General features: G+C 41.5%; 3 protein-coding genes across 4 annotated transcripts; all 3 read right to left on the bottom strand.

The window, feature by feature from the left end:
• Positions 1–3,443: 3,443 nt before the first annotated feature.
• LOC116373862 (zinc finger protein 418-like) lies at positions 3,444–11,962 on the bottom strand. The gene is made up of 3 exons (XM_031822156.1): positions 11,958–11,962; positions 11,212–11,255; positions 3,444–4,923 (listed from the first exon to the last, which is right to left on the bottom strand). The coding sequence occupies exons 1-3, from the start codon at positions 11,960–11,962 to the stop codon at positions 4,397–4,399; spliced, it is 576 nt and encodes a 191-aa protein (XP_031678016.1). The 3' UTR covers positions 3,444–4,396.
• Positions 11,963–15,665: 3,703 nt separating this feature from the next.
• On the bottom strand, positions 15,666–77,115 carry LOC116373865 (zinc finger protein 501-like). Of its 2 annotated transcripts, XM_031822160.1 has the most exons (4): positions 75,799–77,115; positions 60,747–61,699; positions 32,635–33,751; positions 15,666–17,527 (listed from the first exon to the last, which is right to left on the bottom strand). In XM_031822160.1, exons 1-4 carry the CDS (start codon positions 76,428–76,430, stop codon positions 16,477–16,479), a joined length of 3,753 nt encoding a protein of 1,250 aa, XP_031678020.1. In that variant the 5' UTR covers positions 76,431–77,115; the 3' UTR covers positions 15,666–16,476. The 2 variants fall into 2 exon arrangements, with proteins under 2 accessions (XP_031678020.1, XP_031678019.1); XM_031822159.1 differs by lacking the exons at positions 15,666–17,527; positions 32,635–33,751; positions 75,799–77,115 and adding exons at positions 66,604–66,781; positions 66,896–67,049 and having other exon boundaries at positions 59,861–61,781.
• An 18,699-nt stretch (positions 77,116–95,814) lies between these two features.
• Positions 95,815–103,594, bottom strand: LOC116373863 (zinc finger protein 501-like). Its single transcript, XM_031822157.1, has 2 exons — positions 103,408–103,594; positions 95,815–97,315 (listed from the first exon to the last, which is right to left on the bottom strand). The coding sequence occupies exons 1-2, from the start codon at positions 103,592–103,594 to the stop codon at positions 96,633–96,635; spliced, it is 870 nt and encodes a 289-aa protein (XP_031678017.1). The 3' UTR covers positions 95,815–96,632.
• Between the last annotated feature and the right edge of the window lie 29 nt (positions 103,595–103,623).

The raw sequence follows: 103,623 nt of genomic DNA on the forward strand, positions 1-103,623 counted from the left end.
AGCACTTGATTATCTGTAGTGCTATACAGTTTGTCAAAACGTTTGTCAACAGAATCGGCGGAATGAATACACCCCTGATCATGCATAAACACAGTTCACTTTCATTACAGACACGTTGTATTCCTTCTTGCATCTATGTGCTCTCCTCTTATCACCTTCTCCCTTTGTTTCTGTACTTCAATGCATAACACATCAGCTGTATGTCACCAGGAGAAAAAACCTTTCCAAGCCAAACCATTTCATAACTGCTACACACAGCTTACATTGTTGTCAACTGTGTAACTGTGTAAGTCTATGGAAGCCTTGAGAACCATAATCCTCCTAGGTTTTGTATTGAGGTCAATGTACCCAGAGGAGGATGCAAAATAGTATGTTTTAATAAATTATTTGGTTACGTGATTATATTTAGTATAGTTTTATCTAAAAAGGACAACTTTTAAATATTTTACCATTTTTATTTTTCTGAAAATAACTGAGGACGATGGTTCTCCCCTTCCTCCTCTGATGAGACCCCACTGCAACCAAAGGACACCCAGCCAATTTGACACATTTGTGGGAAGCATTGGAGTCAATATGGGCCAGCATCCCTGTGGAACGCTTTCGACACCTTGTAGAGTCCATGCCCCGACGAATTGAGGCTATTCTGAGGGAGAAAGGGGAGGGTCCAACTCCATATTAGGAAGGTGTTCCAAATGTTTGGTATAATCAGTGGATATATCTGCCATTTAGCAGACACTTTTATCCAAAGGGATTTGCAGTCATGTGTACAAACACTTTACATATGGGTGGTCCCAGGAATCAAACCCACTACCCTGGTTTAACAAGCACTATACTCCACCAACTGAGCTACAGGACCACAAGGAATGATCAAGGAATGACACAGATAAACACACACAGCCTGAGTTTCAGAAATATAATTGAATCAAAGACTGAAACATTGAAACTGACATCCTTCATATTTAGTTACAAATATTATTTGTCACATGCGCTGAATACAACAGGTGTAGATCTTAACGTGAAATGCTTACTGACAAGCCTATAACCAACAACGTAGATAAGAAAAATAAGGGTTAAGAAAATATTCCCAAAATAAAAAGTTTTTAAAAGTAGCTCAGTGCCGAGGGGTAGCTCAGGCCTGAGCTACCCCTCGGTCCTGAGCTTCCTCAGTAATGAGGCACCCCTCAGTCCAGGTGGGCCCTTTGTTAGGGTTACTAGGCCAAGGTCGGCGACGAGGGTCGCCACTCAAATGACGCTAAGAAAGCGGACTAAGACTATGGTAGAGTGGCGTCCACGTCCCGCCACAGTGGACAGACGCCCACCCAGACCCTCTCCTTAAGTCTATGGTTGCCTAGATTGGTTGCCTAGATTGGTTCTCAATCAGAGGATATATATCAGAGGAGGTACCAGTACAGTGTCAATGTGGAGGCTATATACAGGAGGTACTAGTACAGAGTCAATATACAGGAGGTACCAGTACCGAGTCAATGTGGAGACTATATACAGGGGGTACCAGTACAGAATCAATGTGGAGGCTATATACAGGAGGTACCAGTACCGAGTCAATGTGGAGGCTATATACAGGGGGTACCAGTACAGAGTGGAGGCTATACAAGGGATGTTTACATACACTTAGGTTGGAGTCATTAAAACTCGGTTTTCAACCACTCCACAAATGTCTTGTTGACAAACTATAGTATATGCAAGTCTAAACACCATGGGACCACACAGCCGTCATACCGCTCAGGAAGAAGACTTGTTCTGTCTCCTAGAGATCAACATACGTTGGTGCGAAAAGTGCAAACCAGTCCCAAACAACAGCAAAGGACCTTGTGAAGATGCTGGAGGAAACAGGTACAAAAATATCTATATCCATAGTAAAATGAGTCCTATATCAACATAACCTGAAAGGCCGCTCAGCAAGGAAGAAGCCACTGAAGAAGGGCCTTGGTTAGGGATGTATCCTTGTTTTGAATCCCAGCCACCGTAGGAGGCCTTTTGCCTTTTGGTTGGCCGCCGTTGTAAATAAGAATTTGTTCTTAACTGACTTGCCAAGTTAAATAAAGGTTCAATAATAAATAAATTAAATAAAGTACAGAGAGATAATTGATGAAAACCTGCTCCAGAGCACTCAGGACCTCAGACTGGGGCAAAGGTTCACCTTCCAACAGAACAACAACCCTAAGCACACAGACAAAGGACAACGCAGAAGTGGCTTCGGGACAAGTCTCTGAATGTCCTTGTGTGGCCCAGCCAGAGCCTGGACTTGAACCCGATCGAACATCTCTGGAGAGACCTGAAAATAGCTGTGCAGCGACGCTCCCCATCCAACCTGAGAGAGGTTGAGAGGATCTGCAGAGAAGAATGGGAAAAAATACAGGTGTGCCAAGCTTGTTCCTGTTAAGACACCTGACCAGCTGAGTGCAGGTGGGCTCTCCTGTCAACATGAGGCTCCTGTTGCAGCCCTCAAGGGCACATTGACAGATTTTCCACCTAGTCCTCTCTGGGATTCAAACAAGGGATCTTTCAGTTACTGGCCCAACACTGTTAACCGCTAGGCTACCTGCAGCAGGAGCCCCATGTTGACAGGAGAGCCCACCTGCATTCAGCTGGTCAGGGGCAGTGGTGCCCTGTAAGTAACAAATGTATCACTATCAGAGGGGTGTATTATGACATCAGATAGAACTACTCAGACATTCCAAATATCACTTGATTATCAGAGGGGTGTATTATGACATCAGATAGAACTACTCAGACATTCCAAATATCACTTGATTATCAGAGGGGTGTATTATGACATCATATAGAACTACTCAGACATTCCAAATCAGGCTTCATGCATATCATGAAGGTGGATATTGATCCAACCATTTCAAAAGTAATGACTGGGCTGACGGAAACAGGTAATGCCTGAACATTTTTGTAAATGGCGACAGACGATATGTTAGTTCGTTTGACATGGTGGGTTGTGTCAGTAAAAACGTTTTAGTGAGAAATGGCGATGGAAACTCCTTTATGTACAAATATTTATATAATAACCATCATGTCTTAGTTAACTTGGAGTCACGTGATGATATGTTGTGTGGTCCTCCCACTAAAACTTGGAATACCATGTAGTTTATTAGGCTACAGATGAAATAAGTTATGAACTTCACAGGGTAGTGAAACTACATGTGATGAGCTTGATGCTCCTTTCCAATACATTTTGAGGGTCTTAATCTGGTGACATGATGACCGATGCTTGGTTGCCATTTGACAAATAAAATAATTGCTCTCATCCATAATAATCTCATCAATCGGGTAACAATGTTTATTCAACCAGTGGGAGCGTTGTAAATGCCCCAAGGGAAGTCAAAAGAGGAACTCTTCATTGAGACAATGATGAAGAGCAATCCTTGGGAGAGTTGTGGTGGATATTATAAAATAAGGATCTGCTGGAGTCCAAGTCAAACCAAGATTCTTTAATTCTGAGCTCAGAGAGAATAACAAACAGAGTTACACAGCGCAGTGTAGACAGTCTGATTTCCTGAAGTATTGAGTGACTAGCACATATCTTTATAGTTTCCTGTTCCTGGGCGGGACTTTATTCATACAAGGACACAGGTGTAAATTGGTTTGCAACACAGGATGATACTCCCAAGAACAGGAGCTTATAATAGGACAGTTTCACAAGGTTAGTCACATACTCAGTTATGTGGACACACAAACAATTAACATTTTCCATTACAGAGTCTGAACATTTTCATTTCATTAAATCATCAGTGGGCCAACAATGTAAATGTCAACAATGGAACTAATGCATCACATCCAAATATCACTTGATTATCTGTAGTGCTGGAGGAATGACACACCCAGATAAACACACACAAAGAGTTTTAAAAAAGGACCGTTTAAAAGAAGGAACCTGATCTTCTTTATATTCAAACTGACAGACTCCATAGTCAATTCATGTTTTCTAATAAAAACAAACAAATATATGTTTGAGTATACCCTGTACCATTTCATTTCATCTGGTAAAGACAGGTAAACACATTGTCAGTCAACAATATAAGACAACGGGAGCACTGTGTATGTTCTCTGATGAATTTTAAGTCAATGTGATGTGAAATATCAACATACACGCTAAGAGAAGTAATTTCTCTCTCCTGTGTATTCTCTAATGACGTTTAAGTGACTTATGAGTAATATGTTTTCCCACAGTCTGAGCTTTTTTTTGTGTGTGTGTATTCTCTCATGTTGTTTCAGATTCCCCGACCGGTCGAAACACGTTCCACATTGCGAGCAGTGGTAAGGCTTCTATCCTGTGTGTATTCTCTCATGCCGTTTCAGCTCCCCCGAACGGACGAAACACTTTCCACATTGGGAGCAGTGGTAAGGCTTCTCTCCTGTGTGTATTCTTTCATGCTGTTTCAGCGTCCCTGAATGGTTGAAACACTTCCCACACTGGGAGCAGTGGTAAGGCTTCTCTCCTGTGTGTATTTTCTCGTGTTGTTTCAGCAACCCCGACCAGGAGAAACACTTTCCACATTGGGAGCAGTGGTAAGGCTTCTCTCCTGTGTGTATTCTCTCGTGTTGTTTCAGCACCGTCAAAACACTTTCCACATTGGGAGCAGTGGTAAGGCTTCTCTCTTGTGTGTATTCTCTCATGTCGTTTCAGCGTCCCCGAACGGACGAAACACATTCCACATTGGGAGCAGTGGTAAGGCTTCTCTCCTGTGTGTATTATCTCGTGTTGTTTCAGCACCCCTGGCTGGTTGAAACCCTTTCCACACTGGGAGCAGTGGTAAGGCCTCTCCCCTGTGTGTATGCTCTTATGTGTTTTCAGTTGTGCTTTCTGTTTAAAACTCTTTTCACACTGGGAGCACTGGAGTCGTCTTGCTGGTTTGGACGTCCCTGGCTCTGGTTCCTCTGAGTCTGGTCTTTCTCCTGCCAAAGACAGTGTTATTTTTAAATAGAGACCCAAATGAAACCACATGATAAAACAACCTTGCTACGAGGGTAAATCCTAAATCCGATCTCTCAATAACCTGAGGCCAGTTTTAACAATCTTAGTGTGATTTTAAAACAAATGTAGAGCTTCCTGGTAATTACTGCTATGTTTACATTACTTATTCATCCTGTTTTACAAGTCAGAACACAAAACCTAGACAGTTCTAGGACACTGAAGACACAGACGTCGCTGGATTCCAATTGAACAGGTGGTTCTAAATATATAACATTCATAGCTGTATGATACAGAATGTGACCTACACACTTCCTTAAACATAAAATAACTAAAGAAGTCATTTTGTGTGGAAGTCCAAAACTAGTTTTTACGTTGAAGATACAAAGCACATCAGTAACATCTCCCTGTTGTTGAAAGGGTTCGACACATTTCTGTTTAAATGGACCAATTTCTTATTTAGACATTCACAGATTTTCAACATTTTGATTATCGTTGATGTCATATTTTGGGTAAAGTCAAAAATAAGGTGAAATATTTTGGGTAAATGTTCCTAAAACTGATAGTAACTACAATAAACAAAAAATATAAACACAACATGTAAAGTGTTGGATGTTTCATGAGCTGAAAAAAAAAATGCAGAATTTTTTACATCCCTGTTAGTCAACATTTATTCTTTGCCAGATCATCCATCCACCTGACAGGTGTGGCATATCAAGAAGCTGATGGAACAGCTTGATTATTACACAGGTGCACCTTGTGCTGGGGATAATAAAAGGCTACTCAAAAATGTGCAGTTTGCTCACACAACAATGCCACAGATCTCTGAGGGAGCGGGCAATTGGCATGCTGACTGCAGGAATGTCCACTGGAGCTGTTGTCAGGGAATTTAATGTACAGTACCAGTCAAAAGTTTGGACTCACCTACTCATTCAAGGGTTTTTCTTTATTTTTACTATTTTCTACATAGTAGAATAATAGAGAAGACATCAAAATTATTAAAAACACTTGGAATCATGTAGTAACCACAAGTGTTGAATCAAAAATATATATTTTATTCTTCAAAAGTTGCCACCCTTGCTTTCTCTCAACCAGCTTCACCTGGAATCCTTTTCCAACAGTCTTGTAGGAGTTCCCACATATGCTGAGAACTTGTAGGCTGATTTTCCTTTACTCTGCGATCCAAATCAACCCAAACTATCTCGATTTGGTTGAGGTCGGGGGATTGTGTAGGCCAGGTCATCTGATGCAGCACTCCATCACTCTCCTTCTTGGTCAAATAGCTCTTTACACGGCCTGGAAGTATGTTGGGTCATTGTCCTGTTGAAAAACAAATGACAGTGGGACTAAGCCCAAACCAGATGGGATGGCATATCGCTGCAGAATACTGTGGTAGTCATGCTGGTTAAGTGTGACTTGAATAAATAAATCACTGACATTGTCAATAGCAAAGCACCCGCACACCATCACATGTCCTCCTCCATGCTTCACGGTGGGAACCACACATGCAGAGATAATCTGTTCATCTACTCCTCGTCTCACAAAGACATGAAGCTCGGAACCAAAAATCTCACATTTGGACTCATCAGACCCAAGGACAGATATCCACCAGTCTAATGTCCATTGCTCATGTTTCTTGGCCCAAGCAAGTCTCTTCTTATTATTGGTGTCCTTTAGTAGTGGTTTCCTTGCAGAAATTTGACCATGAAGGCCTGATTCACGCAGTCTCCTCTGAACCGATGATGTTGAGATGTGTCTCTTGCTTGAACTTTGTGAAGCATTTATTTGGGCTGCAATTTCTAAGTCTGGTAACTCTAATGAACTTATGCATCAGAAGTAACTCTGGGTCTTCCATTCTTGTGGTGGTCCTTAAAGTAATGATGGTCTGTTGCTTCTCTTTGCTTATTTGAGCTGTTCTTGACATAATATGGACTTCACCTTTTACCCAATAGGGCTATCTTCTGTATACCCCCATACCTTGTCACAACACAACTGATTGGCTCAAAACACATTAAAACCTGTTATGGCACATTAACTCTTGAAACTAGGGGGCACTATTTTAATTAGCTTAGGAACACTCAATATTGTCTGTGAATATAACAGAACTGATATTGCAGGTGAAAGCCTGAGAAAAATCCAATCAGGAAGTGACTCTTATTTTGAAACCTCTGCGTTCCTATGCATCCCTATTTACCATTGAGAGGGATATCAACCAGCTACCTTTTTCTATGGCTTCCCTAATGTGTCTACAATCACTAGACATAGTTTCATGCTTTTATTTAGAAAAATGAGCGTGAACGACAACATTGCGTCAGTGGTCAGGTGGTGGCTCTCAGAGTGATTTGTGCGTAATAGACAAAGGCGGCCATTGTGCCTCTCGCTCCTAGTGAAAAGCCAATTGTCCCGGTTGATATATTATCGAATAGATATTTGAAAAACACCTAGAGGATTGATTATAAAAAACGTTTGCCATGTGTCTGCCGATATTATGGATCTAATTTGGAGGGTTTTTTCGGCGTTGTCGTGACCGCAACTTCCGGTGGATTTCTCAACAAAACGTGAAGAATAAACGGAGGTATTTTGGCTATAAAAAATTATCTTTAGTTTATTATCTCAAAATTAACATTTGCTGTCTAACTGGGAGTCTAGTGGGTGAAAACATCCGAAGCTCATCAAAGGTAAACGATTTAATTTGATTGATTTTCTGATTTTCGTGACCAAGCTCCCTGCTGCTAGCTGGACATAATGCTATGCTATCGATAAACTTACACAAATGCTTGTCTTGTTTTGGCTGTAAAGCATCATTTTAAAATCTGAGATGACAGGGTGATTAACAAAAGGCTAAGCTGTGTTTCACTATATTTCACTTGTGATTTCATGAATATGAATATTTTCTATTAAGATTTTTTGTCCGTTGACACCTGTTATGGCTAGGGATTCCGCTAGCGGAACGTTGACAACATCCGGTGAAATTGCAGAGTGCAAAGTATTTTATTTATTTATTAGAAATATTTAACTTTCATGCATTCACAAGTGCTAAGGTTAACTTCTTGTTAATCTAGCCACCGTGTCAGATTCCAAAAAGGCTTTACGGCAAAAGCAAACCATGCGATTATCTGATGACAGCACCCCATCAAACAAACACACGACAATCATATTTCAACCCGCCAGGCGCGACACAAACCTCAGAAATAACGATATAATTCGTGCCTTACCTTTGAAGAGCTTCTTCTTTTGGCACACCAATATGTCCCATAAACATCACAAATGGTCCTTTTGTTCGATTAATTCCGTCGTTATATCTCCAAAATGTAAATTTATTTGGCGCATTTGATTTTTTTTAAACACTGGTTCCAACTCGCCCAACATGACTACAAAATATCTAATAAGTTACCTGTAAACGCTGTCCAAACATTTGAAACAACTTTCCGAATCCAACTTTAGGTATTTTAAAACATAAATAATCGAGAAAATTTAAGATGGGATAAACTGTGTTCAATACCGGATAAAAACAACGTGAAGCGTGTGACCTGGAGCGCGCATCAAAACATTAGAGAGCACTAGGCTGGACCCTCGTTCTGAATAGCCAAACTTCTTCATTTCTCTAAAGAAAAACATCAACCAATTTCTAAAGACTGTTGACATCTAGTGGAAGCAATAGGAACTGCAACCAAGTGCCACAGAAAAGTTCCACAAAAAAACATTTGAAAACAGTCACCTCAACAACAAAAAATTCCTCTTGGATGGTTTGTCCTTGGGGTTTAACCTGCCAAATAAGTTATGTTATACTCATATCCATTATTTTAACAGTTTTAGAAACTTTAGAGTGTTTTCTATCCAAACCTACCAATTTGATTCATATCCTAGCTTCTGGGCAGGTAGCAGGTAGTTTACTTTGGGAACGCTTTTCCTCCGGACGTGAAAATACTGCCCCCTATCCCCAAAAAAATTTATAAGGCAAGAAATTCCACAACTTAACTTCTAAAAAGGCACACATGTTAATTGAAATGACTTCCCGGTGACTACCTGGAAGCGCTACTCTATCTATTCCACTCTCATCCTTTCGGTTTTAATAATATTTAATAACAATAATAATAATGTTATAATAGGTAATAACTAACTTTAATAACTAGGGTTAATACCTGCCTGGCGCACCAACAAAATCTTCATATTTACCCCACTCTAACAATACCACTACAGAATTAGCATAAGAGGCCATGTAACTTAAGGTAATCAGAAATATTTAGGACTAACTTATTACTTGCCACCCATTCTGAAACTAACTGCAGCTCTATGTTAAGTGTTGCAGTCATTTCAGTCGCTGTAGTAGCTGACGTGTACAGTGTTGAGTCATCCGCATACATAGACTCACTGGCTTTACTCAAATGTCATTGGCATGTTGTTGGTAAAGATTGAAAAAAGTAGGTGCCAAACAGCTGCCCTGGGGAATTCCTGATTTAACCATGATTTTGTTGTACAGGCTTCCATTAAAGAACACTCTTTGTGTTCCGTTAGACAGGTAGCTCTGGGACGGCAGGTAGCCTAGTGGTTAGAGTGGTAGGCCAGTAACCGAAAGATTGCTGGATCGAATCCCTGAGTTGACATGGTAAAACTGTGTCGTTCTGCCCCTGAACAAGGCAGTCCTAGGCCGTCATTGAAAAAAAGAATTTGTTCTTAACTGACTTGCCTAGTTAAATAAAGGTTATACTTTATCCACAATATAGCAGGGGGTGTAAAGCCATACGTCTTTTTCAGCAGCAGACTATGATCGACAATGCCAAAAGATGCACTGAAGTCAAACAAAACAGCCCCAACAATATTTTTATCATCAATTTTTCTCAGCCAATCAGTCATTTGCAAGTGCTGTGCTTGTTGAATGAACTTCCCTATAAGCTAAAAGTCTATATTTGTTTACTGTAAAATAGCATTGTATCTGGTCAAAATTGTAAGGGTTGGTAACAGGCTGATTGGTCAGCTATTTAAGCCAGTAAAGGGAGCTTTACTATTCTTGGGTAGTGGAATGACTTTAGCTTCCCTCCAGGCCTGAGGGCACACACTTTCTAGAAGGCTTAAATTAAAGACAAGGCAAATAGGAATGGCAATATTGGCTGCTATTATCCTCAATTTTCCATCCACGTTGTCAGACACCAGTGACTTGTCATTGTAGATTTTATTTGCGCAAAATTTCATTGAAGATGCTCCAAAGATTTTTACTATCATTCTTCATGTCATTTATCTTTGTTTCATTGTGTACTTTATTCTTTTTATTCAGTTTAGTCACATGATTTCTCAATTTGCAATAGGTTTGCCAATCAGTTATACAGCCAGACCTATATGCCATCTCTTTTGCCTCCCTCTTCATCATACCATTTTTTAAATTCCTCATCAATTCACGTGGATTTAACAGTTTTTACAGTCATTTTCTTAATGGGTGCATGCTTATTAGTAGCTGGGATAAGCAGTTTCAAATGTGTCAAGGGCAGTGTCTGGTTGCTCCTCAATACACACCACAGACCAACAAATATTATTTACATCAATAACATATTAACACATAACTAATATTAACACATAATATTAGTCCCAGCCTTTGGAACGGTGGTTTTCCTAGACATGGCTCCTATATTGTGATCACTACATCTGATGGATCTGGATACTGCTTTAATGTCTGCAGCATTAGTAGAGATATGATCAAACCATGTTGATGATTTCATTCCTCTACTGTTTGTCACTACCCTGGTAGGTTGATTGATAACCTGAACAAGGTTGCCGGCACTGGTTACAGTTTGAAGCTTTTGCTTGAGTGGGCAGCCTGATCACAGCTTTTCTTCAGTACTAGTTAATTAATGACCAAAGACTTGAGTTTAGTTTGCCTGTTCTACAGTCTTGTAAAGATAGGGGGGTTGACTGTAACATCCATAATGTTTTAAGGAAAAGTTTTTGTAAAACAAGCACCTTACATTGGATCATCTTGAAACTTTCTCTCCAAAGCTAACTTTCATCAAGGTTTTATATGGTCAATTGGTTTCTCTCTTTTCATTGGCAGAATCCTTTTTCAGTGTTATGATATTCATAACATCCATATACACGAGTCTATCTTCCTGTCAACTAACAGAACTCTGCTGGTTGTCCTGATAACAGATACCAGTCTATCGTCCTGTCAACTAACAGAACTCTGCTGGTTATCTTGGTAACAGACACCAGTCTATCTTCCTGGTAACAGATACCAGTGGGCAGATCTATTGTATTTGTTCAAACTAAACTACAGCACTTACTTTGATGTGTCAAATCTGATCCTTTCTTCTCTTCTCCTCCTCTCACAGTTCCACTCAGCCCCGTTGTTTTCCTGCAGTCCACCAGCTGCACAGACAACCTCTTCATACCCAGCAGTAAGGTGCTACCAGGAGAGGCACGACACAGGGACTCCGGGAGGGAGGAAGGGCTAGCGTTGTCCTGGTAACCATAAAGAGGGGACACAGACGCACATCATTATGGATGCTGATGCCACTGTTGTCATGAAGTGCTTTACAGAAACCCAGCCCAGAGAGAGCAAGCTGTATGCTAGACCAGACCAAGCTGTATGCTAGACCAGAACAAGCTGTATGCTAGACCAGACCAAGCTGTATGCTAGACCAGACCAAGCTGTATGCTAGACCAGACCAAGCTGTATGCTAGACCAGACCAAGCTGTATGCTAGACCAAACCAAGCTGTATGCTAGACTCTTCTCTGCCTCGTCAGCATCAGGATGTTGTTGAGGCTCCCCAGAGGATCCACCATAGTCATGTCTCTCTCCTGTGTTAATGAGAACAGCAAACAGATGGTAAACTTATGATCTTCTATTACAATCAGAGTCTTACAAGAGGCATGACTATGTCTACAAAGGTCCTATAAAATATTGTTTGTGATGCAAATGTAAAAGGATGCGTTTTCCGTCCCTTTTGATATTTTAAGTAGAGATTTTGTTTCAATATTGAATTTTAAAAGCCTGTTATATTAAATGAGGGGAACTTTAATATAGACCACATGGAGAATTCAATACATTGAATTGAAAAGTCCCTAAAATATATGAGCCAATGGCAGATTGACCCTTTAACAATTCCTACAGTACTGAACAACATATTCAAGTGTAGAACTTCAGTAGAATGCCCCTTAAAAACTACACATTAGTTCAACAACGGCATAGTTTGTGCCCGTTTAAGACAGTACTCACTGGTGTTAATCTGATATTCTGTCTCTTCCTCTTTCACTCCCAAAACGTCTTCCTCCTTCACCTTTATTGAGATAGCATCCTCTTCCTCTCTAAAGGTTCATTATCTTCTTTCACTATAACAGCCTCCTCTTCCTCCTTTTTCATTCTAAAAAGTTCTTTCTCTTCTTTCACTATAACAGCCTCTTCTTCCTTCACTGTAACAGTCTCATCTTCCTCCTTTTTCATTCTAAAAGGTTCTTTCTCTTCTTTCACTGTAACATCCTCCTCTTCTTCAATGTTCAGTGCCAGAGCTTCTTTCTCCAAACAGCAGACCTCCTCTTCTTTAGCAGGGGATGAGTACTTTAATGAACTCATGGTCAGGGATGTTAGCTAGCTCGTTAGCATTAGCGAATAGCCTAGTGCTAGGCTCAGTATCAATATATAACAAGTTTGCAAATTAGGTTACAGTTAACCAGTTAATGCGTCAACAGATTTGTGTTTAAAACACTGAGATTAGATAATGTACATTAAGATAATCTAAAGCGTCAATCTTTCAGTTTTATGTTGGCTAGCAAGCTACCGACGTGGTTGAAAGAGTTGGCGCCTTGTTGTTCCTGAAGAAGCGTCCGTCCAGTCCATTATACGTCACGCAAGAAGAGTCACCTGAAAGACGCTCATCGCCATCTGCTGACTGGAGTGGGTAACGCAGTTTGGAAACAATAGTTACTCCACTTTTTGTATTGGAAAGAACGTCATAATTATTTAACAACAAGCTGATATATTTTCTCTTACGTCTTACAACTAATACGTTCCTGTACACAGACGTAGAAGCGTAATATGAATATGTAGATGATGAATAAATACTTCCATGAATAGGAAGTGTGTTTATACACATTTACTCTGTTAATTTTTTCTCTAGATGTGACCATACTATTCCCTTAAAGCTACGCTACAAAGCTACAACAGGTGTAGACATTACCGTGAAATTCTTATTGACAAGCCCTTAACCAACAATGTAGTTAAGAAAAATAAGAATAATAAAAAGTTACACAATAAAAAAACTATACCGTGTTTACAGAGTCAATGTGGAGGCTATATACAGGAGGTACCAGTACAGAGTCAATGTGGAGGTTATATACAGGAGGTACCAGTACAGAGTCAATGTGGAGGCTATATACAGGAGGTACCAGTACAGAGTCAATGTGGAGGCTATATACAGGAGGTACCAGTACAGAGTCAATGTGGAGGCTATATACAGGAGGTACCAGTACAGAGTCAATGTGGAGGCTATATTCAGGAGGTACCACTACAGAGTCAATGTGGAGGCTATATACAGGAGGTACCAGTACAGAGTCAATGTGGAGGCTATATACAGGGGGTACCAGTACAGTCAATGTGGAGGCTATATACTGGGGGTACCAGTACAGAGTCAATGTGGAGGCTATATAGAGTGGTACCAGTACAGAGTCAATGTGGAGGCTATATACAGGAGGTACCAGTACAGAGTCAATGTGGAGGCTATATAGAGTGGTACCAGTACAGAGTCAATGTGGTGTGGGGGCTGTGCTTTGGCAAAGTGGGTGGGGTTATATCCTTCCTGTTTGGCCCTGTCCGGGGGTGTCCTCGGATGGGGCCACAGTGTCTCCTGACCCCTCCTGTCTCAGCCTCCAGTATTTATGCTGCAGTAGTTTATGTGTCGGGGGGCTGGGGTCAGTTTGTTATATCTGGAGTACTTCTCTTGTCCTATTCGGTGTCCTGTGTGAATCTAAGTGTGCGTTCTCTAATTCTCTCCTTCTCTCTTTCTTTCTCTCTCTCGGAGGACCTGAGCCCTAGGACCATGCCCCAGGACTACCTGACATGACTCCTTGCTGTCCCCAGTCCACCTGGCCATGCTGCTGTTCCAGTTTCAACTGACCTGAGCCCTAGGACCATGCCCCAGGACTACCTGACATGATGACTCCTTGCTGTCCCCAGTCCACCTGGCCATGCTGCTGCTCCAGTTTCAACTTCCACCTGACTGTGCTGCTGCTCCAGTTTCAACTGTTCTGCCTTATTATTATTCGACCATGCTGGTCATTTATGAACATTTGAACATCTTGGCCATGTTCTGTTATAATCTCCACCCGGCACAGCCAGAAGAGGACTGGCCACCCCACATAGCCTGGTTCCTCTCTAGGTTTCTTCCTGGATATTGGCCTTTCTAGGGAGTTTTTCCTAGCCACCGTGCTTCTACACCTGCATTGCTTGCTGTTTGGGGTTTTAGGCTGGGTTTCTGTACAGCACTTTGAGATATCAGTTGATGTACGAAGGGCTATATAAATAAATTAGATTTGAGATTTGAATGTGGAGGCTATATACAGGAGGTACCAGTACAGAGTCAATGTGGAGGCTATAAACAGGAGGTACCAGTACAGAGTCAACGTGGAGGCTATATTCAGGAGGTATAAGTACAGAGTCAATGTGGAGGCTATATACAGGGGGTACCAGTACAGAGTCAATGTGGAGGCTGTATACAGGGGGTACCAGTACAGAGTCAATGTGGAGGCTATATACAGGAGGTACCAGTACAGTGTCAATGTGGAGGCTATATACAGGAGGTACCAGTACAGAGTCAATGTGGAGGCTGTATACAGGAGGTACCAGTACAGTGTCAATGTGGAGGCTATATACAGGAGGTACCAGTACAGAGTCAATGTGGAGGCTGTATACAGGAGGTACCAGTACAGAGTCAATGTGGAGGCTATATACAGGAGGTACCGATACAGAGTCAATGTGGAGGCTATATACAGGGGGTACCGGCAGAGAGTCATAGTGGAGGCTATATACAAGGGTTACCAGTACATAGTCAATGTGGAGTCTATATACAGGAGGTACCAGTACAGAGTCAATGTGGAGGCTATATAGAGTGGTACCAGTAGAGTCAATGTGGAGGCTATATACAGGAGGTACCAGTACAGAGTCAATGTGGAGGCTATATACAGGGGGTACCAGTACAGTCAATGTGTAGGCTATATACTGGGGGTACCAGTACAGAGTCAATGTGGAGGCTATATAGAGTGGTACCAGTACAGAGTCAATGTGGAGGCTATATACAGGAGGTACCAGTACAGAGTCAATGTGGAGGCTATATACAGGAGGTACCAGTACAGAGTCAATGTGGAGGCTATAAACAGGAGGTACCAGTACAGAGTCAACGTGGAGGCTATATTCAGGAGGTATAAGTACAGAGTCAATATGGAGGCTATATTCAGGGGGTACCAGTACAGAGTCAATGTGGAGGCTATATAGAGTGGTACCAGTACAGAGTCAATGTGGACGTAATAAAAGGGGCTACCAGTACAGAGTCAATGTGGAGGCTATAAACAGGAGTTACCAGCACAGAGTCAATGTGGAGGCTATATTCAGGAGGTATAAGTACAGAGTCAATGTGGAGGCTATGTACAGGGGGTACCAGTACAGAGTCAATGTGGAGGCTATATACAGGAGGTACCGGTACAGAGTCGATGTGGAGGCTATTATAAAATAAGGATCTGCTGGAGTCCAAGTCAAACCAAGATTCTTTATTTCTGAGCTCAGAGAGAATAACAGAGTTACACAGCGCAGTGTAGACAGTCTGAATTCCTGAAGCATTGGGTGATGAGCAAATATCTTTATAGTTTCCTGTTCCTGGGAGGGACTTTATTCATACAAGGACACAGGTGTAAATTGGTTTGCAACACAGGATGATACTCCCAAGAACAGAAGATTATAATAGGACAGTTTCACAAGGTTAGTCACATACTCAGTTGTGGACACACAAACAATTAACATTTTCCATTACAGAGTCTGAACATTTTCATTTCATTAAATCATCAGTGGGCCAACAATGTAGATGTCAACAATGGAACTAATGCATCACATCCAAATATCACTTGATTATCTGTAGTGCTGGAGGAATGACACACCCAGATAAACACACACAGAGTTTAAAAAAAGGACCGTTTAAAAGAAGGAACCTGATCTTCTTTATATTCAAACTGACAGACTCCATATTCAATTCATGTTTTCTAATAAAAACAAACAAATATATGTTTGAGTATACCCTGTACCATTTATTTTCATCTGGTAATGACAGGTAAACACATTGTCAGTCAACAATATAAGACAACGGGAGCACTGTGTATGTTCTCTGATGAATTTTAAGTCAATGTGATGTATATCAATATACACGCTAAGAGAAGTAATTTCTCTTTCCTGTGTGGATTCACTAATGACGTTTAAGTGACTGTTATGAGTAATATGTTTTCCCACAGTCTGAGCTTTTCTAAGCCTTTTCCTCTGTGTGCAGTCTAATGTGTTCTTTCAGGCTTCCTAAATGGGCAAAAGCTTTGCACCCTGGGAGGAGTGGTAAGGCTTCTGCACTGTGTGTATTCTCTCATGTCGTTTCAGCGTCCCTGATTGGCTGAAACACTTTCCACACTGGGAGCAGTGGTAAAGCTTCTCTCCTGTGTGTGTTCTCTCGTGTTGTTTCAGGTGCCATAACGCACTACAACCCTGTCCACATTGGGAGCAGTAATAAGGCTTCTCTCCTGTGTGTATTCTCTCATGTCGTGTCAGCGTCCCTGAAAGGCCGAAACACTTTCCACACTGGGAGCAGTGGTAAGGCTTTTCCCCTGTGTGTATTCGCTCATGCTGTTTCAGTTCCCCCAAATGGTTGAAGCGCTTTCCACATTGGGAGCAGTGGTAAGGCTTCTCTCCTGTGTGTATTCTCTCGTGGTGTCTCAGGATCCCTAAACCGGTAAAACTCCTTCCACACTGAGAGCAGTGGTAAGGCTTCTCCCCTGTGTGTATTCTCTCATGCTGTTTCAGTTCCCCCGACTGGTTGAAACGCTTTCCACATAGGGAGCAGTGGTAAGGCTTCTCTCCTGTGTGTACTCTCTCATGTCGTATCAGCTCCCCCGACTGGTTGAAACACTTTCCACACTGGGAGCAGTGGTAAGGCTTCTCCCCTGTGTGGATTATCTCATGTTGTTTCAGGTCCCTTAACCCGTCACAACCCTTTCCACATTGGGAGCAGTGGTAAGGCTTCTCCCCTGTGTGTATTCTCTCATGCTGTTTCAGTTCCCCCGACTGGTTGAAACGCTTTCCACATAGGGAGCAGTGGTAAGGCTTCTCTCCTGTGTGTACTCTCTCATGTCGTATCAGCTCCCCCGACTGGTTGAAACACTTTCCACACTGGGAGCAGTGGTAAGGCTTCTCCCCTGTGTGTATTCTCTCATGCTGTTTCAGATGAAAAGGCCGTTTGAAACACTTTCCACACTGGGAGCAGTGGTAAGGCTTCTCCCCTGTGTGTATTCTCTCGTGAGCTTTCAGGTGTGCTTTCTGGTTAAAACTCTTTCCACAGTGGGAGCACTGGTGTCGTCTTGCTGGTTTGGACGTCCCTGAGTCTGGTCTTTCTCCTGCCAAAGACAGTGTTATTTTTAAATAGAGACCCAGATGAAACCACATGATAAAACAACCTTGCTACGAGGGTAAATCCTAAATCAGATCTCTCAATAACCTGAGGTCAGTTTTAACAATCTTATTACAAACTTATTTCATTCATCCTGTTTTCCAAGTCAGAACACAAAAACCTAGACAGTTCTAGGACACTGAAGACACAGACGTCGCTGGATTCCAATTGAACAGGTGGTTCTAAATATATAACATTCATAGCTGTATGATACAGAATGTGACCTACACACTTCCTTAAACATCAAATAACTAAAGAAGTAATTTTGTGTGGAAGTCCAAAACTAGTTTTTTACGTCGAAGATACAAAGAACATCAGTAACATCTCCCCGTTGTTGAAAGGGTTCGACACATGCTGTTTAAATGGACCAATTTCTTATTTAGATGTTCACAGATTTTCAACATTTTGATTATCGCCGATGTCATATTTTGGGTAAAGTAAAAAATAAGGTGAAATATTTGGGTAAATGTTCCTAAAACTGATAGTAACAACAATAAACAAAAATATAAACGCAACATGTAAAGTGTTGGATGTTTCATGAGCATCACTGTTAGTCAACATTTATTCTTTGCCAAGATAATCCATCCACCTGACAGGTGTGGCATATCAAGAAGCTGATTGAACAGCGTGATTGTTACACAGGTGCATCCTGTGCTGGGGGTAATAAAAGGCTCCTCGAAAATGTGCAGTTTGGTCACACAACCATGCCACAGATCCCTGAGGGAGCAGGCAATTGGCATGCTGACTGCAGGAATGTCCACTGGAGCTGTTGTCAGGGAATTTAATGTACAGTACCAGTCAAAAGTTTGGACTCACCTACTCATTCAAGGGTTTTTCTTTATTTTTACTATTTTCTACATTGTAAAATAATGGAGAAGACATCAAAATTATTAAAAAACACATGGAATCATGTAGTAACCACAAGTGTTAAAATAAAATATATATTTTATTCTTCAAAAGTTGCCACCCTTGCTTTCTCTCAACCAGCTTCACCTGGAATCATTTTCCAACAGTCTTGTAGGAGTTCCCATATATGCTGAGAACTTGTAAGCTGCTTTTCCTTCACTCTGCGATCCAACTAATCCCAAACTATTTCGATTTGGGTGAGGTCGAGGCCAGGTCATCTGATGCAGCACTCCATCTTGGTCAAATAGCTCTTACACAGCCTGGAGGTGTGTTGGGTCATTGTCCTGTTGAAAAACAAATGACAATGGGACTAAGCCCAAACCAGATGGGATGGCATATCGCTGCAGAATGCTGTGGTAGTCTTGCTGGTTAAGTGTGACTTGAATAAATAAATCACTGACATTGTCAATAGCAAAGCACCCGCACACCATCACATCTCCTCCTCCATGCTTCACGGTGGGAACCACACATGCGGAGATAATCTGTTCATCTACTCCTCGTCTCACAAAGACATGACGCTCGGAACCAAATACTCAAATTTGGACTCAGAGGACAGATATCCACCGGTCTAATGTCCATTGCTCATGTTTCTTGGCCCAAGCAAGTCTCTTCTTCTTATTGGTGTCCTTTAGTAGTGGTTTCCTTGCAGCAATTCGACCATGAAGGCCTGATTCACGCAGTCTCCTCTGAACCGAGGATGTTGAGATGCGTCTGTTGCTTGAACTTGTGAAGCATTTATTTGGGCTGCAATTTCTAAGGCTGGTAACTCTAATGAACTTATGCATCAGAAGTAACTCTGGGTCTTCCATTCTTGTGGTGGTCCTTAAAGTAATGATGGACTGTTGCTTCTCTTTGCTTATTTGAGCTGTTCTTGACATAATATGGACTTCGTCTTTAAACCAATAGGGCTATCTTCTGTATACCCCCATACCTTGTCACAACACAACTGATTGGCTCCAAACACATTAAAACCTGTTATGGCACATTAACTCTTGAAACTAGGGGGCACTATTTTCATTTTTGGAAGAATAACATTCAAACGGGCTATTTCTCAGGACCAGGTGCTAGAATATGCATATAATTGACAGCTTAGGATAGAAAACACAAACGTTTCCAACAATGTAAAAATATTGTATGTGAATATAACAGAACTGATATTGGAGGCGAAAGCCTGAGAAAAATCCAATCAGGAAGTGACTCTCATTTTGAAACCTCTGCGTTCCTATGCATCCCTATTGACCATTGAAAGGGATATCAATAAGATTCCTTTTTCTATAGCTTCCCTAATGTGTCTACAGTCACTAGACATGGTTTCAGGCTTTTATTTAGAAAAATGAGCGTGAACGACAACATTGCGTCAGTGGTCAGGTGGTGGCTCTCAAAGTGATTTGTGCGTAATAGACAAAGGCGGCCATTGTGCCTCTCGCTCCTAGTGAAAAGCCAATTGTCCCGGTTGATATATTATCAAATAGATTTGAAAAACACCTCGAGGATTGATTATAAAAAAGGTTTGCCATGTTTCTGTCGATATTATGGATCTAATTTGGAGATTTTTTCGGCGTTGTCGTGACCGCAACTTCCGGTGGATTTTCCGGTGGATTTTGGCTGTGAAAAATCATCTTTATGGAACAAGATTAACATTTGCTGTCTCACTGGGAGTCTCGTGGGTGAAAACATCCGAAGCTCATCAAAGGTAAACGATTTAATTTGATTGCTTTTCTGATTTTCATGACAGAGCTCCCTGCTGCTAGCTGGACATAATACTATGCTAGGCTATCGATAAACTTACACAAATGCTTGTCTTGCTTTGGCTGTAAAGCATAATTTCAAAATCTGAGATGACAGGGTGACTAACAAAAGGCTAAGCTGTGTTTCACTATATTTCACGTGTGATTTCATGAATATGAATATTTTCTATAAGATTTTTTGTCCGTTGCGTTATGCTAATTAGTGTAGTTGATGACAATTCTCCCGGATCCGGGAGGAGTAGTTCCAAAAGGTTAAAACACAATAAAACCTGCTAGCGGAACGTTGACAACACCCGGTGAAATTGCAGAGTGCAAAGTATTTTTTACGGCAAAAGCAAACTATGCGATTATCTGAGGACAGCACCCCATCAAACAAACACATGACAATAATATTTCAACCCGCCAGGCGCGACACAAACCTCAGAAATAATGATATAATTCGTGCCTTACCTTTGAAGAGCTTCTTCTTTTGGCACTCCAATATGTCCCATAAACATCACAAATGGTCCTTTTGTTCGATTAATTCCGTCGTTATATCTCCAAAATGTCAATTTATTTGGCGCGTTTGATTTAAAAAAAAAACACTGGTTCCAACTCGCCCAGCATGACTATAAAATATCTAATACGATACCTGGAAATGCTGTCCAAACATTTGAAACAACTTTCCTAATCCAACTTTAGGTATTTTAAAACGTAAATAATCGAGAAAATATAAGATGGGATAAACTGTGTTTAATACCGGATAAAAACAACGTGAAGCGCGTGACCTGGAGCGCGCATCAAAACATTAGAGAGCACTAGGCTGGACCCTCGTTCTGAATAGCCGAACTTCTTCATTTCTCTAAAGAAAAACATCAACCAATTTCTAAAGACTGTTGACATCTAGTGGAAGCAATAGGAACTGCAACCAAGTGCCACACAAAACCATTTGAAAACAGAGTCACCTCAACAACAAAAAATTCCTCCTGGATGGTTTGTCCTCGGGGTTTCACCTGCCAAATAAGTTATGATATACACACAGACATTATTTTAACAGTTTTAGAAACTTTAGAGTGTTTTCTTTCCAAACCTACCAATTATATGCATATCCTAGCTTCTGGGCAGGTAGCAGGTAGTTTACTTTGGGAACGCTTTTCATCCGGACGTGAAAATACTGCCCCCTATCCCAAACAGGTTATAAGGAAAGAAATTCCACAACTTAACTTCTAAAAAAGGCACACATGTTAATTGAAATGAATTCCCGGTGACTACCTCATGATGCTACAGTCCTCCTTTAAGACTCCATAATGGTTCATCATTAGATGCTACAGTCCTCCTTTAAGACTCCATAATGCTTCATCATTAGATGCTACAGTCCTCGAAGTCTCCACCATGTTTAGAATGTGTCTGGAAGCATTACTCTATCTATTCTACTCTCATCCTTTCGGATTTAATAATATTTAATAATAATAATAGCAATGTTATAATAGGTAATAACTAACTTTAATAACTAGGGTTAATACCTGCCTGGCGCACCAACAAAATCTTCATATTTACCCCCCACCGCTACAGAATTAGCGTAGTAGGCCATGTAACTTAAGGTGATCAGAAATATTTAGGACTAACTTATTCCTTGCCACCCATTCTCAAACTAACTGCAGCTCTGTGTTAAATGTTGCAGTCATTTCAGTCGCTGTAGTAGCTGACGTGTACAGTGTTGAGTCATCCGCATACATAGACACACTGGCTTTACTTAAATGTCACTGGCATGTTGTTGGTAAAGATTGAAAAAAGAAGGTGCCAAACAGCTGCCCTGGGGAATTCCTGATTCTACCTTGATTTTGTTGTACAGGCTTCCATTAAAGAACACTGTGTTCTGTTAGACAGGTGTTGGGGAATAATCAGAATTGGTTGGTAACATAGGTAAGATGTTTTATATTCATCATATGTTTGTAAGTTACTTCTCATCAGAATGTTATTTTTGTATAATACTGTGGCGGGGTTGCAGTATCTGTTCTATGTCAAGACTAAGTTGTTTGGGCCGGAGAGAGGGGAGAGGTCAAGCGTGTATCTCTTGGCTCCACAATGTCTGTGTGCCAGTCAGTGTGTCTCTGTGATCTTGTCAAGATAGGATGGATTTGATATATGCCTGGAGGATTGGTTTATGGTTCTGAGTTTGAGAAAAGAACATGTTTTAGGAGACAAAGCTGAGCAATGAATTATGCCGATAATGCTGTGTTATCCTATGCTGTCTCACTAGGGAACACACTTTCTAGTGGGCTTAAATTGAAGATAATGCGAATAGAACTGGCAATATCGGCCGTTATTATCCTCAATCATTTTCCATCCACGTAGTCAGACACCATGACATTGTTGATTTTTTACCCAAAATTTAATTGAAGGTGTTCCAAAGCTTTTTACAATCATTCTTCATGTCATTTATCTTTGTTTCATAGTGTAGTTTCTTATTTTTATTCAGTTTAGTCACATGATTTCTCAATTTGCAATAGGTTTGCCAATCAGTTATTCAGCCAGACCTATATGCCATCTCTTTTGCCTCCCTCTTCATCATACCATTTTTAAATTCCTCATCAATCCATGTGGATTTAACCGTTTTTATAGTCATTTTCTTAATGGGTGCATGCTTATTAGTAACTGGGATAAGCAATTTCATAAACGTGTCAAGGGCAGCGTCTGGTTGCTCGTCATTACACACCACGGACCAACAAATATTGTTTCCATTGTTGGAATCGGCAAAACTTGGAACATGGAGACATTAAAGAAGTGATAGGAAGTGAAAGAGACGGCCTGTTATGTCAGAAGTTAATGGTTCTCTGAAGAAAGACAGGTGGCTTTGGAATGTGTTGGGTGGACGAGAGGAGAGCAAAGTGTGAAACAGGGGAGGCAGACGAACATCTGTGGATTAGATGAAGGAGAGGTTGAGGTCAGGACAGATTCTCATCAGGGAGATAAAGGTCTGGTATCCTGTTACCCTCTTTACTTTCTTCCTGTGGAACCATAAGATGTAAGGATTGGCGAGAAGGAGGAGTGTCTTAAGTGGGATATATATCTGGATGGAACAAATGTTGGGTTGTCTGAATTACAGATGTACAGAACATTTGGGAGTAATTCAACTTGGATAAAGCTTCTCTAGAGTTTGTGAGTTATTTACTGTGAAAAAAAGAACCTAATAACATCAACAACATAGGAATCACCACAAACAATTGTACGATCTCTTATAAAGAACATTAGGCCCGGCCTTTTGGAACTTTGGTTTTCCTAGATATGACTACTATATTGTGATCACAACAGCAGATGAATTTGGATACTGCTTTCAAACAAATTTCTGCAGCAATAGTAAAGATATGATCAAAATATGTTGATTCAATTTCTGTACTGTTTGTAATTACCCTGGTAGGTTGATTGATAACCTGAACCAGGTTGCAGGCACTGGTTACAGTTCGAAGCTTTCTCTTGAGTAGGCAGCCTGATCACAGCTTTCCTCCAGTATTAGTTAATTAATTAACAGTGTCTTGAGTTTAGTTTGCCTGTCCTACAGTCTTGTAAAGAGAGGGTGGTTGACTGGGACAGGCAATGTAACATCCATCATGTTTTATGGAAACGTTTTTGTAAAACAAGCACCTTACATCAGATCCTCTTGAAACTTTCCCTCTAAAGCTAACTTTCATCAAGGTTTTATATGGTCTATTGGTTTCTCTCTTTTCATTGGCAGAATCCTTTTTCAGTGTTATGATATTCATAACATCCATATCCACCAGTCTATCTTCCTGACAATGAACAGAACTCTGCTGGTTGTCGTGGTAACAGATACCAATGAATAGATCTATTTATTTGTTCAAACTGAACTACAGCACTTACTTTGAGTCAAATCTGATCCTTTCCGCTCTTCTCCTCCTCCCACAGTTCCACTCAGCCCCATTGTTTTCCTGCAGTCCACCAGCAGCACAGACAACCTCTTCATACCCAGCAGTAAGGTGCTAACAGGAGAGGCATGACACGGGGACTCCGGGAGGGTGGAAGGGCTAGCGTTGTCCTGGTAACCATAAAGAGGGGACACAGACGCACATCATTATGGATGCTGATGTCACTGTTGTCATAAAGTGCTCTACAGAAACCCAGCCCAGACCCCAATAGAGAAAGCTGTATGCTAGACCAGACCAAGCTGTATGCTAGACCAGACCAAGCTGTACCATCTGGTGTTCTGATCTGGAGAGACTCTTCTCTTCCTCGTCAGCATCAGGATGTTGTTGAGGCTTCCCAGAGGATCCACGATAGTCATGTGTCTCTCCTGTGTGAATGAGAACATCAAAAGATGGTAAACTTATGACCATCTATTGCAATCATAGAGTCTTACAAGAGGCATGCATATGTCTAAAATGGCCACTTTCATCATGATTTCCTAAAATATTGTTTGTGATGCAAATGTAAAAGGGTCGTTCCACAAAATGGGTGGCCTTTGTTATTTTAAGTAGAAAATATGCACCAATATAGAATTTTAAAAGCCTATTATATTAGATGAGGGGAACTTTAATATAGGCCACATGGAGAATTCAATACATCGAATTGAAAAGTCCCTCAAATATATGAACCAATGGCAGATTGACCCTTTAACAATTCCTACAGTACTGAACAACATATTCAAGTGTAGAACTTCAGTAGAATGCCACTTTAAAACCACACATTAGTTCAACAACGGCATAGTTTGTGTCCCTGTTGAAGACAGTACTCACTGGGGTTAATCTGATATTCTGTCTCTTCCTCTTTCACTCCAAAAACGTCTTCCTCCTTCACCTTTATTGAGATAGCATCCTCTTCCTCTCTAAACGGTTCTTTCTCTTCTTTCACCATAACAGCCTCCTCTTCCTCCTTTTTCATTCTGAATGATTCTTTCTCCATACAGCCGACCCCCTCTTCATTAGCAAGGGAGGAGTAGTTTAGTGAGCTCATGGCCAGGGATGTTAGCTAGCTAGCTAGCATTAGCGTCTAGCCTAGTGCTAGGCTCAGTATCAATCTTTAACACGTTTGCAAATTGAACCAGTTGATACGTCAACCGAAACTGAGATTAGATAATGTACATTAACACGGTCTAAAACGTCAATCTTTCAGTTGTATGTTGGCTAGCAAGCTACCGACGTGGTTGAAAGAGTTGGCGCCTTGTTGTTCCTGAAGAAGCGTCCGTCCAGTCCATTATACGTCACACAAGAAGAGTCAACTGAAAGACGCTCATCGCCATCTGCTGACTGGAGTGGGTAACGCAGTTTGGAAACAATATTTACAACACCTTTTGTATTGGAAAGAACGTCATCATTATTTAACAATAAGCTGATACATTTTTTCTTCCAAATAATACGTTCCTGTACACAGACGTAGAAGCTCAATATGAATATGTAGATGATTAATAAATACTTATATGAATAGGTAGTGTGTTGATATACATTTTCTCTGTTCATTTTTCACAATCGTTTTTATCTTCACGTGACCATACTATTCCCTTATAGCCACGCTCTATAAGATACACATCATCCTGTAAACAACAGAACAAATGCATCACATGCAAATAGCACTTGATTATCTGTAGTGCTATACAGTGGGTAGACAAAACATTAAGAACAGCTGCTCCTTCCATGACTTAGAAAGACTAGGTGAATCCAGGCTAAAGCTATGATCCCTTACTGATGTCACTAGTTAAATCCACTTCAATCCATGTAGATGAAGGGGGGAGACAGGTTAAATAAGGATTTTTAAGCCTTGAGACATGGATTGTGCATGTGTGCCATTTAGAGAGTTAATGGGGAAGACAAAATATTTAAGTTACTTTGCACAGGGTATGGTAGTAGGTGCCAGGCGCACCGGTTTGTGTCAAGAACTGCAACACTGCTGGGTATTTCAGCTCAACAGTTTCCCATGTGTACCAAGAGTGGTCCACCACCCAAACAGTGGTGGTTTGTGCCGTTTAAGATGAGGCAGGACAATTTGTTTTTCCATGAGCATGGCCTTAATTCTATTACAGCATATTGGACGACTGTCATTCATATTTCACTCACCCTGTTCAATGGAACAGCAATAGGTTTAGGCTACTACATGATACTCTAATTGTCCCTATACCCATCATGAGGTAGCAACCTAGCCTATGAATGAAAGTTTAGAATGTAGGTTCACACAGGTCGAGAGAACATTTTGCGATGACATACAGTGCCACATGGACAGACAGTGACACATTCAATACTGCCTTGCACACTCTCGCCTGCATCTAGCTGAAATAGAGATATCACTGGACAAATTCAGGTATGTTTATCCCCGTTTTGTTCCATTTAAACGTTTGTCAACAGAATCGGCGGAATGAATACACCCCTGATCATGCATAAACACAGTTCACTTTCATTACAGACACGTTGTATTCCTTCTTGCATCTATGTGCTCTCCTCTTATCACCTTCTCCCTTTGTTTCTGTACTTCAATGCACAACACATCAGCTGTATGTGACCAGGAGAAAAAACCTTTCCAAGCCAAACCATTTCATAACTGCTACACACAGCTTACATTGTTGTCACCATATTAGCTAAAATAACATCATAGTCAACAGAGCTAATAGAACTAACTCGTTAGTAAACCTGCTACAATCATGCAGTACCGTTACAGTGTACAGTCAGTAAGCAGTTTAGCACTTACCTTGGCGGGTCCCAGTGGCAATAAATTAGTAAAACCAAAAGCTTGCCTTGACTTGGAAGAGTTCCAGTGTTGTGTTGGATAGTCATAGCCAGCTAGTTAACATAGCATCCCTTTGTTTGAGCCAAGTGTTTGAGTAGACTAAACTAGATAGCTGCATTTGCTAGCTAAGTAAGTGAAACTGAAAGTGGAAAATAAATGACGAAATATCTCTCTCTCGCTTCTCCTTCATTTTGGAATGAAATAATTTGTTCAAAACTGTTCAACTATTGTATTTTTCTCTCTTTTAGTCAACTACTCACCACATGTTATGCACTGCAGTGCTAGCTAGCTGTAGCTTATGCTTTCAGTACTAGATACATTCGCTGATCCTTTCATTGGTTGGACATCATGTCAGTTCATGCTGCACGAGCTCTGATAGGTTGGAGGACGTCCTCTGGAAGTTGTCATAATTACTGTGTAAGTCTATGGAAGGGCTTGAGGACCATGAGCCTCCTAGGTTTTGTATTGAAGTCAATGTACCAAGAAGAGGATGCAAAATAGTATGTTTAAAAAAATTATTTGGTGACGGGATTATATTTAGGCTAGTTTTATCTAAAAGGACCACTTTTAAATATTTTAACATTTTTATTTTTCTGAAAATAACTTAGGACGATGGTTCTCCCCTTCCTCCTCTGAGGAGACCCCACTGCACCCAAAGGACACCCAACAAACTTGACACAATTGTGGGAAGCATTGGAGTCAACATGGGCCAGCATCCCTGTGGAATTCTTTCGACACCTTGTAGAGTCCATGCCCCGACGAATTGAGGCTGTTCTGAGGGGAAAAGGGGAGGGTCCAACTCCATATTAGGAAGTTGTTCCAAATGTTTGGTATAACCGGTGGATATATCTGCCATTTAGCAGACACCTTTCTCCAAAGGGATTTGCAGTCATGTGTGCAAACACTTTACATATGGGTGGTCCCAGGAATCAAACCCACTACCCTGGTTTAACAAGCACTATACTCCACCAACTGAGCTACAGGACCACAAGGAATGATCAAGGAATGACGCAGATAAACACACACAGCCTGAGTTTCAAAAATATAATTGAATCAAAGACCGTAACATTGAAACTGACATACTTCATATTTAGTTACAATCAAATATCATTTGCCACATGCGCTGAATACAACAGGTGTAGATCTTAACGTGAAATGCTTACTGACAAGCCCTTAACCAACAACGTAGATAAGAAAAATAAGGGTCAAGAAAATATTCCCAAAATAAAAAGTTTAAAAAAGTAACACAATAAAAAACAATAACGAGGCAAAATACAGGAGGTACCAGTACAGAGTCAATGTGGAGGCTATATACAGGGCGTACCGGTACAGAGTCAATGTGGAGGCTATATACAGGGCGTACCGGTACAGAGTCAATGTGGAGGCTATATACAGGAGGTACCGGTACAGAGTCAATGTGGAGGCTATATACAGGGGGTACCGGTACAGAGTCAATGTGGAGGCTGTATACAGGAGGTACCAGTACAGAGTCAATGTGGAGGTTATATAGAGGTGGTACCGGTACAGAGTCAATGTGGAGGCTATATACAGGAGGTACCGGCAGAGAGTCATAGTGGAGGCTATATACAGGAGGTACCAGTACAGAGTCAATGTGGAGGCTGTATACAGGAGGTACCAGTACAGAGTCAATATGGAGGCTATATACAGGAGGTACCGGCAGAGAGTCATAGTGGAGGCTATATACAGGAGGTACCAGTACAGAGTCAATGTGGAGGCTATATACAGGAGGTACCGGCAGAGAGTCATAGTGGAGGCTATATACAGGAGGTACCAGTACAGAGTCAATGTGGAGGCTATATACAGGAGGTACCGGCAGAGAGTCATAGTGGAGGCTATATACAGGAGGTACCAGTACAGAGTCAATGTGAAGGCTATATATAGGAGGTACCAGTACAGGGTCAATGTGAAGGCTATATACAGGAGGTACCAGTACAGAGTCAATGTGGAGGCTATATACAGGGGGTACCAGTACAGAGTCAATGTGGAGGCTATATACAGGAAGTACCAGTACAGAGTCAATGTGGAGGCTATATACAGGAAGTACCAGTACAGAGTCAATGTGGAGACTATATACAGGGGGTACCAGTACATAGTCAATGTGGAGGCTACATACAGGAGGTACCAGTACAGAGTCAATGTGGAGGCTATATACAGGAAGTACCAGTACAGAGTCAATGTGGAGGCTATATACAGGAAGTACCAGTACAGAGTCAATGTGGAGACTATATACAGGGGGTACCAGTACATAGTCAATGTGGAGGCTACATACAGGAGGTACCTGTACAGAGTCAATGTGGAGACTATATACAGGGATGTTTACATACACTTAGGTTGGAGTCATTAAAACTCGGTTTTCAACCACTCCACAAATGTCTTGTTAACAAACTATAGTTTTGGCAAGTCGGTTAGGACATCTACTTTGTGCATGACATGAGTCATTTTTCCAACAATTGTTTACAGACAGATTATTTCATTTATAATTCACTGTATCACAATTCCAGTGGGTCAGAATTTTACATACACTATGTTGACTTTGCCTTTAAACAGCTTGGAAAATGCCAGAAAATGATGTCATATTTTTCGAAGCTTCTGATAGGCTAATTGACATAATTTGAGTCAATTGGAGGTGTACCTGTGGATGTATTTCAAGGCCTACCTTCAAACTCAGTACCTCTTTGCTTGACATCATGTGGAAATCAGCCAAGACCTCGGAAAAAGAATTGTAGACCTCCACAGTTCTGGTTCATCCTTCTGAGAAATTTCCAAATGCCTGAAGGTACCATGTTCATCTTTACATACAATAGTGTGCAAGTATAAACACCATGGGACCACACAGCCGTCATACCTCTCAGGAAGGAGACTTGTTCTGTCTCCTAGAGATTAACATACAGTGGGGCAAAAAAGTATTTAGTCGGCCACCAATTGTGCAAGTTCTCCCACTTAAAAAGATGAGAGAGGCCTGTAATTTTCATCATAGGCACACTTCAACTATGACAGACAAAATTAGCAAAAAAATCCAGAAAATCACATTGTTTATCTCAATACTTTGTTATATACCCTGTGTTGTCAATGACAGAGGTCAAATGTTTTCTGTAAGTCTTCACAAGGTTTTCACCTTCATCTACATCCCTGGAGTCTCTTCACTGTCTGATCTTCATTCCTACAGCCTTCATCACCATCCCTGGGGTCTCTTCACTGTCTGATCTTCATTCCTACAGCCTTCATCTCCGTCCCTGGAGTCTCTTCACTGTCTGATCTTCATTCCCACAGCCTTCATCACCATCCCTGGAGTCTCTTCACTGTCTGATCTTCATTCCTACAGCCTTCATCACCATCCCTGGAGTCTCTTCACCGTCTGATCTTCATTCCTACAGCCTTCATCACCATCCCTGGAGTCTCTTCACTGTCTGATCTTCATTCCTACAGCCTTCATCACCGTCCCTGGATTCTCTTCACCGAGTAAGTATAGATAGTATAAGAAACCTCTCCCATTCTACTTGTCTATTATCTTTGTTTAGAAATAGTCATTTGTGTGACCTACTGACCTACAATTCATTTTAAGGATTTAGAAATATAGAAATGGTATAGAAATGGTAGAACGAGGAATGTCAGAGTCTGGAATATAAATATATACAGTTAGTTTACAATGTATATGATGGTGTGTCTAGACATTATGGACCGTATATGAATATAAAAGGTGTGTACAGCAGTAGTTATATAGGATGAGTCTTGACTAGAATACAGGGTGGAGTACTGGGTGGTAGACGGCTAGTAACAGTGACTAAGTTCAGGGCAGGGTACTGGGCGGAGGCCGGCTAGAGGTGACTGTTTAACAGTCTGATGACCTGGAGATAGACCACACATTAACTATTGTGGTGGCAGCATCATGTTATGGGTATGCTTGTTACCGGCAGTGACTGGGGAGTTTGTCAGGATCAAAAGAAATATGAAAAGAGCAAAGTGTAGACTTTGTATAGGCACTGTTCAGCCTAAACTGTGGAGTGACCCCAGGAAATCGGATATCAGCCAACTCAGTGACAACTACAGAACACAACAATGTATAGTTTACACAAATATTCGTCTCTTAGCTCTTATTGCAGGAGTTTGACTGTGGTACATCACCTCCCCAGTCAAAGTATTGTGTGTATTGAACATTCATATAGGACTGTACAGCTAGCTAACTGGCTACTGATCAACCTATTGTGTGTATTGAACATTCATATTGAACAGCCTTACCTATAGAGTAGCACCACCACCCATCAGCCCGTTCTCTTCTTGATGTCAAAGCTGCAGTGTATTGTTGCTGTCAGAGTTTATGATTAATAATCTTATTTACTTCAAGCCCCACTAAGATGTCACCATACTATTCATTTAAAGCCCCTCTGTCAGATATAAATCATCAGAGTGGGAAACCAACTGACATGGAAACAATGGAGCAAATGTATCACTATCAAAGGGGTGTATTATGACATCAGATAGAACTAGTCAGACATTCCAAATATCACTTGATTATCAGAGGGGTGTATTATGACATCATATAGAACTACTCAGACATTCCAAATCAGGCTTCATCCACATCATGAAGGTGGATATTGATCCAACCATTTCAAAAGTAATGACCGGGCTGATGGAAACAGGATATGCCTGAACGTGAATTTAACATGAAATCGACACAAAATGTCACCGGTCATTGGATTTAGGTTGCAAGTTGGGTGAAACACAAAATGTTACCAGTCATTGGAATTCGGTTGCTGGTTGGGTGAAACACAAAATGTTACCAGTCATTGGATATCGGTTGCTGGTTGGGTGAAACACAAAATGTTACCTGTGGATACAATGTTTATTCAATCAGTGGGAGGCCTGTAAATTCCCCCAGGAAAGTGGAACAAGGAACTCTTCTTTGAGACAATGATAAACAGCAATCCTTGGGAGAGTTGTGGTGGATATTATAAAATAAGGATCTGCTGGAGTCCAAGTCAAACCAAGATTCTTTATTTCTGAGCTCAGAGAGAATAACAGAGTTACACAGCACAGTGTAGACAGTCTGAATTCCTGAAGCATTGGGTGATGAGCAAATATCTTTATAGTTTCCCTTTCCTGGGCGGGACTTTATTCATACAAGGACACAGGTGCAAATTGGTTTGCAACACAGGATGATACTCCCAAGAACAGGAGCTTATATAATAGGACAGTTTCACAAGGTTAGTCACATACTCAGTTATGTGGACACACAAACAATTAACATTTTCCATTACAGAGTCTGAACATTTTCATTTCATTAAATCATCAGTGGGCCAACAATGCAAATGTCAACAATGGAACTAATGCATCACATCCAAATATCACTTGATTATCTGTAGTGCTGGAGGAATGACACACCCAGATAAACACACAAAGAGTTTAAAAAAAGGACAGTTTAAAAGAAGGAACCTGATCTTCTTTATATTCAAACTGACAGACTCCATATTCACTTCATGTTTTCTAATAAAAACAAACAAATATATGTTTGAGTAGACCCTGTACCATTTAATTGCATATGGTAAAGACAGGTAAACACATTGTCAGTCAACAATAAAAGACAAAGGGAGCACTGTGATGGGCAAATGGTTTGCACCCTGGGAGCAGTGTTAAGGCTTCTCTCCTGTGTGTATTCTCTCATGTTGTTTCAGGTTTCCTCTCCGGTTGAAACACTTTCCACACTGGGAGCAGTGGTAAGGCTTCTCTCCTGTGTGTATTCTCTCATGTTGTTTCAGCATCCCCGAATGGTTGAAACACTTCCCACATTGGGAGCAGTGGTAAGGCTTCTCTCCTGTGTGTATTCTCTCATGTTGTTTCAGCGCCCCCAACTGGTTGAAAGACCTTACACATTGGAAGCAGTGGTAAGGCTTCTCTCCTGTGTGTATTCTCTCGTGTTGTTTCAGCTCCCCCAAACGGACGAAACACTTTCCACAATGGGAGCAGTGGTAAGGCTTCTCTCCTGCGTGTATTCTCTCGTGTAGTTTCAGCACCCCCGAACGGCCGAAACACTTCCCACATTGGGAGCAGTGGTAAGGCTTCTCTCCTGTGTGTATTCTCTCATGTTGTTTCAGCGTCCCTGACTGGTTGAAACCCTTTCCACACTGGGAACAGTGGTAAGGCTTCTCCCCTTTGTGTATCCTCTCATGTTGTTTCAGGTGTGCTTTCTGGTTGAAACACTGTCCACACTGGGAGCAATGGTAAGGCTTCTCTCCTGTGTGTATTCTCTCGTGTAGTTTCAGCTCCCCCGAACGGCCGAAACACTTTCCACATTGGGAGCAGTGGTAAGGCTTCTCTCCTGTGTGTATTCTCTCATGTTGTTTCAGCGTCCCTGACTGGTTGAAACCCTTTCCACACTGGGAACAGTGGTAAGGCTTCTCCCCTTTGTGTATCCTCTCATGTTGTTTCAGGTGTGCTTTCTGGTTGAAACACTGTCCACACTGGGAGCAATGGTAAGGCTTCTCTCCTGTGTGTATTCTCTCGTGTTGTTTCAGGTCCCCCAAACGGACTAAACACTTTCCACAATGGGAGCAGTGGTAAGGCTTCTCTCCTGTGTGTATTCTCTCGTGTAGTTTCAGCTCCCCCGAACGGCCGAAACACTTTCCACATTGGGAGCAGTGGTAAGGCTTCTCTCCTGTGTGTATTCTCTCATGTTGTTTCAGCGTCCCTGACTGGTTGAAACCCTTTCCACACTGGGAACAGTGGTAAGGCTTCTCCCCTGTGTGTATTCTCTTATGTTTTTTCAGTTGTGCTTTCTGTTTAAAACTCTTTTCACACTGGGAGCACTGGTGTCGTCTTGCTGGTTTGGACGTCCCTGGCTCTGGTTCCTCTGAGTCTGGTCTTTCTCCTGCCAAAGATAGTGTTATTTTTAAATAGAGACTCAAATGAAACCACATGATAAAAAAACCTTGCTACGAGGGTAAATCCTAAATCAGATCTCTCAATAACCCGAGGCCAGTTTTAACAATCTTAGTGTGATTTTAAAACAAATGTAGAGCTTCCTGGTAATTACTGCTATGTTTACATTACTTATTCATCCTGTTTTACAAGTCAGAACACAAAAAAATAGACAGTTCTAGGACACTGAAGACACAGACGTCGCTGGATTCCAATTGAACAGGTGGTTCTAAATATATAACTTTCATAGCTGTATGATACAGAATGTGACCTACACACTTCCTTAAACATAAAATAACTAAAGAAGTCATTTTGTGTGGAAGTCCAAAACTTGTTTTTACGTCGAAGATACAAAGCACATCAGTAACATCTCCCCGTTGTTGAAAGGGTTCGACACATTGCTGTTTAAATGGACCAATTTCTTATTTAGACATTCACAGATTTTCAACATTTTGATTATCGCTGATGTCATATTTTGGGTAAATGTTCCTAAAACTGATAGTAACAACAATAAACTAAAATATAAACGCAACATGTAAAGTGTTGGATGTTTCATGAGCATCACTGTTAGTCAACATTTATTCTTTGCCAAGATAATCCATCCACCTGACAGTGTGGCATATCAAGAAGCTGATTGAACAGCTTGGTTATTACACAGGTGCATCTTGTGCTGGGGATAATAAAAGGCAACCCGAAAATGTGCAGTTTGTTCAAACAACAATGCCACAGGTCTCTGAGGGAGCGGGCAATTGGCATGCTGATTGCAGGAATGTCCACTGGAGCTGTTAGGAAATGTAATGTACAGTACCAGTCAAAAGGTTGGACTCACCTACTCATTCAAGGGTTTTTCTTTATTTTTACTATTTTCTACATTGTAGAATAATAAAGACATCAAAATTATAAAAAATCACATGGAATCATGTAGTAACCACAAGTGTTAAATCAAAATATATATTTTATTCTTCAAAAGTTGCCACCCTTGCTTTCTCTCAAACAGCTTCACCTGGAATCCTTTTCCAACAGTCTTGTAGGCGTTCCCACATATGCTGAGAACTTGTAGGCCGCTTTCCCTTCACCTCTGCGATCCAACTCATCCCAAACCATCTTGATTTGGTTGAGGTCGGGGGATTGTGTAGGCCAGGTCATCTGATGCAGCACTCCATCACTCTCCTACTTGATCAAATAGCTCTTACACAGCCTGGAGGTGTGTTGGGTCATTGTCCTGTTGAAAAACAAATGACAGTGGGACTAAGCCCAAACCAGATGGGATGGCATATAGCTGTAGAATGCTGTGGAAGCCATGCTGGTTAAGTGTGACTTGAAGAAATAAATCACTGACATTGTCAACAGCAAAGCACACCATCACATCTCCTCCTCCATGCTTCACGGTGGGAACCACACATGCGGAGATAATCTGTTCATCTACTCCTCGTCTCACAAAGACATGACGCTCGGATCCAAAAATCTCAAATTTGGACTCATCAGACCCAAGGACAGATATCCACCGGTCTAATGTCCATTGCTCGTGTTTCTTGGCCCAAGCAAGTCACTTCTTCTTATTGGTGTCCTTTAGTAGTGGTTTCCTTGCAGCAATTCGACCATGAAGGCCTGATTCACGCAGTCTCCTCTGAACCGATGATGTTGAGATGTGTCTGTTACTTGAACTTTGTGAAGCATTTATTTGGGCTGCAATTTCTAAGGCTGGTAACTCTATGAACTTATGCATCAGAAGTAACTCTGGATCTTCCATTATTGTGGTGGTCCTTAAAGTAATGATGGACTGTTGTTTCTCTTTGCTTATTTGAGCTGTTCTTGACATAATATGGACTTCGTCTTTTACCCAATAGGGCTATCTTCTGTATACCACCCCTACCTTGTCACAACACAACTGATTGGTTCAAACACATTAAAACCTGTTATGGCTAGGGATTCCGCTAGCGGAACATTTCAACAAAATCCGGTGAAATTGCAGAGTGCAAAATATATATATATTTTTAGAAATATTTAACTTTCATGCATTCACAAGTGCAATACCACAAATTAAAGCTTAACACTCCATAATGTTTCATCATTAGATACTACTGTCCTCCTTTAAGACTCCATAATGTTTCATCATTAGATGCTACAGTCCTCCTTTAAGACTCCATAATGTTTCATTATTAGATGTTACAGTCCTCCTTTAAGACTCCATAATGTTTCATCATTAGTTGCTACAGTCCTCCTTTAATACTCCATCATGTTTAGAATGTGTCTGGAAGCGCTACTCTATTCTACTCTCATCCTTTCGGTTTTAATAATATTTTAAAATAATAATGTTATAATAGGTAATAACTAACTTTAATAACTAGGGTTAATACCTGCCTGGCGCACCAACAAAATATTTCTTTAGCCCTCTCTAACAATACCGCTACAGAATTAGCATAGTAGGCCATGTAACTTAACCTGTAGTGACACCCAGCCCGTGAACGGGGCCGTTATCATCATCTGACACTAATTAGCATAACGCAACAGACATAAATCTTCCTAAAAAATATTCCTATTCATGAAAATCACAAGTGAAATATATTGGAACACAGCTTAGCCTTTTGTTAATCACCCTGTCATCTCAGATTTTCAAAATATGCTTTACAGCCAACGCTAGACAAGCATCTGTGTAAGTTTATCATAGCCTAGCATAGCATTATGCCTTGCTAGCAGCAGGCAAACTTGTCACGGAAATCAGAAAAGCAATCAAATTAAATAATTTACCTTTGATGAACTTCGGATGTTTTCACTCACGAGACTCCCAGGGGCCTGTTGCACAAAACTAGGATAAGGGATTAAGCCAGGATATCTTGGTGATCCTGGCTCAATTGATCTGTAATCCGGTTGCACTAAAGATGGATAGGGGGCAGGAGGATATGTTATGGTATAAATTACCATGGAGATTTATTCTGTGGAGCTAGCCTGCTCCAGACCAGGCTAAATTCCAGGATCTATTTAATCTCATCCCTAATGTCAGTCAGCAGTCACCACAAATGGAAACCAATAGTTATTTCACTGCTCACTATACATTGTTATCACATATAACTAGACCCACTGTTATTTAAACGTTTGTGATCATTAATTTCAATGATTTTGGATAAAAAAATGATTTTTAGATGATGTTGCTATCATTAGATAATTTACAGTTTCCCATAGACTATAAGGCTATATATAAAATGATAGAATATTAGGGCCACAGAGGGGAAAAAAAACACAAGTCATAATATTGTAACCAGTTGTTTTAAAGGAGGACAGTTGTTAAAATGACAGATGTGGGGCATTTCGTGAAATTGTACTTCAGTATGGTTTCATAAACAAAGACATGCTGATGTGCCAGAATATTAAGTATCACATTGTCATAAGTATCAAAACAATATGTAGCTTTTCTGCAGAAAGAACCAGCCTCATAAATTTATGACTTTATCCTTTTTCTTCAGTGTGGCCCTAGTACTCTGTCATATAAACAAATACACATTCCATATGAATATAAAAACACAATGTGTAACATTATGTTCCTTTATTGAATAAGGACAAAACAAAGCAGGTAAACCATCAGCTCCTTTCGAAACTGAAGTCACAGTGACTCTACAAGATGGAAAGCACAGAATCCAAGCATATTATACAAAATGATACATACACATTCAAAGGTCTGTATATAACACACCCTGCATGTCTGCACACTAAAATAAATGCAGGACAAATCCATACACATCAACTGAACAGACAAATGAATGGATGCAGTAGCCTCCCTGCAGCCTTGTATTACACACAGTATACCGCACAAACATCATAAGAGGCCAAATTCGTCAAAAAACGAACCCAAAAAAAACCAAATTCCTCTGCCACCGCAGGACATATTTAACCAAAATTGAAAGCACACATACTAACTAAAATAATTCAACACATATTGGTCCCTCAGCAGCCGACCACTGTCGTCATCAGGGAAGATTGCCGGATTGTCCCAGTCCATGGCTGGTGGCACTCTGGGGGCCCTCTCCTTCCTCAGGCAGGCCACATTGTGGAGGACAGCACAAGCCACAGTAATATCACATGCCCTAACAGGGCTGACCCTTAATTTGTGAAGGCAGTGAAAGCATGCCTTCAGGAGGCCAAAGGTCATTTCAACTCTGGCCCTGGTCCTGGCATGGGCATGGTTGTAGGCCTGCTGTGCTTCCTGGGGGTCTGTGAAAGGTGTCAGGAGAAAAGGCTGGCAGCCATACCCCCTGTCTCCCAGCAACACACCAGAGAATTCACCTGTCAACACAAAATCTCATCATTACTACCTCATAAACACAGTGATATTCTTGACACAGCCATGATGGTTATAAATAGGGGTTGTGTGGCTTACCTTGTGATAGGCACTGATAGATTTCAGAGGCCCGAAAGATTCTGGAGTCATGGACTGAGCCAGGCCATTTTGCCACAACATTGCTGATCACACAGTCAGCATTGCAGACCATCTGAAATCATAAGATGAGGAATATTACACCAATCAATGCACATCACTGGCAATGCAGAGTGTTCGTCAATGGACAATATCAAAAAGTTATGTTCACCTGAACATTAATGCTGTGAAAGGATTTCCTATTCACAAAATCGGCCTCATGGGCACCTGAGGGGGCTTTTATCCTTGTGTGTGCAGTCCACTGCACCAATGACATTGGTGAAACCTGTCACACAAAGTAATGAGTATCCTACTATGTGTTAACAGTTGTCCTGTAATTTGTAGATCCTCTTACCTGCAATCCTATAGAACTCCTCTTTGATGTCACAGAGTCTTCTGTGGCCAGGGAAGGAGATGAAGACATCTGCTAATGCTTTGATAGCCAGACACACACTCCTTATTGTGCGGCAAATTGTGGCCTTGTTCAGCTGTTCTGCATCCCCCACTGAGTACAGGAAGGCTCCACTAGCAAAAAAGCGCAAGGCCACACAAACCATTTGCTCCACACTCAGTGCATGGCTCCGTGCAGTGCGGTGCTTAATCCTGGGACCCAGTAGTCTGCATAGATACCTGATGCCATCTGCAGAAAACCTGTATCTTTCATATAGATGGTCATCAGGGAAGGCCAGTGGGTCCAACCGGTCCCTGAAGACCCTTTCTCGCCTGAAGGCTCTCCTCAGCACAAGTGCTTCTTCATCCACCACATCTCGCACGAATGGGCATGCCATTGTCAGAGCAGAAAGGAACACACAATTTTGGGCCTTCATATAGGCTAGTGGCCACACCTGGTGCTGGGGGGGTGGGCAAAAGAGGGCGATGCCTTATAACGATGACTTGGTTGTACTGATTGCTGGGAAAATAAAAAAAAACTTAGAAAGATGCCACCGTCCTGTGTGCTCACAATAAGAGCTCATATGTCATGGCTCACTTGACTTTACGAGAATATACCTAATTTTTATTTTGAGCTGTGTCATCTTCTTGGAGCTGGGGGAGGAAAGAAAAATAATGATTAATACATTTGTGTTACAGTTAGCATACAGTGTACATTGAAGGCATATCTCACCTCCCTCTCAAGTTTTTTTATTTCAAGGTCCAGTTTCCTAATTGTCCTCTTTTTTATTTCGAACTCCAGTGCAAGATTTTCCATCTTTTTCTTCTTGTACTGAATGTCTATGTCTGCCAGTTCTATTTGGCGCCGGAGGTGGTTGCCATACAACTTTCTGATAGCTTGTGAGCTCTGTGAACACAATACAATTAGCGCAGCTGGAATTTGGCAGGATGTGGTGTCCTTTTATTAATACGCACTATGTTGCCAGGCTGGTTTTCCCACTGTATAGCATCTGGGTCCTGTAAAAGAAATTAGATTTTTTGATTTTGATGAGGACTCCTCACCATTGTAGAGTAAATAGTACTTTCACAGTCTTAACATGATACCTCATGCCTTCTGGAATCCAGAGAGATGGTCTCCTCCTCATCATCGTCTCCATCATGTGCTGTTGCTGCTGCACTGGGGCCTTCACCCTATCACATTTAATTGGATTCATATTGAAGCTAGTAGACAAGACATGCCAGGCCTACAGTATGCCTTTGATGGAGTACTCACTGGATCAGCATCGTCTGGTGCTTGTGCTGGTGGCTCTAACAGGAACACAGTGCTGCCAGACACTGCAAGGCAATAGGTAAACCAAAGTCAGACAGTCCAAATTGATTCAATATGAATGTGGTTGTATCCCATGTAGAGATGGAAGGACATACCTTGAATGAAGCGGGTGGCATCTTGGGAGGAACCTATGCTCGTCTCTTTCCCCCCAGGGATCCCCTCTAAGACGGGCCTGCCTTTATTTTAGCTCCAAGGCCATGTCCTCTGCTGGGGTAAGGTCAGCCTTTGGTGACCCACCACCCGTGCCTTGTCTGTGGGTATTCTTTTTCACTGCTAAAACAGTACAGACAATGTGTGAGCAGGCACCTTCTGGGTACAATATATGCTTGTGCTTTGTTAAATATTAGTCAGGGACCATACCATTCTGCAGAATGTTCTTGTATTTGATTTTAACCTGCTGCCATGTCCGTTTTGGCCCGTTCATGTTTAATCTACACACACACACACACACATTTAATGGAGTCACACTGCAAAAAATTACTTGGTATTTTTGTCTTGTTTTCAGTAAAAATATCAACAAATTTATCATAGCTTTATACAGTGTGATGGAGTTACTTTACACAATTTCACTCATATCTGCAGTGCATTTCAATAAAAAATTTAACCGTTTCATAATTACAGTACAACTGCATTTTTGGAGATGTGAATTAAATATTTGAATTGTAATTGTGATGTTTCAGCGGAGCGGTGAGTGTGTAATTGTGCACTACTTACGCATTCAGGCGGTCTGCAATACTTTGCCACGCTTTTTCTCTTTGCTTTATCACTGTGGCGGTGTTGCCTTTCTTCTTAATTATATCTTTTACCTCCTCGTATGCCTCCATGAGGATTTGTGCTTCCGACGGGGAAAAGTACGCGGCTCTAGTTGCCATGGTAAATCAGTTAATCTGTGATCTGTGGCGGGGTCTATTTGAGTGAGCCGTGAGCGCGCACCTATCCAGGATTGGTTTCACCTGGCTTAATGAATCCGTGTCTGCTCATCCTGGCTTGGTCTTTGTGCAACCAATTAAGCCTGGACGCACATGTTTTGGCTTCATTGAGCTCAGCTGAGTCATTTATCCCGGATGTCTTAATTCTACTTTTGTGCAACAGGCCCCAGGTAGACAGCCAAAGTTCATTTTTTCCCAAAATATTATTTTTGTAGGCGAAATAGCTCCGTTTGTTCTTCATGTTTGGCTGAGAAATCGCCCGGAAATTGCGGTCACAACTCCGAAAAATATTCCAAATTAGCTCCATAATATCGACAAAAACATGGCAAACGTTGTTTAGAATCAATCCTCAAGGTGTTTTTCTAATATCTATTTGATAATATATCCGTCGGGACAATTCCTTTTTCTCAAGGACCGATTGGAGTAATGGCTACCTCTGCACTTTACGCGAGAATCTCTCTCGGAGCCACCATGTGACCACGTACGCAATGTGCCCCCATATGGCTATTCTTCAATAGAAATGCGTAAAACTACGTCACAATGCTGTAGACACCTTGGGGAATACGTAAAAAGCATAAGCTCGTTGATGGTACATTCAAAGCCATATAGGGAGTCATTGGAACGCAGCGCTTTCAAAACCTGGGGCACTTCCGGATTGGATTTTTCTCAGGCTTTCGCCTGCAACATCAGTTCTGTTATACTCACAGACAATATCTTTACAGTTTTGGAAACGTTAGAGTGTTTTCTATCCAAAGCTGTCAATTATATGCATATTCTAGCATCTTTTCCTGACAAAATATCCCATTTAAAACGGGGACGTTTAAAAAAAAAAAAATGAAAATACTGCCCCCTAACACCAAGAGGTTTTAAGGTAATCAGAAATATTTAGGACTAACTTATTCCTTGACACCCATTCTGAAACTAACTGCAGCTCTATGTTAAGTGTTGCAGTCATTTCAGTCGATGTAGTAGCTGACATGTACAGTGTTGAGTCAACGCATACATAGACTCACTGGCTTTACTCAAATGTCATTGGTATGTTGTTGGTAAAGATTGAAAAAAGTAGGTGCCAAACAGCTGCCCTGGGGAATTCCTGATTCAAACTTGATTTTGTTGTACAGGCTTCCATTAAAGAACACTCTCTGTGTTCTGTTAGACAGGTAGCTCTGGGGCGGCAGGTAGCCTAGTGGTTAGAGCGGTAGGCCAGTAACCGAAAGATTGCTGGATCGAAACCCTGAGCTGACAAGGTAAAAAAACTCTGTCGTTCTGCCCCTGAACAAGGCAGTCCTAGGCCATCATTGAAAAAAAAAAATTGTTTATAACTGACTTGCCTAGTTAAATAAAGGTTACATTTTAAAAGAAAAACTCTTTATCCACAATATAGCAGGGGGTGTAAAGCCATTTTTATCATCAATGTCTCTCAGCCAATCAGTCATTTGTAAGTGCTGTGCTAGTTGAATGAACTTCCCTATAAGCTGAAAGTCTATATTTGTTTACTGTAAAATAGCATTGTATCAGGTCAAATATTTTTTTCTCCAAAATTGTAAGGGTTGGTAACAGTCTGATTGGTCAGCTATTTAAGCCAGTAAAGGGAGCTTTACTATTCTTGGGTAGTGGAATGACTTTAGCTTCCCTCTAGGCCTGAGGGCACACACTTTCTAGTAGGCTTCAATTAAAGAAAAGGCCAATAGGAATGGCCATATCGGCCACTATTGTCCTCAATTTTCCATCCACGTTGTCAGACACCAGTGACTTGTCATTGTTGATTTTATTTGCGCAAAATTTCATTGAAGATGCTCCAAAGATTTTTACTATCATTCTTCATGTCATTTATCTTTGTTTCATAGTGTAGTTTCTTCTTTATATTGAGTTTAGTCACATATCTCAATTTGCAATAGGTGTCACGAATATTACCGAAGGTGGCTCCCCTCCCCGTTCGGGTGGCGCTCGGCGGTCGTCGTCGCCGGTCTACTAGCTGCCACCGATCCTTTTTCGTTTGGTTTTGTCTAATTGTTTTCACCTGTTCATTGTTTGGTTGTTAGGGTGGTAAGTTCGCTTCGCACACTTCTGTTTGTGTGGAGCTGTCTTCTGTTCGTGTGGAGCTGTCTTCTGTTTGTGTGGGCTTGTCTTCTGTTCGTGTGGGCTTGTCTTCTGTTTGTGTGGGCTTGTCTTCTGTTTGTGTGGGCTTGTCTTCTGTTTGTGTGGGCCTGTCTTCTGTTTGTGTGGGCCTGTCTTCTGTTTGTGTGGGCTTGTCTTCTGTTTGTGTGGGCTTGTCTTCTGTTTGTGTGGGCTTGTCTTCTGTTTGTGTGGGCTTGTCTTCTGTTTGCTTGTCTTCTGTTTGTGTGGGCTTGTCTTCTGTTTGCTTGTCTCCTGTTTTGTGAGAGGTGTTCGTGTCTGTTGTTTTTATTTCGCTGTCCAGATATTTTACCAGAGTTAAGACTTAAGTCCAGATATTTTACCAGAGTTAAGACTTAAATGGAGTTTATTTACGCCTATGTTTGGTGTTACCATTTGTACCTTGTTTGGTTGGACATTAAAGCGTGTTTTTCCCCATATCCTCTGCTCTCTGCGCCTGACTCCACACCCATTCACTCATTGAGCGTTACAATAAGTTTCATTCTTCATGTCATTTATCTTTGGTTCATTGTGTAGTTTCTTCTTTTTATTCAGTTTAGTCAAATGATTTCTCAATTTGCAATCAGTTATTCAGCCAGACCTATATGCCATTTCTTTTGCCTACCTCTTCATCATACCATTTTGTAATTCCTCATCAATCCATGTGGATTTAACAGTTTTTACAGTCATTTTCTTAATGGGTGCTGCTTATTAGTAACTGGGATAAGCAGTTTGAAATGTGTCAAGGGCAGTGTCTGGTTGCTCATCATTACACACCACAGACCAACAAATATTATTTACATCAATAACATAGGAATCACTACATAAAATTGTATGACCTCTTATACACAATATTAGTCCCAGCCGTTGGAACGGTGGTTTTCCTAGACATGGCTCCTATATTGTGATCACTACATCCGATGGATCTGGATACTGCTTTAAAACCCATTTCTGCAGCATTAGTAAAGATATGATCAAACCATGTTGATGATTTCATTCCTCTACTGTTTGTCACTACCCTGGTAAGTTGATAGATAACCTGAACCAGGTCGCCAGCACTGGTTACAGTTTGAAGCTTTCGTTTGAGTGGGCAGCCTGATCACAGCTTTTCTTCAGTACCAGTTAATTAATTACCAAAGTCTTGAGTTTAGTTTGCCTGTTCTACAGTCTTGTAAAGATAGGGGGTTTGACTGGGACAGGCAATGTAACACCCATAATGTTTTAAGGAAAAGTTTTTGTAAAACAAGCACCTTACATCGGATCATTGAAACTTTCTCTCCAAAGCTAACTTTCATCAAGGTTTTATATGGTCAATTGGTTTCTCTCTTTTCATTGGCAGAATCCTTTTTCAGTGTTATGATATTCATAACATCCATATACACGAGTCTATCTTCCTGTCAACAAACAGACTCTGCTGGTTGTCCTGGTAACAGATACCAGTCTATCTTCCTGTCAACAAACAGAACTCTGCTGGTTGTCCTGGTAACAGATACCAGTCTATCTTCCTGTCAACTAACAGAACTCTGCTGGTTGTCCTGGTAACAGATACCAGTGGGCAGATCTATTGTATTTGTTCAAACTAAACTACAGCACTTACTTTGATGAGTCAAATCTGATCCTTTCATCTCTTCTCCTCCTCTCACAGTTCCACTCAGCCCCGTTGTTTTCCTGCAGTCCACCAGCAGCACAGACAACCTCTTCATACCCACCAGTAAGGTGCTACCAGGAGAGGCACGACACAGGGACTCCGGGAGGGAGGAAGGGCTAGCGTTGTCCTGGTAACCATAAAGAGGGGACACAGACGCACATCATTATGGATGCTGATGCCACTGTTGTCATGAAGTGCTTTACAGAAACCCAGCCCAGAGAGAGCAAGCTGTATGCTAGACCAGAACAAGCTGTATGCTAGACCAGACCAAGCTGTATGCTAGACCAGACCAAGCTGTATGCTAGACCAGACCAAGCTGTATGCTAGACCAGACCAAGCTGTATGCTAGACCAGACCAAGCTGTATGCTAGACCAGACCAAGCTGTACCATCTGGTGTTCTGATCTGGAGAGACTCTTCTCTGCCTCGTCAGCATCAGGATGTTGTTGATGCTCCCCAGAGGATCCACCATAGTCATATCTCTCTCCTGTGTGAACGAGAACAACAAAATGAGTAGTAAACTCCCTTTGATATTTTAAGTAGAACATATGCTTCAATATTGAATTTTAAAAGCCTGTTATACTAGATGAGGGGAACTTTAATATAGACAACATGGAGAATTCAATACATCTAATTGAAAAGTCCCTAAAATATATGAACCAATGGCAGATTGACCCTTTAACCATTCCTACAGTACTGAACAACATATTCAAGGGTAGTACTTCAGTAGAATGCCCCTTAAAGACCACACATTAGTTCAACAACGGCATAGTTTGTGCCCCTGTTTTTAAGACAGTACTCACTGGTGTTAATCTGATATTCTGTCTCTTCCTCTTTCACTCCCAAAACGTCTTCCTCCTTCACCTTTATTGAGACAGCATCCTCTTCCTCTCTAAAAGGTTCATTCTCTTCTATCACTATAACAGCCTCCTCTTCCTCCTTTTTCATTCTGAAATGTTCTTTCACTATAACAGCATCTTCTTCCTTCACTATAACAGTCTCCTCTTCCTCCTTTTTCATTCTAAAAGGTTCTTTCACTATAACAGTCTCCACTTCCTCCTTTTTCATTCTGAAATGTTCTTTCACCATAACAGCATCTTCTTCCTTCACTATAACAGTCTCCTCTTCCTCCTTTTTCATTCTAAAAGGTTCTTTCACTATAACAGTCTCCTCTTCCTCCTTTTTCATTCTAAAAGGTTCTTTCTCTTCTTTCACTGTAACCTCATCCTCTTCTTCAATGTTCATTGCCAGAGCTTCTTTCTGCAAACAGCAGACCTCCTCTTCTATAGCAGGGGATGAGTACTTTAATGAACTCATGGTCAGGGATGTTAGCTAGCGAGTTAGCATTAGGGAATAGCCTAGTGCTAGGCTCAGCATCAATCTTTAACAAGTTTGCAAATTAGGTTACAGTTAACCAGTTAATACGTCAACAGAACTGTGTTTAAAACACTGAGATTAGATCATGTACATTAAGATGGTCTAAAGCGTCAATCTTTCACTTTTATGTTGGCTAGCAAGCTACCGAGGTGGTTGAAAGAGTAGCCGCGTTGTTGTTCCTGAAGAAGCGTCCGTCCAGTCCATTACACGTCACGGAGAATCATCACCTGAAAGACGCTCGTCGCCATCTGCTGTCTGGAGTGGGTAACGCAGTTTGGAAACAATACATTACACTACACTTTTGTATTGGAAAGAACGTACCGTAATTTCTAATATCTAAAAAGGATTAAACTTTTTTACATGTTTTATCATTTTTATTTTTATGAAAATCACTGAGGAGGGTCCTCCCCTTCCTCCTCTCAGGAGCCTCCACTTCCTCCTCTGAGGAGCATCCCCTTCCTCCTCTCAGGAGCCTCCACTTCCTCCTCTGAGGAGCCTCCCCTTTCTCCTCTGAGGAAGCTCCCCTTCCTCCTCTCAGGAGCCTCCCCTTCCTCCTCTGAGGAAGCTCCCCTTCCTCCTCTCAGGAGCCTCCCCTTCCTCCTCTGAGGAGCATCCCCTTCCTCCTCTGAGGAGCCTCCCCTGCACCCAAAGGACATCCAGCCAACTTTTGTGGGAAGCATTGGAGTAAACATGGGCCAGCATCCCTGTGGAAAGCTTTCGACACCTTGTAGAGTCCATGCCCCGACGAATTTAGGCTAATCTGAGGGAGAAAGAGGAGGGTCCAACTTCATATTAGGAAGGTGTTCGAAATGTTTGGTATAAGCAGTGGATATATCTGCCATTTAGCAGACACTTTTATCTAAAGGGATTTGCAGTCATGTTTGCAAACAATTAACATATGGATGGTCCCAGGAATCAAACCCACTACCCTGGTTTAACAAGCACTATACTCCACCAACTGAGCAACAGGACCACAAGGAATGATCAAGGAATGACGCAGATAAACACACACAGCCTGAGTTTCAAAAATATAATTAAATCAAAGACCGTAACATTGAAACTGACATACTTCATATTAGACGTAGGCCGATTAATTAGGGCCGATTTCAAGTTTCAACTTTATTTAATCTTTATTTAACTAGGCAAGTCAGTTAAGAACACATTCTTATTTTCAATGACGGCCTAGGAACGGTGGGTTAACTGCCTTGTCCAGGGGTAGAACGCTAGAATTTCACCTTGTCAGCTCGGGGATCCAAACTTGCAACCTTACAGTTAACTCGTCCACCTGCCTCATTACACTCCACGAGGATCCTGCCTGTTATGCAAATGCAGTAGAAGCCAAGGTAAGTTGCTAGCTAGCATTAAACTTCTTATAAAAAACAATCAATCATAATCACTAGTTATAACTACACATGGTTGATGATATTACTAGTTTATCTAGCATGTCCTGTCGATGCGGTGCGTATCGTTGTTCCAATGTGTACCTAACCATAAACACCAATGCCTTTCTTAAAATCAATACACAGAAGTATGTATTTTTAAACCTGCATATTTAGCTAGAAGCAATCCAGTTTAGCAGGCAATATTAACCAGGTGAAAATGTGTCAATTCTCTTGCGTTCATTGCACGGAGAGTCAGGGTATTTGCAACAGTTTGGGCAGCCTGGCTCATTGCGAACTAATTTGACAGGACTTTAAGTAATTATGACATAACATTGAAGGTTGTGCAATTTAACAAGTATATTTAGACTTAGGGATGCCACCCTTTAGATAAAATACCGAACGGTTCTGTATTTCACTGAAATAATAAATGTTTTGTTTTCGAAATGATAGTTTCCGTATTCGACGATATTAATGACCAAAGGCTCGTATTTCTGTGTGTTATGTTATAATTAAGTCTATGATCTGATAGAGCAGTCTGACTGAGCGATTGTAGGCAGCAGCAGGCTCGTAAGCATTCATTCAAACAGCACTTTCATGCGTTTTGCCAGCAGCTCTTCGCAAGCACAGCGCTGTTTATGACTTCATGCCTATCAGCCTAATGGCTGGTGTAACCAATGTCAAATGGCTAGCTAGTTAGCGGGCGCACGCTAATAGCGTTTCAAACGTCACTCGCTCTGAGACTTGGAGTAGTTGTTCCCCTTGCTCTGCAAGGGCCTGCGGCTTTTGTGGAGCGATGGGTAACGCTGCTTCGAGTGTGGCTGTTGTCGATGTGTTCCTGGTTCGAGCCCAGGTAGGGACGAGGAGAGGGACGGAAGCTATACTGTTACACTGGCAATACTAGAGTGCCTATAAGAACATCCAATAGTCAAAGGTATATGAAATACAAATGGTATAGAGAGAAATAGTTCTATAAATACTATATTAACTACTAACTAAAACCTCTTACCTTGGAATATTGAAGTCTCATGTTAAAAGGAACCACCAGCTTTCATATGTTCTCATGTTCTGAGCAAGGAACTCAAACGTTTTACATGGCACATATTGCCATTTATTTACTTCTCCGACACTTTGTTTTTGCATTATTTAAACCAGTACAGAGTTAATGTGGAGGCAATATACAGGAGATACCAGTACAGCGTTAATGTGGAGGCTATATACAGGGGGTACCTGTACAGAGTCAATGTGGAGGCTATATACAGGAGGTACCAGTACAGAGTCAATGTGGAGGTAATATACAGGAGATACCAGTACAGAGTTAATGTGGAGGCTATATTCAGGAGGTACCAGTAGAGAGTTAATGTTGAGGCTATATACAGGAGGTACCAGTACAGAGTCAATGTGGAGGCTATATACAGGAGGTACCAGTACAGAGTCAATGTGGAGGCTATATACAGGGGGTACCAGTACAGAGTCAATGTGGAGGCTATTTATACAGGAGGTACCAGTACAGAGTCAATGTGGAGGCTATATACAGGGGGTACCAGTACAGAGTCAATGTGGAGGCTATATACAGGGGGTACCAGTACAGAGTCAATGTGGAGGTTATATACAGGGGGTACCGGTACAGAGTCAATGTGGAGGCTATATACAGGGGGTACCAGTACAGAGTCAATGTGGAGGCTATATACAGGAGGTACCAGTACAGAGTCAATATGGAGGCTATATACAGGAGGTCCCTGTACAGAGTCAATGTGGAGGCTGTATACAGGGGGTACCAGTACAGAGTCAATGTGGAGGCTATATACAGAAGATACCAGTACAGAGTCAATGTGGAGACAATATACAGGAGGTACCAGTACAGAGTCAATGTGGAGGCTATATACAGGAGGTACCAGTACAGAGTCAATGTTGAGGCTATATACAGGGGGTACCAGTACAGAGTCAATGTGGAGGCTATATACAGGAGGTACCAGTACAGAGTTAATGTGGAGGCTATATACAGGGGGTACCTGTACAGAGTCAATGTGGAGGCTATATACAGGGGTTACCAGTACAGAGTTAATGTGGAGGCTATATACAGGAGGTACCAGTACAGAGTCAATGTGGAGACTATATACAGGGATGTTTACATACACTTAGGTTGGAGTCATTAAAACTCGGTTTTCAACCACTCCACAAATGTCTTGTTAACAAACTATAGTTTTGGCAAGTCGGTTAGGACATCTACTTTGTGCATGACACAAGTCATTTTTCCAACAATTGTTTACAGACAGATTATTTCACTTATAATTCACTGTATCACAATTCCAGTGGGTCAGAAGTTTACATACACTATGTTGACCTTGCCTTTAAACAGCTTGGAAAATGCCAGAAAATAATGACATATTTTTCGAAGATTCTGATAGGCTAATTGACATAATTTGAGTCAATCAAATCAAATCAAATCAAATTTATTTATATAGCCCTTCGTACATCAGCTGATATCTCAAAGTGCTGTACAGAAACCCAGCCTAAAACCCCAAACAGCAAGCAATGCAGGTGTAGAAGCACGGTGGCTAGGAAAAACTCCCTAGAAAGGCCAATACCTAGGAAGAAACCTAGAGAGGAACCAGGCTATGTGGGGTGGCCAGTCCTCTTCTGGCTGTGCCGGGTGGAGATTATAACAGAACATGGTCAAGATGTTCAATGTTCATAAATGACCAGCATGGTCGAATAATAATAAGGCAGAACAGTTGAAACTAGAGCAGCAGCACAGTCAGGTGGAAGTTGAAACTGGAGCAGCAGCATGGCCAGGTAGACTGGGGACAGCAAGGAGTCATCATGTCAGGTAGTCCTGGGGCATGGTCCTAGGGCTCAGGTCAGTTGAAACTGGAACAGCAGCATGGCCAGGTGGACTGGGGACAGCAAGGAGTCATCATGTCAGGTAGTCCTGGGGCATGGTCCTAGGGCTCAGGTCCTCCGAGAGAGAGAAAGAAAGAGAGAAGGAGAGAATTAGAGAACGCACACTTAGATTCACACAGGACACCGAATAGGACAGGAGAAGTACTCCAGATATAACAAACTGACCCCAGCCCCCCGACACATAAACTACTGCAGCATAAATACTGGAGGCTGAGACAGGAGGGGTCAGGAGACACTGTGGCCCCATCCGAGGACACCCCCGGACAGGGCCAAACAGGAAGGATATAACCCCACCCACTTTGCCAAAGCACAGCCCCCACACCACTAGAGGGATATCTTCAACCACCAACTTACCATCCTGAGACAAGGCTGAGTATAGCCCACAAAGATCTCCGCCACGGCACAACCCAAGGGGGGGGGGGGCGCCAACCCAGACAGGATGACCACAACAGTGAATCAACCCACTCAGGTGACGCACCCCCTCCAGGGACGGCATGAGAGAGCCCCAGCAAGCCAGTGACTCAGCCCCTGTAATAGGGTTAGAGGCAGAGAATCCCAGTGGAAAGAGGGGAACCGGCCAGGCAGAGACAGCAAGGGCGGTTCGTTGCTCCAGAGCCTTTCCGTTCACCTTCCCACTCCTGGGCCAGACTACACTCAATCATATGACCCACTGAAGAGATGAGTCTTCAGTAAAGACTTAAAGGTTGAGACCGAGTTTGCGTCTCTGACATGGGTAGGCAGACCGTTCCATAAAAATGGAGCTCTATAGGAGAAAGCCCTGCCTCCAGCTGTTTGCTTAGAAATTCTAGGGACAATTAGGAGGCCTGCGTCTTGTGACCGTAGCGTACGTATAGGTATGTACGGCAGGACCAAATCAGAGAGATAGGTAGGAGCAAGCCCATGTAATGCTTTGTAGGTTAGCAGTAAAACCTTGAAATCAGCCCTTGCTTTGACAGGAAGCCAGTGTAGAGAGGCTAGCACTGGAGTAATATGATCAAATTTTTTGGTTCTAGTCAGGATTCTAGCAGCCGTATTTAGCACTAACTGAAGTTTATTTAGTGCTTTATCCGGGTAGCCGGAAAATAGAGCATTGCAGTAGTCTAACCTAGAAGTGACAAAAGCATGGATTAATTTTTCTGCATCATTTTTGGACAGAAAGTTTCTGATTTTTGCAATGTTATGTAGATGGAAAAAAGCTGTCCTCGAAATGGTCTTGATATGTTCTTCAAAAGAGAGATCAGGGTCCAGAGTAACGCCGAGGTCCTTCACAGTTTTATTTGAGACGACTGTACAACCATTAAGATTAATTGTCAGATTCAACAGAAGATCTCTTTGTTTCTTGGGACCTAGAACAAGCATCTCTGTTTTGTCCGAGTTTAATAGTAGAAAGTTTGCAGCCATCCACTTCCTTATGTCTGAAACACATGCTTCTAGCGAGGGCAATTTTGGGGCTTCACCATGTTTCATTGAAATGTACAGCTGTGTGTCATCCGCATAGCAGTGAAAGTTTACATTATGTTTTCGAATAACATCCCCAAGAGGTAAAATATATAGTGAAAACAATAGTGGTCCTAAAACGGAACCTTGAGGAACACCGAAATTTACAGTTGATTTGTCAGTGGACAAACATTCACAGAGACAAACTGATATCTTTCCGACAGATAAGATCTAAACCAGGCCAGAACATGTCCGTGTAGACCAATTTGGGTTTCCAATCTCTCCAAAAGAATGTGGTGATCGATGGTATCAAAAGCAGCACTAAGGTCTAGGAGCACGAGGACAGATGCAGAGCCTCGGTCCGATGCCATTAAAATGTCATTTACCACCTTCACAAGTGCCGTCTCAGTGTTATGATGGGGTCTAAAACCAGACTGAAGCATTTCGTATACATTGTTTGTCTTCAGGAAGGCAGTGAGTTGCTGCGCAACAGCCTTCTCTAAAATTTTTGAGAGGAATGGAAGATTCGATATAGGCCGATAGTTTTTTATATTTTCTGGGTCAAGGTTTGGCTTTTTCAAGAGAGGCTTTATTACTGCCACTTTTAGTGAGTTTGGTACACATCTAGTGGATAGAGAGCCGTTTATTATGTTCAACATAGGAGGGCCAAGCACAGGAAGCAGCTCTTTCAGTAGTTTAGTTGGAATAGGGTCCAGTATGCAGCTTGAAGGTTTAGAGGCCATGATTATTTTCATCATTGTGTCAAGAGATATAGTACTAAAACACTTGAGCGTCTCTCTTGATCCTAGGTCCTGGCAGAGTTGTGCAGACTCAGGACAACTGAGGTTTGGAGGAATACGCAGGTTTAAAGAGGAGTCCGTAATTTGCTTTCTAATAATCATAATCTTTTCCTCAAAGAAGTTCATGAATTTATCACTGCTAAAGTGAAAGTCATCCTCTCTTGGGGAATGCTGCTTTTTAGTTAGCTTTGCGACAGTATTAAAAAGGAATTTCGGATTGTTCTTATTTTCCTCAATTAAGTTAGAAAAATAGGATGATCGAGCAGCAGTAAGGGCTCTACGGTACTGCACGGTACCGTCCTTCCAAGCTAGTCGGAAGACTTCCAGTTTGGTGTGGCGCCATTTCCGTTCCAATTTTCTGGAAGCTTGCTTCAGAGCTCGGGTATTTTCTGTGTACCAGGGAGCTAGTTTCTTATGAGACATTTTTTTTTGTTTTTAGGGGTGCAACTGCATCTAGGGTATTGCGCAAGGTTAGATTGAGATCCTCAGTTAGGTGGTTAACTGATTTTTGTCCTCTGGCGTCCTTGGGTAGGCAGAGGGAGTCTGGAAGGGCATCAAGGAATCTTTGTGTTGTCTGTGAATTTATAGCACGACTTTTGATGTTCCTTGGTTGGGGTCTAAGCAGATTATTTGTTGCAATTGCAAACGTAATAAAATGGTGGTCCGATAGTCCAGGATTATGAGGAAAAACATTAAGATCCACCACATTTATTCCATGGGACAAAACTAGGTCCAGCGTATGACTGTGACAGTGAGTGGGTCCAGAGACATGTTGGACAAACCCCACTGAGTCGATGATGGTTCTGAAAGCCTTTTGGAGTGGGTCTGTGGACTTTTCCATGTGAATATTAAAGTCACCAAAGATTAGAATATTATCTGCTATGACTACAAGGTCCGATAGGAATTCAGGGAACTCAGTGAGAAACGCTGTATATGGCCCAGGAGGCCTGTAAACAGTAGCTATAAAAAGTGATTGAGTAGGCTGCATAGATTTCATGACTAGAAGCTCAAAAGACGAAAATGTCTTTTTTTTTTTTTGTAAATTGAAATTTGCTATCGTAAATGTTAGCAACACCTCCGCCTTTGCGGGATGCACGGGGGATATGGTCACTAGTGTAGCCAGGAGGTGAGGCCTCATTTAAAACAGTAAATTCATCAGGCTTAAGCCATGTTTCAGTCAGGCCAATCACATCAAGATTATGATCAGTGATTAGTTAATTGACTATAATTGCCTTTGAAGTAAGGGATCTAACATTAAGTAGCCCTATTTTGAGATGTGAGGTATCATGATCTCTTTCAGTAATGACAGGAATGGAGGTGGTCTTTATCCTAGTGAGATTGCTAAGGCGAACACCGCCATGTTTAGTTTTGCCCAACCTAGGTCGAGGCACAGACACGGTCTCAATGGTGATAGCTGAGCTGACTACACTGACTGTGCTAATGGCAGACTCCACTTTGCTGGCAGGCTGGCTAACAGCCTGCTGCCTGGCCTGCACCCTATTTCATTGTGGAGCTAGAGGAGTTAGAGCCCTGTCTATGTTGGTAGATAAGATGAGAGCACCCCTCCAGCTAGGATGGAGTCCGTCACTCCTCAGCAGGTCAGGCTTGGTCCTGTTTGTGGGTGAGTCCCAGAAAGAGGGCCAATTATCTACAAATTCTAACTTTTGGGAGGGGCAGAAAACAGTTTTCAACCAGCGATTGAGTTGTGAGACTCTGCTGTAGAGCTCATCACTCCCCCTAACTGGGAGGGGGCCAGAGACAATTACTCGATGCCGACACATCTTTCTAGCTGATATGCACGCAGAAGCTATGTTGCGCTTAGTGATTTCTGACTGTTTCATCCTAACATCGTTGGTGCCGACGTGGATAACAATATCTCTATACTCGCCAGTTTTAGCTTTAGCCAGCACCATCTTCAGATTAGCCTTAACGTCGGTAGCCCTGCCCCCGGGTAAACAGTGTATGATCGCTGGATGATTCGCTTTAAGTCTAATACTGCGGGTAATGGAGTCGCCAATGACTAGAGTTTTCAATTTGTCAGAGCTAATGGTGGGAAGCTTCGGCGTCTCAGACCCCGTAACGGGAGGAGTAGAGACCAGAGAAGAATCGGCCTCTGACTCCGACCCGCTGCTTAATGGGGAAAACCGGTTGAAAGTTTCTGTCGGCTGAATGAGCGACACCGGTTGAGCGTTCCTACAGCATTTCCTTCCAGAAACCGTGAGAAAGTTGTCCGGCTGCGGGGACTGTGCCAGGGGATTTACACTACTATCTGTACTTACTGGTGCCACAGACGCTATTTCATCCTTTCCTACACTGAAATTACCCTTGCCTAACGATTGCGTCTGAAGCTGGGCTTGCAGCACAGCTATCCTCGCCGTAAGGCGAGTACAGCGGCTGCAATTAGAAGGCATCATGTTAATGTTACTACTTAGCTTCGGCTGTTGGAGGTCCTGACGAATCGTGTCCAGATAAAGCGTCCGGAGTGAAAAAGTTGAGGAAAAAATAAATAAATATATGAACGGTAATTAAAAAGTGAAAACCGTAAAGTTGTCAGGTAGCAAAGTAAGGTTGGCAACAAACCGCACAGCAGCACGTAAACAAGTCTACAAGTTGTGACTGGAAATTATGCGAAAAAGGTCACTAATTAGTAAAGAACTCCCCTCACCCAGTGTTGCCAACTACTCAGTGGAGGTCAATTGGAGATGTACCTGTGGATGTATTTCAAGGCCTACCTTCAAACTCAGTACCTCTTTGCTTGACATCATGTGGAAATCAGCCAAGACCTCAGAAAAAGAATTGTAGACCTCCACAGGTCTGGTTCATCCTTCGGAGAAATTTCCAAACGCCTGAAGGTACCATGTTCATCTTTACATACAATAGTACGCAAGTATAAACACCATGGGACCACACAGACGTCATACCGCTCAGGAAGGAGACTTGTTCTGTCTGCTAGAGATTAACATACAGTGGGGCAAAAAAGTATTTAGTCAGCCACCAATTGTGCAAGTTCTCCCACTTAAAAAGATGAGAGAGGCCTGTAATTTTCATCATAGGTACACTTCAACTATGACAGACAAAATGAGAAAAAAAATCCAGAAAATCACATTGTTTATCTCAATACTTTGTTATATACCCTGTGTTGGCAATGACAGAGGTCAAATGTTTTCTGTAAGTCTTCACAAGGTTTTCACCTTCATCTCCATCCCTGGAGTCTCTTCACTGTCTGATCTTCATTCCTACAGCCTTCATCACCATCCCTGGAGTCTCTTCACTGTCTGATCTTCATTCCTACAGCCTTCATCACCGTCCCTGGAGTCTCTTCACTGTCTGATCTTCATTCCTACAGCCTTCATTACCGCCCCTGGAGTCTCTTCACTCTCTGATCTTCATTCCTACAGCCTTCATCACCGTCCCTGGAGTCTCTTCACTGTCTGATCTTCATTCCTACAGCCTTCATCACCGTCCCTGGAGTCTCTTCACTGTCTGATCTTCATTCCTACAGCCTTCATCACCGTCCCTGGAGTCTCTTCACTGAGTAAGTAAAGATAGTATAAGAAACCTCTCCCATTCTACTGGTCTATTATCTTTGTTTAGAAATAGTCATTTGTGTGACCTACTGATTTTCCCTACAATTCATTTGAAGGATTTAGAAATATTGAAATGGTAGAACGAGGAATGTCAGATTCTGGAAATATAAATATATACAATTAGTTTAAAATGTATATGATGGTGTGTCTAGACATTATGGACCGTATATGAATATAAAAGGTGTGTACAGCAGTAGTTATATAGGATGAGCCTTGACTAGAATACAGGGTGGAGTACTGGGTGGTAGACGGCTAGTAACAGTGACTAAGTTCAGGGCAGGGTACTGGGTGGAGGCCGGCTAGAGGTGACTATTTAACAGTCTGATGACCTGGAGATAGACCACACATTAACCACACAATAAGTATTGTGGTGGCAGCATCATGTTATGGGTATGGTTGTCACTGGCAGGGACTGGGGAGTTTATAAGGATCAAAATAAATATGAAAGGAGCAAAGTGTAGACTTTGTATAGGCAATGTACAGCCTTAACTGTGGAGTGACCCCATAAAATGGGATATCAGCTACTCAGACATTCCAAATATCACTTGATTATCAGAGGGGTGTATTATGACATCATATAGAACTACTCAGACATTCCAAATCAGGCTTCATCCACATCATGAAGGTGGATATTGATCCAACCATTTCAAAAGTAATGACCCGGGCTGACGGAAACAGGATATGCCTGTACACTTTTATAAATGCTGACAGACGATTTGTTACTCCGTTTGACAATTTGTTTGTCTTTTTGTGTCAGTAAAAATGTCTAAGTGAGAAATGGCTGTGGAAACTCCTTAATGATAACAATCACATCTTAGTTCACATCTTAGTCCTAACCATCTTAAATAAACATGCCCCATTTAAGAAATTTAGAACCAGGAACAGATATAGCCCTTGGTTCTCCCCAGACCTGACTGCCCTTAACCAACACAAAAACATCCTATGGCGTTCTGCATTAGCATCGAACAGCCCCCGTGATATGCAGCTGTTCAGGGAAGCTAGAAATCATTATACACAGGCAGTTAGAAAAGCCAAGGCTAGCTTTTTCAAGCAGAAATTTGCTTCCTGCAACACTAACTCAAAAAAGTTCTGGGACACTGTAAAGTCCATGGAGAATAAGAACACCTCCTCCCAGCTGCCCACTGCACTGAAGATAGGAAACACTGTCACCACTGATAAATCCACCATAATTGAGAATTTCAATAAGCATTTTTCTACGGCTGGCCATGCTTTCCACCTGGCTACTCCTACCCCGGACAACAGCACTGCACCCCCAACAGCAACTCGCCCAAGCCTTCCCCATTTCTCCTTCTCCCAAATCCATTCAGCTGATGTTCTGAAAGAGCTGCAAAATCTGGACCCCTACAAATCAGCCGGGCTAGACAATCTGGACCCTTTCTTTCTAAAAATTATCTGCCGAAATTGTTGCCACCCCTATTACTAGCCTGTTCAACCTCTCTTTCGTGTCGTCTGAGATTCCCAAAGATTGGAAAGCAGCTGCGGTCATCCCCCTCTTCAAAGGGGGGGACACTCTTGACCCAAACTGCTACAGACCTATATCTATCCTACCGTGCCTTTCTAAGGTCTTCGAAAGCCAAGTCAACAAACAGATTACCGACCATTTCGAATCTCACCATACCTTCTCTGCTATGCAATCCGGTTTCAGAGCTGGTCATGGGTGCACCTCAGCCACGCTCAAGGTCCTAAACGATATCTTAACCGCCATCGATAAGAAACATTACTGTGCAGCCGTATTCATTGATCTGGCCAAGGCTTTCGACTCTGTCAATCACCATATCCTCATCGGCAGACTCGACAGCCTTGGTTTCTCAAATGATTGCCTCGCCTGGTTCACCAACTACTTCTCTGATAGAGTTCAGTGTGTCAAATCGGAGGGTCTGCTGTCCGGACCTCTGGCAGTCTCTATGGGGGTGCCACAGGGTTCAATTCTTGGACCGACTCTCTTCTCTGTATACATCAATGAGGTCGCTCTTGCTGCTGGTGAGTCCCTGATCCACCTCTACGCAGACGACACCATTCTGTATACTTCCGGCCCTTCTTTGGACACTGTGTTAACAACCCTCCAGGCAAGCTTCAATGCCATACAACTCTCCTTCCGTGGCCTCCAATTGCTCTTAAATACAAGTAAAACTAAATGCATGCTCTTCAACCGATCGCTACCTGCACCTACCCGCCTGTCCAACATCACTACTCTGGACGGCTCTGACTTAGAATACGTGGACAACTACAAATACTTAGGTGTCTGGTTAGACTGTAAACTCTCCTTCCAGACCCATATCAAACATCTCCAATCCAAAGTTAAATCTAGAATTGGCTTCCTATTTCGCAACAAAGCATCCTTCACTCATGCTGCCAAACATACCCTTGTAAAACTGACCATCCTACCAATCCTCGACTTTGGCGATGTCATTTACAAAATAGCCTCCAATACCCTACTCAGCAAATTGGATGCAGTCTATCACAGTGCAATCCGTTTTATCACCAAAGCCCCATATACTACCCACCATTGCGACCTGTACGCTCTCTTTGGCTGGCCCTCGCTTCATACTCGTCGCCAAACCCACTGGCTCCATGTCATCTACAAGACCCTGCTAGGTAAAGTCCCCCCTTATCTCAGCTCGCTGGTCACCATAGCATCTCCCACCTGTAGCACACGCTCCAGCAGGTATATCTCTCTAGTCACCCCCAAAACCAATTCTTTCTTTGGCCGCCTCTCCTTCCAGTTCTCTGCTGCCAATGACTGGAACGAACTACAAAAATCTCTGAAACTGGAAACACTTATCTCCCTCACTAGCTTTAAGCACCAACTGTCAGAGCAGCTCACAGATTACTGCACCTGTACATAGCCCACCTATAATTTAGCCCAAACAACTACCTCTTTCCCAACTGTATTTAATTTTAATTTATTTATTTATTTTGCTCCTTTGCACCCCATTATTTTTTATTTCTACTTTGCACATTCTTCCATTGCAAAACTACCATTCCAGTATTTTACTTGCTATATTGTATTTACTTTGCCATCATGGCCTTTTTTGCCTTTACCTCCGTTCTCACCTCATTTGCTCACATTGTATATAGACTTGTTTATACTGCATTATTGACTGTATGTTTGTTTTTACTCCATGTGTAACTCTGTGTCGTTTTATCTGTCGAACTGCTTTGCTTTATCTTGGCCAGGTCGCAATTGTAAATGAGAACTTGTTCTCAACTTGCCTACCTGGTTAAATAAAGGTAAAATAAAATAAAATAAAAAAAGTTAACTTGGAGTCACATGACATGTTGTGTGGTCCTCCCACTATGACTTGAGAAACCATGTAGTTTATTAGGCTACAGATGAAATAAGTTATGAACTTCACAGGGTGGTGAAAGTGCATGTGATGAGCTTGATGCTCCTTTCCAATACATTTTGAGGTTCTTATTCTGGTGACATGATGATCGATGCTTGCTTGACAAATAAAATAATAATCTCATCATTCGGTTAACAGCGTTTATTCAATCAGTGGGAGGTTTGTAAATGCCACCAGGAAAGTCGGAAGAGGAACTCTTCATTGAGACAATAATAAACAGCAATCCTTGGGAGAGTTGTGGTGGATATTATAAAATAAGGATCTGCTGGAGTCCAAGTCAAACCAAGATTCTTTATTTCTGAGCTCAGAGAGAATAACAGAGTTACACAGCGCAGTGGAGACAGTCTGAATTACTGAAGCATTGAGTGATTAGCACATATCTTTATAGTTTCCTGTTCCTGGGAGGGACTTTATTCATACAAGGATGCAGGTGCAGGTGCAGCTGGTTTGCAACACATAATGATAGTCCCAAGAACAGGAGATTATAATAGGACAGTTTCACAAGGTTAGTCACATACTCAGTTATGTGGACACACAAACAATTAACATTTTCCATTACAGAGTCTGAACATTTTCATTTAATTAAATAATCAGTGGGCCAACAATGCAAATGTCAACAATGGAACTAATGCATCACATCCAAATATCACTTGATTATCTGTAGTGCTGGAGGAATGACACACCCAGTTAAACACACACAAAGCGTTTAAAAAAAAGGACAATTTAAAAGAAGGAACCTGATCTCCTTTATATTCAAACTGACAGACTCCATATTCAATTCATGTTTTCTAATAAAAACAAACAAATATATGTTTGAGTATACCCTGTACCATTTAATTTCATCTGGTAAAGACAGGTAAACACATTGTCAGTCAACAATATAAGACAACGGGAGCACTGTGTATGTCCTCTGATGAATTTTAAGTCAATGTGATGTGAAATATCAACATACACGCTAAGAGAAGTAATTTCTCTCTCCTGTGTGGATTCTCTAATGACGTTTAAATCACTGTTATGAGTAATATGTTTTCCCACAGTCGGAGCTTTTCTAAGCCTTCTCCTCTGTGTGCAGTCTAATGTGTTCTTTCAGGCTTCCTAAATGGGCAAAAGCTTTGCACCCTGGGAGGAGTGGTAAGGCTTCTCTCCTGTGTGTATTCTCTCATGTCGTTTCAGCTCCCCTGACCGGATGAAACACTTTCCACATTGGGAGCAGTGGTAAGGCTTCTCTCCTGTGTGTATTCTCTCATGAGCTTTCAGGTTCTCTTTCCGGTTGAAACTCTTTCCACACTGGGAGCAGTGGTAAGGCGTCTCTCCTGTGTGTATTCTCTCATGCCGTTTCAGCTCCCCCGACTGGCTGAAACACTTTCCACATTGGGAGCAGTGGTAAGGCTTCTCTCCCGTGTGTATTCTCTCATGCTCTTTCAGCTCCCCCGACTGGTTGAAACACTTTCCACATTGGGAGCAGTGGTAAGGCTTCTCTCCCGTGTGTATTCTCTCATGCTGTTTCAGCTCCCCCGACCGGTTGAAACACTTTCCACATTGGGAGCAGTGGTAAGGCTTCTCTCCTGTGTGTATTCTCTCATGTTGTTTCAGGTTTACTCTCTGGTTGAAACACTTTCCACATTGGGAGCAGTGGTAAGGCTTCTCTCCTGTGTGTATTCTCTCATGTTGTTTCAGGTTTACTCTCTGGTTGAAACACTTTCCACATTGGGAGCAGTGGTAAGGCTTCTCTCCTGTGTGTATTCTCTCATGTTGTTTCAGGTTTACTCTCTGGTTGAAACACTTTCCACATTGGGAGCAGTGGTAAGGCTTCTCCCCTGTGTGTATCCTCTCATGTTGTTTCAGGTGTGCTTTCTGGTTGAAACACTGTCCACACTGGGAGCAGTGGTAAGGCTTCTCTCCCGTGTGTATTCTCTCGTGCTGTTTCAGCTCCCCCGACTGGTTGAAACACTTTCCACATTGGGAGCAGTGGTAAGGCTTCTCTCCTGTGTGTATTCTCTCGTGTTGTTTCAGCGTCCCTGACTGGTTGAAACCCTTTCCACACTGGGAACAGTGGTAAGGCTTCTCCCCTGTGTGTATTCTCTTATGTTTTTTCAGTTGTGCTTTCTGTTTAAAACTCTTTTCACACTGGGAGCACTGGTGTCGTCTTGCTGGTTTGGACGTCCCTGGCTCTGGTTCCTCTGAGTCTGGTCTTTCTCCTGCCAAAGATAGTGTTATTTTTAAATAGAGACTCAAATGAAACCACATGATAAAAAAACCTTGCTACGAGGGTAAATCCTAAATCAGATCTCTCAATAACCCGAGGCCAGTTTTAACAATCTTAGTGTGATTTTAAAACAAATGTAGAGCTTCCTGGTAATTACTGCTATGTTTACATTACTTATTCATCCTGTTTTACAAGTCAGAACACAAAAAAATAGACAGTTCTAGGACACTGAAGACACAGACGTCGCTGGATTCCAATTGAACAGGTGGTTCTAAATATATAACTTTCATAGCTGTATGATACAGAATGTGACCTACACACTTCCTTAAACATAAAATAACTAAAGAAGTCATTTTGTGTGGAAGTCCAAAACTTGTTTTTACGTCGAAGATACAAAGCACATCAGTAACATCTCCCCGTTGTTGAAAGGGTTCGACATATTGCTGTTTAAATGGACCAATTTCTTATTTAGACATTCACAGATTTTCAACATTTTGATTATCGCTGATGTCATATTTTGGGTAAATGTTCCTAAAACTGATAGTAACAACAAAAAACTAAAATATAAACGCAACATGTAAAGTGTTGGATGTTTCATGAGCTGAAAAAAAAGTCCGGTGAAATTGCAGAGTGCAAAATATATATATATTTTTAGAAATATTTAACTTTCATGCATTCACAAGTGCAATACCACAAATTAAAGCTTAAGGCTCCATAATGTTTCATCATTAGATACTACAGTCCTCCTTTAAGACTCCATAATGTTTCATCATTAGATGCTACAGTCCTCCTTTAAGACTCCATAATGTTTCATTATGAGATGCTACAGTCCTCCTTTAAGACTCCATAATGTTTCATTATTAGATGTTACAGTCCTCCTTTAAGACTCCATAATGTTTCAAAATGAGATGCTACAGTCCTCCTTTAAGACTCCATAATGTTTCATCATTAGTTGCTACAGTCCTCCTTTAATACTCCATCATGTTTAGAATGTGTCTGGAAGCGCTACTCTATCTATTCTACTCTCATCCTTTCGGTTTTAATAATATTTTAAAATAATAATGTTATAATAGGTAATAACTAACTTTAATAACTAGGGTTAATACCTGCCTTGCGCACCAACAAAATATTTCTTTAGCCCTCTCTAACAATACCGCTACAGAATTAGCATAGTAGGCCATGTAACTTAACCTGTAGTGACACCCAGCCCGTGAACGGGGCCGTTATCATCATCTGACACTAATTAGCATAACGCAACAGACATAAATCTTCCTAAAAAATCTTCCTATTCATGAAAATCACAAGTGAAATATATTGGAACACAGCTTAGCCTTTTGTTAATCACCCTGTCATCTCAGATTTTCAAAATATGCTTTACAGCCAACGCTAGACAAGCATCTGTGTAAGTTTATCATAGCCTAGCATAGCATTATGCCTTGCTAGCAGCAGGCAAACTTGTCACGGAAATCAGAAAAGCAATCAAATTAAATCGTTTACCTTTGATGAACTTCGGATGTTTTCACTCACGAGACTCCCAGGTAGACAGCCAAAGTTCATTTTTTCCCAAAATATTATTTTTGTAGGCGAAATAGCTCCGTTTGTTCTTCATGTTTGGCTGAGAAATCGCCCGGAAATTGCGGTCACAACACCGAAAAATATTCCAAATTAGCTCCATAATATCGACAAAAACATAGCAAACGTTGTTTAGAATCAATCCTCAAGGTGTTTTTCTAATATCTATTTGATAATATATCCGTCGGGACAATTCCTTTTTCTCAAGGACCGATTGGAGTAATGGCTACCTCTGCACTTTACGCGAGAATCTCTCTCGGAGCCACCATGTGACCACTTACGCAATGTGCCCCCATACGGCTATTCTTCAATAGAAATGCGCAAAACTACGTCACAATGCTGTAGACACCTTGGGGAATACGTAAAAAGCATAAGCTCGTTGATGGTACATTCAAAGCCATATAGGGAGTCATTGGAACGCAGCGCTTTCAAAACCTGGGGCACTTCCGGATTGGATTTTTCTCAGGCTTTCGCCTGCAACATCAGTTCTGTTATACTCACAGACAATATCTTTACAGTTTTGGAAACGTTAGAGTGTTTTCTATCCAAAGCTGTCAATTATATGCATATTCTAGTATCTTTTCCTGACAAAATATCCCATTTAAAACGGGGACGTTTTTTTTCCAAAAATGAAAATACTGCCCCCTAACACCAAGAGGTTTTAAGGTAATCAGAAATATTTAGGACTAACTTATTCCTTGACACCCATTCTGAAACTAACTGCAGCTCTATGTTAAGTGTTGCAGTCATTTCAGTCGATGTAGTAGCTGACATGTACAGTGTTGAGTCAACGCATACATAGACTCACTGGCTTTACTCAAATGTCATTGGTATGTTGTTGGTAAAGATTGAAAAAAGTAGGTGCCAAACAGCTGCCCTGGGGAATTCCTGATTCAAACTTGATTTTGTTGTACAGGTTTCCATTAAAGAACACTCTCTGTGTTCTGTTAGACAGGTAGCTCTGGGGCGGCAGGTAGCCTAGTGGTTAGAGCGGTAGGCCAGTAACCGAAAGATTGCTGGATCGAAACCCTGAGCTGACAAGGTAAAAAACTCTGTCGTTCTGCCCCTGAACAAGGCAGTCCTAGGCCATCATTGAAAAAAATTATTTGTTTATAACTGACTTGCCTAGTTAAATAAAGGTTACATTTTAAAAGAAAAACTCTTTATCCACAATATAGCAGGGGGTGTAAAGCCATTTTTATCATCAATGTCTCTCAGCCAATCAGTCATTTGTAAGTGCTGTGCTAGTTGAATGAACTTCCCTATAAGATGAAAGTCTATATTTGTTTACTGTAAAATAGCATTGTATCAGGTCAAATATTTTTTTTTCAAAAATTGTAAGGGTTGGTAACAGTCTGATTGGTCAGCTATTTAAGCCAGTAAAGGGAGCTTTACTATTCTTGGGTAGTGGAATGACTTTAGCTTCCCTCTAGGCCTGAGGGCACACACTTTCTAGTAGGCTTCAATTAAAGAAAAGGCCAATAGGAATGGCCATATCGGCCACTATTGTCCTCAATTTTCCATCCACGTTGTCAGACACCAGTGACTTGTCATTGTTGATTTTATTTATTTATTTGCGCAAAATTTCATTGAAGATGCTCCAAAGATTTTTACTATCATTCTTCATGTCATTTATCTTTGTTTCATAGTGTAGTTTCTTCTTTATATTGAGTTTAGTCACATATCTCAATTTGCAATAGGTGTCACGAATATTACCGAAGGTGGCTCCACTCCCCGTTCGGGTGGCGCTCGGCGGTCGTCGTCGCCGGTCTACTAGCTGCCACCGATCCTTTTTCGTTTGGTTTTGTCTAATTGTTTTCACCTGTTCATTGTTTGGTTGTTAGGGTGGTAAGTTCGCTTCGCACACTTCTGTTTGTGTGGAGCTGTCTTCTGTTCGTGTGGGGCTGTCTTCTGTTTGTGTGGGCTTGTCTTCTGTTTGCTTGTCTCCTGTTTTGTGAGAGGTGTTCGTGTCTGTTGTTTTTATTTTGCTGTCCAGATATTTTACCAGAGTTAAGACTTAAATGGAGTTTATTTACGCCTATGTTTGGTGTTACCATTTGTACCTTGTTTGGTTGGACATTAAAGCGTGTTTTTCCCCATATCCTCTGCTCTCTGCGCCTGACTCCACACCCATTCACTCATTGAGCGTTACAATAAGTTTCATTCTTCATGTCATTTATCTTTGGTTCATTGTGTAGTTTCTTCTTTTTATTCAGTTTAGTCAAATGATTTCTCAATTTGCAATCAGTTATTCAGTCAGACCTATATGCCATCTCTTTTGCCTACCTCTTCATCATACCATTTTGTAATTCCTCATCAATCCACGTGGATTTAACAGTTTTTACAGTCATTTTCTTAATGGGTGCTGCTTATTAGTAACTGGGATAAGCAGTTTGAAATGTGTCAAGGGCAGTGTCTGGTTGCTCATCATTACACACCACAGACCAACAAATATTATTTACATCAATAACATAGGAATCACTACAAAAAATTGTATGACCTCTTATACACAATATTAGTCCCAGCCGTTGGAACGGTGGTTTTCCTAGACATGGCTCCTATATTGTGATCACTACATCTGATGGATCTGGATACTGCTTTACAACCCATTTCTGCAGCATTAGTAAAGATATGATCAAACCATGTTGATGATTTCATTCCTCTACTGTTTGTCACTACCCTGGTAAGTTGATAGATAACCTGAACCAGGTCGCCAGCACTGGTTACAGTTTGAAGCTTTCGTTTGAGTGGGCAGCCTGATCACAGCTTTTCTTCAGTACCAGTTAATTAATTACCAAAGTCTTGAGTTTAGTTTGCCTGTTCTACAGTCTTGTAAAGATAGGGGGGTTGACTGTAACATCCATAATGTTTTAAGGAATAGTTTTTGTAAAAAAAGCACCTTACATTGGATCATCTTGAAACTTTCTCTCCAAAGCTAACTTTCATCAAGGTTTTATATGGTCTATTGGTTTCTCTCTTTTCATTGGCAGAATCCTTTTTCAGTGTTATGATATTCATAACATCCATATACACCAGTCTATCTTCCTGTCAACTAACAGAACTCTGCTGGTTGTCCTGATAACAGATACCAGTCCATCTTCCTGTCAACTAACAGAACTCTGCTGGTTGTCCTGGTAACAGATACCAGTCCATCTTCATGTCAACTAACAGAACTCTGCTGGTTGTCCTGGTAACAGATACCAGATCTATTTAATTTGTTCAAACTAAATTACAGCACTTACTTTGATGTTTCAAATCTGATCCTTTCTTCTCTTCTCCTCCTCTCACAGTTCCACTCAGCCCCGTTGTTTTCCTGCAGTCCACCAGCAGCACAGACAACCTCTTCATACCCAGCAGTAAGGCGCTACCGGGAGAGGCACGACACAGGGACTCCAGGAGGGAGGAAGGGCTAGCGTTGTCCTGGTAACCATAAAGATGGGACACAGACACATATCATTATGGATGCTGATGTCACTGTTGTCATAAAGTGCTTTACAGAAACCCAGCCCAGACCCAGAGAGAGCTAGACCAGACCCAGAGAGAGCAAGACCAGACCAAGCTGCATGCTAGACCAGACCAAGCTGTACCATCTTGTGTTCTGATCTGGAGAGACTCTTCTCTTCCTCGTCAGCATCAGGATGTTGTTGATGCTTCTTCCCAGAGGATCCACCATAGTCATGTCTCTCTCCTGTGTTAATGAGAACATCAAAATGAGTAGTAAACTTATAACCGTCTAATAAAATCATAGGGTCTTACAAGAGGCATGAATATGTCCCTTTGATATTTTAAGTAGAGATTATGCTTCAATATTGAATTTTAAAAGCCTGTTATACTAGATGAGGGGAACTTTTATGTAGACCACATGGAGAATTCAATACATCGAATTTAAAAGTCCCTAAAATATATGAACCAATGGCAGATCGACCCTTTAACAATTCCTACAGTACTGAACAACATATTCAAGTGTAGAACTTCAGTAGAATAACACTTTAAAACCGCACATTAGTTCAACAACGGCATAGTTTGTGTCCCTGTTGAAGACAGTACTCACTGGTGGTAATCTGATATTCTGTCTCCTCCTCCTTCACCTTTATTGAGATAGCATCCTCTTCCTCTCTAAACGGTTCTTTCTCTTCTATCACTATAACAGCCTCCTCTTCCTCCTTTTTCATTCTGAAATGTTCTTTCACTATAACAGCATCTTCTTCCTTCACTATAACAGTCTCATCTTCCTCCTTTTTCATTCTAAAAGGTTCTTTCTCTTCTTTCACTGTAACCTCATCCTCTTCTTCAATGTTCAGCGCCAGAGCTTCTTTCTGCAAACAGCAGACCTCCTCTTCTATAGCAGGGATGAGTAGTTTAATGAACTCATGGTCAGGGATGTTAGCTAGATAGTTAGCTAGCATTAGCGACTAGCCTAGTGCTAGGCTCAGCATCAATCTTTAACAAGTTTGCAAATATTAACTAGTTAATACGTCAAAAGAACTCTGTGTAAAACACTGAGATTAGATTATGTACATTAAGATGGTCTAAAGCGTCAATCTTTCACTTTTATGTTGGCTAGCAAGCTACCGACGTGGTTGAAAGAGTAGCCGCGTTGTTGTTCCTGAAGAAGCGTCCGTCCAGTCCATTATACGTCACGGAAGAATCATCACCTGAAAGACGCTCATCGCCATCTGCTGGCTGGAGTGGGTAACGCAATTTGGAAACAGTTAGTATACTTATTGGAAAGAACGTCATAATAACTTAACAATGAGCTGATATATTTTCTCTTACGTCTTACAAATAATACGTTCCTGTACACAGACGTAGAAGCTCAATATGAATATGTAGATGATTAATAAATACTTATATGAATAGGTAGTGTGTTGATAAACATTTTCTCTGTTAATTTTTCACATTCTTTTTTATCTACATGTGACCATACTATTCCCTGTCAAGAACTGCAACGCTGCTGGGTTGTTCAGCTCAACAGTTTCCCATGTGTACCAAGAGTGGTCCACCACCCAAACAGTGGTGGTTTGTGCCGTTTAAGATGAGGCAGGACAATTTGTTTTTTTCATGAGCATGGCCTTAATTCTATTACAGCATATTGGACGACTGTCATTCATATTTCACTCACCCTGTTCAATGTAACAGCAACAAGTTTAGGCTACTACATGATACTCTAAATGTCCCTATACCCATCATGAGGTAGCAACCTAGCCTATGAATGAAAGTTTAGAATGTAGGTTCACACAGGTCGAGAGAAAATTTTGCGATGGCAGACAGTGACACATTCAATACTGCCTTGCACACTCTCGCCTGCATCTAGCTGAAATAGAGATATCACTGGACAAATTCAGGCATGTTTATCCCCGTTTTGTTCCATTTAAACGTTTGTCAACAGAATCGGCGGAATGAATACACCCCTGATCATGCATAAACACAGTTCACTTTCATTACAGACACGTTGTATTCCTTCTTGGATCTATGTGCTCTCCTCTTATCACCTTCTCCCTTTGTTTCTGTACTTCAATGCATAACACATCAGCTGTATGTGACCAGGAGAAAAAACCTTTCCAAGCCAAACCATTTCATAACTGCTACACACAGCTTACATTGTTGTCACCATATTAGCTAAAATAACATCATAGTCAACAGAGCTAATAGAACTAACTCGTTAGTAAACCTGCTACAATCATGCAGTACCGTTACAGTGTACAGTCAGTAAGCAGTTTAGCACTTACCTTGGCGGGTCCCAGTGGCAATAAATTAGTAAAACCAAAAGCTTGCCTTGACTTGGAAGAGTTCCAGTGTTGTGTTGGATAGTCATAGCCAGCTAGTTAACATAGCATCCCTTTGTTTGAGCCAAGTGTTTGAGTAGACTAAACTAGATAGCTGCATTTGCTAGCTAAGTAAGTGAAACTGAAAGTGGAAAATAAATGACGAAATATCTCTCTCTCGCTTCTCCTTCATTTTGGAATGAAATAATTTGTTCAAAACTGTTCAACTATTGTATTTTTCTCTCTTTTAGTCAACTACTCACCACATGTTATGCACTGCAGTGCTAGCTAGCTGTAGCTTATGCTTTCAGTACTAGATTCATTCTCTGATCCTTTCATTGGTTGGACATCATGTCAGTTCATGCTGCAAGAGCTCTGATGGGTTGGAGGATGTCCTCCGGAAGTTGTCATAATAACTGTGTAAGTCTATGGAAGCCTTGAGAACCATAATCCTCCTAGGTTTTGTATTGAAGTCAATGTACCCAGAGGAGGATGCAAAATAGTATGTTTTAATAAATTATTTGGTGACGTGATTATATTTAGTATGGTTTCATCTAAAAAGGACCACTTTTAAATATTTTGCCATTTTTATTTTTCTGAAAATAACTGAGCACGATGGTTCTCCCCTTCCTCCTCTGAGGAGACCCCACTGCACCCAAAGGACACCCAGCCAACTTGACACAATTGTGGGAAGCATTGGAGTCAACATGGGCCAGCATCCCTGTGGAACACTTTCGACAGCTTGAAGAGTCCATAACTCAATGAATTGAGGCTGTTCTGAGGGGAAAAGGGGAGGGTCCAACTCCATATTAGGAAGTTGTTCCAAATTTTTGGTATAATCAGTGGATATATCTGCCATTTAGCATACATGTTTATCCAAAGGGATTTGCAGTCATGTGTGCAAACACTTTACATATGGGTGGTCCCAGGAATCAAACCCACTACCCTGGTTTAACAAGCACTATACTCCACCAACTGAGCTACAGGACCACAAGGAATGATCAAGGAATGACGCAGATAAACACACACAGCTTGAGTTTCAAACATATAATTGAATCAAAGACCGTAACATTGAAACTGACATACTTCATATTTAGTTACAATCAAATATTATTTGTCACATGCGCTGAATACAACAGGTGTAGATCTTAACGTGAAATGCTTACTGACAAGCCCTTAACCAACAACGTAGATAAGAAAAATAAGTGTTAAGAAAATATGCAGCATTGAAGGTCCTAAAGAACACAGTGGCCGCCATCATTCTTAAATGGAAAGTTTGGAACCACCAAGACTTCCTAGTGCTGGCCCGCCCAGCCAAACTGAACAATTGGGGGAGAAGGGCCTTGGTCAGGGACGTTACTGAGAACCCGATGGTCACTCTGACAGAGCTCAAGAGTTCCTCTGTGGAGATGGGAGAACCTTCCAGAAGGACAACCATCTCTGCAGCACTCCACCAATTTGGCCTTTTTGGTAGAGTGGCCAGACGGAAGCCACTTCTCAGTAAAAGGCACATGAAAGTCTGTTTGGAGTTTGCCAAAAGGCACCTAAAGGACTCTCAGACCATGAGAAACAAGATTCTCTGATCTGATGAAACCAAGATTAAACACTTTGGCCTGAATGCCAAGCGTCAGGTCTGGAGGAAACCTGGCACCATCCTTACGGTGAATCGTGGTGATGGCAATATCATGGTGTTATTGGGGATATTTTTCAGCGGCAGGGACTGGGAGACTAGTCAGGATCGAGGGAAAGATGTACGGAGCAAAGTACAGAGAGATAATTGATGAAAACCTGCTCAAGAGCACTCAGGACCTCAGGTTCACGTTCCAACAGGACAACGACCCTAAGCACACAGCGAAGACAACATAGAAGTGGCTTTGGGACAAGTCTCTGAATGTCCTTGAGTGGCCCAGCCAGAGCCCGGATTTGAACCCGATCGAACAACTCTGAAGAAATCCTGCAAATAGCTGCACAGTGACGCTCTCCATCCAACCTGACAGATCTTGAGAGGATCTGCAGAGAAGAATGGGAGAAACTCCACAAATACAGGGGTGCCAAGATTGTAGTGTCATACCCAAGGCGGCTTGAGGCTATAATCACTGCCAAAAGTGCTTCAACAAAGCACTGAGTTAAGGTTCTGAATACTTATTTAAATGTGATATTTCAGTTTTAATATTTAAATGCATTTCTAAAATCCTGTTTTTGCTTCGTCATTATAGGGTGTTGTTGTGCAGATTCATGAGGAAAACCTCCCAATTTAATCAATTTTAGAATATTCCAGTAAATTCAGGAAGTAAACTGAAAATTCCAATTCTCTTCTATGGTTTTCAATTAGGAAAATGTGGAATTTGGTTTACTTTCTGAATTGACTGGAAATTAAATGGATTTTACTCCAACCCTGGTTTTACTACAAATCTGTCAACGTCATCAATCGATGTTATAATGCATAAAGCTCACAGATGTGATTGTTCTCATTCAGAGTAAATTATTCTAATTGAATAAAACAGAATTAAACATATCAAATGTATTATGCACCTGAATAACTTCAACTTGGACAATCTGGTTGATTCTCTGGTTGATTCTCTGCTCAACAACACTGACTGTGAATCAATCTGGTTGATTCTCTGCTCAACAACACTGACTGTGAATCAATCTGGTTGATTCTCTGCTCAACAACACTGATCGCGCCAAACTTTGTTTTGTGTCCAGGCTGTCACTTCTGTCATCAGCTACTAACACCAGTGCTGCACCTTTGTCCTTGTCCCTGGATGACGTCTTCCTGCTCCCTCTTCCATAGTGAGAACACTGATGGCTCAACATGGGCTTCCTGGTTATGAAAGAAAGTGTGGTGGTCAATGGTAGCCTCTCCCATTGTTTGAAGCAGTTGTAGTCTTTGTTGGCATGTATCCAGACCCCAGAATAGTAGTAGAAAGGAGCCTGTTCCCCGCATGCTTCCTCACAATCATTGTCTGGATCGACCACTCCCCCACCTGACCACAGGACCAGAATTGCTGTCTGATCTTCATTCCTACAGCCTTCATCACTGTCCCTGGAGTCTCTTCACTGTCTGATCTTCATTCCTACAGCCTTCATCTCCGTCCCTGGAGTCTCTTCACTGTCTGATCTTCATTCCTACAGCCTTCATCTCCGTCCCTGGAGTCTCTTCACTGTCTGATCTTCATTCCTACAGCCTTCATCTCCGTCCCTGGAGTCTCTTCACTGTCTGATCTTCATTCCTACAGCCTTCATCTCCGTCCCTGGAGTCTCTTCACTGTCTGATCTTCATTCCTACAGCCTTCATCACCGTCCCCGGAGTCTCTTCACTGAGTAAGTATAGATGGTATAAGAAACCTCTCCCATTCTACTGGTCTATTATCTTTGTTTAGAAATAGTCATTTGTGTGACCTACTTATTTTCCCTACAATTTATTTTAAGGATTTAGAATTATTGAAATGGTAGAACGAGGAATGTCAGAGTCTGGAATATAAATATATACAATTTGTTTATTGTGTGTTTTGAACATTCATATTGAACAGCCTTACCTATAGAGTAGCACCACCACCCATCAGCCCATTCTCTTCTTGATGTCAAAGCTGCAGTGTATTGTTGCTATAGGAGTTTATGATTAATAATCCTATTTCAAGACACACTAAGATGTCACCATACTATTCATTTAAAGCCCCTCTGTCAGATATAAATCATCAGAGTGGGAAACCAACTGACATGGAAACAATGGAGCAAATGTATCACTATCAAAGGGGTGTATTATGACATCAGATAGAACTACTCAGACATTCCAAATCAGGCTTCATCCACATCATGAAGATGGATATTGATCCAACCATTTCAAAAGTAATGACCCGGCTGATGGAAACAGGATATGCTTGTACATGGCGACATTTTGTTACTTCGTTTGTTACTTAATTTGTTTGTCTTTTTGTGTCAGTAAAAATGTTGAAAGCGAGAAATGGCTGTGGAAACTCCTTTATGCGCAAATATTTTTATAATAACCATCACATCTTAGTTAACTTGGAGTAACGTGATGATATGTTGTGTGGTTCCCCCACTACGATTCGGGAACCCATGTAGTTTATTAGGCTACAGATGAAATAAGTTATGAACTTCACAGGGTGGTGAAACTACATGTGATGAGCTTGATGCTCCTTTCCAATACATTTTGAGGGTCTTATTCTGGTGACATGATGACCGATGCTTGGTTGCCATTTGACAAATAAAATATTAATTGCTCTCACCCATAATCATCTCATCAATCGGGTAACAACGTTATTCAACAAATAAATAGTACAACAAATATTGTGGTTAAATTCAAATATACTAATTGATAAAAAAAACTGTTTTTATCGAAGACATTTAAAAAAAAAGGTATAAATTTAGTGAATGACATCATAAATAGGACTGGGGGAGTAATGTCACACATGCAGCTAACACAGACATATGGACATGTCTGCTCTACCCAAAATTACAACCAATTAATTGCAGCATTACCACAAAAATGGAAGAGGCAAGTAGAAGGGGATAAAAGTAAGGAGCTTGTATGTCGGCCCTGTATTAAAGAACATAAATGGTTAAAGAAAAGTGTGATAAATAAAAACATTCACCAATTTCATTTAAGGACCAAAAAACTGACAGCTGTGCCATATAAATTGCAAAATGGTTGTGAAGAGATGTTCGATGTACCCATTCCATGGCACATGGTTTATGAATTGATACACAAAACAACACCGGATTCAAAACTTCACATTTTTCAATATAAATTACGATACAAAATTCTTGCAACTAATAGAATGTTAGATATATATATGGGGGATACAATCTTCCCAGCTCTGCAGATTCTGCTGTGAGGAGGCAGAGTCATTAGATCATTTATTTTGGTATTGTCCATATGTAGCTCATTTTTGGTCACAGGTCCAGGAATGGCTGAAGAATTGCAACATTTGCCTAGAACTAACACTACAGATAGCAATACTGGGTGATTTGAAAAGCCATAGTCAATCAATCAATAATATAATCATTATTTTAGCAAAAATGTTTATTTGTAATTTACAATCTGTAGAAGCTATGAGAATAGGAAGGTTCAATTATTTTGTGAAGCATCACAGCACAGTTGAAAAATATATGGCAAGTAGAAATCCGAAATGGATGTTGAGAGACAGATGGGAGGGGTTGAGTGGAGCTGAAGGGTGGGACTAATAACAAGATAAACAATGTAGGGCATAAGGGATCTGTAGAATGTATAAAGGTTCGGAGCTTGTGTGAAATAGCACAGTTACAAATAGAAATCAAACTGGATGGACATCAGAAATAGAGGAAGGACTAAGAACAAACAAGAGAGAACTATTGTAAAGTACACTGTGTCTGTAGAGTGTGTATAAGATGTATGGATTGAAGGTAGAAGCAGAAGTGTTTATTAGTTTACTCCAATTGGGGGATCGGCGGAAGGGTTTGTGGGGAATAATAATAAAGGTATATTCTTTAAAAAGTATGTATGTCTATACAGGTATGTGTATGTATATATGTGTATATATATGCATGCGTGTATGGATATATATATTTACCAAAAAATATGGGGGATTGGAAATGATGCAGACAATTACATTGGAAGCAACATTCTTTCTGCAATATTAACCTGATCTTCCCTCCAGAAAAAAACGGGAAGAAACCTTTATTCAACCAGTGGGAGGCTTGTAAATGACCCCAGGAAAGTAAAACAAACAACTCTTCATTGAGACTATGATAAATAGCAATCCGTGGGAGAGTTGTGGTGGATATTATAAAATAAGGATCTGCTGGAGTCCAAGTCAAACCAAGACTCTTTATTTCTGAGCTCAGAGAGAATAACAGAGTTACACAGTGCAGTGTAGACAGTCTGAATTCCTGAAGCATTGGGTGATTAGCACATATCTTTATAGTTTCCTGTTCCTGGGAGGGACATTATTCATACAAGGACACAGGTGTAAATTGATTTGCAACACAGAATGATAGTCCTAAAAACAGGAGATTATAATAGGAGTTTCACAAGGTTAGTCACATACTATGTGGACACACATACAACTAACATTTTCCTAACATTTTCCATTACAGAGTCTGAACATTTTCACGTCATTAAATCATCAGTGGGCCAACAATGCAAATGTCAACAATGGAACTAATGCATCACATCCAAATATCACTTGATTATCTGTAGTGCTGGAGGAATGGCACACCCAGATAAACACACATAGAGTTTAAAAAAAGGACCGTTTAAAAGAAGGAACCTGATCTTCTTTATATTCAAACTGACAGACTCCATATTCAATTCATGTTTTCTAATAAAAACAAACAAATAGACAGGTAAACACATTGTCAGTCAACAATATAAGACAACGGGAGCACTGTGTATGTTTTCTGATTAATTTTAAGTCAATGTGATGTATATCAATATACACGCTAAGAGAAGTAATTTCTCTTTCCTGTGTGGATTCTCTAATGATGTTTAAATGACTGTTATGAGTAATATGTTTTCCCACAGTCTGAGCTTTTCTAAGCCTTCTCCTATGTGTGCAGTCTAATGTGTTCTTTCAGGCTTCCTAAATGGGCAAAAGCTTTGCACCCTGGGAGGAGAGGTAAGGCTTCTGCCCTGTGTGTATTCTCTCATGTTGTTTCAGCTCCCCTGACCGGATGAAACACTTTCCACATTGGGAGCAGTGGTAAGGCTTCTCTCCTGTATGTATTCTCTCGTGCCGTTTCAGGTTTGCTTTCCGGTTGAAACTCTTTCCACACTGGGAGCAGTGGTAAGGCTTCTCTCCTGTGTGTATTCTCTCATGTTGTTTCAGCTCCCCCGACTGGTTGAAACACTTTCCACACTGGGAGCAGTGGTAAGGCTTCTCCCCGGTGTGGATTATCTCGTGTTGGTTCAGGAATGCTTTCCGGCTGAAACTCTTTTCACACTGGGAGCAATGGTACGGCTTCTCCCCTGTGTGGATTCTCTCGTGTAGTTTCAGCCCCCCCGAACGGACGAAACACTTTCCGCATTGGGAGCAGTGGTAAGGCTTCTCTCCCGTGTGTATTCTCTCATGTTGTTTCAGCTCCCCCGAACGGACAAAACACTTTCCACATTGGGAGCATTGGTAAGGCTTCTCTCCTGTGTGTATTCTCTCATGTAGTTTCAGCCCCCCTGACTGGTTGAAACACTTTCCACATTGGGAGCAGTGGTAAGGCTTCTCTCCTGTGTGTATTCTCTCGTGTGCTTTCTGGTGAAAACTCTTTCCACACTGGGAACAGTGGTAAGGCTTCTCCCCTGTGTGCATTGTCTCATGCTGTTTCAGGTCCCATAACCGGTTACAACTCTTTCCACAGTGGGAGCAGTGGTGTCGTCTTGCTAGTTTGGACGTCCCTGGCTCCTCCGAGTCTGGCCTTTCTCCTGCCAAACTGACTGGTTGCCAAAATAACACAAAGACAGTGTTATTTTAAAATAGAGACCCGAATGAAACCACATGATAAAACAACCTTGCTACGAGGGTAAATCCTAAATCAGATCTCTCAATAACCCGAGGCCAGTTTTAACAATCTTAGTGTGATTTTAAAACAAATGTAGAGCTTCCTGGTAATTATTGATATGTTTACAATACTTATTTTATTCATCCTATTTTACAAGTCAGAACACAAAAACCTGGACAGTTCTAGGACACTGAAGACACAGACGTCGCTGGATTCCAATTGAACAGGTGGTTCTAAATATATAACATTCATAGCTGTATGATACAGAATGTGACCTACACACTTCCTTAAACATAAAATAACTAAAGAAGTAATTTTGTGTGGAAGTCCAAAACTTGTTTTTACGTTGAAGATACAAAGCACATCAGTAACATCTCCCCGTTGTTGAAAGGGTTCGACACATTGCTGTTAAAATGGACCAATTTCTTATTTAGACATTCACAGATTTTCAACATTTTGATTATCGCTGATGTCATATTTTGGGTAAAAAATAAGGTGAAATATTTGGGTAAATGTTCCTAAAACTGATAGGAACTACATTATACAAAAATATAAACGCAAAAGGTAAAGTGTTGGATGTTTCATGAGCTGAAAAAAAAGTTTGCAGAATTTTTTACATCCCTGTCAGCCAAAATGTATTATTTGCCAAGAAGCTGATTGAACAGCTTAGTTATTACACAGGTGTACCTTGTGCTGGGGATAATAAAAGGCTACTCGAAAATGTGCAGTTTGGTCACACAACAATGCCACAGATCTCTGAGGGAGCGGGCAATTGGCATGCTGACTGCAGGAATGTCCACTGGAGCTGTTGTCAGGGAATTTAATGTACAGTACCAGTCAAAAGTTTGGACTCACCTACTCTTTCAAGGGTTTTTCTTTATTTTTACTATTTTGTACATAGTAGAATAATAGAGAAGACATCAAAATGATTAAAAAACACATGGAATCATGTAGGAATCACAAGTGTTAAATCAAAATATATATTTTATTCTTCAAAAGTTGCCACCCTTGCTTTCTCTCAACCAGTTTCACCTGGAATCCTTTTATGAGTTCCCTCATATGATGAGAACTTGTAGGCTGCTTTTCCTTCACTCTGCGATCCAACTCATCCCAAACCATCTCGATTTGGTTGAGGTCAGGGGATTGTGTAGGCCAGGTCATCTGATGCAGCAGTCCATCACTCTCCTTCTTGGTCAAATAGCTCTTCCACAGCCTGGAGGTGTGTTGGGTCATTGTCCTGTTGAAAAACAAATGACAGTGGAACTAAGCCCAAACCAGATGGGATGGCATATCCCTGCAGAATGCTGTGGTAGTCATGCTGGTTAAGTGTGACTTGAATAAATAAATCACTGACATTGTCAACAGCAAAGCACCCGCACACCATCACATCTCTTCCTCCATGCTTCACGGTGGGAACCACAAATGCGGAGATAATCTGTTCATCTACTCCTCGTCTCACAAAGACATGAAGCTCGGAACCAAAAATCTCACATTTGGACTCATCAGACCCAAGGACAGATATCCACCAGTCTAATGTCCATTGCTCATGTTTCTTGGCCCAAGCAAGTCTCTTCTTCTTATTGGTGTCCTTTAGTAGTGGTTTCCTTGCAGCAATTCGACCATGAATGCCTGATTCACGCAGTCTCCTCTGAACCGATGATGTTGAGATGTGTCTGTTACTTGAACTTTGTGAAGCATTTATTTGGGCTGCAATTTCTAAGGCTGGTAACTCTAATGAACTTATGCATCAGAAGTAACTCTGGATCTTCCATTCTTGTGGTGGTCCTTAAAGTAATGGACTGTTGTTTCTCTTTGCTTATTTGAGCTGCTATTGACATAATATGGACTTCGTATTTTACCCAATAGGGCTATCTTCTGTATACCACCCCTACCTTGTCACAACACAACTGATTGGCTCAAACACATTAAAACCTGTTATGGCTAGGGATTCCGCTAGCGGAACATTTCAACAAAATCCGGTGAAATTGCAGAGTGCAAAATATATATAAAATATAATATTTTTTTTTTTTGAAATATTTCACTTTCATGCATTCACAAGTGCAATACCACAAATTAAAGCTTAAGGCTCCATAATGTTTCATCATTAGATACTACAGTCCTCCTTTAAGACTCCATAATGTTTCATCATTAGATACTACAAGGCTCCTTTAAGACTCCATAATGTTTCATTATTAGATGGTACAGTCCTCCTTTAAGACTCCATAATGTTTCATCATTAGATACTACAGTCCTCCTTTAAGACTCCATAATGGTTCATCATTAGATGCTACAGTCCTCCTTTAAGACTCCATAATGTTTCATCATTAGATGCTACAGTCCTCCTTTAAGACTCCATAATGTTTCAAAATTAGATGCTACAGTCCTCCTTTAAGACTCCATAATGTTTCATCATTAGATGCTACAGTCCTCCTTTAAGACATCATGTTTAGAATGTGTCTGGAAGCGCTACTCTATCTATTCTACTCTCATCCTTTCGGTTTTAATAATATTAGTAGGCCATGTAACTTAACCTGTAGTGACACCCAGCCCGTGAACGGGACCGTTATCATCATCTGACACTAATTAGCATAATGCAACGGACATAAATCTTCCTAGAAAATCTTCCTATTCATGAAAATCACAAGTGAAATATATTGGAACACAGCTTAGCCTTTTGTTAATCACCCTGTCATCTCAGATTTTCAAAATATGCTTTACAGCCAACGCTAGACAAGCATCTGTGTAAGTTTTTGCTAGCAGCAGGCAAACTTGTCACGGAAATCAGAAAAGCAATCAAATTAAATCGTTTACCTTTGATGAACTTCGGATGTTTTCACTCACGAGACTCCCAGGTAGACAGCCAAAGTTCATTTTTTCCCAAAATATTATTTTTGTAGGCGAAATAGCTCCATTTGTTCTTCGTGTTTGGCTGAGAAATCGCCCGGAAATTGCGGTCACAACTCCGAAAAATATTCCAAATTAGCTCCATAATATCGACAAAAACATGGCAAACGTTGTTTAGAATCAATCCTCAAGGTGTTTTTCTAATATCTATTTGATAATATATCCGTCGGGACAATTACTTTTTCTCAAGGACCGATTGGAGTAATGGCTACCTCTGCACTTTACGCGAGAATCTCTCTCGGAGCCACCATGTGACCACTTACGCAATGTGCCCCCATACGGCTATTCTTCAATAGAAATGCGTAAAACTACGTCACAATGCTGTAGACACCTTGGGGAATACGTAGAAAGCATAAGCTCGTTGATGGTACATTCAAAGCCATATAGGGAGTCATTGGAACGCAGCGCTTTCAAAACCTGGGGCACTTCCGGATTGGATTTTTCTCAGGCTTTCGCCTGCAACATCAGTTCTGTTATACTCACAGACAATATCTTTACAGTTTTGGAAACGTTAGAGTGTTTTCTATCCAAAGCTGTCAATTATATGCATATTCTAGTATCTTTTCCTGACAAAATATCCCGTTTAAAACGGGGACGTTTTTTCTCTCCAAAAATGTAAAGACTGCCCCCTAACACCAAGAGGTTTTAAGGTAATCAGAAATATTTAGGACGAACTTATTCCTTGACACCCATTCTGAAACTAACTGCAGCTCTATGTTAAGTGTTGCAGTCATTTCAGTCGATGTAGTAGCTGACATGTACAGTGTTGAGTCAACGCATACATAGACTCACTGGCTTTACTCAAATGTCATTGGCATGTTGTTGGTAAAGATTGAAAAAAGTAGGTGCCAAACAGCTGCCCTGGGGAATTCCTGATTCAAACTTGATTTTGTTGTACAGGTTTCCATTAAAGAACACTCTCTGTGTTCTGTTAGACAGGTAGCTCTGGGGCGGCAGGTAGCCTAGTGGTTAGAGCGGTAGGCCAGTAACCGAAAGATTGCTGGATCGAAACCCTGAGCTGACAAGGTAAAAAACTCTGTCGTTCTGCCCCTGAACAAGGCAGTCCTAGGCCATCATTGAAAAAAAGAATTTGTTTATAACTGACTTGCCTAGTTAAATAAAGGTTACATTTTAAAAGAAAAACTCTTTATCCACAATATAGCAGGGGGTGTAAAGACATTTTTATCATCCATGTCTCTCAGCCAATCAGTCATTTGTAAGTGCTGTGCTAGTTGAATGAACTTCCCTATAAGCTGAAAGTCTATATTTGTTTACTGTAAAATAGCATTGTATCTGGTAAAATATTTTTTTTCCAAAATTGTAAGTGTTGGTAACAGTCTGATTGGTCAGCTATTTAAGCCAGTAAAGGGAGCTTTACTATTCTTGGGTAGTGGAATGACTTTAGCTTCCCTCCAGGCCTGAGGGCACACACTTTCTAGTAGGCTTAAATTAAAGACAAGGCCAATAGGAATGGCCATATCGGCCACTATTGTCCTCAATTTTCCATCCACGTTGTCAGACACCAGTGACTTGTCATTGTTGATTTTATTTGCGCAAAATTTCATTGAAGATGCTCCAAAGATTTTTACTATCATTCTTCATGTCATTTATCTTTGTTTCATAGTGTAGTTTCTTCTTTATATTGAGTTTAGTCACATATCTCAATTTGCAATAGGTGTCACGAATATTACCGAAGGTGGCTCCCCTCCCCGTTCGGGTGGCGCTCGGCGGTCGTCGTCGCCGGTCTACTAGCTGCCACCGATCCTTTTTCGTTTGGTTTTGTCTAATTGTTTTCACCTGTTCATTGTTTGGTTGTTAGGGTGGTAAGTTCGCTTCGCACACTTCTGTTTGTGTGGAGCTGTCTTCTGTTCGTGTGGAGCTGTCTTCTGTTTGTGTGGGCTTGTCTTCTGTTTGTGTGGGCCTGTCTTCTGTTTGTGTGGGCTTGTCTTCTGTTTGTGTGGGCTTGTCTTCTGTTTGTGTGGGCCTGTCTTCTGTTTGTGTGGGCTTGTCTTCTGTTTGTGTGGGCTTGTCTTCTGTTTGATTGTCTCCTGTTTTGTGAGAGGTGTTCGTGTCTGTTGTTTTTATTTCGCTGTCCAGATATTTTACCAGAGTTAAGACTTAAATGGAGTTTATTTACACCTATGTTTGGTGTTAACATTTGTACCTTGTTTGGTTGGACATTAAAGCGTGTTTTTCCCCATATCCTCTGCTCTCTGCGCCTGACTCCACACCCATTCACTCATTGAGCGTTATAATAAGTTTCATTCTTCATGTCATTTATCTTTGGTTCATTGTGTAGTTTCTTCTTTTTATTCAGTTTAGTCAAATGATTTCTCAATTTGCAATCAGTTATTCAGTCAGACCTATATGCCATCTCTTTTGCCTACCTCTTCATCATACCATTTTGTAATTCCTCATCAATCCACGTGGATTTAACAGTTTTTACAGTCATTTTCTTAATGGGTGCTGCTTATTAGTAACTGGGATAAGCAGTTTGAAATGTGTCAAGGGCAGTGTCTGGTTGCTCATCATTACACACCACAGACCAACAAATATTATTTACATCAATAACATAGGAATCACTACATAAAATTGTATGACCTCTTATACACAATATTAGTCCCAGCCGTTGGAACGGTGGTTTTCCTAGACATGGCTCCTATATTGTGATCACTACATCTGATGGATCTGGATACTGCTTTAAAACCCATTTCTGCAGCATTAGTAAAGATATGATCAAACCATGTTGATGATTTCATTCCTCTACTGTTTGTCACTACCCTGGTAAGTTGATAGATAACCTGAACCAGGTCGCCAGCACTGGTTACAGTTTGAAGCTTTCGTTTGAGTGGGCAGCCTGATCACAGCTTTTCTTCAGTACCAGTTAATTAATTACCAAAGTCTTGAGTTTAGTTTGCCTGTTCTACAGTCTTGTAAAGATAGGGGGTTTGACTGGGACAGGCAATGTAACACCCATAATGTTTTAAGGAAAAGTTTTTGTAAAACAAGCACATTACATCGGATCATTGAAACTTTCTCTCCAAAGCTAACTTTCATCAAGGTTTTATATGGTCAATTGGTTTCTCTCTTTTCATTGGCAGAATCCTTTTTCAGTGTTATGATATTCATAACATCCATATACACGAGTCTATCTTCCTGTCAACTAACAGAACTCTGCTGGTTGTCCTGGTAACAGATACCAGTGGGCAGATCTATTGTATTTGTTCCAACTAAACTACAGCACTTACTTTGATGTGTCAAATCTGATCCTTTCTTCTCTTCTCCTCCTCTCACAGTTCCACTCAGCCCTGTTGTTTTCCTGCAGTCCACCAGCAGCACAGACAACCTCTTCATACCCAGCAGTAAGGTGCTACCAGGAGAGGCACGACACAGGGACTCCGGGAGGGAGGAAGGGCTAGCGTTGTCCTGGTAACCATAAAGAGGGGACACAGACGCACATCATTATGGATGCTGATGCCACTGTTGTCATGAAGTGCTTTACAGAAACCCAGCCCAGAGAGAGCAAGCTGTATGCTAGACCAGACCAAGCTGTATGCTAGACCAGACCAAGCTGTATGCTAGACCAGACCAAGCTGTATGCTAGACCAGACCAAGCTGTATGCTAGACCAGACCAAGCTGTATGCTAGACCAGACCAAGCTGTATGCTAGACCAGACCAAGCTGTACCATCTGGTGTTCTGATCTGGAGAGACTCTTCTCTGCCTCGTCAGCATCAGGATGTTGTTGAGGCTCCCCAGAGGCTCCACCATAGTCATATCTCTCTCCTGTGTGAACGAGAACAACAAAATGAGTAGTAAACTCCCTTTGATATTTTAAGTAGAACATATGCTTCAATATTGAATTTTAAAAGCCTGTTATACTAGATGAGGGGAACTTTAATATAGACAACATGGAGAATTCAATACATCTAATTGAAAAGTCCCTAAAATATATGAACCAATGGCAGATTGACCCTTTAACCATTCCTACAGTACTGAACAACATATTCAAGGGTAGTACTTCAGTAGAATGCCCCTTAAAGACCACACATTAGTTCAACAACTGCATAGTTTGTGCCCCTGTTTTTAAGACAGTACTCACTGATGGTAATCGGATATTCTGTCTCCTCCTTTTTCACTCCCAAAATGTCTTCCTCTTCCTCTCTAAAAGGTTCATTCTCTTCTATCACTATAACAGCCTCCTCTTCCTCCTTTTTCATTCTGAAATGTTCTTTCACTATAACAGCATCTTCTTCCTTCACTATAACAGTCTCCTCTTCCTCCTTTTTCATTCTAAAAGGTTGTTTCACTATAACAGTCTCCACTTCCTCCTTTTTCATTCTGAAATGTTCTTTCACCATAACAGCATCTTCTTCCTTCACTATAACAGTCTCCTCTTCCTCCTTTTTCATTCTAAAAGGTTCTTTCACTATAACAGTCTCCTCTTCCTCCTTTTTCATTCTAAAAGGTTCTTTCTCTTCTTTCACTGTAACCTCATCCTCTTCTTCAATGTTCATTGCCAGAGCTTCTTTCTGCAAACAGCAGACCTCCTCTTCTATAGCAGGGGATGAGTACTTTAATGAACTCATGGTCAGGGATGTTAGCTAGCGAGTTAGCATTAGCGAATAGCCTAGTGCTAGGCTCAGCATCAATCTTTAACAAGTTTGCAAATTAGGTTACAGTTAACCAGTTAATACGTCAACAGAACTGTGTTTAAAACACTGAGATTAGATCATGTACATTAAGATGGTCTAAAGCGTCAATCTTTCACTTTTATGTTGGCTAGCAAGCTACCGAGGTGGTTGAAAGAGTAGCCGCGTTGTTGTTCCTGAAGAAGCGTCCGTCCAGTCCATTACACGTCACGGAGAATCATCACCAGAAAGACGCTCGTCGCCATCTGCTGTCTGGAGTGGGTAACGCAGTTTGGAAACAATACATTACACTACACTTTTGTATTGGAAAGAACGTACCGTAATTTCTAATATCTAAAAAGGATTAAACTTTTTTACATGTTTTATCATTTTTATTTTTATGAAAATCACTGAGGAGGGTCCTCCCCTTCCTCCTCTCAGGAGCCTCCACTTCCTCCTCTGAGGAGCATCCCCTTCCTCCTCTCAGGAGCCTCCACTTCCTCCTCTGAGGAGCCTCCCCTTTCTCCTCTGAGGAAGCTCCCCTTCCTCCTCTCAGGAGCCTCCCCTTCCTCCTCTGAGGAAGCTCCCCTTCCTCCTCTCAGGAGCCTCCCCTTCCTCCTCTGAGGAGCATCCCCTTCCTCCTCTGAGGAGCCTCCCCTTCCTCCTCTGAGGAGCCTCCCCTTCCTCCTCTGAGGAGCCTCCCCTTCCTCCTCTGAGGAGCCTCCCCTGCACCCAAAGGACATCCAGCCAACTTTTGTGGGAAGCATTGGAGTAAACATGGGCCAGCATCCCTGTGGAAAGCTTTCGACACCTTGTAGAGTCTATGCCCCGACGAATTTAGGCTAATCTGAGGGAGAAAGAGGAGGGTCCAACTTCATATTAGGAAGGTGTTCAAAATGTTTGGTATAATCAGTGGATATATCTGCCATTTAGCAGACACTTTTATCTAAAGGGATTTGCAGTCATGTTTGCAAACAATTAACATATGGATGGTCCCAGGAATCAAACCCACTACCCTGGTTTAACAAGCACTATACTCCACCAACTGAGCAACAGGACCACAAGGAATGATCAAGGAATGATCAAGGAATGACGCAGATAAACACACACAGCCTGAGTTTCAAAAATATAATTAAATCAAAGACCGTAACATTGAAACTGACATACTTCATATTAGACGTAGGCCGATTAATTAGGGCCGATTTCAAGTTTCAACTTTATTTAATCTTTATTTAACTAGGCAAGTCAGTTAAGAACACATTCTTATTTTCAATGACGGCCTAGGAACGGTGGGTTAACTGCCTTGTCCAGGGGTAGAACGCTAGAATTTCACCTTGTCAGCTCGGGGGATCCAAACTTGCAACCTTACAGTTAACTCGTCCACCTGCCTCATTACACTCCACGAGGATCCTGCCTGTTATGCAAATGCAGTAGAAGCCAAGGTAAGTTGCTAGCTAGCATTAAACTTCTTATAAAAAACAATCAATCATAATCACTAGTTATAACTACACATGGTTGATGATATTACTAGTTTATCTAGCATGTCCTGTCGATGCGGTGCGTATCGTTGCTCCAATGTGTACCTAACCATAAACACCAATGCCTTTCTTAAAATCAATACACAGAAGTATGTATTTTTAAACCTGCATATTTAGCTAGAAGCAATCCAGTTTAGCAGGCAATATTAACCAGGTGAAAATGTGTCAATTCTCTTGCGTTCATTGCACGGAGAGTCAGGGTATTTGCAACAGTTTGGGCAGCCTGGCTCATTGCGAACTAATTTGCCAGGACTTTAAGTAATTATGACATAACATTGAAGGTTGTGCAATTTAACAAGTATATTTAAACTTAGGGATGCCACCCTTTAGATAAAATACCGAACGGTTCTGTATTTCACTGAAATAATAAATGTTTTGTTTTCGAAATGATAGTTTCCGTATTCGACGATATTAATGACCAAAGGCTCGTATTTCTGTGTGTTATGTTATAATTAAGTCTATGATCTGATAGAGCAGTCTGACTGAGCGATTGTAGGCAGCAGCAGGCTCGTAAGCATTCATTCAAACAGCACTTTCATGCGTTTTGCCAGCAGCTCTTCGCAAGCACAGCGCTGTTTATGACTTCATGCCTATCAGCCTAATGGCTGGTGTAACCAATGTCAAATGGCTAGCTAGTTAGCGGGCGCACGCTAATAGCGTTTCAAACGTCACTCGCTCTGAGACTTGGAGTAGTTGTTCCCCTTGCTCTGGAAGGGCCTGCGGCTTTTGTGGAGCGATGGGTAACGCTGCTTCGAGTGTGGCTGTTGTCGATGTGTTCCTGGTTCGAGCCCAGGTAGGGACGAGGAGAGGGACGGAAGCTATACTGTTACACTGGCAATACTAGAGTGCCTATAAGAACATCCAATAGTCAAAGGTATATGAAATACAAATGGTATAGAGAGAAATAGTTCTATAAATACTATATTAACTACTAACTAAAACCTCTTACCTTGGAATATTGAAGTCTCATGTTAAAAGGAACCACCAGCTTTCATATGTTCTCATGTTCTGAGCAAGGAACTCAAACGTTTTACATGGCACATATTGCCATTTATTTACTTCTCCGACACTTTGTTTTTGCATTATTTAAACCAGTACGGAGTTAATGTGGAGGCAATATACAGGAGATACCAGTACAGCGTTAATGTGGAGGCTATATACAGGGGGTACCTGTACAGAGTCAATGTGGAGGCTATATACAGGAGGTACCAGTACAGAGTCAATGTGGAGGTAATATACAGGAGATACCAGTACAGAGTTAATGTGGAGGCTATATTCAGGAGGTACCAGTAGAGAGTTAATGTTGAGGCTATATACAGGAGGTACCAGTACAGAGTCAATGTGGAGGCTATATACAGGAGGTACCAGTACAGAGTCAATGTGGAGGCTATATACAGGGGGTACCAGTACAGAGTCAATGTGGAGGCTATTTATACAGGAGGTACCAGTACAGAGTCAATGTGGAGGCTATATACAGGGGGTACCAGTACAGAGTCAATGTGGAGGCTATATACAGGGGGTACCAGTACAGAGTCAATGTGGAGGTTATATACAGGGGGTACCGGTACAGAGTCAATGTGGAGGCTATATACAGGGGGTACCAGTACAGAGTCAATGTGGAGGCTATATACAGGAGGTACCAGTACAGAGTCAATGTGGAGGCTATATACAGGAGATACCAGTACAGAGTTAATGTGGATGCTATATACAGGAGGTACCAGTACAGAGTCACCGTGGAGGCTATATACAGGAGATACCAGTACAGAGTTAATGTGGAGGCTATATACAGGAGGTACCAGTACAGAGTTAATGTTGAGGCTATATACAGGAGGTACCAGTACAGAGTCAATGTGGAGGCTATATACAGGGGGTACCAGTACAGAGTCAATGTGGAGGCTATATACAGGAGGTACCAGTACAGAGTTAATGTGGAGGCTATATACAGGGGGTACCTATACAGAATCAATGTGGAGGCTATATACAGGGGTTACCAGTACAGAGTTAATGTGGAGGCTATATACAGGAGGTACCAGTACAGAGTCAATGTGGAGACTATATACAGGGATGTTTACATACACTTAGGTTGGAGTCATTAAAACTCGGTTTTCAACCACTCCACAAATGTCTTGTTAACAAACTATAGTTTTGGCAAGTCGGTTAGGACATCTACTTTGTGCATGACACAAGTCATTTTTCCAACAATTGTTTACAGACAGATTATTTCACTTATAATTCACTGTATCACAATTCCAGTGGGTCAGAAGTTTACATACACTATGTTGACCTTGCCTTTAAACAGCTTGGAAAATGCCAGAAAATAATGACATATTTTTCGAAGATTCTGATAGGCTAATTGACATAATTTGAGTCAATCAAATCAAATCAAGTCAAATTTATTTATATAGCCCTTCGTACATCAGCTGATATCTCAAAGTGCTGTACAGAAACCCAGCCTAAAACCCCAAACAGCAAGCAATGCAGGTGTAGAAGCACGGTGGCTAGGAAAAACTCCCTAGAAAGGCCAATACCTAGGAAGAAACCTAGAGAGGAACCAGGCTATGTGGGGTGGCCAGTCCTCTTCTGGCTGTGCCGGGTGGAGATTATAACAGAACATGGTCAAGATGTTCAATGTTCATAAATGACCAGCATGGTCGAATAATAATAAGGCAGAACAGTTGAAACTAGAGCAGCAGCACAGTCAGGTGGAAGTTGAAACTGGAGCAGCAGCATGGCCAGGTAGACTGGGGACAGCAAGGAGTCATCATGTCAGGTAGTCCTGGGGCATGGTCCTAGGGCTCAGGTCAGTTGAAACTGGAACAGCAGCATGGCCAGGTGGACTGGGGACAGCAAGGAGTCACCATGTCAGGTAGTCCTGGGGCATGGTCCTAGGGCTCAGGTCCTCCGAGAGAGAGAAAGAAAGAGAGAAGGAGAGAATTAGAGAACGCACACTTAGATTCACACAGGACACCGAATAGGACAGGAGAAGTACTCCAGATATAACAAACTGACCCCAGCCCCCCGACACATAAACTACTGCAGCATAAATACTGGAGGCTGAGACAGGAGGGGTCAGGAGACACTGTGGCCCCATCCGAGGACACCCCCGGACAGGGCCAAACAGGAAGGATATAACCCCACCCACTTTGCCAAAGCACAGCCCCCACACCACTAGAGGGATATCTTCAACCACCAACTTACCATCCTGAGACAAGGCTGAGTATAGCCCACAAAGATCTCCGCCACGGCACAACCCAAGGGGGGGGGGGCGCCAACCCAGACAGGATGACCACAACAGTGAATCAACCAACTCAGGTGACGCACCCCCTCCAGGGACGGCATGAGAGAGCCCCAGCAAGCCAGTGACTCAGCCCCTGTAATAGGGTTAGAGGCAGAGAATCCCAGTGGAAAGAGGGGAACCGGCCAGGCAGAGACAGCAAGGGCGGTTCGTTGCTCCAGAGCCTTTCCGTTCACCTTCCCACTCCTGGGCCAGACTACACTCAATCATATGACCCACTGAAGAGATGAGTCTTCAGTAAAGACTTAAAGGTTGAGACCGAGTTTGCGTCTCTGACATGGGTAGGCAGACCGTTCCATAAAAATGGAGCTCTATAGGAGAAAGCCCTGCCTCCAGCTGTTTGCTTAGAAATTCTAGGGACAATTAGGAGGCCTGCGTCTTGTGACCGTAGCGTACGTATAGGTATGTACGGCAGGACCAAATCAGAGAGATAGGTAGGAGCAAGCCCATGTAATGCTTTGTAGGTTAGCAGTAAAACCTTGAAATCAGCCCTTGCTTTGACAGGAAGCCAGTGTAGAGAGGCTAGCACTGGAGTAATATGATCAAATTTTTTGGTTCTAGTCAGGATTCTAGCAGCCGTATTTAGCACTAACTGAAGTTTATTTAGTGCTTTATCCGGGTAGCCGGAAAATAGAGCATTGCAGTAGTCTAACCTAGAAGTGACAAAAGCATGGATTAATTTTTCTGCATCATTTTTGGACAGAAAGTTTCTGATTTTTGCAATGTTACGTAGATGGAAAAAAGCTGTCCTCGAAATGGTCTTGATATGTTCTTCAAAAGAGAGATCAGGGTCCAGAGTAACGCCGAGGTCCTTCACAGTTTTATTTGAGACGACTGTACAACCATTAAGATTAATTGTCAGATTCAACAGAAGATCTCTTTGTTTCTTGGGACCTAGAACAAGCATCTCTGTTTTGTCCGAGTTTAATAGTAGAAAGTTTGCAGCCATCCACTTCCTTATGTCTGAAACACATGCTTCTAGCGAGGGCAATTTTGGGGCTTCACCATGTTTCATTGAAATGTACAGCTGTGTGTCATCCGCATAGCAGTGAAAGTTTACATTATGTTTTCGAATAACATCCCCAAGAGGTAAAATATATAGTGAAAACAATAGTGGTCCTAAAACGGAACCTTGAGGAACACCGAAATTTACAGTTGATTTGTCAGAGGACAAACCATTCACAGAGACAAACTGATATCTTTCCGACAGATAAGATCTAAACCAGGCCAGAACATGTCCGTGTAGACCAATTTGGGTTTCCAATCTCTCCAAAAGAATGTGGTGATCGATGGTATCAAAAGCAGCACTAAGGTCTAGGAGCACGAGGACAGATGCAGAGCCTCGGTCCGATGCCATTAAAATGTCATTTACCACCTTCACAAGTGCCGTCTCAGTGCTATGATGGGGTCTAAAACCAGACTGAAGCATTTCGTATACATTGTTTGTCTTCAGGAAGGCAGTGAGTTGCTGCGCAACAGCCTTCTCTAAAATTTTTGAGAGGAATGGAAGATTCGATATAGGCCGATAGTTTTTTATATTTTCTGGGTCAAGGTTTGGCTTTTTCAAGAGAGGCTTTATTACTGCCACTTTTAGTGAGTTTGGTACACATCCAGTGGATAGAGAGCCGTTTATTATGTTCAACATAGGAGGGCCAAGCACAGGAAGCAGCTCTTTCAGTAGTTTAGTTGGAATAGGGTCCAGTATGCAGCTTGAAGGTTTAGAGGCCATGATTATTTTCATCATTGTGTCAAGAGATATAGTACTAAAACACTTGAGCGTCTCTCTTGATCCTAGGTCCTGGCAGAGTTGTGCAGACTCAGGACAACTGAGGTTTGGAGGAATACGCAGGTTTAAAGAGGAGTCCGTAATTTGCTTTCTAATAATCATAATCTTTTCCTCAAAGAAGTTCATGAATTTATCACTGCTAAAGTGAAAGTCATCCTCTCTTGGGGAATGCTGCTTTTTAGTTAGCTTTGCGACAGTATTAAAAAGGAATTTCCGATTGTTCTTATTTTCCTCAATTAAGTTAGAAAAATAGGATGATCGAGCAGCAGTAAGGGCTCTACGGTACTGCACGGTACCGTCCTTCCAAGCTAGTCGGAAGACTTCCAGTTTGGTGTGGCGCCATTTCCGTTCCAATTTTCTGGAAGCTTGCTTCAGAGCTCGGGTATTTTCTGTGTACCAGGGAGCTAGTTTCTTATGAGACATTTTTTTTGTTTTTAGGGGTGCAACTGCATCTAGGGTATTGCGCAAGGTTAGATTGAGATCCTCAGTTAGGTGGTTAACTGATTTTTGTCCTCTGGCGTCCTTGGGTAGGCAGAGGGAGTCTGGAAGGGCATCAAGGAATCTTTGTGTTGTCTGTGAATTTATAGCACGACTTTTGATGTTCCTTGGTTGGGGTCTAAGCAGATTATTTGTTGCAATTGCAAACGTAATAAAATGGTGGTCCGATAGTCCAGGATTATGAGGAAAAACATTAAGATCCACCACATTTATTCCATGGGACAAAACTAGGTCCAGCGTATGACTGTGACAGTGAGTGGGTCCAGAGACATGTTGGACAAAACCCACTGAGTCGATGATGGCTCTGAAAGCCTTTTGGAGTGGGTCTGTGGACTTTTCCATGTGAATATTAAAGTCACCAAAGATTAGAATATTATCTGCTATGACTACAAGGTCCGATAGGAATTCAGGGAACTCAGTGAGAAACGCTGTATATGGCCCAGGAGGCCTGTAAACAGTAGCTATAAAAAGTGATTGAGTAGGCTGCATAGATTTCATGACTAGAAGCTCAAAAGACGAAAATGTCATTTTTTTTTTTGTAAATTGAAATTTGCTATCGTAAATGTTAGCAACACCTCCGCCTTTGCGGGATGCACGGGGGATATGGTCACTAGTGTAGCCAGGAGGTGAGGCCTCATTTAAAACAGTAAATTCATCAGGCTTAAGCCATGTTTCAGTCAGGCCAATCACATCAAGATTATGATCAGTGATTAGTTCATTGACTATAATTGCCTTTGAAGTAAGGGATCTAACATTAAGTAGCCCTATTTTGAGATGTGAGGTATCATGATCTCTTTCAGTAATGACAGGAATGGAGGTGGTCTTTATCCTAGTGAGATTGCTAAGGCGAACACCGCCATGTTTAGTTTTGCCCAACCTAGGTCGAGGCACAGACACGGTCTCAATGGTGATAGCTGAGCTGACTACACTGACTGTGCTAATGGCAGACTCCACTATGCTGGCAGGCTGGCTAACAGCCTGCTGCCTGGCCTGCACCCTATTTCATTGTGGAGCTAGAGGAGTTAGAGCCCTGTCTATGTTGGTAGATAAGATGAGAGCACCCCTCCAGCTAGGATGGAGTCCGTCACTCCTCAGCAGGTCAGGCTTGGTCCTGTTTGTGGGTGAGTCCCAGAAAGAGGGCCAATTATCTACAAATTCTAACTTTTGGGAGGGGCAGAAAACAGTTTTCAACCAGCGATTGAGTTGTGAGACTCTGCTGTAGAGCTCATCACTCCCCCTAACTGGGAGGGGGCCAGAGACAATTACTCGATGCCGACACATCTTTCTAGCTGATATGCACGCAGAAGCTATGTTGCGCTTAGTGATTTCTGACTGTTTCATCCTAACATCGTTGGTGCCGACGTGGATAACAATATCTCTATACTCGCCAGTTTTAGCTTTAGCCAGCACCATCTTCAGATTAGCCTTAACGTCGGTAGCCCTGCCCCCGGGTAAACAGTGTATGATCGCTGGATGATTCGCTTTAAGTCTAATACTGCGGGTAATGGAGTCGCCAATGACTAGAGTTTTCAATTTGTCAGAGCTAATGGTGGGAAGCTTCGGCGTCTCAGACCCCGTAACGGGAGGAGTAGAGACCAGAGAAGAATCGGCCTCTGACTCCGACCCGCTGCTTAATGGGGAAAACCGGTTGAAAGTTTCTGTCGGCTGAATGAGCGACACCGGTTGAGCGTTCCTACAGCATTTCCTTCCAGAAACCGTGAGAAAGTTGTCCGGCTGCGGGGACTGTGCCAGGGGATTTACACTACTATCTGTACTTACTGGTGCCACAGACGCTATTTCATCCTTTCCTACACTGAAATTACCCTTGCCTAACGATTGCGTCTGAAGCTGGGCTTGCAGCACAGCTATCCTCGCCGTAAGGCGAGTACAGCGGCTGCAATTAGAAGGCATCATGTTAATGTTACTACTTAGCTTCGGCTGTTGGAGGTCCTGACGAATCGTGTCCAGATAAAGCGTCCGGAGTGAAAAAGTTGAGGAAAAAATAAATAAATATATGAACGGTAATTAAAAAGTGAAAACCGTAAAGTTGTCAGGTAGCAAAGTAAGGTTGGCAACAAACCGCACAGCAGCACGTAAACAAGTCTACAAGTTGTGACTGGAAATTATGCGAAAAAGGTCACTAATTAGTAAAGAACTCCCCTCACCCAGTGTTGCCAACTACTCAGTGGAGGTCAATTGGAGGTGTACCTGTGGATGTATTTCAAGGCCTACCTTCAAACTCAGTACCTCTTTGCTTGACATCATGTGGAAATCAGCCAAGACCTCAGAAAAAGAATTGTAGACCTCCACAGGTCTGGTTCATCCTTCGGAGAAATTTCAAAACGCCTGAAGGTACCATGTTCATCTTTACATACAATAGTACGCAAGTATAAACACCATGGGACCACACAGACGTCATACCGCTCAGGAAGGAGACTTGTTCTGTCTGCTAGAGATTAACATACAGTGGGGCAAAAAAGTATTTAGTCAGCCACCAATTGTGCAAGTTCTCCCACTTAAAAAGATGAGAGAGGCCTGTAATTTTCATCATAGGTACACTTCAACTATGACAGACAAAATGAGAAAAAAAATCCAGAAAATCACATTGTTTATCTCAATACTTTGTTATATACCCTGTGTTGGCAATGACAGAGGTCAAATGTTTTCTGTAAGTCTTCACAAGGTTTTCACCTTCATCTCCATCCCTGGAGTCTCTTCACTGTCTGATCTTCATTCCTACAGCCTTCATCACCATCCCTGGAGTCTCTTCACTGTCTGATCTTCATTCCTACAGCCTTCATCTCCGTCCCTGGAGTCTCTTCACTGTCTGATTTTCATTCCTACAGCCTTCATCTCCGTCCCTGGAGTCTCTTCACTGTCTGATCTTCATTCCTACAGCCTTCATCTCCGTCCCTGGAGTCTCTTCACTGTCTGATCTTCATTCCTACAGCCTTCATTACCGCCCCTGGAGTCTCTTCACTGTCTGATCTTCATTCCTACAGCCTTCATCACCGTCCCTGGAGTCTCTTCACTGTCTGATCTTCATTCCTACAGCCTTCATCACCGTCCCTGGAGTCTCTTCACTGTCTGATCTTCATTCCTACAGCCTTCATCTCCGTCCCTGGAGTCTCTTCACTGTCTGATCTTCATTCCTACAGCCTTCATCACCATCCCTGGAGTCTCTTCACTGTCTGATCTTCATTCCTACAGCCTTCATCACCGTCCCTGGAGTCTCTTCACTGAGTAAGTAAAGATAGTATAAGAAACCTGTCCCATTCTACTTGTCTATTATCTTTGTTTAGAAATAGTCATTTGTGTGACCTACTGATTTTCCCTACAATTCATTTTAAGGATTTAGAAATATTGAAATGGTAGAACAAGGAATGTCAGATTCTGGAAATATAAATTTATACAATTTGTTTAAAATGTATATGATGGTGTGTCTAGACATTAGGGACCGTATATGAATATAAAAGGTGTGTACAGTAGTAGTTATATAGGATGAGCCTTGACTAGAATACAGGGTGGAGTACTGGGTGGTAGACGGCTAGTAACAGTGACTAAGTTCAGGGCAGGGTACTGGGTGGAGGCCGGCTAGAGGTGACTATTTAACAGTCTGATGACCTGGAGATAGACCACACATTAACCACACAATAAGTATTGTGGTGGCAGCATCATGTTATGGGTATGGATGTCACTGGCAGGGACTGGGGAGTTTATAAGGATCAAAATAAATATGAAAGGAGCAAAGTGTAGACTTTGTATAGGCAATGTACAGCCTTAACTGTGGAGTGACCCCATAAAATGGGATATCAGCTACTCAGACATTCCAAATATCACTTGATTATCAGAGGGGTGTATTATGACATCATATAGAACTACTCAGACATTCCAAATATCACTTGATTACCAGAGGGGTGTATTATGACATCATATAGAACTACTCAGACATTCCAAATCAGGCTTCATCCACATCATGAAGGTGGATATTGATCCAACCATTTCAAAAGTAATGACCCGGGCTGACGGAAACAGGATATGCCTGTACACTTTTATAAATGCTGACAGACGATTTGTTACTCCGTTTGACAATTTGTTTGTCTTTTTGTGTCAGTAAAAATGTCTAAGTGAGAAATGGCTGTGGAAACTCCTTAATGATAACAATCACATCTTAGTTAACTTGGAGTCACATAATATGTTGTGTGGTCCTCCCACTATGACTTGAGAAACCATGTAGTTTATTAGGCTACAGATGAAATAAGTTATGAACTTCACAGGGTGGTGAAAGTGCATGTGATGAGCTTGATGCTCCTTTCCAATACATTTTGAGGTTCTTATTCTGGTGACATGATGATCGATGCTTGCTTGACAAATAAAATAATCATCTCATCATTCGGTTAACAGCGTTTATTCAACCAGTGGGAGGTTTGTAAATGCCACCAGGAAAGTCGGAAGAGGAACTCTTCATTGAGACAATAATAAACAGCAATCCTTGGGAGAGTTGTGGTGGATATTATAAAATAAGGATCTGCTGGAGTCCAAGTCAAACCAAGATTCTTTATTTCTGAGCTCAGAGAGAATAACAGAGTTACACAGCGCAGTGGAGACAGTCTGAATTACTGAAGCATTGAGTGATTAGCACATATCTTTATAGTTTCCTGTTCCTGGGAGGGACTTTATTCATACAAGGATGCAGGTGCAGGTGCAGCTGGTTTGCAACACATAATGATAGTCCCAAGAACAGGAGATTATAATAGGACAGTTTCACAAGGTTAGTCACATACTCAGTTATGTGGACACACAAACAATTAACATTTTCCATTACAGAGTCTGAACATTTTCATTTAATTAAATAATCAGTGGGCCAACAATGCAAATGTCAACAATGGAACTAATGCATCACATCCAAATATCACTTGATTATCTGTAGTGCTGGAGGAATGACACACCCAGTTAAACACACACAAAGCGTTTAAAAAAAAGGACAATTTAAAAGAAGGAACCTGATCTCCTTTATATTCAAACTGACAGACTCCATATTCAATTCATGTTTTCTAATAAAAACAAACAAATATATGTTTGAGTATACCCTGTACCATTTCATTTCATCTGGTAAAGACAGGTAAACACATTGTCAGTCAACAATATAAGACAACGGGAGCACTGTGTATGTTCTCTGATGAATTTTAAGTCAATGTGATGTGAAATATCAACATACACGCTAAGAGAAGTAATTTCTCTCTCCTGTGTGGATTCTCTAATGACGTTTAAATGACTGTTATGAGTAATATGTTTTCCCACAGTCTGAGCTTTTCTAAGCCTTCTCCTCTGTGTGCAGTTTAATGTGTTCTTTCAGGCTTCCTAAATGGGCAAAAGCTTTGCACCCTGGGAGAAGTGGTAAGGCTTCTCCACTGTGTGTATTCTCTCATGTCGTTTCAGCGTCCCTGATTGGCTGAAACACTTTCCACACTGGGAGCAGTGGTAAAGCTTCTCCCCCGTGTGTGTTCTCTCGTGTTGTTTCAGGTGCCATAACGCACTACAACCCTGTCCACATTGGGAGCAGTAGTAAGGCTTCTCTCCTGTGTGTATTCTCTCATGTCGTTTCAGCGTCCCTGAAAGGCTGAAACACTTTCCACACTGGGAGCAGTGGTAAGGCTTCTCCCCCGTGTGTATTCTCTCATGCTTTTTCAGCTCCCCCGACTGGTTGAAACGCTTTCCACATAGGGAGCAGTGGTAAGGCTTCTCTCCTGTGTGTACGCTCTCGTGCCGTTTCAGGAGTCCTCTCTTGTTGAAACACTTTCCACATTGGGAGCAGTGGTAAGGCTTCTCTCCTGTGTGTATTCTCTCATGCTGTTTCAGATGAAAAGGCCGTTTGAAACACTTTCCACACTGGGAGCAGTGGTAAGGCTTCTCCCCTGTGTGTATTCTCTCATGAGCTTTCAGGTGTGCTTTCTGGTTAAAACGCTTTCCACAGTGGGAGCACTGGTGTCGTCTTGCTGGTTTGGACGTCCCTGGCTCTGGTTCCTCTGAGTCTGGTCTTTCTCCTGCCAAAGACAGTGTTATTTTTAAATAGAGACCCAGATTAAACCACATGATAAAACAACCTTGCTACGAGGGTAAATCTTAAATCAGATCTCTCAATAACCTGAGGCCAGTTTTAACAATCTTAGTGTGATTTTAAAACAAATGTAGAGCTTCCTGGTAATTACTGCTATGTTTACATTACTTATTTTATTCATCCTGTTTTACAAGTCAGAACACAAAAACCTAGACAGTTCTAGGACACTGAAGACACAGACGTCGCTGGATTCCAATTGAACAGGTGGTTCTAATATATAACATTCATAGCTGTATGATACAGAATGTGACCTACACACTTCCTTAAACATCAAATAACTAAAGAAGTAATTTTGTGTGGAAGTCCAAAACTTGTTTTTACGTCGAAGATACAAAGAACATCAGTAACATCTCCCCGTTGTTGAAAGGGTTCGACACATTGCTGTTTAAATGGACCAATTTCTTATTTAGACATTCACAGATTTTCAACATTTTGATTATCGCTGATGTCATATTTTGGGTAAATGTTCCTAAAACTGATAGTAACAACAAAAAACTAAAATATAAACGCAACATGTAAAATGTTGGATGTTTCATGAGCATCACTGTTAGTCAACATTTATTCTTTGCCAAGATAATCCATCCACCTGACAGTGTGGCATATCAAGAAGCTGATTGAACAGCTTGGTTATTACACAGGTGCACCTTGTACTGGGGATAATAAAAGGCAACTCGAAAATGTGCAGTTTGTTCACACAACAATGCCACAGGTCTCTGAGGGAGCGGGCAATTGGCATGCTGACTGCAGGAATGTCCACTGGAGCTGTTTGTCAGGGAATTTAATGTACAGTACCAGTCAAAAGTTTGGACTCACCTACTCATTCAAGGGTTTTTCTTTATTTTACTATTTTCTACATTGTAAAATAATGGAGAAGACATCAAAATTATTAAAAAACACATGGAATCATGTAGTAACCACAAGTGTTAAAATTAAATATATATTTTATTCTTCAAAAGTTGCCACCCTTGCTTTCTCTCAACCAGCTTCACCTGGAATCCTTTTCCAACAGTCTTGTAGGAGTTCCCATATATGCTGAGAACTTGTAAGCTGCTTTCCTTCACTCTGCGATCCAACTAATCCCAAACTATTTCGATTTGGGTGAGGTCGAGGCCAGGTCATGTGATGCAGCACTCCATCTTGGTCAAATAGCTCTTCCACAGCCTGGAGGTGTGTTGGGTCATTGTCCTGTTGAAAAACAAATGACAGTGGAACTAAGCCCAAACCAGATGGGATGGCATATCCCTGCAGAATGCTGTGGTAGTCATGCTGGTTAAGTGTGACTTGAATAAATAAATCACTGACATTGTCAACAGCAAAGCACCCGCACCCGCACACCATCACATCTCCTCCTCCATGCTTCACGGTGGGAACCACAAATGCGGAGATAATCTGTTCATCTACTCCTCGTCTCACAAAGCCATGACGTTCGGAACCAAATACTCAAACTTGGACTCATCAGACCCAAGGACAGATATCCACCGGTTCTAATGTCCATTGCTCGTGTTTCTTGGCCCAAGCAAGTCTCTTCTTCTTATTGGTGTCCTTTAGTAGTGGTTTCCTTGCAGCAATTCGACCATGAATGCCTGATTCACGCAGTCTCCTCTGAACCGATGATGTTGAGATGTGTCTGTTACTTGAACTTTGTGAAGCATTTATTTGGGCTGCAATTTCTAAGGCTGGTAACTCTAATGACTTATGCATCAGAAGTAACTCTGGATCTTCCATTCTTGTGGTGGTCCTTAAAGTAATGGACTGTTGTTTCTCTTTGCTTATTTGAGCTGCTATTGACATAATATGGACTTTGTCTTTTACCCAAAAGGGCTATCTTCTGTATACCACCCCCTACCTTGTCACAACACAACTGATTGGCTCAAACACATTAAAACCTGTTATGGCTAGGGATTCCGCTAGCGGAACATTTCAACAAAATCCGGTGAAATTGCAGAGTGCAAAATATATATAAAATATATATTATTTTTTTGTTGAAATATTTAACTTTCATGCATTCACAAGTGCAATACCACAAATTAAAGCTTAAGGCTCCATAATGTTTCATCATTAGATACTACAGTCCTCCTTTAAGACTCCATAATGTTTCATCATTAGATACTACAGTCCTCCTTTAAGACTCCATAATGTTTCATCATTAGATACTACAAGGCTCCTTTAAGACTCCATAATGTTTCATTATTAGATGGTACAGTCCTCCTTTAAGACTCCATAATGGTTCATCATTAGATGCTACAGTCCTCCTTTAAGACTCCATAATGTTTCAAAATTAGATGCTACAGTCCTCCTTTAAGACTCCATAATGTTTCATCATTAGATGCTACAGTCCTCCTTTAAGACATCATGTTTAGAATGTGTCTGGAAGCGCTACTCTATCTATTCTACTCTCATCCTTTCGGTTTTAATAATATAGTAGGCCATGTAACTTAACCTGTAGTGACACCCAGCCCGTGAACGGGACCGTTATCATCATCTGACACTAATTAGCATAATGCAACGGACATAAATCTTCCTAGAAAATCTTCCTATTCATGAAAATCACAAGTGAAATATATTGGAACACAGCTTAGCCTTTTGTTAATCACCCTGTCATCTCAGATTTTCAAAATATGCTTTACAGCCAACGCTAGACAAGCATCTGTGTAAGTTTATAATAGCCTAGCATAGCATTATGCCTTGCTAGCAGCAGGCAAACTTGTCACGGAAATCAGAAAAGCAATCAAATGAAATCGTTTACCTTTGATGAACTTCGGATGTTTTCACTCACGAGACTCCCAGGTAGACAGCCAAAGTTCATTTTTCCCAAAATATTATTTTTGTAGGCGAAATAGCTCCGTTTGTTCTTCGTGTTTGGCTGAGAAATCGCCCGGAAATTGCGGTCACAACTCCGAAAAATATTCCAAATTAGCTCCATAATATCGACAAACACATGGCAAACGTTGTTTAGAATCAATCCTCAAGGTGTTTTCTCATATCTATTTGATAATATATCCGTCGGGACAATTCCTTTTTCTCAAGGACCGATTGGAGTAATGGCTACCTCTGCACTTTACGCGAGAATCTCTCTCGGAGCCACCATGTGACCACTTACGCAATGTGCCCCCATACGGCTATTCTTCAATATATATGCGTAAAACTACGTCACAATGCTGTAGACACCTTGGGGAATACGTAGAAAGCATAAGCTCGTTGATGGTACATTCAAAGCCATATAGGGAGTCATTGGAACGCAGCGCTTTCAAAACCTGGGGCACTTCCGGATTGGATTTTTCTCAGGCTTTTGCCTGCAACATCAGTTCTGTTATACTCACAGACAATATCTTTACAGTTTTGGAAACGTTAGAGTGTTTTCTATCCAAAGCTGTCAATTATATGCATATTCTAGTATCTTTCCTGACAAAATATCCCGTTTAAAACGGGGACGTTTTTTTCCCAAAAATGTAAATACTGCCCCCTAACACCAAGAGGTTTTAAGGTAATCAGAAATATTTAGGACTAACTTATTCCTTGACACCCATTCTGAAACTAACTGCAGCTCTATGTTAAGTGTTGCAGTCATTTCAGTCGATGTAGTAGCTGACATGTACAGTGTTGAGTCAACGCATACATAGACTCACTGGCTTTACTCAAATGTCATTGCATGTTGTTGGTAAAGATTGAAAAAGTAGGTGCCAAACAGCTGCCCTGGGGGAATTCCTGATTCAAACTTGATTTTGTTGTACAGGTTTCCATTAAAGAACACTCTCTGTGTTCTGTTAGACAGGTAGCTCTGGGGCGGCAGGTAGCCTAGTGGTTAGAGCGGTAGGCCAGTAACCGAAAGATTGCTGGATCGAAACCCTGAGCTGACAAGGTAAAAAACTCTGTCGTTCTGCCCCTGAACAAGGCAGTCCTAGGCCATCATTGAAAAAAAGAATTTGTTTACAACTGACTTGCCTAGTTAAATAAAGGTTACATTTTAAAAGAAAAACTCTTTATCCACAATATAGCAGGGGGGTAAGCCATTTTTATCATCAATGTCTCTCAGCCAATCGGTCATTTGTAAGTGCTGTGCTTGTTGAATGAACTTCCCTATAAGCTGAAAGTCTATATTTGTTTACTGTAAAATAGCATTGTATCAGGTCAAATATTTTTTTTCCAAAATTGTAAGGGTTGGTAACAGGCTGATTGGTCGGCTATTTAAGCCAGTAAAGGGAGCTTTACTATTCTTGGGTAGTGGAATGACTTTAGCTTCCCTCCAGGCCTGAGGGCACACACTTTCTAGTAGGCTTAAATTAAAGACAAGGCAAATAGGAATGGCAATATTGGCTGCTATTATCCTCAATTTTCCATCCACGTTGTCAGACACCAGTGACTTGTCATTGTTGATTTTATTTGCGCAAAATTTCATTGAAGATGCTCCAAAGATTTTTACTATCATTCTTCATGTCATTTATCTTTGTTTCATAGTGTAGTTTCTTCTTTATATTGAGTTTAGTCACATATCTCAATTTGCAATAGGTGTCACGAATATTACCGAAGGTGGCTCCCCTCCCCGTTCGGGTGGCGCTCGGCGGTCGTCGTCGCCGGTCTACTAGCTGCCACCGATCCTTTTTCGTTTGGTTTTGTCTAATTGTTTTCACCTCTAATTGTTTGGTTGTTAGGGTGGTAAGTTCGTTTCGCCCACTTCTGTTTGTGTGGAGCTGTCTTCTGTTGTGTGGGCTTGTCTTCTGTTTGCTTGTCTCCTGTTTTGTGAGAGGTGTTCGTGTCTGTTGTTTTTTATTTCGCTGTCCAATATTTTACCAGAGTTAAGACTTAAATGGAGTTTATTTACGCCTATATTTGGTGTTACCATTTGTACCTTGTTTGGTTGGACATTAAAGCGTGTTTTTCCCCATATCCTCTGCTCTCTGCGCCTGACTCCACACCCATTCACTCATTGAGCGTTACAATAAGTTTCATTCTTCATGTCATTTATCTTGGTTCATTGTGTAGTTTCTTCTTTTTATTCAGTTTAGTCAAATGATTTCTCAATTTGCAATACGTTTGCCAATCAGTTATTCAGCCAGACCTATATGCCATCTCTTTTGCCTCCCTCTTCATCATACCATTTTTTAAATTCCTCATCATGGATGGATTTAACAGTTTTACAGTCATTTTCTTAATGGGTGCTGCTTATTAGTAACTGGGATAAGCAGCTTCAAATGTGTCAAGGGCAGTGTCTGGTTGCTCATCATTACACACCACAGACAAACAAATATTATTTACATCAATAACATAGGAATCACTACAAAAAATGTATGACCTCTTATACACAATATTAGTCCCAGCCTTTGGAACGGTGGTTTTCCTAGACATGGCTACTATATTGTGATCACTACATCTGATGGATCTGGATACTGCTTTAAAACCCATTTCTGCAGCATTAGTAAAGATATGATCAAACCATGTTGATGATTTCATTCCTCTACTGTTTGTCACTATCCTGGTAGGTTGATTGATAACCTGAACAAGGTTGCCAGCACTGGTTACAGTTTGAAGCTTTTGTTTGAGTGGGCAGCCTGATCACAGCTTTTCTTCAGTACCAGTTAATTAATTACCAAAGTCTTGAGTTTAGTTTGCCTGTTCTACAGTCTTGTAAAGATAGGGGGTTTGACTGGGACAGGCAATGTACACCCATAATGTTTTAAGGAAAAGTTCTTGTAAAACAAGCACCTTACATTGGATCATTGAAACTTTCTCTCCAAAGCTAACTTTCATCAAGGTTTTATATGGTCAATTGGTTTCTCTCTTTTCATTGGCAGAATCCTTTTTCAGTGTTATGATATTCATAACATCCATATACACGAGTCTATCTCCTGTCAACTAACAGAACTCTGCTGGTTGTCCTGATAACAGATACCAGTCTATCGTCCTGTCAACTAACAGAACTCTGCTGGTTATCCTGGTAACAGACACCAGTCTATCTTCCTGGTAACAGATACCAGTTGGCAGATCTATTGTATTTGTTCAAACTAAACTACAAGCACTTACTTTGGTGCGTCAAATCTGATCCTTTCATCTCTTCTCCTCCTCTCACAGTTCCACTCAGCCCCGTTGTTTTCCTGCAGTCCACCAGCTGCACAGACAACCTCTTCATACCCAGCAGTAAGGTGCTACCAGGAGAGGCACGACACAGGGACTCGGGAGGGGAAAGGGCTAGCGTTGTCCTGGTAACCATAAAGAGGGGACACAGACGCACATCATTAT

The sequence above is a fragment of the Oncorhynchus kisutch genome, unplaced genomic scaffold (assembly GCF_002021735.2).
Source record: "Oncorhynchus kisutch isolate 150728-3 unplaced genomic scaffold, Okis_V2 scaffold4077, whole genome shotgun sequence".
NCBI classification, from domain to species: domain Eukaryota; kingdom Metazoa; phylum Chordata; class Actinopteri; order Salmoniformes; family Salmonidae; genus Oncorhynchus; species Oncorhynchus kisutch.

Excerpts from the sequence above, each read along its gene's own strand:
- LOC116373862 (XM_031822156.1), bottom strand. Across the intron at positions 4,924-11,211 it reads ATCAGATTTGACACATCAAA|GAGAAAGACCAGACTCAGAG; the intron begins GTAAGTGCTGTA and ends TGTCTTTGGCAG.
- LOC116373865 (XM_031822160.1), bottom strand. The coding sequence starts at position 76,430 with ATGCACACAGGGGAGAAGCCTTACCACTGTTCCCAGTGTGGAAAGAGT. Across the intron at positions 33,752-60,746 it reads GTCAGGGGAGCTGAAACGAC|ATAAGAGAATACACACAGGG; the intron begins ATGAGAGAATAC and ends AACTGAAAAAAC. Across the intron at positions 17,528-32,634 it reads AGAATACACACAGGAGAGAA|ACGACACCAGTGCTCCCACT; the intron begins GCCTTAACACTG and ends CAAACCAGCAAG.
- LOC116373863 (XM_031822157.1), bottom strand. The coding sequence starts at position 103,594 with ATGGTTACCAGGACAACGCTAGCCCTTTCCCCTCCCGAGTCCCTGTGT. Across the intron at positions 97,316-103,407 it reads ATCAGATTTGACGCACCAAA|GAGAAAGACCAGACTCAGAG; the intron begins GTAAGTGCTTGT and ends TGTCTTTGGCAG.